The 127,104-nt window shown below is 46.8% G+C and overlaps 4 protein-coding genes and 2 non-coding genes across 7 annotated transcripts; 3 read left to right on the top strand and 3 right to left on the bottom strand.

Annotated features, from left to right (window-relative positions):
- Window positions 1–27,647: 27,647 nt before the first annotated feature.
- LOC149363747 (uncharacterized) lies at window positions 27,648–49,284 on the bottom strand. The gene is made up of 12 exons (XM_089569977.1): window positions 49,268–49,284; window positions 47,781–47,881; window positions 46,628–46,654; window positions 45,070–45,504; window positions 42,952–44,973; window positions 40,932–41,063; window positions 38,239–38,468; window positions 36,967–37,064; window positions 32,907–33,012; window positions 32,361–32,540; window positions 31,582–31,698; window positions 27,648–27,996 (listed from the first exon to the last, which is right to left on the bottom strand). Exons 1-12 carry the CDS (start codon window positions 49,282–49,284, stop codon window positions 27,850–27,852), a joined length of 3,612 nt encoding a protein of 1,203 aa, XP_089426103.1. The 3' UTR covers window positions 27,648–27,849.
- Window positions 49,285–54,597: 5,313 nt separating this feature from the next.
- On the bottom strand, window positions 54,598–76,481 carry LOC149363746 (uncharacterized). The gene is made up of 13 exons (XM_089568596.1): window positions 76,451–76,481; window positions 75,869–75,913; window positions 73,671–73,707; window positions 71,578–71,663; window positions 70,882–71,056; window positions 68,420–68,553; window positions 66,698–66,847; window positions 65,214–65,437; window positions 61,227–61,327; window positions 60,717–60,822; window positions 57,204–57,371; window positions 55,946–56,062; window positions 54,598–54,789 (listed from the first exon to the last, which is right to left on the bottom strand). The coding sequence occupies exons 1-13, from the start codon at window positions 76,479–76,481 to the stop codon at window positions 54,598–54,600; spliced, it is 1,566 nt and encodes a 521-aa protein (XP_089424722.1).
- Window positions 76,482–81,192: 4,711 nt separating this feature from the next.
- Window positions 81,193–105,671, top strand: Rev1 (Rev1 DNA directed polymerase). The gene is made up of 16 exons (XM_089573695.1): window positions 81,193–81,433; window positions 81,574–81,712; window positions 82,042–82,207; window positions 82,307–82,845; window positions 83,299–83,566; window positions 86,556–86,710; window positions 88,250–88,369; window positions 88,538–88,758; window positions 89,241–89,342; window positions 90,419–90,592; window positions 92,864–93,055; window positions 94,643–94,737; window positions 95,310–95,502; window positions 99,983–100,091; window positions 102,467–102,572; window positions 104,485–105,671. Exons 1-16 carry the CDS (start codon window positions 81,371–81,373, stop codon window positions 104,600–104,602), a joined length of 2,760 nt encoding a protein of 919 aa, XP_089429821.1. The 5' UTR covers window positions 81,193–81,370; the 3' UTR covers window positions 104,603–105,671.
- A 1,171-nt stretch (window positions 105,672–106,842) lies between these two features.
- Window positions 106,843–106,916, top strand: TRNAT-GGU (transfer RNA threonine (anticodon GGU)). Its single transcript has one exon. It is a non-coding gene; the product is annotated as a tRNA-Thr (tRNA).
- Window positions 106,917–117,009: 10,093 nt separating this feature from the next.
- LOC149363742 (ubiquitin-conjugating enzyme E2 J2-like) lies at window positions 117,010–126,930 on the bottom strand. Of its 2 annotated transcripts, XM_089573694.1 has the most exons (8): window positions 126,715–126,930; window positions 126,085–126,215; window positions 125,617–125,657; window positions 123,211–123,404; window positions 120,067–120,114; window positions 119,869–119,949; window positions 118,534–118,634; window positions 117,010–117,552 (listed from the first exon to the last, which is right to left on the bottom strand). In XM_089573694.1, the coding sequence occupies exons 2-8, from the start codon at window positions 126,198–126,200 to the stop codon at window positions 117,549–117,551; spliced, it is 585 nt and encodes a 194-aa protein (XP_089429820.1). In that variant the 5' UTR covers window positions 126,201–126,215; window positions 126,715–126,930; the 3' UTR covers window positions 117,010–117,548. The 2 variants fall into 2 exon arrangements, with proteins under 2 accessions (XP_089429820.1, XP_089429819.1); XM_089573693.1 differs by having other exon boundaries at window positions 117,010–118,634.
- TRNAA-CGC (transfer RNA alanine (anticodon CGC)) lies at window positions 123,903–123,974 on the top strand. Its single transcript has one exon. It is a non-coding gene; the product is annotated as a tRNA-Ala (tRNA).
- Window positions 126,931–127,104: the final 174 nt, after the last annotated feature.

The following is a 127,104-nucleotide window of genomic DNA, read 5'->3' as shown; positions in this document are numbered from 1 at the left end:
CGACAGTCTGACTACACCCACTGCAGGGCAAAGGCCTCTCCCATGTCTCTCCAATTAACCCTGTCCTTCGCCAGTTGCGGCCACCATATCCCCGCAAACTTCTTAATCTCATTCGCCTACCTAACTTTCTGCCGCCTCCTGCTATGCTTGCCTTCACATGGAATCCACTCCGTTACCCTTAAGGACCAGCGGTTATCTTGCCTTCGCATTACATGCCCTGCCCAAGCCCACTTCTTCCTCTTGATTTCGACCAGGATGTCATATCCCGCATTTGTTCTCTCACCCACTCCGCCCTCTTCCGATCTCTTAACGTTACACCTATCATCTTTCTTTCCATAGCTCGCTGCGTTGGCCTTAACTTAAGCTGAACCCTCTTTGTTAGCCTCCACGTTTCTGGCTTAATTGAATGCAACTTGGGCCAGGCTGACTTCGCATTCGTTATTTTCTCTTCGTGCAGTGAAAACACCGGAAAAAAATCAACAACTCGAACTTATGAGCAACGTGGAAGGAATAGCTTAAATTAAGGGGGTGACGAAAGGATTGAATACAGTTCGCGGCGCAACACAATCTCTCACCCCCACGTGTTTTCTTCAGCGTCTTTTCTTTGCGTTGCACTAGAAACTTATAGCATGAACTATTATCGACTCGACAAGTTTTCGATCCTTCTTATACCCTTATCATCCCTCAACGCCTAAATTTGACGCCTCGGAGCTTTAGGTATGACGGCTCACTGCACGGAATAACGGAGGGAGAGCTAGCAGTATGTAGGCCAGAGGGTCGCGCAAAGAAACGTGGTGCGGCTGCTGGTGTCGCTGCCGATGCGCTGCCTCTGCCGCGGTTTCTACGACTGCTGGATCCAGCGATGCTGCCACTATCAGGCTATGCACGCTTGGCCGGCACGCCTTTTTCCAAGAAGCACTCGCTCGCTCTTTCGTTCCTGAAACCGTACGATCTTCAAGGTGATCCTCCGGAGGTAGACCTTCCCCACACTCGTCACGTTTTCAGTATTTGCAGCGCTATACACGTGCACAGGTCGGAGAGCATCGCTTTCGCCGCAGTGTGTCGTAATTTTAATCGTACTTAATTATTTATTTTTCTTTGCTTTAATGCAGAAATGCGTTCCGGGGTTTTTTTCGCCAGATTTTCGCGGACCCGATTTTTGCGCCCCCGCTGAAGTGTGCCCCTGGATAACTATAAAGAGGCTTTTAAGCGTACACAGAACGCATGTTATCGAGGTAAGCATGTAAGAAGAGGCAGGGATACAGGAACATGCACTCTGGCCAATCCCCCGCCGTGGGTATGTGCCATTCAGCCTGAGGACATCATCATCATCATCATGTTTCCTGAGGTGAACAAGTAGTAGACTAATATGAAGAATACAGCCTCGACGTAATACATGGGCCAATCACCATGGACACAACAACATTAACACATTGGCCTCCTTGTGTGGCCAATCCCCCTCCATGATATGAGTCAATCACGGAGGGTCAGCAGCAACACAATACGTGGGCTTTCTGGGGGAAAGGCGCCGTAAGTGCTATGCGAAGCCCTCCCTCATCTTCGTTCGGTCACGCTTATAGCGTCGCGATTTCGCATGAACGTCCGGAAATGTTGGGCGCACTGACACCCCCGCACTCGGCGCGGTGTGTGTTCTGTGTGTGTTCTGTGGTTTTCACTACCTTCGGGTGCAACTCACGGTTAAATGCCTTGCACCTGCTGTGTTTGCTAGGAGCTGGATGCCAGAGAGATTTAGCACAGCGAAGACATACTAGCGTAGACGTATATCGAATTAACGTATGCCTGCTGCACACGCGCAGTGGCAGGTGCGCGCCCAACCTTTCTCCGCGTCGTACAACTGCGACTGCGAAGCAGACGTATTGGCGCCTGCACCAATACGTCTCGGCTGTGCTAAATCTCTCCACTGTCACATGCAAGGGTCTGACCGCGATGTTTGATACTACGACATCTCGACGCCATTGGTTGGAGATCTTCTGTTGAGCCACATCTGCCTCTTCATTCTTAAAGGGACACTGAGGATAAATTAAAGTTGACTTGTGTCGGTAGAATACCAGCTCCTAAGCACAAAAGGACCACTCTTACTTAATGCAAGGCTCTTGTAAGGTAGAGCAGAACAAGAATTAAAGCACAGGTATCGCCGCCGCAGGCCAGTTTTGTAAGTAAGCGCGATGAATAAACAGCCGGAATACGCAACGGATTTCTGAGGCTGAAAACCATGTATGAAGGTTACGGGTTTTCGATATTGAGGTATATAAGTTTTGTTTTGAGGCTGCTAGTGCACTTCTATCACGCGAGAAAGACGGTAAAAAGACAACCTGAATGTTGGAAGCCAAAGGAAACCTATACTTAGCGGCGCAACAGGCGGCCAGGCGAGTTTAGGTATGCTTTGGAGCTTCGCGGCTATGCGCTTACATGCCCGCGTGCTTTCATTTGACGCGCCTCGATTTACAAGTGCGGAGCAGTAGAGGAACTTCAAGTGCCCCTCTAAGTGCTCGCCGGACGAAATTCAAGCCGCGGCACGCACCTGCGACGAGGCAAACACCTCTGGCTAGTTAATGTTGCACGACCCTGCACGTTTGCAAACGCAACGCGCGGAGTGTTCGCTTCGTCAACGCACCAAGACGCTGGGCTTCATAACCAGCGCTACGAGTACTATTATTTCAGAACTTAAACATGTCCGTACGCTCCAATCTCTACCCTTCAGTTGTGACGGTGGCTCGGCGATGACAGCTGCAGCACCAGTAGATTGACTTGCTACCGCCGCTGCCGACTCCTCAGCACTAAGACTATCCAGCCAGACCCGCCGCCTCATCTCTCACAAGCAATGCATACTGCGTAGGGTTAAGGTCGCTTTAGTACAGGCCGCAGTTTTGTGTGAAGGCTTCGTTGTCGGCATCAGGATCCATCGTAACGCTAGTACAAACATAAACGAAGCGACGGTTGCGACGGTAGCGACGGCTAACGGAGGCCCTCATCGTCCGGCTGGCGATAGTTTCCGGCTGCTGCTAGGCTGCACCGCTTGCTGTCAACAAGCCGAACAAAGCCACGAAATGCCGAACTGTCGAATTTTGCTAACAAAAGAAATTGATAGCGTTGTCCTCAGTGTCTTTTCAAGTTGTATCTGCCCTGTGTTCGTCGTAAGATGCTCAGACAATGGCAGAGAAAATGGGGACAATCGACACGAGTACGGGGCCTGGTCGGGTTTCCCGACCCCAGGTTAGCCTCTGGAGGAGAGAGCAGTGGCTGTCAAGGAAGAAATAAAGCTTGCCGCAGGTGCTGGGCACAAGAAACCCAAAACCCCCAACTGCGAACTACGGGGCTCAATACTAGAGCCACTTCCGCGGGAGCACGTCGTCGAAAGACATACCCAACAATTCTGGACAGACGCATTTTTGAGCGCGAAACCGTTTACGAGCGTCACTTTTTCGTATAATGTAAGATTTCACTATAACAATCGACATATTGCAGACGTATAGCACACTTGCATTTTTTTTTTCTATTGACGTTTTTGCCATCGTCAAAACCGTTCTCCATTGCTCTTCTATGGCAGACTTAACTGTTCGATGCGATCGATGGAAACAGTTAAAAAGAAAGATTTTGCTACATGTCAGAAGAATGTACCACTGCCTTCGATATTTCCATAACGGCATCTTACAATGTTACAATTTTCCGATTTTTTTCCTGAGAATGTTGGACATGGGACTTCTGGTCGCACATCGGTGCTACCAGCTCCCACATTCATGAAGGTTCATCAAAATCATGATCATCATTCTCGCAACTAAGCACTATGTAGGACAAAATTCCTCTCTCATGGATCTCCAATTAACCCTGCCCATCCAGCTGTGGCCACTATATTTCCGAAAAGCTTCTTAATCTCCTATACCCACCTGATTTTCTACCACGCCTTCTAGGTTTACCTTCTCTTCGAATTCACTTTATTACCGCAGCGGTTACTTAGTCATTTGAGCATCCGCGTCGCACGCGTGATTTCCAACGTGTACAACACGTGGCTACACGTGTAAAACCTGTAGCCACCAATTTTCAACGTGTACAAACTTCCCCTTGGCCTGTCGCTCGGCTTCTCATGGGTTACGTGCTTGGAAAATGGTCTTTGACCCCACAGCATCTTATGCCATGGCGTTCTTCGGCCGAAGCTATCCAAGCGCCATTAAATATTCATACTCAATAATCCACTCCGTTACCTGAAGGGGTAATCGACAATCTATTGTCCTCATTATGAGCCCTCTCCGTGCACATTTCCTTCTCTTGGCCTCAGCTAGAATGTCATTAACCAGTGTTTGTTCCCTAACCCATCTTTCTCTCTTAGTGTCTCTTAACACGGGGGTCACGAAGAGATAATAGGCGCATGCAGTAGTATCATCAGGCATTCGGGAACATCACTGATTTTATTTTCCTGCAAAAACTACATATTTCTCACTGTGAGGTGCTAAGAATCTGCTAACCGCAAATGAATTATTGATAGAGCACAGCTGAGGACAATCCTTACAGAATAGTTAACTTCGCTGATAATAAAATAGAGGGGGGGGGGGGGGGGGTCATAACGATGTATTCAGCGAGCAAATATAACTGATGCTTAGCATTCTTCACCCCTGCCAGATCATTGCTGACAAAGCAGCGCTGGAAGGATATCCTTATCCTGGAAGGATATTCATACTTCCCCATTCCTGTGTACCGCGTCGTAGTCCTCCACACTGCTTCGACAGGCTCTCCCATCCCATAACTCTCTCTTCTGGGACCACATGAGCAAAGCCAACTTAATTTTGTACCACAACCCAGGTAACGTTCTCGAGAGCGGCCACTCCTCGACCACTATGATGACATTCTAGGTAATTGACCAGCAGTTTAATCATAGTTTTTGACAACAACATGCTGAGATGGCGTCGCCGCTTACCTGGCGGAAGATTCGCGTAGAGCTGTCTATGTAGAGCAAAATATTTTCACTACCTCCAAGAACTGACAGTGAGACTGAAAGCTGTGCAAGAAGAAGTAGGTTGTTTTGGGGCACATGGTTGAATTTTTTTATCTGTAGATTAACTGATGATTAATGTCACTGGAGATAACTGGTGATTAATCTTACTTGAGATACGATATAACATGCATTTAATCTGGGTTGTGCTGAGCCCGGAACAGCATCGTAAGAGAGCTGCTGTTGAGGTGGTTGGTGCATGGTTTGAAAGAGCAACATTGGCCTAGTATAAAAGCATTCCAGATAACCAGACGCTCGTATTGGTGTTGTGCTTTCTTCTTTTTGCAAATACCACTGCACATGCATGCTTCAATATGTCAAATTAGGATTAATTACCCTTAAATGCATAAGAAAACGTCCTATTCAGCATATGTTATAGCGTCGACATGCCTCGTCATTCGACATGTCATAGGTGGCATGCTCTTGCATAGAGGTGCGCGTAGCCGCGCAGCCAAAATTTGGGCCGCAAACTGACTAAAATAAGACAGTATGATTGCTTCTGGGATCCTCTTCATTCTTTCAATGGTGCAGGTCTTATATTCCACTTCAAACTTTTCATTGCATAAATTTGGAGAACCAGCACCCACTTAAAAAACACCACGTCAGCCTTCTAATTAACAAATAAGCAAGGATTATTAAGGCGAAAGCCTTTAATGTCTCATCGTTGTAAGCAGCAGTTGTCGACAGAGAATGTCACGCTTTTCAGTTGGTCGAAACGGTCGTGACGTCACAGTGCGCCAATTTCAAACGGGGCCAATTGTACTTTGGCTAGTAACCATGCAACCAATTGAAGGGACCATATAGTGATACTCCAAGTAAGTGGGACTGAGCTTAGTTAATTGCTTAATTACCCAATTAGCCTAATTCACTTCTCTAGTCAGGCCATATAAATAAATAAAACCTAGTAAGAAATTGGTCGAGCTCGGGAATCGAACCCCGGTCTTCGGAGTGCGAGACGAGCATGCTATCCACTCCGCCATGCCAGCTCGATGGTTTGGAATGAACAAAGGCATGTCTAGTGAATACGGTGTCTTCGCTCACTGCCATCCTCCTCCCTTCCATTCCGGCGAGGTTTAGGTGTCCATCGAGATATGAGAGAGAAATACATTTCCTTTCCTCAAAAACCAATTTACCGACGAGCGAGGCGTAGAACCGAATGGGCGATGGCGTTCTATGGACTCCCTGGCAGCGTTGCAAGACGCTCTCGCGTTCCACTCTTAGAGGCGAAGCTTAACATCTTAACCACACATCAGTGACCACACTTTAGGTCAAAAAAGTGCACCCCCCCCCCCACCCCCCCTGAATTTTGACGGGTGTCCACCGAGATATGTGAGACAGTTACTGCGTAATTTTCTTTCCTCAAATACAATTTTCATTTTCTTCATTACGGGCCATCTTCGTCTTTGTTCTTTCACTCCCACTTCCTCCGTTCCTCTACGGTGCGGTTCAGGTGTCCACCGAGATGACAGAGATTTACTGCGCCATTTCCTTTCCTCAAAAACCGTTGCGTTGAAACGGCAAGGCATCGCGCCGAACGGGTGGTGGCGTTCCGTGGACTCCCTGGCAGCGCTACAACACGCTGTCGCGTTCCACTCCTGAAGGCGAAGCTTAAGCTTAATTAGCAGTTAATTAGTATTCAGGCATTAATCAGTAATTAATCATTAATTAGTGATTTGTCATCACTTAGTAATTAGTACTCAATTACATGTGACGCCACCAGTGCCACAGAAGCACTGAAATTGGTGCGGAAAACGCTTTCGCCTCTACGCACTTTAGACAGTCAAAGTGCCCCCTGAATTTTTGCACTACAGAATGCATTCTTCTCTATTTTATTCGTATATTTACTACCAGAATCGCTGGTTTTATTATGAATTGCCAATATTAAAAGGGCACTAATATTAATAATCCATTTATCGAAAATATTTTTTTTTAGTTCCAATCCCGCGTGCTAGTTACGAATCTCTCTATTCGAGGTTGCCAACAGATAATAAAGCTTATATTTAGAGCCATCACACCTTCGTCAGTCGTGAGAAAGCGCATCTACTGAGGATTTATACACCGCTACAAATTCCTTCGAGGTACGGCCTCCAACACCCACTGCGAAACCGGCCATAAACCAGCGCGTTTGCTATTGGTCCTCAAGTATGCAAGCACGTCTACTTGTACGCAAAATTAGTTTAGTAGTATTTTCATTTTTTTTTATTTGGCGGGGGGGGGGGGGGGGGGGTTCTGACGTGTAATGTAGAAACACGCAGCCGACTGCGTCAGGTGAAGAAGCACAAAAAGACAAAATAAAATTGGCACGCTCTCCTGTCTGAACGATAAGATGAACACCTGAGGCGACATCAAGTTCGTATTGACGTGTGCAGACGATCGTGAACATTCTTCAAACATGGTCCTCTTCAAACACTCTTCAAACATTTCTTGCAGTTTTCAGCGTTGTACTTTATCAGCCTGTTCATTGCTTTATGGCACGTAGTACCGTTTGCCAAGAGCGAAATGATAAAAAGGGCATTGTTTCCAGGACTACATTTGCACTGGTCATAGACACTGCCGTCTCCTTTCCATGCTGCCTTGAAGGAGAGGGAGATGTACTACCGTTAGTGACGGTACTTTTCGCAGGACCTCCAACATCAGCGTAACTTGACACCAACGCCGTCCATGCTGTCATGTTGTTAGTTATAGAGCCAGAGATTGAATAATGTTGTCGTGATGCTTCATCCTTTCCAGTTGTTCTAGCGTTTTCTCTTTGTTAATCGCTGCCAGCCCAAGGCCTTATCTCCTGGTTACCGCACGGCGGTAGTTATCTTGGGTAGGTTCTAAGGACGCGACCAGATTCTTCGTGAACAATCGAGATCTAGGGCGTACGTCGGGGACTGTTCGCGACGATGTAAGCGTGTTCAACTGGAATTTCAGTGTTCTTTTAACAGAGCGCGATCTTCAGCCCCGTGAGCCATGCTGATTCCGAACGTCCTCCAAGTGACGGCGAACCGGACCAGGGTCGGAAAATAAACGTTTTCTCACTCACTCTCCAAATGTGCGCGTTGCTGTTGTTGTCACGGAGTTACATTCTTTTCATTCCGGGCAAGAGTTCCGCCAAATAAATAGTTAATTTTTCACTTCAGCGGCTTTCACCCACCGATGTAGCTCAAATAACTTAGGCATTCGGCTGGTAGCGGAATCGAATCGTAGCTGCGGCGGTCACGTTTCGAAAGATTGGTTTGGTTTGGTTTATGGGGTTTAACGTCCCAAAGCGACTAAGGCTATGAGAGACGCCGTAGTGGAGGGCTCCGGAAATTTCGACCACCTGGGGTTCTTTAACGTGCACTGACATCGCACAGTACACGGGCCTCTAGAATTTCTCCTCCAAAGAAATTCAACCGCCGCGGCCGGGATCGAACCCGCGTCTTTCGGGTCAGCAGCCGAGCACCATAGCCACTGAGCCACCGCGGCGGCGTTTCGAAAGAGGTGGAATGTAAAAACATACGAGGGCCGAAATTTCGGTGCACGTTAAAGAGCCCCAGGTCACCTAAATTAAGGCGAAGCCTTCAACCACGGCGTCTCTCGTAGCGCATATACAGCTTCGGGACATCAAACTCCCCAAATCCCCCAAAATAGCCGGAATGCACGGAATAACGAAGGAAACCTGGCCTCATAATAATATAATAGTAAGAGGTAAAGCAAGCACGTCTCCAACAACTGTTCGGAATCTCTTTTACACCAGTGCAGCTTTCATGAGAAGTAAAGCAGGGTGCAACTTGCTTAGATTAATCTCAGTAGGCTTACCGATTGATTGATTGATTGATTGATTGATTGATTGATTGATTGATTGATTGATTGATTGATTGATTGATTGATTGATTGATTGATTGATTGATTGATTGATTGATTGATTGATTGATTGATTGATTGATTGATTGATTGATTGATTGATTGATTGATTGATTGATTGATTGATTGATTGATTCATTGATTGCACATTTACTTCTCAGTATACCTAGACGATTAATATTACCTGTTAGCTGAAGCAAGCATGGAAATCTAGGCCAGTGCATCTTCCATTAACGTTCACACCAAGACCAGCCCAAGTGTTGTTGCATACATAGAACCTTGCCCCGTGCGGCCCAAGGGAGAGACTAGACTTCCCGTTGCGACCTATTCGAATTGGAAAGGAGGTCATTTAGCTAGGTCCTATCTCCCGCCTTACCACAGGAATGCTGTTTTTCTAATTCAATATCCAATTTTTTTCACCCAAACTTCGTACGGACAAATCAGCTTATCGGCAGGATTGCCTGTCGGGCATGAAAAACTCCTTTGTCGGTTTGGGGTGTTCACTGGGGATTTCCCAACCAGCTATAGGATGAGTCCGAGAAGATAACGGTAAGAGCGAGTGCTGCTGTCATTGCCTTGATAAGAACCGCCGCAGTGTCGGGAACCGTATGCGACGTCATCACAGATAACATATCTCTTAGTGCTGTTCCAGAGCTTACATTTTGCCACATAATACCAAGCCCAATAAAAGGAGACAGTAGCAAGTAATGTGGCACTTCGCGTACAAATAACACACAAGAAAGAAACGCTAAACACAGGAAGTTGTCCGCAGATGCCTCTGGAGAAGGGCATCAAAAAAGAAACATTTGCACTTTGGTGACGTTCACTCCACCGCTACCAGCATCCCACACTTGTGAGTCACAGCATGTGCCTCTATGCGGCATTTTTAACCATATACTAACGCGTATCCGCAAGCGAAAAAAAAACTGAGCACGCTATCTAACGAAGATAAAGGCATTCTTTTCTTCAAGCCCCTATACATATTACGATATTTTACTTCAACATGTAACGCATTTGAATACGATTACAAGTATATCTCTGTATGTGTGTCCTGATTTCTCTGTTTTTATCAAGTAAGCTCAAATTCCTATTGTACGCATATGAATGCTCGATGTTTTCTTCCTTTTTACATTCGTGCGTTCACCCAACGCAGCCAACAATGGGAAAATTGAAAATTAAAACAAATTTACCTGGCACCGATAACAAGTCTTTCAATTTTTATGTGGTCTGCAGCTGTGTTCCGGGCGTTGAATGAAGACACCATTCTATTGTGCATGCGCACTTTGACATTAGTGTATCATTTGTCTGGTTTATTTGCCAGAACTGTAAGCTATGCGAAGGTAGCGTTATCGTGTGTGTGCCACGTTTCTTGACACTGGCGCATTCCAGGCGACAGGCGCTAAAGCTGTGTTCGCCCTCACGTTTGCAAGAACAATGAGTGATAAAAGATTAGCCTTATCCTGTGCGTCACACTTCTTTCAACCGGCGATATCCGAAGCGGCCGTTAAGAAATCTGAAATGCGCGAAGGGTGAATAGGGGGGAGTTGGGTTGGGTATGCAGGGTTGTTCTCAGGGTTGTCGGTTGCGGTGAACAAAAGAGATAAAACAGGGCACAAAGTCAGGACCTTCGGAAGATTACCGTGCGACTGGGGCGCAAGAGAACAGAATGGAAACCGGCGAACAGGTGCGAAAAGCAGAGCACACTCCATTGTTGTGCATTGCGTATCTGGGAATTGCATTTCAGCTCGCATGCTATTTCAGTATGTTTGCAGTGCCTGTGAAGCAAGCAGGATGTACTAACCACAGTACTTTGACCGTTTCAGTAAGGATTCGCCGCCGTATCTGAGTGGCTAGCGCGTTCGACTTATGAGTCTAAGATCGCGGCAACAAAATCTAAATGTGAAACCGCCAGTGCGCTGTGAGATAACAGAGCACGGCAATACTCCTGACGGTCTAAACCAATCCGCAGACCTTCACTACGGTGTCCCCCATAATGCAAGCACAGGTGCGGGACACTAAAATCCACGTGCCGCACCATGCAATACCACATCACATTGCGCATCATACCATACCATACCAACCAAACCATACCAACCTTACCATACCAACCATAGCATATCATACCACACAACACCATACCATACCATACCATACCATACCATACCATACCATACCATACCATACCATACCATACCATACCATACCATACCATACCATTTCAGTTAAGAGGCTTTGAGCGGAAATTCGGGTATGGTCTGCGGAAAGTTTCTGCCGGCCAGCCAACAGAAACGCCACCGGGAGCGTAATGTTTTTCTTTTGCCGCTTTGAATAGTACAAAGCACCAGCTTCCTTGAGCGCCGGAAATGGGACAACGATCAGCAAGCACTGATCCAATAAGGGGACAGCTCTTTAATCTTAAACTTAATGAGAAACTTCGAAACATCCGTGTTCGGAACTGTACTCCGTCTCACAATTCTTGTTCGCAGCAGCGATTAACCTATGAGCACGGTAGGGCGACTTCCACAGTCTGCGAAGTTCTCGCGCAAGCCGACCCCACACGCCTGGAAGCCGTCGCCTCACGCTTAAAGCTTACACTTGAGTGAGAACAAGTTGTGAGACGGGGTATAGTGCAATCAACGAGTTCTTACAGTCAGCTGTTCGCATTCAGCCATCACCTAAAGCGAGTGCTACTCGTGTCATCGTTCCAACTATCCCCTTTGGCAAATAGACTTCGTAGTCGTTGACTCCACACTACACAACACAGCGCAGCACACGGGCGCTCCTCCATTTCATCCACCTCCTTCATTTGAAATGCGGTCGCACTGACTGGTATTCCAAGCCTCTGAATGACATAAGTACTAGGGCATCGCAACGGGTTGTGTGATGACGCGTTGAGCGCTGAAATATAAAAATCAAAACAGAAATCAGCCTCTACAGAGAGATTGGCAATACAAAAACAGCGACTCATTGCAAATGATTCGCAGTGCGCTCCCTGATTCATCATTACTGCGTAACAAGAATAAACTTTGTTTTTGATAACTAATTCGAAAGATACTATACACAAAGAAAAGGGCAGCACTAATTAGTGGTCTCAAATAGAACGGAAGCTGACAGGAAAACCTGTTGTTACTTTGCAGTATACAACAGCACAGGAAGGCAATATCAAATACGACTACGGACGCCCTCGCTACCTGTCTACACGCTCTGTGGTGAATTCTAAAATAAGGCACTATGCCCCGTAGTCCTTATAAGTATGACATACCGTATCATACCGTACACCAACCAAGCTATATCATAGCATAACGTAACAAACCAAACCATATCACATCATTCCTTACCATATACTATATCATACCAATGTTCATACTGCGCGTACTCTTAGCCCATACATCCTGAAGCCTCTCGAAATTAATACATAAATATCTGCGTTAATACACAAATATCTCAACAGAGTCCACATACCATACCATACCATACCACACCATACCATACAATGCCATGCCATGCCATACCATACCATACAATACCGCACCACACCATACCATACCGCATCACACCATACCGCACCACACCATACCATACCATACCATACCATACCATACCATACCATAACGCACCGCACCGCACCACATCATACCATACCATACCAGACCATACCATACCATGCCATACCATACCATACCATACCATACCATACCATACCATACACCATACCATACCATACCATACCATACCATACCATACCATACCATACCATACCATACCATACCATACCATACCTTTATTTAACATGCCAGTACTTGCTCTTGACCTTCCTTTTCCCCCTTCAAAGAGTTCGGCCTCCGCCTATTTAATTCTCGACTAAATGCCCACTCCTTGATGGCGCTTTGCTGAAAGCAATTATTTTTCCTCACTCAAGCGCGGTGTTATGGGCCAAGAAGTCACACGCCACGAATCACGTTGAATACGGCCGCTGCTGGGAGCGGCGCACCTTTCTTTGTTCGCCGACACTCCCGCCGTGTGTCGGCCGCACCTCCGCGATTTTGACGCTGACGAAAGAAGAGGCACTGACAATGTGGGGGAAACGCCTCCAATCCAGAGATACGCGCGTTGAAACCCGCCGGAAAGAGCTCCGCGAAAGACGTGCTTGTGTTCAAGGTGCTCTTGTAGCAACACTTCAGACGTCTGTGTGGCGTAGTCGTCTACAACGCATCCTTTGCGATTTCTGTTCACTCATGACTAACGTCGATCCGAGAGTTATGGCTTTGCATGCCATTAAAACAAACGGTGTAATGCTGGGGCACAAAGACCTTACCATCACTCTCGGCTCTACTTCAATCTCTGGGTGAAGATGATGCAATACAAAATTGGGCCAAGAAAAAAGTGCAGGTGGGCTAAAACATTATAGGAAAGTCCTTGTCATATGTTAGTTGACGGCGAGGGCTTCATTCGTGGTACTCCAAGTTGGTTATTTGAAGTCATAGAATGCAGCGAAACACACACACACACACGCGCGCACGCACACACACACACACACACACACACACACACACACACACACACACACACACACACACACACACACGCACGCGCACAAGAAAAGTACAAAAGCACCATACAATCAAACACGCGAGATGTAGTTCGGTCACAGCGTCTTCGTGAGTAGCTTTGTCTCCAACAAAAGGCAAAAATGTCTTCGTTCCCTGCTATGTGACAGCACTGATGCATTTAGATCACTCCTGGAAAAACACTGAGCAAGCAATCATCAAGAGACCAAGGAAAAAAAATTTTTTTGCCATCTGGTGAAAAGTCAGTGAAATCGTGATGAAAGGGCCCTTTGTTTGCGGCAATCTCTCACGATAGTGTGAACTGCACTAGCAATTTTTATTCTGCGGGTTTTAATGCGAGGGCACTACAAGTCGTATTACGAGAAAAGCCGGCAGCGTGTGTGCGTGTGTGTACTCGCAGATGGTGCGAAAAATCCCAGTGATGGCAAGAAAAATAGGGTGACGTCATCAAGCGGCCGCAGGAAGCACACAGCAAGCCGAGAACCGCCAATTTAGACAATCATATACATGTCGTTCGTCTATATATGTACTCCCCGCTGGGCGAAATCAATGTGGCGCCAGCTTTCTCGACAACATTCGTGCCATATTTGTAAAGCAACCGCTTGTTGTACAGCGTTCCGGGTGGTGTCGTACCATTTCTCGTTGCATATATATCTCACATGTGCTAGTGAAGTTTGAGGCTAGCTTGCGACAGGTATTCGCACTTTCAGTTGTATTCCTTCCCAGAGTTTCATATTAAAATTATGATGCAGCCGTTCGACGTACAGCTTTCCGGGCGTTGTCCTACGCTCATGTGTGTGTGTGCGCGTGTGTGTGTGCGTGTGTGTGTGTGTGTGTGTGTGTGTGTGTGTGTGTGTGTGTGTGTGTGTGTGTGTCTTTGTGTGTGTGTGTGTGCGTGTGTGTGTGCGTGCGCGCGTGTGCGTGTGCGTGTGTGTGTGTGCGTGTGCGTGTGCGTGCGCGCGCGCGTGCGCGTGTGCGTGTGCGTGTGCGTGTGCGTGCGTGCGTGCGTGCGTGCGCGCGCGCGTGTGCGCGTCTGTTTGTGTATTTCATTCTGCCGGTTGTCTGTGTGCCCGTGCATTGGAAACGGAACCGTGAACACTTTCGCACTTCCACACGCAAGCAGTGTCAAGTGTCTCTGGGGAGTTCTTTTTTTTTTAAAAAAAAGCACATTTCGAGCCTTCTCTAGACATGGTGATGGATACCAGTAATCTCGCCTATCGGTCGCAACCCCTCTGGAATTTGCAATTTTTGAAGTATTTTGACTTGCAGCAATTGAAGGCCTACAGATAGTCCCCTGTCTCAGCGATTGTTTTGCAAAGGTGTGTAGGCGCCGGACGCGGTAATCTTTTGTGCGGGACACAGCGATAAGGGCCGATCTGAGATCCCTCGTGCCGTGAACAAAGGGAAATCCGAGTACGTTCTCCAAGGTTATCTATCGCGAAGATCTATCGCAAAAACTTAACTGGAAATTCTGGCGATTGTGCTGGTAATGCATGTGGGGAAATCGATTCTGGTACTTCACCGATCATTGCTGAGAATATGACAGGAGCAGCTGTCGACATGAGCTCCTTAAAGAGTGAGCTATATGAGACTGCCGACCGCATTTCTGTTGACAGCCCCGTTTTGACAAACAGCGGTTTTTATCCAACTGCCCACGAGACACAGTATGGCACTTTCAGCAGTCCAATCTACTAAAGGCTACGGTAGACACCACACTGATCCAATCCCGTACCCGACTGTTTCCACACATGTTCACCTCTTCCCTTTTCTGCCCACCATTTTTGTTTATCGCTCTATTTCGTACCCTGCCTCAGAGCTCTTCGTTACTCAGTCAATCAAAAAGGACCTTTAAACAAACGCACAATGAATGCTGACCTGTTTAAGAATGTTGTTACAGTTTATACAGGCGGTTTCAGTGAATGTGAACCAGAATTTTAAAATATAGGCTGTTTGACGTGTTATAGACTTCGTTTCTGGGGCATTGTAATACCAGTGGTGGAATACATCAGAAACGAGGGGGATCACATCAAACTAAATAAAATAGTTAACATTTTAACTGTTACAATTAGGCGCCTAGTTGCGATCAGAGATTTGTACCTGGGGGTTAGTAATAGCGTATAACTTTTTAGAAATTTGAGAACACGATTACCCTTGGCTGTGTGGCTCAGCACAGTTTGGCCGTCACAGGTGAGTTTTATTCGAAGGTCGCATGTCTTTGTCGCGCGTGCGGCAACACCCACTCCACGTCAACCCGTGCAGCACGTGTCACGGGACCTTCACTCTCTCGTCTGCAGAGCAGCGGCGAACACCGCAATGCGCGGGGGGGGGGGGGGGGGGGGGGGGGACTCAAGTGGGACGTCTGCCATAGAGTGACTTAAAGAGGTGGGTGTTGCAGCGTGCGTTCCAAACACGCGCAATGTTTGATACGTGAACATAACGGCCAAAAGTTCTTGAGTCACAACACCGAAGCAGCTGCGTTCACGAGATTCTAAAAAGTGATGTGGCTGTTACTAACGGCCCTCTAAAAGTATCTGGTTTAAATTTAAATTACATTCGAATTGCGTACAACTCGAGAAAAATTGTTTCCACAAATATTTTGGACAAAGTGTCGACTTATGTTTAATAGAAAAAAAGTCTCTGAGAAGGGAACTTTGTTAATGCATTCAGCGTGTATTTAATACCTCTGTACATTGTCCCTGCTCCGGTGCCTTTTGTAAACGCGCAGAATATCACAGCTTGAAAACTTTTTCATGAATCGAAGGGAACACTAAGGAGCCTACCACTCCTGCTTCGCGAAAGTGAATGTCCGCGAAATATTCGCAACCTACGCCTTTAGCCGCCTTCGAGAAATATCGAGCCCACGACTAATAATAGGTAGTTTACAGTAAATATTTACTAGGTATATTTAATATGAAGAAGGCAAGCACTTCTCAACAAGGCACTTATTGGTCGACGTATTCTCAAGGCTCTTGAGAAATGTTAAGTGATGACTTAGAGGAATCTTAACTCCTCTTTTCACAGCGGCAACTCAATCGACACGTTCCGAGCATTCTTCGAAGCTTAAAATTATTGTCTTGTGCGGCCGATTTCCCTAATTCAAATCGGATTAAACCTCCCGGCTCCCGCTTTTCTTTTCTTAACTCACCGCAGACGGTAGGAGAAGTCAAACAACCTTTCTGCCAGTCCCGTGACGGCTTGCCGCTCTGCCATCGGCGGTGTGATACGTAGCGATCGGCGAAAGAAAAGGGTCCACGTGTATTTGTATTGCCGTGGGCCTAATTTGCCGGTCTGACTGGAACTATTTATTCATGGAAACATAGGAAACAAAATAAAAGCGAAAGGAAAACCGCCACGCGACTGCCTGAAAGGCATTCCACGAGTTAGTTGACTCCTCCTACCATCTGCGGTGAGTTCAAAAAAAGGCGGTAGCCGGGGCGTTTAATCCGATTTAAATTAGGGAAATCGGCTGCACATGACAATAATTCGTAATTTCTAAGAATTCTCGGAACTAGTAGGTCGAGTTTCCGCGGTGAAAAGACGACTTTAGATTCGTCTTTAGTGAACCTTTAACACTCTGCATAGCTAGAACAGCTGAAATCGACGATATCGTCAACTAACCCTTAAAAGAACAGGAAACGAGAATTTGCGAACCTTGCTTAAGCAGTACCTTTTGCACTCACGCAGGTACTAGGGGACAGCCCAGAGGCATAGGAAGGGCGCCGCTCTATGTAATTTACTCGTAAAGGCTCGTTCCCCATATTCTTCTATTAGTAGCCATATACCTTCCATGCCCGGCGGCACGGTGAAAGCGAATGCGGAATTAGGATTTTTTTTTCTAATGACCTCATGAAACACTGTCCTAATTTGTCTTCGATACCTAGGGCTGCTAGGTTAGCTTATTTGTGGATTTAATTCTGGGCACTGCATTAATTTTGGCCGTCTGATATTTTCAATCATCATCATCAGCCTGACTACACCCACTGCAGGGCAAAGGCCTCTCCCATGTCTTTCCAATTAACCCTGTCCTTTGTCAGTTGCCGCCACTGTATCCCCGCAAACGTCTTAATCTCATCCGCCCACCTAACTTTCTGCCGTCCCCTGCTACGTTTGCTTTCTCTTGGAATCCACTCCGTTACCCTTAAGGACCAGCGGTTATCTTGCCTTCGCATTACATGCCCTGCCCAAGCCCATTTCTTCCTCTTGATTTCAACTAAGATGTCATTAGCCCGCGTTTGTTCCCTCGCCCACTCCGCCCTCTTCCGATCTCTTAACGTTACACCTATCATTTTCCTTTCCATAGCTTGCTGCGTTGTTCTTAACTTAAGCTGAACCTCTTTGTTAGCCTCCACGTTTCTGCCCCATAGGTGAGTACCGGTAGGATACAGCTGTTGTATACTTTTCTCTTCAGGGATATTGGTAAGCTACCATTCATGATCTGAGAGAACCTGCCACATGCGCTCCACCCCATTCTTTTTTTTCTAGTTATTTCCCTCTCATGATCCGGATCTGCGGTCACTACCTACCCTAAGTAGACATATTCTCTTACTACTTCCAGCACCTCACTACCAATTGCGAACTGCTGTTCCCTTGCTAGGCTGTTGAACATTACTTTCGTTTTCTGCATGTTAATTCTTAGCCCCATTTTCAAGCGTGCACTGAAATATCAGTCGTACATAAACTTTTTCGCTTTTCGCCTCCCTGGTAACGAGACCGTGATCGAATTCCAATCTCGAGCCCAGCCCGATGAACGCGAGAGTCATTGATCGGCCGCGACGGATTATTCCACTGGCCCGTGCACTTTCCAATGGATTATGTCGTTTTCTTGTGCACTAAATCTAAAAGCTTATTGCATAAAAGCTTGCGCCTGCTGCCGTTGGTTCAAGAAGCTTTCAAACTTTTCTTGTGCGAGCGTTGTTTTGTTTGCGTTCAGTTTTGAGTTTTGCGTGTTCAGGGAGAGCCACCAGGTTTCCCTGCAAGCACGGAGCGCATTCCACCTTATCAGCCACATTTTATTCCGCAGGAAAAAAACAGACAATATATCCGCATTGTAGTGAGAAAACGACCACGATGAAAAATGGCGTATCAGCGTCGGTGTTAAATGTTTCCAGTTTTATCACGCGTAGTGCATGGGTTGTGTAGTTTCGTAGTGTCCTACGTACAGAACGGCTTAAAAGTATATGTTGAGAAAAATATTTCCGTCAATAAAACAATGATTCCGAATTATGAAGTGCAGCAAAAATCTGTGAAAGTGCATTTTTTTTCTTAAGTTTAGGCATAAATAGGTTAAGACAGTGCTTCCTAGCAACAAACCTTAGAGTAGTGTCGATGAAAGCAAACAAGCATGAAAAACAGCCTATCATTGTGGTTCCGCTTCGACGGTATTGCTCGCTTTTATCAAGTATTGGCGCAAGAAGATTAAATTCCATTCCGTACCCACTCTCAGTCGCTGGTGAAACAACGCTCATCTCTCAGTACAAGGAAGTTTTGTGCAGTACCCAGCACTGTTTCACTGCGGGTCGAAATATCCCAAGATTATCCACTGCTGACTGAGTGTCAGGGGGACTGATACCCTGACACAAATAAAATGTCCAATAATGTTCGATCGCCACTCCACCGGCGTCGTACGCTGCTGAAGTCACGTAGTACATCGACTATTGAAGAGAAAAAGCAACTCAAAATGCAGTAAGAGCAGTGAGCATGTCCACTTTCTCTTCAAAAACCCGCCGTTTCTCATCGACAGCGATATCGGTACAAAATTCTTCCTTCCATATAAGACCGTGAGGCACTTCAATAAACTGAGAGACACTGGAGACACTTTGCTGGATTGGACAGTTGAAAGAAATCATCTGAGAGCTATCCTTAAGTCGTGAATTTGTTCGTGCTCATATTTTCATATCAATTCTTTTAGCAGAAGTGTCTGCTAAATTGCAACAAATAAACCGGAACGATTTTTATTGCCTACGATGAAACTTCTGCTTATTCAGTCCTAGAGAGAACTTGATAAAGGTTCCCATCTTTCTTGAGGAGCAATTCAAAAATAACTTTCACTGGGCAGGAGAGCGCGCGCGTGTGTTTGTTTGTGTATGTGTGATCGTGTGTGTGCGTGTGTGTGCGTGTGTCTGTTCGTATGTATGTTAATGTGCGTGTGTTTGTGCGTGCGTGTCTGTAGGTGTGTGCGCGTTTGTGTGTGTGTGCGCGCGTGCGTGCGTGCGTGGGCGCTTGTCCGTATGTCTGTTAATGAGCTAGGGTTTCTGCGTGTTTTCTATGTGATTGTTCGTGTGCGTCTATGTGAGTGTTCGTGTGCATGTGTGTGCGCGTGTGAACGTGTGTGTGTGTGTGTGTGTGCGCGTGTGTGTCTGTTCTTATGTGTCTGTTCATGAGCGTGTGCGTGTGTGCTTGTGCGTGTGTGTGTGTGTGTGTGTGTACGTGTGTATGTGCGTGTGTGTCTGTTCTTATGTGTCTGTTCATGAGCGTGCGCTTGTGTGTGTGCGTGTACGTGTGTGTGTTCGTGTGTTTGTGTGCGTGTGTGTTTGTTCTCATGTGTCTGTTCATGAGCGTGTGCTTGGGCGTATGTGTGTGTTCGTGTGGTGTTTGTGTGTGTGTTTGTATGTGTGTTTGTGTGCGTGTGTGTCTGTTCTTATGTGTCTGTTCATGAGCGTGTGCTTGTGCGTGTGCGTGTGTGTGTACGTGTGTATGTGCGTGTGTGTCTGTTCTTATGTGTCTGTTCATGAGCGTGCGCTGGTGTGTGTGCGTGTACGTGTGTGTGTTCGTGTGTTTGTGTGCGTGTGTGTCTGTTCTTATGTGTCTGTTCATGAGCGTGCTCGTGTGCGTGTGTGCTTGTGTGTGCGTGCATTTGTTTGTGTGCGTGTGTCTTCTTATGTGTCTGTTCATGAGCGTGTGCTTGGGCGTATGTGTGTGTTCGTGTGGTGTGTGTGTATGTGTGCCTGTTCTTATGTGTCTATTCATGAGCGTGTGCTTGTGCGTGTGCGTGTGTGTTTGTGCGTGTGTGTGTACGTGTGTATGTGCGTGTGTGTCTGTTCTTATGTGTCTGTTCATGAGCGTGCGCTTGTGTGTGTGCGTGTACGTGTGTGTGTTCGTGTGTTTGTGTGCGTGTGTGTCTGTTCTTATGTGTCTGTTCATGAGCGTGCGCGTGTGTGCTTGTGTGTGCGCGCGTTTGTTTGTGTGCGTGTGTGTCTTCTTATGTGTCTGTTCATGAGCGTGTGCTTGGGCGTATGTGTGTGTTCGTGTGGTGTGTGTGTGTGTGTTTGTGTGCGTGTTTGTGTGCGTGTGTGTCTGTTCTTATGTGTCTGTTCATGAGCGTGTGCTTGTGCGTGTGCGCTTGTGCGTGTGTGTGTGTGTACGTGTGTATGTGCGTGTGTGTCTCTTCTTATGTGTCTGTTCATGAGCGTGCGCTTGTGTGTGTGTGTGCGTGTACGTGTGTGTGTTCGTGTGTTTGTGTGCGTGTGTGTCTGTTCTTATGTGTCTGTTCATGAGCGTGTGCGTGTGCGTGTGTGCTTGTGCGTGTGTGTGTGTACGTGTGTATGTGCGTGTGTGTCTGTTCTTATGTGTGTTCATGAGCGTGCGCTTGTGTGTGTGCGTGTACATGTTTGTGTTCGTGTGTTTGGTGCGTGTGTGTCTGTTCTTATGTGTCTGTTCATGAGCGTGCGCGTGTGCGTGTGTGCTTGTGTGTGCGCGCGTGTTTGTGTGCGTGTGTGTCTTCTTATGTGTCTGTTCATGAGCGTGTGCTTGGGCGTATGTGTGTGTTCGTGTGTGTGTGTGTGTGTGTGTGTGTGTGTGTGTGTGTGTGTGTGTGTGTGTGTGTGTGTGTGTGTGTGTGTGTGTGTGTGTGTGTGTGTGTGTGTGTGTGTGTGTGTGTGAAAAAATGAAAAATCTGAAAAAAATTGCACTCATAAACTCTTTCCTGTTGACAAATGCATGCTTTTGCCAAGAATTTCTGAATATGCGCCATCCTTATTGGTTGCATGTTTATGCACGCAGTCAACTGTGACAGCAGAGGGGATCGCAACCCTCCCGAACCTGCAGTGGTTGAGTGGTACACGCAGCACAACAATGGTGCAGGTTGGGATCACACTATAGCTGCTTCCTGTTTGTTTAGAGATTATTTCAACTCCTCTGCAATACAAAGCATAAACAGCCGCGTCCTCGGCACAGTAGAACACTGCTTCCATTCCTGTAAAAAATTGTTTGTTTCGAAATGGACTGTTCAGTACATCGCTAGTAGACTTTCCACCCTACCAGCGATGTCGCATTATTATACGACAAAAACCTCGACCTCCACCTTGTTTTGTTACCTACGGGTCGCTGTATGCAATGAAGGTCATCGACATTTACCTTGCCACAAATGCGCAAGCAATATGCGTCGCTTTTTTCGTCCTGAAAATTTTCTGCAACATTTAGCTTAAACGTATAGCCAAGCGTTTTGCCTGAGGAGTCGATTTTGAATTTGTTTCCTTCGGCAAGAGCAACCAAGAGGTGGTCAAAGCTGCAAAGAAACAAGTCCACTCCCTCCACCCCTCCTCTTCTTTTAATTGCACTCACAATGAAGACGACCCGAATGATGACATTCTTTTCGCCTGGTAGTTGAGCGCCGGAGTTTCCGATCACGACATACTAAGCCAACACAAAAAAGGGCTTCGTGCCGTTATTCCTGCAGAAAAAGTTACAGCCCAATGAGAATATGCGTCTTTCCACTGTGTGGTTATTGTTCCATTTGACAGCCATTTTGGTTCAAAGCTATGCCTACTTTCAGGCGCTGCACACACTGAGCCGAGTACCTCACTGCACCGTCATGGACGCAACAGTTTCTTATTCTAAAACTATTTATTGTGTGAAACTAATACGTTTTTATGTCCTCTTCCTCCGTTGTCCCTACACGCAGGTACTGCCCAGCGCTCAACAAGGAAGGCTTGAACACAGAAGTAACAAAACCCAGACACTTTCCTATGTCTGCGTCTTCTATAATAAGGGCTGTGCAAGATTTGTTGTTGTTGTTGCCTTGGTGGCAACAACAACAAGCGTAAGTGTGAACTTCTATGTCTGCATCCATCATGTCCAACGTTATCGAACAAAAGTTTTGAAAATTTGAAAATTGAAAGACATTGTGATAAAAATATTAAAGGTAGGCCCATTATGCTGATATGTAGCAAAATCTTTTGTAATGTTTCCATCGATCGCACCGAACATTTAAGAGGCCTACAAAAAACCAATGGGGAAAGCTTTTGACAGTAGCAAAAACATTAAAAGAAAAACTAATACAATATTGTCGTCGGGTGATCTGCGCATATATTGATTTTTACACAGAAATCTTACGTTATATGAAAAATTGCGTTCATAAACGGTTTCCTGCTTAAAATGGTGTTTGTTTCCAGAATTGCTGGGTATCAATAAAGGCTGTGCAATGTTTTCGAGCGTCAGTGTCACCCAAACCAGCCCTCACCCAACCTTTATTAGGCGCCCTTATTCGCACTTCACCTTTGAGAAGGCTGCGCCTGTTTTCCAGAAAATACCTGAAGCGGCAAAACGTGCCGTATCCTCTTTCATGCGGTGACCACTGCTCCATCTGTCCTCTCGCACGGCGTGTTATAAACGGCCAGTTATCAGCAACTGGTGAGCTTAAAAAGCCACTTAGGACAACTTGAATTTGGCCTGTATCCATATACTACGGCATTCTAGTGACAAAGAGACCATTCTCAACGAAAACAGAACCTTTATAAGGTAGAAAAGGCCAGAAAACCGAAATACAGGTGTCGCCATCACCGGCCGATTTCGCAAGTTAACTGCATGCGTCGATTGCGATTTTTCGCGGATCCCAGAGGCTATGCGATACCGCTATTCACTTCGAAACTGTGATCACGGAGTCCTCTAGGTGTAGACGTCACGACTTTGAATCGAGTGGCGGGAAAAATATAAATTATATTTTTTTTGAACCATAAATGCGACATTTGCTGCCGGGCAAACATCAATATGCACAGAAACAGCCGGAGAACCAACTTTTACTTAGAACGATAATTGAATGGAGCTGTCATCAGAGTCCCTTCAAGCAACGCGAACCTTGGCCGGCGCCTTCCGAGGCAGCGCTGACATTGACCGCTATACATCGAAAAAACGAGCAGAGAGGCGCGTGCGTGTGCGCCCAGGAATGGCGTGTCGCAAACCTTGACGTCAAGTCGCCACGCATATTCTCTCTGGTAGATGGCCTGGACTCCGCGGAGGTAAGTGTGCTAGTAGGTACGTGGTATCGTCATCATTACTCCAAGAATGCCGTTGATGATGATGATAGTGGTTATGCTTGTGATGAAGTAAGCTTTAGCGTTCAGAAGCTGAGGGTAGGCTATCAGGGACGCCACAGTGAACTTCGGATTAATTGCGACTACCTACAGTTCATTAAATTCTACTAAATCGCACAGCATAGGGGCGCCTTTGCACTTTGTCTCAATCTAAATGGGGCTCTCCCGAGGCCTAGACTTGATACCGGGAACTTCGGATTAGCAACCATACGCCATATCTACTCAGCCAGCACGACGTAATGGGCCTTCGTAATGGGCTACGCTGCAGAAAATTGCTCCATAGGCCTTGTATGCTTTGCAGAGTCAAAGCGGTAAAACTACGCTGGTTACACAGCCGGCGTGAGCTAATTACGCGTCGAAGACAAAGTCCCTCGCTAGCGCGAAATAACTTCTGAATGGACATGTAAGGGTTGCATTTCGTAAAATTTTGTCTGTGACTTTAAACTTGCAATGAATGAAGCGTGACACTTCACGCTGAAAGCTTTCGTTTTATTTGCCACTGCTTGTTTTCGTCCCCAGGGGTCTGTGCCTCACACATGGCAACTGCTCAGCTACAAGGCGGTTACGAAGCTTAGGACACTTCGGGAGTAAAATAACAGTCCTACCGCTACTTACTTAAGCAAGCCCTGTTTGGGAGCCGTATAATGAGCAGAATAGACTGAAATGTGAACGTGTGCACAACAACGCTTTTAGGTTCATTTATAATGCTTATCTAGAATGCGGTCAGTTGCAAATGTTAGAAAGGCTGGACTAGCCGTAAAAAAGAAAATTAAACACAATAGGATTGTCTCCTTCTATCACATCTTGCGTGGTTATCACAACGTGGACCTCGGAACATGCATTACCGAAAAAAGCTACACCCTGCCACGGACAAAAGACACCAAACATATTAAACCGCTGATTTGAACCGCACATTGTTTTCGTTATTCTTTTCCCGTGAAGGCAGTTAATAGACGAGTGGAACGAACTAGCCAATGAAGTTATCAGTTCTGAAGCTAAGCACTCCGAGGCTGCATTGCAGGGGTATTCCACGAATTCATAAGAATATTCAGCATACTAACCATGCTACATGTCATTGTTTTTAAGTGTTCATGAACGTTACTGCTCTATTACTTTTCCTTCCGCTGCTCGTCAGTGGGACCTGCGGTTGATTACAGTTGCTTGTGCTTTCGCTACTTCGGCTATGTGCCTTTTTTTCCCATCACAAGTCTTTCACCGAGAGAGAATGATTTGTGGCTTTTCTACCCAGATATTTCTCTGTACGCTTACATTTAGTTCCCAAACAGTGCATTTGATGTCACGCGAAATCAGTTACGTGCCACAATTGCTAATAATCAGAGGTTATCTTTACTTTGTTCGCTTTTGTTGTACTTCACGTGCAAACGGCTTTGAAGTTAAGTCTATCAGCAAAACTGCAACCCCTGCCTTGGCCTGAGCCGGCACATTGAATAAATAAATAAATAATGAAATTACATCATCAGCTTGACCACTCCCACTGCAGGACAAAGGCCTTTCTCATATCTCTTCGTTCAGCCCTGCGGCCACCTTATCCCCAAAACTTCCCAATATAATCTGCCCCCCCCCCCCCCCTTTCCGCAAACTTTCTTCCCCCCCCCCCCCCCCTGTTACGCCCATTTTCTCTTGGTTATCCTGCCTTCCATTACATGCTCTGCTCAAGCCCATTTTTTGTTAATTTCGATTAGGATGTCATATCCTCTCGGGAGCCGCCGCGGTGGCTCAGTGGTTATGGTGCTCGACTGCTGAACCGAAAGACGAGAGTTCGATCCCGGCCGCGGCGGTCGAATTTCGATGGAGGCGAAATTCTAGAGGCCCGTGTGCGATGTCAGTGCATGTTAAAGAATTCCGCTGGTCGAAATTTCCGGAGCCCTCCACTACGGCGTCTCGCACAGCCTGAGTCGGTTTGGGACGTTAAACCCCATAAACCAAACCAAACCATATCCTCTCGATTTTACCCTTACCCAAACTCTTTTGTTAGCCTCCATGTTTCTGCCCCATAGGTGAGAACTGGTGAGATACAGCTGTTATATACTTTTTCTCTTGGGGGAGAGTGATAAACTGCCATTCATGATATGAGGGTACCTGCCAAATGCGCTGCAGACCGTTCTTATTCTTCTGGTCATTTCAATCTCGTGGTCCAGATCTGCGGTCACTTGCCTTAAGTAGACATTTACTATTTCCAGCGCCTCGCTACATGTCGTAAACTGATGTTGTCTTCCAAGGGTATTAAACGTTACTTTAGTTTTATGCATATTAATTTTCTGATCCACCTTTCTGCTCTACCCGTCTGGGTCATTGGCCATGTTTTGTAATTCGTCCTCCGAGTTGCTTATCAGGCAATGTCATCAGCAAATCGCAGATTACTGAAGTATTTTTCACTAACTCTTATCACCAACTGTTCCAAACCCCGGTTTTTGAATACCTGCTGTAAACAAGCACCGAATAGCACTGGAGAGATCGTGTGTCCCTGTCTAATACCCTTAATTACATCCTAAAATCATATACTGCACTCAAAGCCGAATTGCATCTGGCTTTTGTCGGCATTACTGAAACAAGTTCCGCGTTCTGTCTGCTTTATCACGGACTATCTCTTGGACTGAGCGTATCAGCTGAAACAAGCGCATTCCTCGCACACTCGTGCCGAAGAAAATGTGCTGTGCACTCAAGTGGGCGTCTCAGGCGTCGATGGAAGGCGTTTTCACAATAGCGTTGTAAGATCAGTACTAACGATTGTTGTTCGTGAGGACATTCACGGTCATGATAAGTCGCGGTGGGACGGTCCCCTTGACAGAACAGTCGCGCCGGTACGTAGGGCGGATATTTGTGCGCTTCCATTTCTCAAGTACGCGTCGATTGGAAGCACGAAGTTCCGCATTCACACATACGGTATTCATGGTTGTTTCTCTGTGTCTCTGTGTATTGTCTCCTGCTGGTGCCATCTCCATACAAAAGAGTAATCAGTGCGCACGAAGGTAGATGACTCGCCGTCTGGTTTTAAAGCCCGATTAGATGCATATTTTTTTTGCCCGTTTGAATGCGAACAATGTCCAAACCCTTCCCTACCTTCGCGACCTCGAGTCTTTCCGGATGCTATCATGTTGTGCACGCACGTTTATGCACCTGAGTGACCTATCATTAAAAATGACGCAACCCTAGTTGGGCTTGTAACGCAATAAGATACCGTCGCAAATATACGAGTCCAGAAAAGTCGCGATATATATTCTCATGTACGTACGCCTCACTTAATATTCGATCATTTGTATGAGAGGGCTTTCTTGGGGTGCTCTGTTTAAAAAAAAAAACTTAAGTTTAATTGTAATTTTTTAAATCCTATCGCAAATTTTTACTGAATGTATTACGTGTTTGCTAACGATCGACACTCCGTTTAGCCACGCAGCACTGTTCCGTGGCAGTGAAACTTCACAAGGGGAGTCGTATTCACTGAAAGACGTGCGAAGTTTGCGCGCCTGACTGTGACATAAACCTCGTCAGGGCGGACTGCAGGCAACAATAATTTTTGCTCTCTTGAGTAATGTCAATCTTTTCGCAACATTGAAAACTGGCTTCCTTGCTTCGTAACCCTCCCTCTTTCAAAGAAAAAAAAAACACCATATACATTTCACAACTAGCAGGTTAGTAGTTCATAACAAAATGTTTAACTTACTCATTCACAATCACTTTTCGTGATGCGTGGTATAGACATCCTTGTGATGGACACGTTACAAAAATGAAACAAAAATGTATATCAGCAGAAGCGTGTTGGTAGGGAATCGATTTATTGTTTCTTTGTGAATATATTTGACTTTTATGGCAACTATGAGTGAAATGAATCGTAAAGCGCGCATTGTACACGACAAACAGCGGTGAATCCTTTACCGAAAGCCTTTTCTTGCAACTGCGCTGCATCAGTGCCGGAACGCTATCGATTACTTCCTGCTCATGAAGTAAAAATACACTGAGCCGAACTCCAGTTTCTCCCGAATAAACAAACCTATATTGCCCATGCCTCCTGTCTTTGCTGGTTCTCCGCGACCGCTCAGGCTGAAGTGGTAGCTTGCGAAGCGTGGACGAAAGTAAGTGGGCAGGAAGTTGGCGAGGAGACCGGCAGGCATGCGTCCGTCTATCGTCGCACTCTGTTCGAGAAGGTTCGCTTGAGCAGCCGAAGCCTCGGGAAGTCGCCCTTCTTGCACACGTTCTTGAAGTCGTCTAGGTCGATATGGTCGGCCAAGAGACAGCCGACGCGGTGTCCTCGAGACAACTTGTCAATCTGCGCACGCCGGACAACGATTGCAGGCGCAGTGAGCGTGGCACGTGACACGCTTACGGGACGCGTTATTCTGGAACATTGTTAATCCGTGAACCCGCTTAATGAGAAGTTCCGGTTTACTCGAAAGGACGCTTTCGTCCCGTCAACATCGAGATTATTGCAAAGACTCCTCTTATTTCGAACTCCGCTTAATTCGAACCAAATTTCGACACTCTTTGATCTCAGTATGTCGAGAGAGAGAGAAAGAGAAGACTACGTTACGCGTCCCAGATCCGGATCGCTGGTTTAAGTGGGTGGGTGAGTGGAGTGCATAATGCTACCAAGAAAAGAACAGCTGCGTAGTGGCGACTCCATTGACGCTACAGGAAAGGACGGCCCGTTGATGACATATGGGACTCACGTGCACTCCATTCGTGAGGCACACAAAGACAGAGTCCTGCGCCTCTTGGAATAAGTTTCTTTATTCTGTGGAGGACCTGAAGCATTCATGCGCTTCCTTATATTGTCTCCCACAGTGCTCGTAAAAACTCCACGAGTTAACTGTGCAGAATATCCAATCATCATAGCATCAGCAAGTAAACACCCACCACATCCTTGAACGTCCGTATTGGACTATTCATTATCTACAAAGGGTACTCCGCACAGACAAACAAGGATGAGAAGGGTAAACAACAAGGGCATTGCGTACCCTTCTCGTACTTGTTTGCGTGTGCGCAGTTCCCTTTGTTGATAATGACTGTCGAACTCGACCAACAACGCTCTCTCATAAAATTTGGCTGTTGATTGGTGCGGCTTAGCGACGGCCCATCGTAAGAAGCCGGCAGCCTGTCTTCACTGATGAATTACAATTAGAGGTGTGCAAATATTCGAAAACTTCGGACACCGGTTCAGATATCCTCTTATTCTATTATTCGACCGAATCAAATAGCATACGTTCAAAATTATTCGCAACGAATCGAATATGTCCTCGAGTTTTCGGATAATTGGCGCAAAGTTTGAATAAGGCCTGCCGTCTTTTTTTCCCCTACTATTTCAAAAACAGGGACCATATACGCCGCGTACCATGCTGCCGCGACCGGTATGCACGGGTTGGAGGGTTCAGTGCCACGGTTCGGTCTACTCGGATGGTGGTGTTCATAATCCTTATACATGGTCTTACAGATCGGACGACGGGGCAGGTCCCAGACATGTTCAGTAAACCCTGCCTTCATGCGTGACCTCAAGAGGCTTTGCCTCATATGTTGTTCTCTGAGATGTGCGGCTAGTTTATAGATAATCTTTCGTTATCAAGATCATAAGGCACTTTTTCTATGCGCATAACATGACAATGATAAAGTGCTGCGTCTTTTAACAAATACAGCTGCAACTGCGAAAGCAGCGTTTCACTGTTTCTCACGATTGCTCACTGAATATTTGCATAGCGAATATTGGTAAAAATCTTCGATTCGTATTTGATTCCATTTTTAGCTAAACTGTTCGTATTCCAATTGCTTTGGAAAAAGTACTATTTGCCTACCCCTCCTTACAATTAAAAAAAGAACAATCATTTTTAAACTTTCTTTACAACTGAGATTCTTGGCCTCTTTCGTACGGGGTGTCGCCAAAATTATAGTTTTCTTCTCCTTTTTCAAAATCCGGATGATTAGTAAATGTAGGATCACGATTGTTGTTTTAGTCAGGACACTGGCAAATACTATTTTTGTCAAAACGTTTGCAGTAGAATGATGCAAACTGACCTTTTTCATGTCTATCCTGTTAACGCGGTTTAATGCAGCCTCCATTATAAAGCACGCCTAGTCTTATGATGACCGCACTTCAGCAACAAAAAAGAAGTGCTGAATCAAAGCAGGTCTAAACCTTAACACCCTTCACAACTGCGAATCCCGCAATGTGGAGATAGAAGGTATGCTAGAATCGAAGCTGCTACAGTAACTCGAGGTAGCCTTGTCTCTTTTTTTTCCCCCTAAGTAACATGTAATTCCGCAGTGCCTCTAAGAAGAGAAAAAACCACCTCCGAGTCACACAAACCGATCGCAGGTAAGTAATAGATGGGCAGGAAACATGCTATTTCACAAATTACTAGTCCCTCAGCAAACACGATGGTATTAGTAACATTATACGGGTCCAACCACACTGTTCCTTTCGCAGTGACTTTATGAAAGCATTGCGACATGACAACAACTCACAACATTGGTTGCGTAACACCGACGACCTCAGTAATGACAATAGTTGAAAGGAAGCTTTTTATAGAAACGAAGTTTCGTACTTGCAAAGCCCCCTTGACATGCTCTTTGGCTTCTCTCTATCCACGGACATATGTATGCGTATATTCCACTACACGTTTATACGGCGCTCGAGTGACGACCTTCAAATGAAATATACACTGTCGTACAGAGTGAAGTATGACAGTGTGCGTTATGGGCGCAGAAACCAGTCGCGCTCACCCAAACAGTACAAACATAAGTACAAAAAAAAAACAAGCATTGAAGAGGCAAGAATATATTTCCTTCTGCATCTAGCTTGAAAAGGCATGGAACGGACGATGCGCCTATACATAAGGCCTGCTTCGGAAAAACAGAAGGTACATGTATGGCTCGTGCTTGTGGAGAAATTGTAGACTGCACGCTATATAATAAAGCGTTCCTTTTCTAATATCTTCACAGCGTACTTGCTCTCATAAGCAAACGCTAGCAGGTTTGGCAAGATGATGAGCCTAGCTGGCGCATACGTTTGATGTCAGTTCGCGGTGAACTGAAACTTCGGCTTCACAGAAAGGAACAGATAGACAAACCGAACACGCACTTCAAATATCTCTGGCTAAAAAGCGAAAATACCCATGACTTGTCTCACGAACTGGATTAACCGTTTTTTTTTTTCGTTTCTTCGTTTAGTTTCAAACACGGACAATATACAACCCAGAAGATCATATGAAACGTAGGGTCGACTTGAAGTAAGAGACGGTAGTCTAGCGGTAGAAAGCGCAGAAAAGTGTATAAGAACAGTGGCTTCCGATTCTCAGCTTTCATAACATTGGAACCCTAAGACAGTCCTTCGAAACGCTCTGCCTCAATAAAGGTTTTCTTCGCCATTGACATCACGTAGCATTAGTGTTGGTCTATACAGCTATTCCTCCGATTTCATCGAACCGTGGTAGGGGACAGACGTTATGGCGCATTATAATGGGTGATCCGGAGCAAGTTTTCTTGCCCCGCGTGTTTCAGTGGGTGATTTGGATTCAAATCCTGAGTTCTGATCAGACAGCGACGGATGTCTTTCTCTTTTATGGACTCGGAGAACTACTCGGGATCGCCAACAGGAATACGCCATTAGATAGTTTCGCAGCGTCATCTGTTCAAGGCTTGTTATGCGGAGACCACATCGCTTGCATGAAATGACATTATCGCATGACAAGCGGAGAACGTTCACGTGACTCATTGGTCACGTGACGTTGAAACTCGAGGTAACTCAATGTAACAAGGTTGAAACTCGAGTTATATTACATGTGAACACCCCTTCAACTTTCTATTGCAAGCGTCACTCTTCTCCATACGCGTGTGCATGTCAAAGTACGAACGTGCCGGTTACCTTGATCTCCATTGACGTGTCGTCATCAAAGCCAAGCCAGGCGTTGCCCCTGTGGACGTACGTCGAAAGGCTAGCGTCGTCGAAGTGCGTGTGGAGTCCTTTGTAGTTCTTGCAAAGCTGGTGGGGAGGACAAGGGCCCGGCAAGCAATGAATATATTAATAATTTGTTTGTACTACATGAACCCCAATTGTCCCGTTGTAACTCTACATCAATCCCTACCCATTACCTCCACAAAGGAGGAACGTCCGGAAACTCTTTGCTTAGTGTCCCGTCTCGCTGCTACAATGGTTAAAGCATCCCACTGATGAACACGAAGTACCCTAGATGGAATGCTGGTCGCGGCGGCCGATGCAAGCAAAATGAAAAGACTCCTCTATACTGTGCGATACTGGGACGCGTTAAAGAATCGCAGGTGGTCATCACCACCATCTGAGTTGATTTCACTGGAGTAGAAATGTAATTTGCATCTTATCCCGGTGTCGTGAATCCCCTGGCCAGGGTATTCTAACAAATTTCTCAAGCTGATCACTCTCTCTGGCTTTCGACCACCCCCGATCACCTTTTCTCTTTACCTTGGTGTCCACCATGACACCCTGATAGAGGGTTCAGTGCGTTACAAGCTCCATACATATCGAGTTTCTTACATTTTCTCGCTTAAAATTCCTTCAACTCGAATTCCTTCTCTGAAAATGACACACCAGATTGACGGCTATGGCAAAAGTGTATCAGTCGAAAGTTTAGCATTGATTGTAGCATGAAGACGGAGAGAACAAGGCACCTCGGAGTAGGAGAAGCCCGTGTCCACGCTGAACGCCAGGCTCCCCACGCCGGGGCTCGAATAGTTTGCGTCCAGGGTGTAGATGTTGAACTTGTACACGGCCAGCGATACGCTCAGGCAGACCTGGTTGTGGTCCGGGGACACCAGCCGCAGGCTCTCGGCCAACCTCATGGCGTTCTCCTGTACGCGAGAGGAAAGGCAGCCGGTTAAGTTCCATGAGCTTAGAAATAGCCAGGAGCATTGAGCCGCGCTGAGGTTCGACGGCTGAAGACTTCTTTCTAGTTAATGTTCGTATCATACGATGTAGATGCATGGGATACGACACTAACGCGTCCCTCCAATCGGTTCTTGAGTTGCGTGACAATCAAACAAGTCTTTCGGGTAAGCCTCGTTCCGCAACAAACGGTTGCTTTTGTGTTCAGACTCTCACTAGAACCTGTCTGCAGTTCAGGATGTGGATGTATACAAGTACGCAGTTAGGAAGCATTAATGAGAGTGCAAACACATCGCCCGATTGTGTGCAGGAACAGTGATCGAAGAACTCACCACAGAGTAGGAGCGCCGGTTGGGCGACGCAAACGGGTTCGGAACTGAAGTGCCAATAGTGTACACCCGCTGAGGGTCGTGGCGCAAGAACACCTTGTGCAGAGACCTGGGAGACGTGGTGTAGTTTTCAGATGCAGCGCGCAAAATACAGCGCGCTGCAGCCGCCGCCATGCTAAAACAGCCCAGTCATTCACCCAGCCTCTTTGTGATCACCCGATCGCCTTCTGACAAATAAGGATCACGCCGCACTCTGTCCACCCCGTGGCAACTGTAGAGGTGTCATCACGGCGGGTAGACTAGAAGCAGGCAGGTGCAGGGGCGAAAGGGGCCGCGGTTATACCATCGCCTCGAGGAAGAGTGAAAAGTTTGATCACCTCTGCCATGTGATCACTTCGTGGAAACTTCGGGATATTTACTCTGCAGTAGCGTACTGATACGCATATGGCACTAAAATTCTTTTAGCCGTCCGTTCTGTCACACTACGGGACACCTCCGATGTGGAAAATGAACGCTTCTATCGCAACGGGTGCGTTTCGAAAGCAAAGCATTTTTTTTTTTCAACTGAGCTTGAAGTTTGAAACTGAGTTTTTCTTAGTTTGAAAATTTGTGGCTACGGTCCACCTGTTTTTAGCGTTCTTACCGTCTTTATTCCAATTCATTTCCAACAATAACTGGGATATTACAGTTGCAGCCTATTTGCCGCCAGAATTGTCCTGAAATAAAGCAATTTGACCTTTATCTTTATCTTCAATTATTTTACCACAGGCCACGCCGGCTTTGCCCGGCATCTTCTCTGGACTGCGTAAATTGTCCCCAACAATATACTGCAGTGCAAGGAAATCGAAAACTTCAGCTAGAAAAAAGATACAATGAAATGGGCATTGGAAGAGAAAAGAAAACCACGAATAAAGTGCAGACTTTTAATTAATTTATTCGGAAACAAAGCCACACTATTTATATGCCCAGCGGCGTACATCGAGCACGTTTTGTTGAAAATGTGCGCTGTGTCTGCGATTTTCGCGCCTGGGTCTTCTCGAACCTGCTTGTTTATCGCAGGTCTCCTGCGATTATAAGGCGCATGAACTAGCCCTCCAGAAAGTATCGCTGCACAGCACAGGCGCAATTTGATATATGTCCACAAGGGCAGTATATATCAACGAACCCTGAACTCGGTGTGTTAAGATTAAAAAGCACACCCAAAGTGAACTGCTTATTCTCGAACATAGGACTTAATAATTGCGAAAAGTGCCACAAACCAGTTTCAAGAACTATACCGGCTATTCAATACGACTGACGCAAATAATGCAGTAAGAGCACGCTATTACAGAGAAACAAATGTCCAAAATTCTCGGACAAAAAATTTTGAAAACTGAAAAATCGTAAGATACTCTTAAGGAAATATTAAAGGTAGTGGTCCATTCTTCGGATATGTAGCAAAATCTTTCTTTTAAAGCGTTTCTATCTATCACATCGAACAGCCAAGACTGCCATAGAAAGCCAATGGGGAACGTTTATGACGATAACGAGAACGTTAATAGAAGAAGAAATTCAAGACTGCCATCGTGTGATCTGCGGATCTATTGATTCTTGTACGAGGGGGTACCCAAAAGAAACCGGACTTAATTTTGTTTGAACTTATTTGTTCACATTTTAAGCACACACCTTCAGTCTCCTTCAAAGTATTCCCCACTTGCAATGATAGGCTTGTCGAATCTTTCATTCCATTTTTCAAAACATTGTTTAAATTCATCTTTTGTGATGCTTGACAGTGCCTCCGTCGTTTTTTTCTTCACCTCAGCAACATCAGCGAAACGCTTTCCATTCACCTATATTTTCATTCTAGGAAACAAAGAAAGTAGCACGGGGCAAGGTCAAGAGAGCATGAGGGTTGAGGAATAGGGGTCATGCCATTTTTGGTCCAAAATTGTTGTAGAGAGAGGGCTGTGTGAGCAGGGGCATTGCCATGATGGAAAAACCAGTCACCCGACCGTCACAAATCTGGCCGCTTCCACCGCACACTCTTGCCCAATCTTTTCAAAACATCCAAGTAGAAAGCCTGGCTAACTGTCTGACCCTGCGGAACAAATTCTCAATGGAAGACTCCTCTCACGTCGAAAAAACAAATCAGCATTGTTTTGAGGTTTGGTTTCACCTGACGAGCTTTCTTGAGGCGAGGAGAATTTGAAGTTTTCCATTGGCATGATTGTTGCTTTGATTCAGGATTCGATTCAGGAACACTTCAGTTGTCCCCATAGCATCGTCCTTGTACGTCTTTCTTAATATTTCAAGAGTTTCCATTCAACTTTTTCCGAGCAAAAATCAGAATTTCACCGGCGCGCGCTGTTCACGAAAATCAGCCATTGCAAAAACGACATTCACACAAAACAGTCGTCACTCTAAAACTCTGCATAAACTAGTCTGACCTCCTTCAACGACGGCACTCGGCTTACTGGCTCTGGAATGTTCGTTCTATGAGCCCCTAGTGGCAAAACGCGGTACCATCGAAGCATTGCCGACCAAAAAATTTAGTCCGGTTTCTTTTGGGTACCCCCTCGTATAGTGAAATTTTATATGAAAAAATTGCGTTCATAAATGGTCTGCCGCTCAAAAATGCTTTTCTCCAGAATTATTTGGGTATGGACAATACATGCGTACAGGCACAAAGTGATTGAGTGCATGACTCAATAGTCAACACCGCACACAAATCCATCGCTTTCTTTTTTCTTTCATTTTGTAATGCGCTAGGTAGATAGTACTGAGGTATTATTTAATCTCTATGAAGAAGCGGGACGGCAACAGGCAGTCTTCCCTTGCCGATTACCACCTGAGGAATATTGCGTGCAAGTTTTCTTTGAACGAGCAAATAAAGCTTCCTTTGAATTTAAATTTGAAATTGGAGGAGCAGCTACGTATTAGCACCTGTAACAGAATTCAAACTACATAATTCGCGCGATTGTTTCATGCATATTTTGATACATACAGCTTTCTAATGGGAAATAGCAAGTCGGAAGGCGACTGTGAATGCAAGTAGCAGTCCCAGCATACGCCTGCCGTGGTGCTCACAGCTCATGGCTTCACACTTATCGGCGAGTGCGCGACATTATACATCGACGCCAAATTATCGCGTGTACGATTACAGTTGGAAATAAATAACGCCTCAACGCGTCTCATTCGCATCTCTATAATAGGACAAGTTGTTCGCCTCTGTATGCAGGAATCAAATCTACATAAGATGATCAGAGTCTGGGCCTACCCCCCCCCCCCCCCCCCCCGCTCCATCTCATCATAAGCAGCGAACCGCCGCAGGCAGCTTCATGATTTACCCGCAATGCCAGACGTTGGGCTTATAGAATATGATAGGCTCCCCCCCCCCCCCCCCCGCCCCGGACACACCCACAATTATTCCTTTAGCCCCCTCACGGCGTTCCATTTAGTGCCCGAATAATTGTGCGATTTGGTATCATCATTCTTTTTGCCAGCACCATTATCCGAGCCATTAGATATCAATCCTGATGGTTTCCTACAGAGAGAGCTCATGCGACTACGACAAGTTGAAACAAGAAAAAAAAAAGAGCCTTTATTTGCTCCGTCTCGATGAATTAATTTAGAGCTCTGCGCAGGATATGCCATCTGTAAGGTATACCCAGTGACTTTTCTTTTCCTTTTCTATATGCGAGAATGCAAAGAGGGAGGGGGGCAGATGGAGGCGTAAACCTAACGATCTCCAGAGAAGTCTTCCGCGCGCAGTGGCTTGTTAAGAGTGCACTGCCCTCGTAATCTGTTTGTTAATGACTTTTCCCCATTTACTTTTTATCGCTGCACAAACGTTTCCTTCCCAGATGGGCTTTATCTTGCCCTACACCTACAGTTGCTCTATTCATGTGGGCAGACGAGGTGTTGCCAGAAGCGAGAAACTAAATCGCACCATTCAATATCGTCCATAAAATATAACGATAACAGCAAGAGCATGGCCAAAGAAACAAATTTGGTCGTAGAAATCCTACGTCCGCCACTTACGGTGGCTTGGAAATGAAGCGATGGTGTTGAGGAATAAGCTTACCCGACAAGTTCCGCCAGGTTGGCTCGTAATAGCCCGCTTGCGGCGAAGAAGTCCATCAGGCCGACAAAGTGGTACCCCGGCAGACTGCCTTTCGTTTCCTTAAATAAAGAACACGCGCATTGTGAAGCTAGAAATCTACGCTTTCTAGCATACAACAGCTATACAACAGCTGTATCTTACCGGTACTCACCAATGGGGGAGAAACGTGGAGGCTAACAAAGAGGGTTCAGCTTAAGTTAAGGACAACGCAGCGAGCTATGGAAAGAAAAATGATAGGTGTAACGTTAAGAGATGGGAAGCGGGCGGAGTTTGTGAGGGAACAAACGCGGGTTAATGACATACTAGTCGAAATCAAGAGGAAGAATTGGGCTTGGGCAGGGCATGTAATGCGAAGGCAAGATAACCGCCGCTCTTTAATGGTAACGGAGTGGATTCCAAGAGAAGGCAAGCGTAGCAGGGGGCGGCGTTCTCACTGTATACGAGCGGATTGGTTGGGGACGACGGGGGAGAGGGAGAGGTCCTGGTGTTCAAATGCTGGCCTCCGCACTGCTTCTCTCTCAAAAAAAGAAAAAATTACGGGGACGCTTAAGTCAGCCTAAGATTGGAATGCGTTAGCATTACATTTCACATCTGTCGCAGCTTCTGTTGCAACTAGTGTGTGTGCGTGTGTGTGTGTGTGTGTTTGCGTCTGTTTAATTGCAATTTTCGGCCCATCAACCGGCAAATCCGGAGTGCTAGCTGCAGTAGCAGGCATCCGCTATGACGGTTCCTACAATTGCATATATTACATTTTTTTACATTTATTTCTTCTTTCTCTCTTTGTGTTTCTGTGCAGAAACTAGGTTGTTCACAGCTCAGTGGGAAGGTTATAATGACGTCTGAAGGTAAAGTGGTTTCTCTGAACCAATCAGCGAATTTCATTTAAAGCGGACATCGGCGGGGTTTCGATGGGACAATTCTAAGGCTATCGCTTTAACAGCCCCCAAACATTTCGGCTTCCCCTGGGACGAAGAAGTGATTGCGACAGATGTGCTATAGCGTCCACAGGCTGCCTATACACCACTATAGACTGTCTATAGACTTTCTAAAGGAAACTTTTTGGGGATTAGGAACATCTCTTTGCAGTGGACCCTACGGGAGAAACTTTCTCTTCAGGAAGTCCCTCGGAGAAAATCAACCACCTCCGGAAAAAGACACTTCAGGGAAGCCGACATGCTATCGTGAAGAACCACAAATTTAATGCAGGAGAAAGATGAGTGTTTCCACCCTCACCCGGAACATCATGGCGTGCGAGCGGGCGTCGTAGTCCGTGGCCAGGCTGAGGTCGAAGGCGAATCCCCAGAGGCCGCGGGCCTCAAGGAAAGACTGCGCCTTGGTGGCGAAGACTGCCGGCACCGGGAAGTCCGCCACCAGATTCTGCACTTGGCCGGCACTGAGCACCAGAAGGACACGAGGACCCATCCTGGTGCGCTTGTCCTTGCTTACCAGTGCGCGCCATGAACCTTTCCCGAGAAGAAAAAAATGCAGGCATTCCGTTACGCGCCTGAAGTCAAGGACCCTCCTCTCCATTGGGCGGATACCACTGTACGTGACTGTATAGGCCTACCGCATCTTTTAGTGGCATCAAACGTGAGATTCCAAGGACCATCACGGAAGATGGGGACAGCAGGGTTTCAGGTAGCTCACCTCCAAAGCATTCAGATGGAGAGGTACTTCAGGAACCCTCAACTACGGCGCCTCGATCTCTGCCTCCTTTCACTACTTCCTTCGTCTCTTTCTTCATGGTTCCGGTTTCACTGTCCACCGAGAATGATACAATTACTGCGCCAACTGCAGTACCCGGGTGTGAAGCCTGCCGCGGCGGCCGCGTTTCGATGGAGGCAAAACGCTAAAAGGCGCCCGTGTGCTGTGGGATGTCAGTGCGCGTTAAAGATCCCCAGGTGGTCAAGTTACTCCGGAGCCCTCCATTACGCCACCTTTTTCTCTCTCTTTTTTTCCTCACTCCCTCCTTCCTCCCTTCCCTCACGGCGTGATTGAGGTGGGCACCGAGAAGTGAGACAACTACTGTGCAGTTTTCTTTCCTTAAAACCAACTTTCATTTACAGCGGCTTCCTTTTATCACGAAACATTTGCATTTACACTTGCAATGCCGACGAGATCTGCCACCGTTGTTACAGCAGCTAGATACAGTGGCAGTTGTGAATTCAATTAGGCCGCGCCTCTCCTATCAGTCCTGTGAGTGGGTTGAAGGTTGCGACTGCCCACGGCGTGATCTTGCGCACAGATCGCGCCAGTTGCTGCAAACGACATATCGCATGTAATCTGCTGTGTCTTTCCGCACGAGGAGAAGACAGTTCAATCAAATGTCCTTGAACGCGTTCGTGTGGTTGTGTTCCCCACGATGCGAAGGTTGATCATTTGGTTTCTACGTGTGGACTTTTGAAGCGAAAAGCTTCGCTAGGCTAGTGAACACCGCGTTTCGCGTGAGCCGGAGGCCGGATTTGCCAGTTCTGCGCATGCGCAAAACCGAGCGACTTTACGCACGGCGCAGGTGGCCGCCAACCCCTTGATAAAAAAAAGAATAAAGGTAAGCACAGAAACGAGAAAAAACAAGAAATAAAAAAATTAAAATATCAGAAATAAAAAAAAATATATTAAGACAAAGTGCGCCAGGAAACTCTCATAGCTCGGTGGACACCCGAACCGCACCGTAAGGGAAGGCAAAAAAAAAGAAAATTGGTTTTAAGGAAAGGAAACAACGCCTGTCTCTCTCATATCTCGGTGGATACCCGAACCCAGAGCCCGAACCGCGCCGTAAGGGCCTTAAGGAGAATGAAATGAAATGAAAATTGGTTTTAAGGAAAAGAAATGCCTGTCTCTCATCTTTTGGTGTACACCCGAAAGTAATGGACACCACAGTACATGTCTCTAAAGCAACCTTCTTGGACAGGTGTGGAGTATCTGATTTCGCTTCGGCGAGCGCGGCTTCGGCCGCTTATCTGTTTTTTGAGCAGCGTCCGCTCCGGCGGACGCAGTTGTTGCTGCGACGCGCGTCTTTTCTTTCCTTCTTCTCTTCCCTCTGATCTTTTAATTCTCCTCTGTCTGCACGTGGCAGCGGTGGTGGCTTGGCTCGAGCCAGTAAGCAGGCCCGTGCAATTTCCTTTTCATCCTTCTCTCAGTCACAACAACAACAAAGCAACCTTCTAAGACAGCACCACATTCACTACACGAGCGTCTCCTCCGCCTCCGTACAGGCAGTGTGAGGACGGCCGAACGCCTCCACCGTTATCGTGGTGGTTCCAGTGCATTGTGCGCGAACTGCGACAGCCATGACGTCAAACCAAGCGTAACTGAACCTTTTCGTTTGTGTATCCAGGCTTAACCACAGCTAAGCCACTGCTAATTTTTTTTTTTGTAGTCACAACGCTGTGTGCTTTGGCTTAGCTTGTAAGTTCATATTTCCGAACTTTCCTCCAGTCGCCACTGAGGAAAGATCACGTCTAGTTGTTTCACCGTGGTCAAAGAAAACAAAGTGAGGGAGAGTTGCGATATTTCACTTGCATGAATCATCATAGTTTATTCAAGGTCGCGATTCAAGTCTCCATATAAAAAATTATCCACAATTAAGATACTAACCTGCCGTAATATTAAAAAAAGTTTTACGTTGTCGCTAAAAAAGTAGGAAAATGAAGTCTGAATGAAACGAACACCTTTCGTGCTCCTTAGTTTTGAACATTTCCTGCGAACTCTCTAAAATTCAACTCTCACCTATACGAAACAATCATCGGCAACTACAGTGGAATTGCACAAGCGCCCACCATAAAGGCATTTGCGGGAACATATTTAAAGCCTGTAAGCAATGGGACCGTACACTTTGCAAATGAATGTCCCTACGATGACGCAGAGCGAGGTGTTTTTTTTTTTTTTGCTTTTTTGAAAGGTACAAGATAAGAATGACGGCCTACCTTTGGAGGCTACTTGAAAGGCCTTTCTGTTAGCGTTGTACTCCACGGCGCTGTAAACGAGGAAGTAGCTACAGAGCGCCGGTGGAAGGGGTCCCGTGTAGGCTGGCCCCACGGAGCAGTAGATCTGCCCTCCTGAAACGAGAGCCGGTTCATAAGGCCCCTGTGCAAAACGAGAATTACGAGTCAAGTTTCGTTTACTGTGTGTAGCACTGCGAAGGTAACGGAAGGCCGCATTAGAGGGGATTAAGGTTTCCTTCTTTATTCAGACGGGAGACTCGCATTTAGAAACTAAGAATTAAGGATTGGACAAATGTTGTCTTCTAAAGTACAGTTCATTCAATCAGTGGCAACTCTGTCATCGGCGGAGTTGGCCTGCCGAGAAACCCAGGTGGCCTACCGGCCATCTAGGTCACGTGACATTGTAACGTCATCGCAACCTGCCCACTGGATTCTGAGCAAATTGCACCGGAGCAGGTGGCAGTTAAATTATTGGTCGCGGAAGGTTGCTCGGTAAGAGCAACCTGGTTCTCACAATCTCCAGTGGTGCATCGGTTAACCGCTGCGCCACTGCGCCAGGAGGGGTATGAGGACTCCCAGTGACCTATGAATGTAAACAGGAGAATGACCAATTAAACGGGTATGTGCACCCCCCGTCAAAAGTATACAGCGCAAGGGGTTTGCTTCTAAGCTTAGCGAGGCCTCTTAGCACGTCTAACAGTCCAAAGCTTGGGAAAACTAAGGACGCATAGCCACTCCTCTTTCGAGAGGTTACGGTCGCTGAGTATACATAACGAGCCTGACCGCAGGCCTCACAAGCAAACAGCTTGGACTGTATACTTTTGACGGGGGGTGTACATGTAGGCAGAACCTATGTGACGGAGGAGGAGTACTTGAGTGGGAGGGCTCTCTAATAACATCGCATTATACTCTTATGGCTAGGTTAACCCTTATCAAAATGGTCTATAGACTGTCTATAGACTTCTTATAGACTCTATTGCTTTGCTATAAATATTTCCTTTCGTCTATTCATAGTCTATAGACTGTCTATCGACAAAAGTCCGCCAAGAGTTGTGTTGTGTTGGGTTTAATGGCGCATAAGCAGGCTATCATGCGCCAAGCTCACTAAGAGTGTATGGTCATAAATGAATAGATTGCCTATAGACTGTCTATAGGATGTTTATTGCCTATTGACTTGTGTACAGGATTTCTATACAGAAAGTCTATAGATTTCATAGGCAAAAGTTTATAGACAGTCTATAGACTGCGTAAGGAAATGTTTTGTAAGGGAAGCCATATGCGATGGTGAAAAAAAGAACAGTGTCCGTTTCTGCTAAGTGATACAAGAAGAAGGCCCCAGGCCACTGAAGGTACCCATTAACGCTACTCCGTCATGCCCATAATAAGTGTACACTCAAGTTTTTTTTTTATCTTACTCTCAGGGAAAAGGTGAGTATGCTGTGAAAAAAGATTTTCTATTTATTTCGAGATCTGGCCACCAAATAGGAATGGTTGAAGGGTGTTTAAAAGTAAGATAAGCGTTAATTTAAACCACGTGGTATTTGCAGCGACAAAAACCTCTTTTCGGAGCGCATGCGCTGTCTTATGAAATTTCTTCTACCCTAATGAAGTCAACGATAGGGACATATCTAGGCAGGTGGATAAACGGGTAGAGGCCTCTTCCCGAACTCGTGGTCGCCTGCACACAAAAGTAAAATCATCTGCATCCTTTCCCTGCCCATTTCTCTCTCTCTTATCATTTTTTTCCCTCCAAGCCTGGATTCATCTGCGAATACCGGCACAGATTTCCGACACACATCCCTTACGAGCTGTAAACAAATCTGATCAGACCTTCGTACATCGGACGTGTTCTATGTGCAATATTTTGCCAATGCGCTCATTTCCCGCTTTTTCTTTTTTTTACGACGAAATCGCGTGATGGTCGCCAGCTTTATTTTCTATCTTTTAGAGCTAGGGGGGGGGGGGGGGGGGTTAACGGGTTAAGAGATGTTGGTAAGAATACCTTCACTTATCGCGTGTACGTCCGTCACCAGTCCTGACGTTGTCGGCTCTCCATTCGGCCTTGTTTCTTCATCCAGATCTTTCGAAGGATCTTCTTCCTCGCTTCCTGCGTCGTCGCCGCTCATCGAATCACCGCCGTACTCCTGTACAGTGGTCGCCGCTGCAAGGTCATTTACCTCGACAGCAGTAGATGTAGCTGGAACACCGTCGCTGTCCGCAACTCTCATCGCAGCATCTTCGTCCGCATGAAGCGGCTTTTCAGGGCCAGCAGATGTTGAGTCACGACCTCCACTACTGGAGCCTTGGTAGCTCTTCGCCTTGTTCTCTAGGAAATCTGTGAATTCGTGCGCAATGCGGTCTAGTTCCCGTGACAGATCGAAGAGTTCAGTTTCTCGAGAGCCTGTAGCCTCCGGCGTAGAACCGTCCTGGTTGTCTCGTTGTGAGTACAGCGTCGGTACGGCTGTCGAGGATTCCTTGCTCGCATTCAGCGTGGTTACCTCTTCCGACTGGGCGACCTCTTGAAAGGGCTCAGTACCGGCGCCAGCGTTGTCAGTCATGCGGTACCGACCCACACTCTTTGTTCGTGTTGTAGGGGACCAAGCAACAGTGTGATGGGAGTTTGTGGCCCTTAGTTCAAGCAGAGGTCCCTCATTAGGCTCGGTTGCTGTTCTTGCCGAGCTTTCACCGCCTTGAGACAAGATAACTTTGACATCTGATGCTGCTGAACTGGCTAGTTCATTTTCTCCTTCAGTAATGCCAGCTTCTGTCCTTCCCAGGATTTCAGAGACAAATAGCTTCCCGGGCGAGACATCAACGGTGAAGTTTGCTTTTCCCGTCACATCGTCAGCGCTGACTTCCGGGACGTACGTCTGGGGACGGAGGGGCTTAGCATCTGTGTTCGTTTCTCTTGCAGTGGACAAAAAAGGATGAGTAGCGGAGTCTTTCGCAAGTGGCCGCTGTTCATCATCTGATACTGGTGAGGAACTCTCCGCGCTCAATGAAGTTCCTATGATAGCATCCGATGCATTCGTATGAACAATGTTAGGCAACGAACCTGTTTCTGATTGTCCTGACCTGGCGTCTGCAAGAGAGCCATTTACATTTTTTGTACTTCCTTTGTACTTTGCGGTCTTGGTTCGTGGCGTAATTTCTTCATCGTCTTCGGCAGTAGTTGTGGGAAAGCTTTCCAAACCGTGCCTGTCAGACATACCATTGCCAGAGACAGCTTTAACAGTGTGATGTCCGGGGAACAAAAGACTATCGATGTCACTGAGTCTGCCTGACCGCCGTGTATTTGCCTTGATGTCCACAACCTCACCAGTGCCATTCTTGTCTGGCTGAACAACCACAGCGTTGAAATCTGAACCGATGTCACGGGAACGCTCTTTTCTCTCCGAGAAGGAAAATCCTGCACTGCTCGCAAAGAGCCGCTGCCCTTTGGCAGCGATCCCTCTTCTAGGCAGCTCTAATGGAAGCCCCATTTCCGCGGCCGAGAGGTTAGAAGAGTCCACGTCGGACGCCGACGGCGCTGGTCTCCTTTCCTCGATCCAGTCGACGCCATCTCGAAAGATAGCGCTACCTGTTTCCACATGCGCCTTCACCAGGTCCAACGCCTCGCGTGGTTTTAGATCGTCCCGTCCGTAAGAGGTTCCAGCTGCCACCAGTACCTTCTTCCTCCCTTGCACTCCTGAGCCGCCCACCGTCGCGCCACTTGAGCTGTTCTCAAAGCTCTCGCTTCTCCGCGTCTGGCCATGACCGCGCACTTCCAGAGGGGGCTTCTGGCTGACCTCTTCCCCAGTATTGTTCCCTAAGCCTACAGTTTTTTCCAACCGCGTTGTGCTGACGTTGGGCACACCTTGGTGACTTCCTCCTACGGGCGAAGAATAGTCCGTTAGAAAAGTTCCCTCATGAGTGTGATGATGATGATGACGCGCTACTGTGGGGACTAGCGGGTTCTTGTAGCGGCTTGCTGCTTCGTCCGAATCGCTTGTGATTCCCCGAAATGACGAGTTCGAGGCGAGGCCTTCGTGGTGGTCGAAGAACGCCTTGATCTCGTCTTGGGGCGTTGTCACATTTATCCCACGGCCATTTGCAATAAGCGTTTGACTCGAGGCGAAGCCGTCGTGGTGGTCGAAGAACGCCTTGATCTCGTCTTCGGGTGTTGCCACACTTATCCCACGGCCATTTTCAATCGGCGTTTGGCGAAGGCGATCCGACTTGTTGGCAACGTCAGGTGTCGTGTACTCGTCACTCCTGCCAGGCAACAGGTCCGTTTCGCCGTCGCTGAAGCGGTCGTCCTCGGGAGTGTGTTCGGCCGCGGCCTTTGTCGACGTCGCCACCGACCGGGACGCTGTCGACGCCGTCGACGCTCTGCTAGAACGCGACGTCGTCGTGGTGGTCGTCGTCGTCGAGGAGGTGCCCCAGCGGCCGACGGCCTTCTTCACCTTCTCAAGAAAGCGAGCCCACAGCTCGTCGGCGCGCTGCCGCGAAGCATTCCCGGGCAGCGTCCAGTTCTTTAGCACGGACAGCAGTATACGCCCTCTGTGAGGCCTTTCTGGAACGACAAACGACAAAGAAACCCTCGCATATGTGTAATAATTAGGGACAAATATAGTCGTTGACGGCTCTTTCAGCGCCTCAAGTGACACGAAGATTGATTTATTCATTACGTTCATGAGGGCTGTCATTGTATTAGAGCGGGAACGTTAATAGATTCTGATATATAAAAGATTCACAATAATGACTACTTGATTTCATCATTAGATACAAACGTTATAGAGGAGACAAGAAAAAAAATCGATTGCACTGGTCTGAGTTCTCAGAACCTGTAAGGCAAAGGCACACGCGGCAAAAAAAAGTACACAGCTGCACACAGCATGCATTAGCTATAAACACTGTAAGATGTGTAGTTGATGCATGGTATCTTTAGCCATTTATGTTAGTTGTTTAATTTCACTGTAGGGAGATTACGCTCATTAAGATTTTACTCAAAGAATTCAGCCATACATTCAGTTATGTTCTTTGCATGCACTAACAGTATGATTGAGCGATAGGTTAAACCGAAATTCGATTGCCTGTCACGAAACGAAGGCAAAAAGCAGAACGAGAGGGCGGGCCGGGGCTATGATTTAGGAGGATTTCGGCAGAGTGTTAAGCTGCTTTTTGACAGCGGGGTTTAAGAGTATGTTTTAAAATACTGGCTAGAGCGTGATCGCATAGTTAGCAACATTTGAAATCCTCATTTTTTTTTAGCCTGGCCCAATTTCCATGTACCAGTGTTTTCCTGGAACAGCAACATTCATTACAGGCATCGCTGCGCTGGTGCTTAATGCACTTGATTGAAATACAACGAATATGGTTAAGAACCATCATGCCAGTTCTCCAGGCACAAGCTTGAACAAGCGGTACATTAGTTGGAAGCCTCAGTCTCCTGACTTATGTTTCAACAACAAGGTAATGGTTCAGTGCCGTACACTTTTAGATGCCAGAGGAAATGGTGTTACTGTCTTGGAGCCAGAAAGAATGGTTTTTCAGTTTCCCATCAGTCGTACTATAAGAACAAGCCTCAGACAATATTCTAGCCTTGTTCATCCATTCACCGAAACACAACCGTCAACAGCTGAGCAGCGTTTTGACTTTCACGGTTGAAATAAATAAATAACAGTAGTGGTCATTACCGTCACTTCCAAGGCCGAAGAGGTCCTCTGTAAGATAAAATGGGACCGTCCGTGTGTTAAAAAAAATAGAGACTAGACCGGCATAGCGCTGACACACAAATTATGTCTTGAATCGTGTCGCGAACAGTCCCTGGCCAGAATTTCGAATAGCTGTTTATTTCATTATATCAAGCGCCCCTGTTTGTTGCATGTAATTTAATTTAGGTGTTTATTTTGCTGGCCGCTATTTTTTCTTCTACTCCTCGCATGAACTTAGTGCTTCCACGATGTCTTATCACTATTCCTGGTTCAGCTTAACTAAATTCTTGTTGAGATGGTTTGGTTTGGTTTGTTGGGGTTTAACGTCCCAAAGTGACTCAGGCTATCAGGGAAGCCATAGTGAAGGGCTCCGGAAATTTCGACCCCCTGGGGTTCTTTAACGTGCACTGACGTCGCACAGCACACGGGAAAAAATTCTTGTTGAGAAACTGCGGAAGCACAGAGATATCGTCCCGCTAACTTTATTTTATTTTTGTTTATCACATGGATGCCACAAGGTACCCACGTGAACAAAAAAAATAGCGGGCACCTAGACAAGCCCCAGCCTGGTTTCTGATAGCACAAGGCGCTTATCGAGAAGTTTGTCTTCAGTTACTGTTTGGTGACGTGACTTTCGTACATCACTTCCGGTTAGTTACGTCCCATGGTATGTGACGTCACATGACATGACATGCTTGTTATAACCACGCACCACGTGTCCTGCTTAGACATCCACCTCATCATACACACCGACCATGTGTGACCACGCGACCATATGGTATGTGACGTCACATGACATGGCATGCTTGCAACGACCACGCATCGCGTGTCGTACTTCGTCATACAACTCATCATACACATCGGCCATGCGTGACCGCGTGACCTGACACTTAGCGTCGACCCAGATGTGACACCGCGGACACCGCCAAACTAGCCAACGAGCTCTTTATAGTGTCACGCATAAAAAACACAAGAGTTGGATGTAGGGGCGTATTCTCTCTCAGATGCTCTTGCCTCGGCCTTGTGTCCAGTATGCCTAGATTGCACGTTTAATTAAAAATGTTACGTTTAATCCTTGATCAGCTGTATCGCGTGACAAAATAAACGAGGTTGCAGTGGTTCTAAGCGTACTCACTTGTTCTGCTTGTGTTAGAGAAAATTCCCACAGCGAAAATCACTGAAGCTGTTAAAGCAACCACAACACAAAGCAGTAGCGAGACCTTTCCGCGTCCAGACCTGGAATTAGAGGCAGGATGGAAAAAAAAGCATACGTGTTAACTCGAGGCCATTAAAGCATTAATTAGCGTGCATGCACTAAAAGGTGCACAGATGTGAGTCTCAAGTACAAACTGCCAGTCGCTTCTTTCTGCTGTTCCTTCAAACCTAATTGTACGTTTCCTAACGGTTTTCCTTATGAGAACTTTCTTTCTTCGTTCACTCCCTCCTTTATTCCTTCCCTTTCGGCGCGGTTCGGGTGTCCACGGAGATATGTGAGAGTTACTGCGTCACTTCCTTTCCTCAAGAACCAATTTTCAATTTTTCACCTCCGTAACATCCTCACCACCTTCCCTCCCAACCTAGTTGCCTCCCTGCCTTGCAAAGCATATTAACGAAATTTAATCAGAAGTTTTACTATACAACGTGTTTCACCCATCACATGTTCACCAGTATGGAACAGGTCTTTAATAAACCGGTCAACAAACACCCGCGGGTCACAAGCGTCTGCTTGAGAAACAGAAACAGAATAGAATTGCTTTCAGGATCGGTGTACTGTACAGGCCTTGATACACCAGTGGACATTGGAAATTGCTCGCTAATCACCACATACGATGTTTCGAGCATGGCGGCAGGTTTGGGGGGAGGGGGGGGGCGCATTTATGACAAAAGAAAAGCCTGGGACACGTCTCAGTCAAGGTGGACACCACAACCGTTCTACCGTTCTACCAATGTTGGGTATGTTCACTTCTCTCTTCAGTTATTTTTTCTTCTTTGCTGTAGACGTCACTAGCTTATGATCTACTGCTGATACCATGCAATGGTATGATGACGTCACTCAGGAATTTCGTGCCACGGACGGCGTATTTGGTGCCAATCGGAGATATAATGCTGCTGGCAACGAGGAGCCGACACGCGCGGCGCTACCCTCTGTCGGAGACAGCGACCCCCCCCCCCCCCCCCCCTTCCGCCGGCACATGAAAATGATTGCTGGCTATCGCCAGCCTCGCTCTGACGCCATGTCCACACCTCTCCCAAACCTGCACGGATGAGGTCCACTAATGTCGCATGACCGCTTTGGGCCCATTCATGGGTGCATTCAGATACCAGCCCACCCCTTCTGGCCGGCAGATGATTAGTAGAGTTTATATGAAGGCAAGAAGCAACAGCGCAACAAAGACTGCAAGGAGCACAGCTTCGGCACATTTATACACACATGTCCACTGAGCGTGCTGTGGCAGAGTCGAGCGGTTCCCAGCAACCTCAATTATCCTGTATAGCTCATACAGTGCCTGGCACATCATATTACTGCGCAGCGAAAACAGAGCCGTCAAGGAATGTGGACAGTGTGCAATGTTCCTATCCACCCGTAGTATTCCACTCGTTTGCATGTTGGCCCTCACTTACTTGCTCTCCTTGGGCATTCTTGAAATTTGGTGCAGCAGCTGCTTGACAAGGAAAATAGGTGTACCGGGCCTCCGCAGCTACGAGTGCGGGCCGAACGGCTCTTGTTTACCGGTGAATAGTGTGAAAGATGGTCACGTGATGTTCTACCAGTCGTCTTCGTCTTTTTGGCGTCCTTTTTTATTGTTTTGCCTTGGTGTCTTAACTTTGTCACCACTGTTGTGTGTGTTATTTTTTCTAGTCTAGCCGACCATAATTTTCTTAAAATGTATCGACCTTACTAAACTGCTGACCAGATAACCTCATCGTCTTTTATTTTTCTGCACAAAATAAACAGCAGCAATCGAAGGCAGCGAATCAGTATTGTGTTATAATGTCAAAGCAGAACGGTGGGCCTAAAAATTAACGTGCAGAAAACCAAAATAATGTTCGAATGCCGAAGGACAGGGTTAATTGAAGAGACATGGGAGAGGCCTTTGTCCTGCAGTGGGCGTAGTCAGGCTGATGATGATGATGATGATGATGATGATGATGTCAAAGCAGAAGCATACAAGCCGCCGAGGTACTGTCCAGGTGATGGTGTTCAGGTCCACATGGATTATAGGCGCAGAGATGGCACGTTTTTGAAAACACATGCGCAAGCATCATCATCATCTGTTTTCAATAGGCCTGGCATTAAGCATCGATCTATGCCATCGCAGCTTGCTGCGGTGCTTCGGGGTGCCGACGTCATGGACAAACACCACATGAACGTTCCGTCGTAGAGTGGGACCGTGCGGTGTTCCAGGGACCCAAGGGGGGGTCTAACACACTTGCCATAATAAAGTTTTTATCTCTCTCTCTCTCTCTCTCTCTCTCTCTCTCTGAACAGCGACACACATTACTCGTGTGGCACAGACCCACTTAGACAAATCCTTATTAGCCGGCGGTGAACGCTGAATTTTTCGTTTACGACATACATGAGACTAGGGAGACCTCGGTACTGTCAAGCATACAAAGCCCACTGGCAAACGTTGTACGATGCGGCTATGCTGCGTAAACGGAAGCTAAACTGCACATTGAGCCAGAGATGAAGAGGGAGCTCGCAGCGGGTGAATAGCAGTTGGCCGCGTGCAGCGACGAGGTTTGAGAAGGGGGAGACTACAGTTTATCGCATTGAATCGGCAGGCAACTAAGCCTCGTTACAGACTGACGTACACGCTGCGAAATGAGCAGTGGGATCCATCGATGGTTCGTTATACCTCGTAGTAGAAAAATTTTATTTCGTAAAAACGAGGTATCAAGCATATGGGTTTTCATGGGAGCTTCAAAGAAGAATCGCTATTCCTTCGTTATGTCCATTATTTCGTTACAAAATGTTTTGCTATAGTGAGGCTAGACTCTATATAGGTGAGGACTATGCAAAGGTAAACAAAGTTGGCGTCACCGCTGAAGGATACCGCAGCCGAAAACTGCCGCGAGCGTTCAAACTTTCTCTTCAGACCAGGTTGAGCCAGAAAGTGGGTGGTCCCGAGGACCTGCATGTCACATGATTAGGTGGCACTGGCCAACACTACCAAGACAGTTCCTTTAAGGTTGCGCACTGGACCATATATGACTTAGTGAGGACGATCTCACTATGCCGAGGGGTATAAGGAAAGGGTGCGGTCGTCACTTCCTAACCAGAGCATCGCATGCATGTTGTTCTGTGGACTCCTCGGTACTCCTGGCTCTGCCAAGGGCCCTCTCGGCGTCGCCTTTCTCGTTGCGTGGCTGTTGTTTTATCAGCGCAAGAAGGGTGGAAATGGTAGCACAGTCCAGGAGTAAAATGGCAACTCGGTCAGTTACCTCGGCTGCTGAACGCTCCGCAACTTCAGAAGCAGCCGCTGAAAAGTGTGCTCGGCTTCCTTCGTCGCTTTTGTATCTCAACATGCCGCCGAGTTCAGACGCTTATATTTTTTTCTGTCAGGCAGCGGCCTCCGTGTCTCAATACCTTCACTGCTTGACGCTACATAGTCCTCGCCTGCTCTGCAACGGCCTTAGCAAACATTCGCGACGCAGTACGAACGAATGAACGATGCGGATTCAATTCTGGGGGCGACAACCACGTTTTAATGTAGGTAAAACGCAATTTTTTTTTAAAGAAAATGGCGTGGTAACAGCTGAACGCCATACGAGAGTAGAAACGCCTTTCTATGTACAAAGGCTTATTCAGCATCATGGCCTTCTTATATGTTTAAGCAAAGTCATTAGCTGCTGATATTAATCTACTGAAACGGCCGAGGGCCTCAGTCCCTGATAAGTTTACAGCGAGAAACAGTTCATCGTGTCGTTTGGTTTGGTTTATTGGGTTTTAACGTCCCAAAGCAACTAAGGCTATGAGGGACACCGTAGTGAAGGGCTCCGGAAATTTCGACCACCTGAGGTTCTTTATCGTGCACTGACATCGCACAGCACACGGGCCTCTAGAATTTCGCCTTCATCGAAATTCAGCCGCCGCAGCCGGTATCGAACCCGCGTCTTTTGGGTCAGCAACCGAACGCCGTAACCACTGAGCCACCGCGGCGGGGGCTCATCGTGTCGTAAACAACAAGACATTCCACATTTCATACGTTCGAACTTAGTGTGGAAAAGGGTCTAGCGGAAATACCTAACGATGGAGCACTTGTGAATTAAGCGGTCTCGGCGGACGTGGAAAGCCTGTTTTCTGTCCCAGACCAAGGTCTGTTCCTCGTTGCACGTGAATTTATCAGAGGTAGCGACTACGGTGTCGAAAGTTCTTATCCGAGAAACTGCGACACAGAGCCACGAATAAGGCATAGAACGATTGAAGCATGGAGTAGGTAGGAGGTGTCCACAATAACTTCTATTCTTTATTTTTGCTGAAAGAAGGAAAAGGCACAGAGATAAAGCTGCACCTGCACAGAGGTCGCCTGATCGCAAAAGCAAGGGGACAGAAACGGCGTTTCTTGTCGCTGTTATTCACGTGAGGAAACATTCAAGCTTGTTGTGTCTAAAAGAAAGGTACCATCCCTCAACACTTCCGCTTTCGTGAATGCCTTTGTCATCCGTGTTAATCGCCGAAGCGTTGAGCGACTGTGGTGCCAAAAGAAAGAGAGCGAGAGAGAAATGCTCACGCGAACTCGATAATAGAATCACCAGCAAACTTTGTTCGTGTCCCCAATTACGTCACAGCTGCATGAAGACCATGCCTCAAAGGATCTTCGGTCGCGAGTGCGCTATACGAATGTATAATGTCTGAAAAACGCCCAAAGCTGCCGTCGGCTGTTGTTGCAGAGCATCCAGGCGTGTACAGCGTCAAGGACAGACAACGCGCTGTCAGCTGGAAGGAATGCGACATTCGCAATAAAAGAAGCATATCGTTGCACAAGATTTACCGTGACATGAGGCGATGGAAAGTGAAACAGGGCAGGCTGGTAGGCTCAAATGGCTGAAAAACGGGCATCTGTCGTTATCCGCTGGAATGTATGCCAACGACAAAGGGAAAATACCCGTAGTGAACTGCAGACAAAGGCATTGCTCACGACCGCCGACACATCTTGATAGCGCCAGTTCCTCTGCACAGCGCGTATCGAAAGCACCTTATCTACAGCGGGCACCTCTGCGTACCCTTTGCTGTTGGCTTCGTGTGCACCAGCACGCTGTTCAGCCCCCTGTGTAGCACAGATGACCGTAACATGTCGCGCCATCTGGTATCATGAAAGCGAGAACAGCCACACATGGGTACATGGTATGCGCACTGCGACTTTAATTATAGCCATATACAATACAAGAACGAAGCGGCAAACGCCCCTGAGAGGAGTCCCTCCAGCCAATGGCGTGGACAGATTTTCATGACGTCATGGTTAATCCCCTTGTACGTCATGAAAATCGGTGGATCTCATTGGCTGAAGGACATCTTTTGAGGGGCACCTGCCACTTCGTTCTTGAGTTGTATCCGACTGTAGCATGTTTGACCTTTACAATATAAGTGTCCTCGTTTCGATCGTCATAACCAACAGCCCAAGCTCCGGGGCCGCTCACGGCGCTTGTGTCAACTACTATTGTTTGGGGTGTGTCTGCCAATGGCGGACGGTTAAGACACTTTGCCGTGTAGTGCATGCTGTTGAAGCCACATCGGAAATGATTATAGTGTTTGCCGGCTTGCTCTTTCTGCTCGAACGTATTTCCTTTGTGCAGCCCTCTACGACGAGAGAAGTTTTGTATTAACAGCTCGGCATTTTCACTCCGTCTGCACGTATCACCCGTTTGTCAGAATGGCCGTCACCTTACAAAGAGAAACCGGAAGGATCAAAGAATGTTTGCTTTGCTCTAGTTAATATAATACGAAGGTCTGGAAGCGGTGAGAGGGATGCGAAACAGAATCCATACCTCTAATGGATTCTGCGCAATCCTTCATTGTAATCTCGCGCCCCTCTTTCGGGCCTATCGTCCGCTGTCAAGAAAAACAACGGCTGTGCAAAAGGGCCTTGCGTCTCTTTGTGGTGCGACGTGTCGGCGTATACACAGCAGCAAACAGTGTAATCTTTATCGGTCGAGCACACGGTCGCACACATCTACAGCCGACGTAGCGAACCGGAAGACTAGAGACACAGGAAATTGAAAGTAGATTTGTCGACGCTCTGAGCCTCAGTGCCTTCATGTGTATTAGCTGCGATTGGTTTCAGAGCACATGCTGAGGCAAAATATGTTGGGGCACAAGGCTGCGTCTTGGAATCTAGGTCAAGGTTTGGCCGCTGGATTAACGATTAGAGCCGGTTACTGCAGTCATGACGGACGCGGAGCAAAGGTTAATCTTTGAAAGCCACATGCCTAAGAACGTCAGCATACTGTTTGAAGCATTCAACACCCTATGCTTTTAAGGAGAAGGAACCTGTTTACACACTGTCTTTCTTGTGATTACTTGTCGATGTCGCACATTCAGAGATTTGTCCGCGAGTGATTGAAAGGATCATGTACTTTATACATCGACGTTAAGTCAGAGAGCTTGCCCATGTTACATATTATTCTTCCTTTTTGTGTGATGTGCCAGCCCTGTCTAATGGAATTGACGTTTCAGCTTTTCGCGTTTTAAGTCGATGCGCAACAATGCTTAAATCTTTGATGTTTAGCCTGTCAGAATTGCCTGACTAGTGCATCTTCGAAGGCGTACTCTTTGTAGCATTGTGTAATTACTGAATAGCGTTGAGACGAGTGACCTTTGCACTCGACCCCACTCGAAGTGAGGGATCCTTTTGAGGGACACCATACCAGAGGGGCGTTTCAAAGGGGCGGAGGAAGGCAACCGCCGAGTTGTTTAATGGCTAGCTCCGCAAAGAAGCCACCCGCACGCCCTAGACGATCTTTGAGATCGTCGTCGCGGCAGTGTGTTCGAGGTGCGTCGTGTGCTTGAGGGCCTCGGCGAGCATCCCTTTCAGCGAGGCGACGAGAGGGAAAGGGCGGTCGCACACCCCCAGGGAGTCGTCCCTCTGCACGTCTTCCACGTATACGCAGTCCGGAGCGTACTCGACCAGCAGTTCGGGAATCTGCGCATTAGACGAGACGCAGCGGTTTCAGTTTTGTCGAGAACTGCCTATCTTCTGCAGCCAAGAACTATCGTAATCCAGAGCAGGTAGAATATTCTAAGTTTTCCAGATTTTTGCAAGTAACTTGCTGCGATATCTCTCACACACACACGCACACACACACGCACACGCACGCACACACGCACACACACACACACACACACACACACACACACACACACACACACACACACGCAATTGAAATTGAGATCCCTGCGGCCCCCCTCATTGGAGCAATGCGAAAGCAAAACGTCCACATACTACATCGACGTCCGTGGCTGTTCTGACGTCCATGTACTATATCGGCGTCCATGGATATTTTGACGTCTAAGTGTATTTTTTCACGTTTCATTAATTACCTAATCATACCTCAAGAACCAAATTTTTCCCAAAAAGCAAACAAGCAATCACATGAACGCTAAGTGCGGGGAGTGACCACTAGAAGTGCTAACGCACTAAAAATGGCTGCTAAATGAGCTTTTTACGAATTATTAAGCCTGCTATCTTCCCTGCGGACGTGTTACAGGTTTCGCAGTCTTGTGCTCAAGAGACCACAGACGTATAACAAGAACTATGAACTACTCAAGTGCACCAAATTCCGGCGTCAAAAGGCGCTAAACTGTTCCCGCTTCAAGTGGCTCGGACTTCACAGATGTAGAAATGCTAAGAAGCAAATATTTCAATCAGCTGCCTCTTCCCCGTAGCTGCTCCAGTCTCCTATTGCTTCAGAGGAAAGACAAATGGAATTTCTATTGGTGTCACATGTCAAAATCTTGTCATTTTACTGCCTGTGTGCGCAACATTTGCGGAATCATTACGTTAACGAAGAAATATTGTAACAACGGTCAGATGTCACCCCAAACAAAATTATTTACAGCATAACCGACATCACCACGTGAGACCAAGACAGAAAAGGAGCGAAGTGCTAAGTGACTGTTCACTAGACGAACATAGTGCTGGCTCTCTGCTCGTTCGTTGGAAAACACAACCAACCAATGGCCGATATGACGCATATTCCTTCACCTGTGATCAACCCCCTCTGCATACGGCTGCTCACTCATCGACCGTCTCTCAAGAATTACAAGGTGCGGGCCGTACGTCACTTAAGAGACCTCACCTTTTTCTCCAGGGATTTTTGGTCGTCGTAGGCGATCCATTTGGTGTCGTTGACGAGGTACCAGGAAGCCGTCAGGTTATCGAAGTACCTCGGTACCGTCCCGTACACGGAGCATAGCTGCGCGAGTAACGACAGAATTAACACCGCTTCATAAGCATGTAACATGACAGCTCTGCGCATTGGCCGTCAGTACTGTGGTCCTACAGCGTAGCTTAGGAGTCATGTTACAAGCAGCAGAAAGAATTGGCAGTGGCTTAGCTCGGCTATGCCAGGATTTACGTAGCGAGAGCGAGCACAACGACGAGGCAAGCGGTGTGACGTCATACCAAACGGCGGCGGCAGCTTCGCGGCGAGGCGCGCGGTGTGACGTCATGCCAGATGGCGCGCAGCGTCCGCCAGCTGCGGCGGTTGCTAGGCAACGGCTCAAGGTCAGTCTCTGTGCCTCCTCGGAGCACCGCCACAGCGAAATCGCAAGTTCCTGGCCAATATAGCTTTCGCTACAAAAACAGTGTTCACCTCGATATTGCTGACATTATCTAGCCTTCAGCCAAGACCGGCACACACCATGTCTGGTACAAAACGTGAAAAAAAGTAAAGTGCTTGCTGGTAAGGTTAAATGCGGAATCTATAGAGAAAGTGATCTCCCTCCCCTATGCCTAGAAAAAAAAATCCTTTTTAGCGCCATTTTGAAACTTCTCGGCATTGATTACACCCGCGAACAAATGGACGGGACGCCTTCCTCCAGTTTAGAAATACATTTTCGCCTGAAGGGATCACAATTTCTTGCTGCTTAAGGTGGAGTTCATGTTGTTGTTGCTGTCGCGACTGAAAGAAGGATGAAAAGGAAAGTGTGCGGGCCTGCCCACTGGCTCAAGGCTGAGCCACAACCGCTGCCACGTGCAGATAAAAGAGCGTTGAAAGATGTGAGAGGAAAGAGTAAAAGAACAGACGCGCGTCGCAACAACCGCGTCCGCCGAAGCGACATCGCCGGCTGTAACGGATACCCCCAGTTCATGCAGTAAATTACACCACACAAGAAGTAACCGCAACACATTGAATCGATGTTGAAGTTCAAAAGCAGAGGTTTAGTGGAAAGGGAGGAGTATGAGGCTTGTAATTTTACTCACGGGCGTACACATTCTTCCACGCTGAAATCGTTAAGTTAGTCTCAAACTGCTCTGGTTGTGTGCTCCCACTCCCACGACCTTGCCATGTAAAAATCCGTATGAAGCAGGTTTAGCCGCAATGCTCTACTCACGTCGGCGCCAGTCACCACCGAGCGCACGAACCGGGCGAGCACTCCGACGCCCGTGGCCTCAGTGGGCAGCAGCAGCCGGTACTCCATGCCCCACGGCGTCAGCGTCCAGCACACGCTGCGGTGGTGGGACGTCCCGCGGACCTCCATCGCCAGCTCCAGGGCGGCACTCTATGCGGCCACGGAAAGAAGACGAGGCTATCCCTCGATCATGCAATGCGGTATATGCTTCTTCGACAAAACATGAGGAGGAGGAAGCACTCTTTTATTAAAACAGGAGATCTTAGCATGGTTGTACACCTGGCAGGCTGGTCCTCAAGTTGAACTTATTCACACTGAAGCCCCAAGCACACGCAGGCACATGCTAAATTTTCACAAGGAGCATATGAATCCTATGTTCCTGAGAAACGTTAAAATTTTGGCTTATCCCAAGGATATGAGACATTTTTAGCATGCTGTGTACCGTGTTACCGTTACCGTTAGGGAATACCGGGATCCCGCCCACTGCCAGTGAGCACGCGCTGATTGGTCCCGATGCGGCAGACGTGCGTGAAGCTGTAACGCTAACGGTAACACGGTATGCTAAAGGTGTTTAGTGGCAGCCAAGGCGAGCTATTTTCAAGTAGAGCCGCTTATTACCGAACATAAGCAAGAAAGGTGGAATCGTAAATTGTAAATTTTGGGGTTTAACGTCCCGAAGCGACACATTGGCTGCCAGGGACGCCGCAGTGGAGGCTTGCGGATTAATTTCGACCATCTGTGATTCTTTAACGACCACCGACATCGCACAGCGCAAGGACGCCTTTTTGCATTTAGCCCCCATCGAAACACGGCTGGAAAGGAAAAACATTCGATTGCGCTTACGAATGCAAGCTACGGAAGACGGCAACTGTGAAATGTCGTTAATATGAATAAGGAAAGTGAAGCTGAGTCTTAAGCAAAGCTTCCTCCAAGGCTGTGCCGCTTTTTAAGGCTCTGGCTTCGAGGAAATAAAATATATGCGGCTCATGATCTTTACGTTAAGCTTCTCTCGTTTGGTGTTAGCAATGCGCCGTCGTTGCATGCGGATGTGTGTTTCTAACTGTTGTGAAACTACCGTATTTTCCGGTGTATAACACGCGGCTTTTTTTCGAAAATCTTGCTGGTGCGTCCTATACAAGGGTGCGTCTTATATGCGAATTTTTCATATTTTTTTGCGAGTTCATCGATTACTCCGGTTCATGCTCAAGCTTTTTTCACCTAAAAAAATGTAACTACCAATAACGCGGTTGTAACACGGTTAATACTTCAATACCGGGACCGCCGTGCGCGACATTCTAGGTGACGGCGGGGATGACGACTTCCGGGATCACAAACGCGCGCTGTTTCGAAGGCCCCAAGCAAAAGTAATGAGAAGCGCCAAAAGATGGTGACAATCGCGCTTCTCGCCATTGTCAAGACAAGCCGGCGTTCTTTTTTAGTCACCCTTTGCAACTTTTTTTGCTCCGTGTACGTAGTGCATGTTTCAGCCGAGTTGCTTCCAGAAATGGGTGAACCTTTTGATAGCGCATCTGAAGATGAAGACTTCGAAGGCTTGAAGTAGAAATAAAATGTTATGGACATATGGGGAGCTGTGTCGTTTTTTTCTTTCTTTTTTGCTAGAACGTGGACGGTTATGGCGTGAGTGTTGCCTTTTTTGATCACTTAGCGTTGCTTAAGAATTGCTCACAGGTACGGTGCATTTCGCGATAGTCGCGCAAGCGTGTTTAATTAAGCCTCACTAGCCTAACTGGGTAAACTGGGGTGCGTCTTATACATGGGTGCGTCTTATATACGAACTTTTTCAGTGACAGCTTGCATATATGGCAGGTGCGTCTTATACAAGGGTGCGTCTTATACACCGGAAAATACGGTAATGTCGACAAATACTAGCTTCAGTATATTGCCACGATATCCGCTGGACAGCACATACAACGCATTAGACGTGAAGCAACGCCTTGGCGGCAAAACGTTTAACGAATAAGAAAATAAATGTCGCCATTCTAAGACTGAACGCCATATAGGAACATCGCGTGGCCTATTCCCTCCAAGAGACTTTTCGCTCGTTTAATCCATACAATCAATTGGACACCTTCGTTGTACTAATTTGGAAGTGGTGCTTATCATATAAGTTTTAAAAAGAAGGGGCGAGTTTATAATCCCCGAAACAATGGTATTCATGCCACATACCTGCGAAACTGAACGCGCCTCATCCCATTGCGTGAACGGGACATAGAAAGAATTCAAGTAATATGCTGTTTTGAGTCCTGCCTTTCTGCCGGTGGAAAGATACGCAAGACAGGCCATCAAGCTGCATGGTCTTTTATGCGTACAGTGCATTCTTAAGGAACACGCGTCGAGCAAACGTCATCTCTACAGCACATCATGGTCGAGGGCCCTTTTTACATCATCAGATCTTACCTCAACTTCCTCGACTTCTTGCAAATGAAATAGAGATATAATACAATACTCTACTCTTCGTACACTTACGAATCATGTAGCTATTGCTTCCCATACGTGAGGATGCCAGAGAGTTCACGTAATTTTGTCATTGTTTTCAATATTTCTAATTCAAACTACTTTATAACGTGCTTTGGACTGCACTGTGCTTAAGATCATCTCCCAAGACGCCGGTAGAACAAGGACAAGATATCACGGCACTGAAGGAACGGCTTTGTAAACTGAAGATCAAGCCACCTCTCTGACAATAAGCGTATGTGTTGTATGAAGGTTTTTGTTCACATTAAAGGCAGTTGTGGAGACGAACCCTGAGGCAGGGCGTTTCGACTGACAGCAATTAAGTGTTCAGCATATATTTATTGCTTCAAAATCAAAGAAAGTCGAGAACTTTGGACTTGTAACGGTCAATGTTATTAACTATATAGGAAATCTTAAATGAACTTGTTGTCCGGATTAATTTCTGCATGGTTTGACTAAAGGACGTCGGCACAACGAAGTGTGCCTGACATGAGGACTCCTTGGCATTCGTAGGGAACGTTTTCTCTCCCTGCCTGTCAAAGTAGGCGGTGTCCGTATAGTCTTCCCATATAAAAATGATGTATAGACAGTATAGACAGTATAGTATAGGCTCTATTGCCTTCCTATAGATATTTATTTTTATCAATTCATTATCTATAGACTGTCTACAGACAAAAGTTTACTACGTAAAGGTACATGGCCATAAATCTATAGATTTGTCTATAGCATTTATATTGCCTATAGACTGTTACCTAGGATTTGTCTATAGAGAGTCTAAATACTTTATAGACAGAAGTCTATGGTGAATCTATAGACTGTCTAAAAATATTTTGTAAGGGCTCTGTGCTCCTTTGATGTGTCTTGTCATTTTTAAAAGAGCCAAAGCCGTTTGTCTGCGTTCCAGATTCGAAGTAATTCACTGTTGCCACCCCGAAACGCTTCTCTAAATGTTTGCTTCCAGCGGCAACGCTGCATCGGCAGCGATGACGGTGCTGTCACAGCACACATGCATGCACCTACCAGCGAGTACTTCCGTCTGGTCAGGTGACGTAGAGCGTTCGGCACCGAGGTCTCCATCTTCGAGATGGATTGCACGTTCTGGTGTATCACAGTCGTGTTGAACACCCTGCGTACACCACGCCCTCCTCTTGAGCTCAGCTGCTCCAAAGCCATACACGAGACAGTAGAAGACAGAAATAGCAAAAAAATGTGTACGCGCGTAACGGCCGGAAAGGAGCAGGAAAACGGAGGGGGCGAAATAGCTGCGATTCTGCTGCCTCTACGCGGTAACTCTGCCTGCCCTCCGCTCTCATGAATTTAGCCACGCACGGGCAGCCCGTAATCTTGCTCGCGGAGATGTAACTTCCTGCTGTGCGACTCGCTACCGCCGCGGGGCAACTTGTGGTCGTTCACGAGTCAAGGGCGACTGATGCTCGAAGCTCTTAAAACGCGTTTCCTAGTGGGCACGTACACTGGTGTCCAAAAATAAGGATTGTTACGTGCTGAAACTATGGAGTGGGGGAGCTTTACCTGAGCAGGGAGAGCAGGTCCTGGAACGAAGCTTTGTAGAGAACGTTGTAGTCGAAGAGGGAGCACAGGAACTTGGTGTCCATCAGCTTCACTCGCATATCCTGCCGAGATAAGCGTAACATTTTTTAATCTTCTCGAAATTTTCAAGGCCGTAGCAATGACAGTGGAGTCGAAGCTACAGGCAGATTATTTTGCAGCAGACAAGCAGTTCTCAGTGCGTTCGTTACATGACACTTGACTGCTCTTACTGAGCCTCCCTCTCGGAGCCTCAATTAAGACAGATTTCACCTCACACAAAAATTGCCCTATGAGCGAATTTCATTTAACAAACAACCCCAATAATAGAGACACTTGTAGCTTTAAAATTCAGTTCGAAAGAGACGCTTATGGGTTTCTGGACTAAGGGCACCACACGGAAAGACGTCGTAAACTCCTTTACTTTGAATAAGCGTTTTTGCCACTACGAACCTGAAGCGGCTCTGTCAAATGTTGCAGTGTATCGCTGAGTTGTCTCGAACAAATATCTCGTACAAACGAGCCAACGAATTAATGATTGAACCAATGAATGAATGAATGAATGAATGAATGAATGAATGAATGAATGAATGAATGAATGAATGAATGAATGACCTAACCGAGTCGGAGAGGCACCAGCATTGCAAGCACAGCTCACTTCCACTCGCGTTACAAACGGAGAGATCTGAATGACCGATTGATTGATTGATTGATTGATTGATTGATTGATTGATTGATTGATTGATTGATTGATTGATTGATTGATTGGTTTCGATGTCTTGCGTGAGGAACTGAGTGTTGCGATATTCTCTTTGGTCTTTTGCTCAATGTAGGCTTGAATGCAGCGTGTTGCCTCCTTCTTTAAATATGAGCACTTGTTAGCGCACAAGCATGTGTGTGCAACATGCCACAGCACTTGGCAGGCTGACTAATATGCCAACACCGAGAAATGCAGCACATGGCGCACAGCGGACACCCTTAGCAACCGAGTGGCTCAAGGCGCCGCTCACAAACAAACAGGCCGACTGCGCGACTCTAAAGCGAAATCAGCGATGGCTGGGCCTATATGTCACTTTCGCAAATCGAACTTGGCGCGCTCTGCTCGCGATGGGGGCATGGAGGAAGTAAATGCGTATTCAAAAGCTACAGCTTGAAAGTACCTGTGGCGCCATCTTTTGCAATTATTGCGCAGCTGTTCACGCTTCGTTCCAGAAATCGATATTCTCCAGTTATTGTAGCACTTTCCCACACCTTTTCATTCCTATGAGCATGTCGATGGCGATTCATTTCATAAAATCCTGTCTGCCTGGTCTGGTCTGGTCCGGTCTGGTCTGGTCTGGTCTGGTGTTGTCTGGTGTTGTCTGGTCTGGTCTGGTGTTGTCTGTCTGTCTGTCTGTCTGTCTGTCTGTCTGTCTGTCTGTCTGTCTGTCTGTCTGTCTGTCTGTCTGTCTGTCTGTCTGTCTGTCTGTCTGTCTGTCTGTCTGTCTGTCTGTCTGTCTGTCTGTCTGTCTGTCTGTCTGTCTGTCTGTCTGTCTGTCTGTCTGTCTGTCTGTCTGTCTGTCTGTCTGTCTGTCTGTCTGTCTGTCTGTCTGTCTGTCTGTCTGTCTGTCTGTCTGTCTGTCTGTCTGTCTGTCTGTCTGTCTGTCTGTCTGTCTGTCTGTCTGTCTGTCTGTCTGTCTGTCTGTCTGTCTGTCTGTCTGTCTGTCTGTCTGTCTGTCTGTCTGTCTGTCTGTCTGTCTGTCTGTCTGTCTGTCTGTCTGTCTGTCTGTCTGTCTGTCTGTCTGTCTGTCTGTCTGTCTGTCTGTCTGTCTGTCTGTCTGTCTGTCTGTCTGTCTGTCTGTCTGTCTGTCTGTCTGTCTGTCTGTCTGTCTGTCTGTCTGTCTGTCTGTCTGTCTGTCTGTCTGTCTGTCTGTCTGTCTGTCTGTCTGTCTGTCTGTCTGTCTGTCTGTCTGTCTGTCTGTCTGTCTGTCTGTCTGTCTGTCTGTCTGTCTGTCTGTCTGTCTGTCTGTCTGTCTGTCTGTCTGTCTGTCTGTCTGTCTGTCTGTCTGTCTGTCTGTCTGTCTGTCTGTCTGTCTGTCTGTCTGTCTGTCTGTCTGTCTGTCTGTCTGTCTGTCTGTCTGTCTGTCTGTCTGTCTGTCTGTCTGTCTGTCTGTCTGTCTGTCTGTCTGTCTGTCTGTCTGTCTGTCTGTCTGTCTGTCTGTCTGTCTGTCTGTCTGTCTGTCTGTCTGTCTGTCTGTCTGTCTGTCTGTCTGTCTGTCTGTCTGTCTGTCTGTCTGTCTGTCTGTCTGTCTGTCTGTCTGTCTGTCTGTCTGTCTGTCTGTCTGTCTGTCTGTCTGTCTGTCTGTCTGTCTGTCTGTCTGTCTGTCTGTCTGTCTGTCTGTCTGTCTGTCTGTCTGTCTGTCTGTCTGTCTGTCTGTCTGTCTGTCTGTCTGTCTGTCTGTCTGTCTGTCTGTCTGTCTGTCTGTCTGTCTGTCTGTCTGTCTGTCTGTCTGTCTGTCTGTCTGTCTGTCTGTCTGTCTGTCTGTCTGTCTGTCTGTCTGTCTGTCTGTCTGTCTGTCTGTCTGTCTGTCTGTCTGTCTGTCTGTCTGTCTGTCTGTCTGTCTGTCTGTCTGTCTGTCTGTCTGTCTGTCTGTCTGTCTGTCTGTCTGTCTGTCTGTCTGTCTGTCTGTCTGTCTGTCTGTCTGTCTGTCTGTCTGTCTGTCTGTCTGTCTGTCTGTCTGTCTGTCTGTCTGTCTGTCTGTCTGTCTGTCTGTCTGTCTGTCTGTCTGTCTGTCTGTCTGTCTGTCTGTCTGTCTGTCTGTCTGTCTGTCTGTCTGTCTGTCTGTCTGTCTGTCTGTCTGTCTGTCTGTCTGTCTGTCTGTCTGTCTGTCTGTCTGTCTGTCTGTCTGTCTGTCTGTCTGTCTGTCTGTCTGTCTGTCTGTCTGTCTGTCTGTCTGTCTGTCTGTCTGTCTGTCTGTCTGTCTGTCTGTCTGTCTGTCTGTCTGTCTGTCTGTCTGTCTGTCTGTCTGTCTGTCTGTCTGTCTGTCTGTCTGTCTGTCTGTCTGTCTGTCTGTCTGTCTGTCTGTCTGTCTGTCTGTCTGTCTGTCTGTCTGTCTGTCTGTCTGTCTGTCTGTCTGTCTGTCTGTCTGTCTGTCTGTCTGTCTGTCTGTCTGTCTGTCTGTCTGTCTGTCTGTCTGTCTGTCTGTCTGTCTGTCTGTCTGTCTGTCTGTCTGTCTGTCTGTCTGTCTGTCTGTCTGTCTGTCTGTCTGTCTGTCTGTCTGTCTGTCTGTCTGTCTGTCTGTCTGTCTGTCTGTCTGTCTGTCTGTCTGTCTGTCTGTCTGTCTGTCTGTCTGTCTGTCTGTCTGTCTGTCTGTCTGTCTGTCTGTCTGTCTGTCTGTCTGTCTGTCTGTCTGTCTGTCTGTCTGTCTGTCTGTCTGTCTGTCTGTCTGTCTGTCTGTCTGTCTGTCTGTCTGTCTGTCTGTCTGTCTGTCTGTCTGTCTGTCTGTCTGTCTGTCTGTCTGTCTGTCTGTCTGTCTGTCTGTCTGTCTGTCTGTCTGTCTGTCTGTCTGTCTGTCTGTCTGTCTGTCTGTCTGTCTGTCTGTCTGTCTGTCTGTCTGTCTGTCTGTCTGTCTGTCTGTCTGTCTGTCTGTCTGTCTGTCTGTCTGTCTGTCTGTCTGTCTGTCTGTCTGTCTGTCTGTCTGTCTGTCTGTCTGTCTGTCTGTCTGTCTGTCTGTCTGTCTGTCTGTCTGTCTGTCTGTCTGTCTGTCTGTCTGTCTGTCTGTCTGTCTGTCTGTCTGTCTGTCTGTCTGTCTGTCTGTCTGTCTGTCTGTCTGTCTGTCTGTCTGTCTGTCTGTCTGTCTGTCTGTCTGTCTGTCTGTCTGTCTGTCTGTCTGTCTGTCTGTCTGTCTGTCTGTCTGTCTGTCTGTCTGTGGTGTCCGGGTCACCGCCACTCTGCACACTCGGACGCTCCCTTCTCGCTAGGGGCACACGTACCCTGAGGATGTGCCTGTAGGCCAGGATGTTTCCCCGAGTGACTCCGGCCAGGTCCATGCAGAGGCCGTCGAAGTTGATGCGCAGCAGCAGCCGCTCCACCTTCTCCACGAAGGAGTCGCTCGATGGGTTCACCAGTCGGAACTGCTCGATGTTGCGCCACGTCATGAGGCCCACTATCTTGAAGCGGCGGCCCATTTGCTGCGCCTTGAGCGCCAGGAACGCGTCTGCGAGAAGGAGCCTCGTCAACCGATTCCAATCCATCCGAGTTGTGAAACTATCATCATACGGAGATAAGTAGCAAAACCAACACGCTACGCACCCCACGTCCCACCTTCATGAGTTGACCCCAGTTATATATGGGCAAGACTCCTTTTAAGCCCGCAGGTGAACGATGGAGTTTTTGGTTTAAGATAAGATAAGATAAGATAAGAATTTATTGGGTACATATTGGATACATGAATTCAGTATACAGGCGAGGGTCCCTAAGTCAAGCGACTGTCAAGGGACCCCCAACAGACTAAACGGGCGGCGGCACACACAGCTGCACTAGTCACTTCTCCGCACCAGTTCTTTATATTGCCGCTTCTTTTGCATTTTATGGCCACCCTTACGCCCGGTTGCTTACTTTTTAAGGAAATAATACTGCAAAGAAGCAGCTTACTTCAAAACAGCGCACGGGGAAGTAGCTTTGGTTCGTCATGAGCACTGTTATTAACAAAGTTCTAGCACAACAAAAGTAATAACAGGTGGGAAGAAACAACGAAGTGTCATGGCATGCAGCAAGACTTGAGATGGAAGGCACTATAACCCCAAATTATTGAAAAAAGAAGCACCAAAAGAAGAACAGAGATGACAGGACCTACCACTTCTTTCTAGTTTAACTTCCACAATAATAGCACGTGTGAACCGTCTTCAGAAGAAAAAAAATTACATAAGGCAAGACACCACGAACAAAGAACATCATAGACACACTTATGGTCAAATGTTTAGAGGAATCCCCCAAGGTGGAGTAGATTTATTGACTGCTCCGGTGAAGTGGTATTCCCGGGTTCGAGCCCTGGACCAGGACAAATTTTTCTTTACCTGCGAAGTTTCTGAGAGAGCTGTATAGATTTCCTTTGTACTGCTTTGTGGCTGCGCTTGGGTTGATGTCAATGAGTAATTACTCCCTTATTACATAGACACAGTTAGTTTGTAAAAGCAGTGCTGTGACCTGTCGTTTATGTTGTTCTTTCGCTGCTCCTCTCTGCACTTTTATCTATTATGAAGGCGTCACGGATTCGTCGTTCGCTCTGAGGGTGCATAGCCTAACACTCCTTTTGTTACCATACCAGTACCACCTCTATTCTGCCTTTCCGATTAGACTTTCGTCCGGGAGTAGATTGAAACAGTGGTGAGCGTGGCGATATAGTGTCCTACACCTTGGTTTTACCGCTTTACAGGGATGAAAAAAAGATGTTATGAAAGAATGCAGTTATACTTGCCGTACGACCGGACCGTGAATTTGACCTTCACTTGATCGAACGCCACGGCGTCCTTTAGCATGATCTTGTCGCACAGGCCGACAGGAAAAGGACCGTCGTACGTAGCTACGATGGAACACATGACGTCCAGTTTCTCTGGTAAGGAGTGACCTGAAAATAAGAGCGAACATACTGTGAATTCGCGTCTGCTGCCTACGGTAATAATTTCTCTTTCATTCCTCACACACGCTGAATACAATATTTCAGTGAATCGAAGGTCTCATAGTGCTTGCGGATAGACACCACTCTTGCCTTTTACGTCCTCCGGCTGTGCGAACAAAAAAATAACTTTGGGGACGGTCAGTCACCTTAAGAGCGGCATGCGATAGCATTAGATTTCACATTTGTTGCAGCTCCTGTTGCAACACTTCTGCGTGAGTTTGCGTCAGATTCTTTTCAATCGTCAGTCAATCAGCCGCCATATTCGGACTGCCATAGCTGCAGTAGCAAGTATCCACTATGCTTTGGCGGTGCAGACATTTTCACGTGTTACGTTCGTTTCACATTTTATTTCGACTCTCTAAGAGTTGCTGTCTCGAAACTATAGGTTACTCACAACCCGGTGGCCTGGTTGTGATGATGTCACAAGTTCCCGTGACCTCTTTCGACGAATCAGCGTATTTCGTGACAACGGGCGTCGGTGGGGTTTTGATGTGACAACAACTCTTATGATACCGCATTAAAATGTTCATTCACTTTATTACCTTACATTTACAACAACAGCACTGGCTACCACCTCTCATATGGCGTCTGCAATGACGACACGCGAAGCATCCCACCACTTGGTTGTTGACGTCGGGGCAACAGGGGCGCCACTTCCGCGTGATCCAGAACGTCTTGAAAAGTATGATTGGAACCGCTGCTCGTAACACTATAACTCGTAACCGCATCATGTCATTGCTGCTGTACAAAACTCCAGCAGGACAGCTTTTGCAGATCAGACCACTGCCTGCGTGGCCGGTGATGCCCTGAATAAACATTACACGGTTCGATCTTAGTCCGAGAAACGCAAGAGTAAGTGGCAGAGCTCTAATCATTGATTCTCTTCACGGGCAAAATATCTGGCATTTGCGGAAACTGCAACGTTTTGTGCAACACAGCATCATCGTGGAAGTAAAACTACATCTAAAACGCAACTATGCACCACAGCTGTCGCGATCACACACATTGCGGCTTCCGCGAACGCCAAATAATTTTTAAATACTTGAAAAGTATGCACTGAATTACATGTGCCGTTTGCATTTTTAAATAGCGCCCTCGGGTGTTACTTTGAATGGAGTCCTATTGGCATGAAAGATCCGTCAGTACTAAGAGCAAAATCTTGTCACCAAAAATTGCAGTGACATAAATCCTTTTTTTTTCGTACTAATCAGCCTTTTTCATCACGGTTACAGTCTACATCGCTAACCCTTTCTTCAATGACCAACCAGGACGCCTTGCTCTGTGCAGTTTTGGGTCGCTTACAGAATTGGTTTAACCTCGGGGTAAATAAAGACATGTGCTCCGAATAGCGCAGGGAAACCGTGTCGGGTGTTTTGATAAAGACCACAACCCGTGTAACCCCCCCCCCTTCCACTCCTCGCTAGTTATATGTACTCCATCTCGCATCTTCCAGGCAATGTAGAGGAAGCTGAGCGCGAGGTGATGGCTACTTAAGCGTGCGCGTACGAGTCGAGAGCTTACCTAACGCCTTGTAACTGATGGTTCCAGTCGGCGACGTAAGGTCGACGATATCTGGTGCGGTGTTATGCTGGGTTGTCTCAAACTTGCGCTTTCTTGTCGATGGCCTCGAGCTGGTCTTTTCGGATTGATCTGTCCTTGAAGACGCAGGCACAACTGAGATGTTAGCGCTCTCGCTTAGGGGAGAACTGGAGTAGATTTTTGAGCTAGAGTGTGTACTAGTGAAATGTGCATCGCTTTCGCTAACTTTCCGGGTGGTGTTTTCGATCACAACGGAAAACGTTGTTCTCACAGTTTCAGTCACGGTGGTACTAGCTGCTTCAATCGCAGTGCTCGACTTGAAGTTTTCAGACTTGGCTTTAAGCTCACGGACCTTCTCCCGTTCACGCTGGACGGTGGTTCCCTGAGTCATCGTTGCTTCAGGGGAGCTACCCCTTCGAAGTTGTCTGCCACGATCGTCGCTTTGTTTGGGAGAAGAATTAAGATCTGCAGATGAAGATTTTGCTGTGTTATCACTTGCCGCAGCCCTTTCACCCGTCGCGGTATGCCCAGACGTCGCGCCTGTGATCTCCACTTGTCCATCTGTTGATGACTGACCAGAGAGATTGTTCGAAGCGGGCGGAACCGAATGCAAGTCCACGATTCGCGTAACCTCTGCCAGAATCGTAGAAGGTTCAAATGTACCGTTTTTCACGTTACTGACAACGTCTTGTTTCCGAGGTGCGTCTCCGAGGTTCGGTGAGGGCTCCGAACTCCTGTCAACAGTGGTCGAGCCTTCATTGCCCGGGGTAGGCAAGTGTACTTCTACCTTCGCTTCCTTTTCGAATGTTGCAACGAGAGGTCGGTTAAAACCGACCACCTTCTTGTCATTGTTCCTGTAGTTCCGTCGAGACGTACCAGACAGTATTCCTTGAGACCTAGTAAACGATTGGAAAAGACCGCTGCGTTCCCAGGCGTCCTTCTTGCTGCTGTTCCCGGTGGTGTCATCGACGTCATCGTCATCATCGTCATTTTCACTATCGTCATCGTCATCGCCACTCTCATTTCCTCCGAGATCAATCGCACCTCTCAAATTCAAATCGGCATTCTTGTTTCCAATCTCAGCCTTGGTGGAAAGCGATCGAGGCTCACCGGTAGATCCACTAAGCTTTCTGTCGTTGACGTGCGTTTCGTTTTTCGCTACCAGAGGAGGTTCGTGCGCGCTGGGAGAATTCGGCAGAGGTGCACCGTTTCCTGCGGGCTTAGCAACGCCGGGTTTCTTGAAGCTTTCTTTCGGATGTGAATCGGCTGCCGGTGGAACTAGAGATGACGATAAACCATCATTCAGTGCGAATGGGCTAGCTGTGTCACTCAAGTATAATCTATTGTGAGGCATGCTTATGTGATCTTCATTGCTAGATGCGCTCTCTCCTGCCGCAGCACGATTTGGAAACTTTCGAAAGGTCTCAACATCGGAGGGGTAGACTGCCGAGTGAAGATCTGGTGGCGTGCATGCAGTCTTTGTTTCAAAGAGTCGCTCGGAGACTCTGAGGAAACGATCTGGCGAGCTTCGGGCATTCTCCGGGCTAGCGATCTCAGTTAAACTTTTTACTCCAGATGTCATGAGTCCCGGCAAATGTTGTGGTGTCATATCGCTAGTGTGTTCTTCGGAGTTTACGAAGTGTGTCGTATGTCTGTCCTCGGAACCGCGAGGTTGTGCCCCATGCTCCCTTTCCGAAGGTACTTTACCTGACCACCCATTGTTTAGTCCATGAGCGAACAACCAGTCGAAAAGGTCAACAGTTGTCGTGTAGGCCTCGACTGTCTGTGTTGGTTCTCCATCGATACCTGCTTTTCTGGAACTCTTCCCGGAACGCGTTGCGCCAAAGAAAGGTTCCGGAGAACGCACTAACGTCGCCGGTACCGGTTCCATTACATCGCTTCCCCTCGCTTTGCGTGAACCGCCCCCGTTATCGTGGGAAGACGTTCCGCAACGCGATGAGTTGTAGCATGTCCCGTTCATCGGCACAATATCGGCCACTGTATTCTCGACCATCGAACCGGGTGCTTCGGGATTATGCAGGTTTTTGGTGCGACCGAGAGGTATGATCGGTGTCCTTGCGATGATCCCCCAAACATGCTCGGCTAGCTTCTGGCTTTCATCTCGTTTGCGTGCGTTCTGGTCGCCGTTGCTGATCACCGATCTCTCGGCTCCCGTGGAGTCCGCAGACGTCGCCGAAGAATCACGGGTTACGGCTGTGGTCATCGTGCGGCGTTTCCGCACTAGACGTCTCGCGAGGCGCCTTCCCTTCGGCCCCGTCAGTCCTGGGAGCAGCTCGAAAGGACCGCCGGTCCGCAACTGCGGTGTTTCCGGTTCCGGTTCTCGCGTTGCTCGCTTTGGTGGAGCCGGGAAGTAACGCCGATGGTCGTGGTGGGAAGCGTCTCTGGGTTTCTGCGAAGGCTTCTTCGCGACGCCGCCCTGGTACCCGAAAGACTGCGGTGCATTTTGATGCACCGCAGCATCGACGACCTCGTTTTCGTTGGCAGCGGAAGGCGGCGGCACCCTTGGCGCGCTCAGAGACGCGCTGGGAGTTGCGGAGCTGGGCGGGTTCTCGGATTCCGCTGCCCCGAAGTTCGTCGACGCCGCGATGTACGAGCTCACTGCAGTAAAAAGAAAAAGTAACTATTCTGTAGGTAACCATGTTCAACATTTTCACCGCTCAATTCTATTTAACACGTCGTCACCGCCATCCCTTCGAAAGTATGCATGCACTTATGATATATACTGCGAAGAACATGAAGGTTTCATTAATAAGCTGTCGCACCCCTACGATTTAGGCATGAGAGACCTTACAGACGATTCAAGGCTTCTTATTCGAAAACCATGTCATTAACCATCCTTTGAAGTAGCTGGCCAAACCTTTGGAAGTGTTCTGACAGGTGGCATGCATTTACATTCTCACGGAGCCAAACAAAAACGCATTTAATAGTCCTGTAACGCGTGCCAACGACATTCATTGTAATGAAAGCAGCGTACATCCCGCCTGCCTAGGTGTCGATTTCAATACTGCAGGCCGGTCACTACATGTGGGCACTTGAATCAAGACCCTCACAAAACACCCGGATGTGTAGAGGGAAGAGCGGTGTACAGTAGCAGCAATGCCAGAGCTGCTTGCACTTACGGGGCGACGCAGAAGGGACCGCCATGAAGATGAGCGGCAGGCAGCCGATGATCAACAAAAGGACAGGTAGGTTTGCAAAGATTAGTCTGTCACCAGGGTTGTCATGTGGGAGAGAAAAAATAGTCAGTGAAACGAAATAGCCTGCTGTCAAGACGACTGCTACGGACAACTTCAGAAAGCTCGCGCTAACACTTGATCCGTGTTTGTTTCAGATGCGCGTAGTGCTCTAGCAAGCTCTAGCCGTGCTCTATAGGAAGCTCTAGTGCTCTAGCCTACGCTCATGTAGCGCTTTTTTTAAATGTCTGTTACGACTAGTATAGAGCACTATGCTCACTAAACGCATATTACCTTTTATGGGAATAAACTCTACTCAATAGTGCAGTCCCTCAAAGAAACAAACATGCTCCGCAAGCTCTGGGATAGACTTCCACCACTGAAATATAGAATACCTACGGCTGGCAGGGGCACACCAGGTTGCCACGTAAGAGCACACGGAGTTCTTGCGAGTAGCAATGGGAGATTTGCATCTCGATAGCAGTGGCTCTGCGGTTAGTAATGAAAGAAAATGTTAACCGAGATTTTAACCTCTTCTCATTGGTCACCGCTTAACTCCGTCGTCGGGACAAAGATCTCCCACTGCTAACTGCAAAAACTCCGTATGTTATGAGGAGGGAATCCACTTCCGTTACCAACCTTAAGTACTTCATTATTTCAGGGATAGAAATCTACCCCGGGACTCGCGGAGCATCATATACCTATTTAAGGTAGCGCTTGTTAGGAGACCGCTTACTCCCATAAAGGGCAATTCGTCTAGTGTATGTAGTAGACTTGTTGGAGAGGCAGCAAATCGAAGCTTCAACTAAAGAGAAAGTTGCTCGAGCAGGAGCAACTGTTTCGCTCTTGCTCAGCTGTGCCGCGATATGCTCGTCCCGCTGGGCCTCCTCGCTTGGCCCACGAGACCACATGAGGAGGACGTGACGCTCGTGTGGCCTCTAAGCGAGGCTTGGAGAATGGAAAGCTCAGGAGAGGTCCTCGCTATCACAGCTGCAAGCCAAAAAGTGTGCCGGAAGTCACGTGCTTTCGCAAGGACTGCTGGGAGTCTTTGACCGACAGCGCAGCCAATAGTAACTTTGGATACATCGTCGTCTGCGTTTTGGTCGTCTGCTGCGCATTCGCAAGCTCGCTGAAACTGAGGCCAAGTGGGGTCGGAGGGAAGCAAGGAAGGGGGGGGGGGGGGGAGCAGGTTTCAGCACGTCCGGCTTCAAAAATGTGACGTAACAGCCACTCCTGAATTTTCTCCATCCTCCGTGAAGCCAGGCGATGAGAGCTGACCGCCATGTTGTTGCGCAGCCATAGTTGGGTACATTGCTGCTCTGTGCAACTGAAATCACGTAATGATAAAGCGGAGTCGTGATCAGACTGGTTTCATGCATCACGATTCACTTCCCAGTAATGAGACAGCATGGTGAGCTCTGTTGGTGCTGAAGCCACGTTAACGTTAAACTTTGCTTAAGTAGCTTACGCTTCACTGAAGCTATTTTACGCTGTATCCTCGTTGACTAACACACGCATAACGTTCGAGCGGAACTGCGACGTCTCGGACGCATCCACGGAAAAGACGGCCTTAACGCTGTTTCCTGCCGCATCAGCCTTATGCGGACTTAATTTGCAAGCGAAATTTGAATTCTGTCTGTAGAGTTTTATTACAGCGGTTCTTTCTCGACTTTTTTTTTTTGTTGTTGCTCCGGCTCTCATGCTTTTCAACTCAAACAATGAAGTTAAGGTGCCAGGTGCAGTTCTCGAGTCTTCAAGCTTTTGGTTCTGGTCGCATTTATTTCGAAAGAAAATTAAGTTTTAAGCACTCTTTCTTGATAGTGCTGTTTTTCTGACCCTGAGTCATTGCTTCGGAAGCTACAGGGGCACGACTGTACGTGATGGGCAGGCCTCATAGATGATCATTTTGATCAGCAGAACTGTTTCTTCTTTCACTCAAGTTCACTGTTCACGCTGACAGTGGATGCACCGCAATATGCTTTTTTCGCACCATTTTTTTTCTGCTGTGCACTACGAAACTTGCTTACGAATGTACTTACTTTCTTAGACGGCTCCTGTACGTCTTCCATAAAGATTCTGAACAAGCAGAAGAGAGAATGCTCTTTCACGAACGCGAATTAACTATATTTATACTGGACATATGACTGGTCGAAGACATTTAAGAAACAAGGACGACAGGGAGAGAATGGATGTGTGCCGTAAAGACATAAGCATCGCGCAATAGCAAAGCTTTTCCATTCGCCCCACACAGCGCTTTTTAAACGGAGCTCATTTTCGGCGGTCAGCTCCGCAGCACCACAACAGCGGACTGCACGCATAGAGTTTCTTACTATTACCTAGAAGGAAAGCTGGCGGCGCTGCACTTCAGCCACCATGGACGCTCAAAGCATCATGGGGCGGTGAGCAACTTGTTCCGAGACAGTCGTATTTTTTAGGAAACACAGAGTGTCACTACTGAGACGTTTCATTCCGAAAACGCTGTTCGTGTTTGCGCTGACGACTTTGGCGCGAACGCAGTGTGCAAAAGCCATAGTAGAGAAACCGAGACAGCACACGACGCCAATAAAAGTTCTCTTTTCCAAAATTCCATTAAAAAAACCTCTTAAAGTGTTTAAGCAACAACATTTTTTAAAAACATATTTGCTTTTAAAAGTACGCCTGTTAAGCGCGAATTATTAGTTTCTGTAGTGTTCAGTACTTGGCCAATAGGAGGGCTAGCCATTTCTTATTTTGGACAAACATTGCATTTACATGCTTTTCTGCCCATTTATCGCAATCATTAGGCAGGATATTGAATGTTAGGACATTCTTGATTATCGAATAGCGTTTATTTTTGCATTATTTTTTGGCCAAAAGTTGTGGTTCTGCAGTCGGTAGCTCACCGCCCCATGATGCTTTGAGCGCCCATGGTGGCTGAAGTGGTCTTGAGGGGGCTCCACGCAAACTCACCTAGACGGGTCGCTAGCTTTCCCTCTAGGTAACAGTAAGAAACTCTATGACTGCACGTGCACTCAGCAACTTAGAAAAGAAATACGATTTGCCGATTTTTTTTACACCAGAAAAAAAAATTACGCAGGAAAATTCGACTTTAGGACGGTATATGAACGTGTAAGCTGGGGCCACATTTTCTACAGTTCATTCTGTTTCCGTTTCATTCGGTGCACTGCCATTGGTCGCTGCTGCCGGTGACGTAGGCGCTGGGGTATGACGTCACAATGACGACACGTTTGATACGCCTGACGTGCTTTATCGGCACTAATTCCGACATTGGGAAAGAAACAGTGCACTGCCTGCGTTACAAAACGGCGGAGCGCAAACATTGATTGTTCTTTTGCATCCCCACCTCATGGTGCTTAAGAAACAACACTCGTCACGACCGATTTCAATGAAACGTTAGACACTGCAACCCTTGGTTCTTCGTGCGGTTGGCGAAACACACAGTACACGTTGTTTGAGCAGATTATAAACACAAATTTGCTATTTTAAGTGTAAAAATAAACTACATCAATTCGTTGTTAGTAATCAATGCGTTATTTTCGACAACTCAGTCGTTAAAATCTAACGACTAAACAGAAGACCAGTTGGGCGAGCACCTCAACTCGGGCAATAAAATTATTTTTATTCGCAAAAAATAAAAACTTTGCCTGGTTATATATATTTATTGTCCCACTTTCCTGAATAGACCCGTAGGTTATTTCTCTGCAGCATGTCAATAATATGCGAATTACGAAAATAAAAAAACAATTTAGCTATGTTATGATACCCTGTGCTCAGTACACAAGCAACGCATTGGCTTAATTGGGGTCACCCCGAACGTATCACCGCCTAATCAGTTCTACGCAACAAAAACTGCGTTACGAAGCGAGCGCGTCAGGTAAAAAGGGCGCTGCTGGACGTGATGCACGGCATGCTGCGTTAGTCATGCAGTTAAAAAAATTGGCGGTGGTTTAATTCTGGTTAAACCTGGAGTGACGCGAGAGCACCGCCGAGCCGCCTACAGCTGCGACACATCTCCCCCTCTCCACTCTGCCCCCCCCCCCCCAACACTGCGCATGCGCACAGCTGTTGCAGCTCGGTTTTGCCGGCGCGCCGCGCCACCGGCAGCAGCAGCTGCTCCGCACCACGTGACCAACCGGCTCAAGGCCACGGAGCTCAAGGGGTGCCACGCTGAAGGCTCGAAGAGCTGGCGTAGTGTAGCTCTCGCTACAATAATAGTTATCAAAAGTAACGAATGTACCTTGTGTGTCAGCCTGGTTGCTTCCCCCTTGCTGAGCACCGGCCTCTGAAATAAAGGCCAGAATCAGCGTAAGCTTACGTCAAGTGACGCTGAAAACATGCAATGAATGAAATTTACTCCCACCCCAATTCTACCAGCGGTTCGTCTTTTATATATGCTCGCACGGTGTGAACATTCTCGATAGGCTAAGGCACTGTGCAGGATTAGTTAGATGCAGACGTGTCTCAACTATACATTATTTTTTGTTCTACACCAGTACATGAATAGCTGCGCGAGCTCTGCTACATTCTATGCCGCGCAGTGATATCTCGATAAAAAAAAAAGAACTATGGGGACGCTTATGTCACCTTAAAAGTGGATTACGACAGCATTAATTTCGCATTTGTCGCATCTTCTATTGCAAGTTCTGTGTGTGTTTGCGCCAGTCTCTTTGCAATTGTCGGTCCATCAACCACCGTATTCGAATGGTGCTGAAATGTGCATATATCACTTTTTCCCATTTTTGATTTCGTCGTCCCTTCAAAGGGACGAACCGCCAATGATAGGTGAGCTGAAACCCTCGCCCTTCTATATCGAACCCACTTCCAGGCTTTACTGGGACACAAACACACATTCTCGTCGGGCGGTGTCTCTGTACTCTCCCAAGAGAGGCCACGCCCTCTCGTGGCTTAATCCATGGGCTCCTTAGCACTGGCCCGCTCTGGCCCACGTGACCAGCGATGGCCAATACTCAAGGGTGCCCATTCCCGAGACCACGTGATCCGAGCGAAGCTCGATGAAAACTATATACAACAGATGTACGCGGAAGCTTCTGGGGTTGAAATGCTTTTTACGGCTGCATTTTGATCTTGTCGTGTCCAGGAATAAAACCTCCCCTGTCCGCTTTCCAGGTGTCCGGTTTCTCGTGTCAGGGTGCACTTGTGCGAAGATCAATCTACCCCTGTTCTACCCGTGTGCTTTTCCTGGCAACAGGTGCTGCGCTGACGCTGTGCATGACCAACGTATACAGAGCTAGAGCTTTAGTAAAGCACGAGCTTTCGTACTGGGAGCCCATCTCACCAATACAGGTCTAAGCTCGCCTGGATAACAGAACTACTTGCAAGCGTAAACGATTGTCTTTAAGAATACACGGGGCTCTATGGGAGCTCCGCTAAAGCACGATGAGAAGCTGTATAAAAAAAATACCCTACTGCGTGAAAACGCAGCAGCGAAATCCAGGCTTGCGTGGATTAGCCTGCCAGCTTTTTTTCACTACGACCTACGATGGCGACGGTGGCAATACTTACCTCTAGACAGCTCGCGCAATGATACTTGCCATCTTCTGGCAATCAACAACTGACAATACCTGCAGATTGGTACAGTTCCTTCACTAGTTAATCGGAGCAACTCATAAGGAGGGACAACACTCTAACACAGAACGGAGTAAAAATGAAGTAAGTTGTTCTCCAGCTCACACCCTTCTTTAAGAGGGTGTGCACTAGAGGACAACTTATTTCCTTTTTACTCCCATATAGGTGTATTCGTGTTTAGAGTGTAGGAATCGTTCTGACCGTAGCATAGTTCTCTCTTCAGCTGAAGACAGAGTCAACGCCGGTTGTGAAGCCAAGCATAATATAACAGTTCTGGGCGCCGTCACGGAAAGGAGTCAAAAGGGAGTAAACTGTCGTCTAGCTAGAGGACAGCTTACTCCCATTCTATTCGCATAAAGGCGTATTCGTGTTTACAGTGTATGTCGTCGTGCACCGCGGAAGGAAAGGCACACGAACCGGTCCTACACACATGGGGCATTACTACAGTCCAGCGTGTGAGACTGCCGCTGAGAGAATTGAGATACTATACTAGCACTCAGCGAACAGCACCACTGCCCAAACCGGGTACTCACGGTTTAATTTCATATTCGGAAAACCGGCTGGGCTGGTGTACGCGCGCTGTGATGGGCTCCTTCTTCTTCTTCTTCTTCTCCTTCTCCTCAGTGCTACCTTCTTCTTGTTCTTCTTCTCTGAGCGGACTCTGCGTCGTCGACGTCACGAATAAATTGTGGCCATGCGCACCCGCATCGATGGTTCAATTGTCGTGGCGTTCGGCTTTTGCGCGCAGGGTCGCAGGATCGAATCCCGGTCACCACGGACACATTTACGTAAAGGCGAAATGCAAGCAAGAACGTGTGCTGTGCGATGTCAGTGCACATTAAGGAACCCTAGCATGGTCGAAATAGATCCGGAGCCAACCACTACGGCACCTCTTTCGCTCTTCCTTCTTCCACTCTATCCTTCATTCCATCCCTCACGGCGTGGTTCAGGTGGTTGGTTGGTTTTTTTTTATTCGAGCTGTTTGCCATTAGGCATAATGAAAAAGGAATGAAAGTTATAAAAAGGAGTGCAAACAAGCCTCTCTTAAAAAGCGGCAAAAGTTCGCGATAAAGCGATTATCTTGAGTCCACTTGGTTGGCCACAAGTAAAATGGCACATACCCACTACGGGGGAGTGGCCAAGACACAGGCGGTGAACTGTTGGAAAGATTAGCAGTTTTAGAGGAAAAGGAGTAGTAATAGGCTATAGGCTCACAGATTGGACGACGCAACGACAGGGGTCCTGTTAGCTAGGAGATCGAAGATGGGACGACGGCTTTATGTGCAAATTCGAATGCAACACATGGAATGGTTCAATTTTGTATTGAGAAAAAATAAAAATAAATTATAAATGAACTGCTTGATAATCAGAAAAATGAAAGCAAATAGAGAAATAAATAAATTAAATAATGTTAGCATGGGAGTCGCTGTGTTTCTAGAAGAAACTTTTGAACAGCACAGCGCGCACTCCTGTTGCTTCGTCCAAGCGAAGTAGCGCCAAAGGAAAGAACAACCACAGTAGACACAGGAAGACCCAGCTGGTAAAACGGAATTTCTAATAGGCGCCTTCTCAAAGAAGAGAATCGGCGGCAGAACAGCAGGTAGTGGTCGACCGTCTCAGGCTCGGCACAAAATGGGCACAGTGGAGAAACCGCCAAACCAGATTTGTCAGGTGCCCACCGCGAGTGAGACAATAACTGCGCCTTCTTTTTTCTTTTGAACTAAGCATGTGCAGAGAAAAAAAAAAGAAAGAAAACACCTTTTTGTTACTTTCTGTTCACGCGCACAAAAATAATAATTAATTATATCATTAGAGAATTCGCAACCCGGTGCTCAGTTTAGAATGGCATAGGTGCAGAGAGCGGTACCCGAATAGGAGGATGAGGTTTCACTATTAGTAGTAACAGCGTGTCCATAGACAGGCGGAGGGAGTAATTAAGTTAGCTTCAAGCATTTCTTGCACGATGGTTGCAAGCACTAGCTCATTATTCGTCTTATTTGCTGTTTTAACCCCGCCGCGGTGGCTCAGTAGTTACGGCGCTCGGCTGCTGACCCGAAAGACGCGGGTTCTTGAAGGCGAAATTCTAGAGGCCCGTGTGCTGTGCGATGTCAGTGCACGTTAAAGAACCCCAGGTGGTCGAAATTTCCGGAGCCCTTCACTACGGCGTCTCTCATAGCCTCAGTCGCTTCGGGACGTTAAACCCCAATAAACCAAACCAAACTATTTGCTGTTTTAATTTTGCGGAGCAGGCCGCCGCGGTGGCTCAGTGGCGATGGTGCTCGGCTGCTGGCCCGAAAGACGCGGGTTCGATCCCGGCCGCGGCGGCTGAATTTCTTTGGAGGAGAAATTTGAGGCCCGTGTACTGTGCGATGTCAGTGCACGTTAAAGAACCCCAGGTGGTCGAAATTTCCGGAGCCCTCCACTACGGCGTCTCTCATAGCCTTAGTCGCTTTGGGACGTTAAACCCCATAAACCAACCAACCAACCAATTTTGCGGAGCGGTTTACTGCAGTTGGCTTTCAAAGCAATGTTCCAAGGTGCTCAAAAGTGGTCAGATGTTCGAAGATGCTAAATTTAAGAAAGAGGGGGTGGGAGGGCGGTCGCTCCCCTCCTTCGATTTCCTAAATTTGCCCCTGTGCACCGCCCAGCGTTCCACTACCAAACAGATACTCCGCTGCAAGTGAAGTGAAGAAAGCGAAACAGCTCGAAAACGCGAGGTTTGAACTGCCAAAAGAAGAGTCCAAAGGGCACAGTTGCAGGAGCCAAACACATAGGATTACGAGCGGCAACTACGTAATAGCAGAGTTTGATGCAAACTTTATTAAAGAGGTCTTAGGCTCGGGATGGGGTGGTTTTCCCCTCCCCGTAGTGGGCTTCTCTTCTCGGCCGGACGCCAAGCGGCCGCCCCACGACGTCGTTCGGCGACCTCTTCGGCCCACTCCGTGACTCGGAGTTGAACCTCAGGGTCCGAGCTGAGCAGCACGGACTCCTGTGTTTTACTTGTGAGGGGTTCTGTGAGGGGTTCTGGGAAGATTTGTCTTTCTTTCTTGATTTGGGTTATAATTTCTTTGTAGGATGTCACTCGCTCCTTGGCCGACCTGAGCTCGTGGTAGCGCACCTCCCGGTAAACTACGAATCCTCGGGCAAATTGGTGAACGGCCGCGTTTCCAGGATAGTCTGAATGGGGGAGTACCCAGATCAATGTGATCTGGCGGGTCATCACCATCATCATCAGCGTGACTACACCCACTGCAGGGCAAAGGCCTCTCCCACGTCTCTCCAATTGGCCCTGTCCTTTGTCAGTTGCCGCCAATGTATCCCCGCAAACTTCTTAATCTGGCGGGTACTGGAGATTTTTTTGTAAGTTTTTGATGGCTGCGGAGTGGGCCATTCCTTTGGCAAAATTTCAAATTGCAGTTTTAGAGTCGCTGATGATGTATTTGACAGTGGTGGAGGTAATGGTTAAAACTATGGCAGCTTCTTCGGCCTCCTCCGGGAATTTTGTTTTTTATCGATCGTCGCCGATGCAAGGGGACAACCTCAGTGACGATTGATTGTAAAACATTTTATTCGCCGGAAAAGCTTGGTAAGAGGTCGCGTTAAGTGGCCGCCCTCGACGACTTTGTCAGCCCACTCCACCGCCAAAACTTGCGTTCTGGGGTTAGAGCTAGCCAGCACGGTCTCCCACCGCTCGAGAGAAGGAGCAGTAACTATATAGATCACCCGGAGGTGGCTCTATTTTTCAGTCCCACAGGATATGATCGTAGGTGACTCGTTGGCCACAGTGTTTACAATTTGGGTTGTAAAGATCTGGATAAATGTGCGCGAGGAGTGATGGGGTGCGTATCGATCTCGTCTGTAGACGAACGTGCATTGAACCAAACTTTCGAGTCTCGCGCCAAAGTTTTCGCGGTTTTCGCCTCCAGAAGGCGCAAGCATTCCAGCTGTTTCCTGTTTCCTGTTTCCTGTGGGAGACAAATGTACGGACTGGAAGGATGCGGAAAGGCATGCGGGGGAATCTGCGCGCCCGGCGATGCAGTGAGGTGTTGAAGTGTCTCCAAAATGCAAAAGCGGCCGCGGGACGGTTAGAGCGCACGCCTATTGCTCGAAACTTGGGAGATGGTCCGCCCGCTTCAATGAGTGACCCCCGGTGATGGCAGCGATGGGCAAGCGGTCGAGACGAAGGCGATTCGGCCCCACGGGGTTCGAAGAATTTGTGAGGATCGCACTTGCTTACTCGTTGCATGCGGCTGATTTCGAAGCTTTCCGAACTCATATATGTGACCTCTGACATTTTCAACTGTTGTTGTCCTCCGAGGTGCCTGATGCCTGTGCCGAACTTTCACTGTTTTGCAGGGTGGTTACATGTCCGCCAAAGTACACAAGTTAGAGCAACAGTTCCTCCACGATGCACTGAACGAAATCGACTCGACTCAAGAAGAGCAATCAACTGCTATATTCAGGGGAATAAGCGTCTATGTGAACGGCTACACGGGTTGGTGTCCTGCGACCGTATTGTTTACGTTTGATGTGAACGCGCACGTTTGGTTCCGTGCGAAAGCTAGATCTTTGAAGACATCTCAACAGTTACTTTGACTCCTTGCTTCGAGAACTGCTTGAACGTGATTCATCTTTCATGCATGCTTCTGTTCGTACATGCAGGCACTGGGAAGCGGTTGAGTGACCCTTCTGATACTTCGCATTTAGAAACTTACCCTAACTTGCATGCAAGAAGGAAATTCCCGCGCGTTTTCGCCGACGTTTTGCCAGTGAACTGCCAACAGTCTCGCGTAGGGGCCTTCTTTGACGTTTTTTTTTTTCCAGACCCAACCGCAGAAGAAATCAAGAGGATAATGATGCAGCATGGTGGCACATACCAGCACTACTACAAACGTCAACCAAATTGCTACATGATTGCGACTAACCTCCCACCAGCGAAGCTAATAGACCTGAAGGATTATGTCGTCAAGCCCAGCTGGATTTCTGATAGGTAGGTGGGTCCTCGTATGCTAACAGAGTGCTGTAATTTGTCCATGTGTGTACTTTTTCGCTCAGTCTGTTTTGTTCTCTTGTGTTTTATTTCACTTAGTGTACAAGCTGGAAGGCTCCTACCTGTTCAAGACTATCTGTTGTATTCACCCGACCTGAAAAACGGCCAGCAGAAACTCAATCTGGTGAGGTACGAGAAACCGTCAACATCATCTGTGGCACCACAGGCTTCGACTAGTCACAGCAATGACCATGACAGTTGGCTTTCCTCTGACAATAGTCACGATGAGGATGAACGTCCGGAACGCCACAATGAGAGCGGAGTACACACACAGTCTACAAAAGATGGCTCTGAGCGCAGACCCACAGCGGGTGACCCGAAGTTCCTTGAAGAGTTTTATGGCAGGTCACGACTACATCACATATCAACTGCAAGTATCAAGCTTAGAGACTACGTCACTCAGAAGCGGGCAGCTAGCAATGGTGTGTTTGGTGGTGTTGAAGAACTGAAGCATTATTTGGCACTGAAGGACTCTAGAGAACAAGCATCACCCACAAGCGGAGATACGGTCATTATGCATATTGACATGGACTGCTTTTTTGTCTCTGTTGGTCTGCGTACAAGGCCACACTTGAAAGGTGAGAGCGGTTTTTCTGCATAGTGCTAAAACCGAGACGGAAATGCCCTTGCAGCTATGCGTTGCTTGCTTGGCTCTTAGTGCACTGAATGCATGACAGAAAGTCGCAGCAATAAATATTGCTTGCTACGTCCACATTGCACTCTTTTCTTGTAAATTTGTGCATGTGTTATATAAATTGAAGAATAATGCATCATGCATCAGCAGAACAGATTAAAGCAGGCACACCCTAATGGGCATAATTTCATGACATTCGCGTTAAAAATTCAATTCTCGTTTTTTTTATAATGATTTCTTTATTTCTTTGCATTGTTAACCTTTCAGATAATTACGTAGTCGTGATAGTCAGACATGCATGGCTTTGAAGCAGCTCTTATTGCTACCAGCTACTATTGCAACTGCCTCAATCTCAAGCATAATTTGCTCAGAGCCTGTCTGCTTTTCTGTTCAATAGGAAAGCCTGTAGCCGTGTGCCATGGAAAAACATCTGACACATCTGTTGCATCAACTAGTTCGACTACATCGACATCTCAAGCCGAGGGGAGCGACATGATATCCCGATCAGAAGTAGCCAGCTGCAGTTATGAAGCACGGAGGGCTGGTGTGAAGAGCCGCATGTATTTAGGGCAGGCAAGGAAGCTATGCCCAGACCTCGTAGCCATACCGTATGAATTCGAAAGTTACGATGAGGTCTCCAAGCTGTTGTACGATATTGTAGCGAGGTAAGTTCCTGTTTAGTTGGAGTAGCAGTTAGCCGCTTTATTCTTCTTTTTCCTCTTGTGCAAACTGTTACATTGCAGATAGATACGTATGGAGTGGATGTATTTATGCCTGTGAATGCATCCGCTTCATAAATTGTCTGTTTGTACTCGAATGCTGGAGTGGTGTTTGGTGATGTGTTGATGTTGTACCATGTTTTGTCGATATTATCTGTTTCTTTTATGCCAAATGCGGGGCTTATTTTTCTATGTTTGGTTGATACTTTGCCCTCTTGGTAGCACAGTTAAGCCCACTTATAACTGCCGCAAATATAATGAATGCTCAGATATTACGTACTAGGGTGGTGCTATGGAAAAATTGGTTTTGAAAATTGGTTTTGAGGAAAGGAAATGACTCAGTAACTTTCTGAATCCACTGGAGCCACGCTGTAAGGGAAGGGATAAAGGAGGGAGTGAATGAAAAAAGGAAGAAAGAGGTGCCATCTAACCACCTGAGCATCTTTAACATGCACTGACATCGCACAGTACACAGGCGCTTTTTGCGTTTCACCTCCATCGAAACGCTACTGCCGTGGTCAAAATATGTATTGAAGCAATGGAAATACATCTCAGTTACAACGAACAGCTTTAGGCACGCTACTCGATTGCAAACGCAGAGGTGCCACCAACTCCTTCCCATCCCCCCCCCCCCCCCCCCCCCCCCCCCCCATGCAGTAAAAAAAAAATTGCACTTCCAGCAAGTGTGGAGACCGAAGAGTGTCCCTAAACTCCTGTGATATCATCCCGGAAAGGGCATGTTAAAACATAAGCAATAAAAAAGCAGTATTGAAACTGTCGGTAACCGCTTGCCAAGTGCACCGATGCTCTGTAAAGTCAATCATTCCGGGTATGAATGTCAACTGGGCTAAGCATCTTGCTGGTGCGAAACGGGCAGTTTCGAACCAGCGGAAGCAATTTGAGTAGTTTGAATGCCTTACTGGCCCTGCTGATCAAGCGGTATGCTTTGTCTGCCTCCACATTTTTTGCTGCTATCATGTTCAGACAGCACAGACAGCAGTCAGTGAAGCTGATACATTCAGTGCACACATGCGCTGCACTGTACCTTCATCACTGCATGAGCTCGTGTACTTTGCGATGTCAGTGGTGCACAATAAGGAATCCCAGATGGTCGAAATTTCCGGAGCCCTCCACTACGATGTCCCTCACAGCACGAGTTGCTTTGGGATGTTAAACCTCGTAAAACCAAACCAAAGCATTTTTAATACACCGTATGTTGGAGGGACCAGAGCTTCAGTTCAAATAAATAAGAACATTAAATTAGGCAACTTCAAACTAACGAGATTCCACTGTAATAGATACCTGAGGTAACATGTCGGTATGTCTGAATAGTAGGTACGTGTACCACTCTCGTTATGAGTACTCATACTTTTCATTAAGGGTTGCAGCTAAGACAAGGTGTAGGTGTTTAGGAAACCTGAAATGCCCGAATTGTGAGAGAAATTTTGTGCTCCTGAAGAAATCAGAATCGGGGATATGCCTTAAAAAATTCGGCCAAATCGGGAAGAAGCATCGACTAAAATTGACACGATGATCTCCAGTAATTCCAACGATACAACGAGTGCCCAGCGCACATCCCCCATATTGATTTTGCTTCGAACTTGTACAATGCGTGGCATTGTACAAGTTCTTTAGCTGCCTTTAGCTTTAGCTGCCTTTTTCTCGTTTTCTGTGAAGCAAGCACTGCATATGCAGCTTGTTCTGTACTGGCTGGCTCGCTCTTCACTAAGTTTGGGCTGGTGGAGGTCAGGAAAGGCATACTACATTCAAAAATTATTTTCCGCAGAAAAAGGTGAAATCAATAGGGTGTGGAATTTGAATACTTTCGGTTTTCTCATCTTTGACGGTGTGCTTGCTGCCCTAACATGGGATCAAATGAAATTTTTTTTATAATGCTTGCTCCTCGTGTCACACCAATCTCGTCGGCCATGCATAAACTGAACCAAATACTGGCTAGATGCTTTGTGGTTTGAGCCATGTTGAGAAGGTTGCAAGAATCTGCCACTTTTTGTAAAAGTCATCTTGTGCTCGTCCCACGGTGCTGCTGTTGAAAGGGGCATCTAATAAACGAAGGGTGGCTTGTTGAAAGCTCTTGAGAAGAATCTCGTGACAGCATGACTTGTGTCTGACATAGAATAGCGAATTACGCATGAAATGTCATTTAGAAAATTTTCTGCAAGTCGATATGAGCCTATCATTCGCTTTTGTGGAAGCATGCATAACGCCATCGGATATGACCTCTACTCCTGTGAATCATTGAAGCAGCACAAAATTTTTGAGCGTAATATTAATGACCTCCGGAAAACGAAGAGCTTGGATCAGTCGTGCACTGTTGGTATGCTGAGAAGAAAAAGACTGCTGCCAAAATCGCTCTGTTGATTGTAGCTAAAATGCGACAGCTTTAACTCGTATGTGAGTGCTAAGCGTGTCATGTCTCCTTGAAATTGCCACGTTTAGAGCGCCATTCCACATTTGGAACCATGCCTTGAGGCATCATAATGAGTCTTTGAAGAGGTCATCTTGCTGTAGGTCTTTTTCTTGCTCTAGTCTAAGCTGCTACTCTTCATTCATTTTGTAAGCCATCTTGTTGTGTTTTGCAGTGATTCGTAGTGCCATGCCTATCGAAGAGGCATTCAATAATCTTCTGAAAAGCGTACCCTCAGTCAGTTTGAATAGGAGGTTATGTGAAACAAAAAAAAGCTTCAAAAGAGAATATGCTGTTGCAGTGTGTACTGACTTGCTATATTTATGCTGTTTATACGGGGCGCGGGTTCATGTGAAGCTAAAAGGGCTTTTAGCTTTGCACTATAAATGATGCTTTCTAGATTAATTTCTTCAAAGGGCAGTATTTGTTTCTTTATAGACTCGTTTTGGTTTGGTGCAGTGTCTATAAAGTTCCAAAGCCAACTTTCAAAATGTGTGTCTATTTGTGCAGTTTTACCGTCGACATTGAAGCTATCAGCTGTGATGAGCTCTATGCTGATGTTACAAGAGTCCTGCTAGAAGCCAGCTGCACACCAAATGAATTTGCTGAATTTTTACGAAAGAAGATTGAAGAGAAAACTCTCTGCACTGCTTCTGTGGGCCTAGGTATGTGAACTTATCGCAATTTGCTTCAGATTATACTCATTTAGCTGCGCCATGAAAACTAATCGCAACTCTGGTCATGTCAAGCATCACCTTTTATGCTGCCCAAAATCTCCTGCTGCTGGTACACCTGCATGAAGCGATAGGACTTGGAAGCAGAGCAGCATATTTTCAGTGTTGCTTGGTTGCAGCCACTTCATCGTTTGGTCATCTCGCATTATCAGACAAGTAAAACTGTGCTAGCAGCCCATTTTTAAGACTAAAGTGTACAAAAAATGGTAGAAATGACAGAAATCTTTAATACCTTGTATTTTGCCTGGAAGACACGGGTTCGATCCCGGCTGCGCCGGTCGAATTTCAATGGAGGCGAAATTCTAGAGGTCCATGTACTGCGCGATGTCAGTGCACGTTAGAGAACCCCAGGTGATCGAAATTTTCAGAGCGCCTCACTATGGCGTCCCTCATAGCCTGAGTCGCTTTGGGACGTTAAACCCCAATAAGCCAAACCAATACATTGCATTTTAATAAAATTATGTGGACCTGAAGGGATACTGTGAAGCAGTACCAAACTGCCTGCCTGCCCACAACACTCTTTTCTGTGCAATTACTGCTACCAGGCTTTCACAGTGCATTGTTTCGATGCATGGGCCATTACAAGGTGAGTGTTGACAGCTCCTCCGTCGTAATCGCACTCGAAAAGCGACTTCGTATGCAAATGGATCGGAAATTACTTACCCGCAAGGCATTCTGTTTTTGGCTAGTCTCACACGCCACTTCTGAGCGACGGGCATAATTGTCTAGAACACCAGAACCGAGCAAAGGCAGTTCTGTGGCTTTTAGCTCACCACAAGGCAGGTCGCTGCAAACTGTCACCTTATGTGCTTAGTGCTTAACATTCATGCAAACTAGTATAGAATGTTCGTGCTTGTTTTATTTCACTTTGTGCTTATTGCAGGACACCTTGGTATGTCAGTTTTCATTCCACCTAGTCTTTAGAGAATGACAATTTGCAATTAAAGAATGTAAATATCTTAATAGTAGTGTAAAAGCTTTGTTGTACTCTTTTACTGGAAATCTAATTGCTTGTGGACATTACCATGTGGAAGGTTAATCTAAATTAAATTACAAATGAACAGCGTTAACAGTAGTGTCTCTTCTTACTTAACCAATAATGATTTCTCAATATCTGTGATGTCTTAAGCAAGTGAAAATGACTGCTGGAACGTTGTTGTTTTGGCAGGTTGTTAATCTATTGCTTTACGAGTTGCTTTAAAGAAGTCACTAATTATGTTGATTTTTAATGTCACAAAAGCATGGCTTGGTGTGCATATGTCCAGAACCATTGCATTAGGGAGCTTACATCTTTCAGGCTGTACGCCTGTCATGGTTAGACAGTATCCATCACTGTGATGCAAGTGTCTGCATGCTTGTATGTGTACTCTGGCATAGTTTGATGTGTTATTATTTTTGCCTTTGATGATGATAATGAAGATGCTGTTGCAAGGTGCGAAGACACTAATTTATCTCAACTGTTTATTCAAGGCCCCAACATGCTAGCGGCCAGAGTTGCTAATCGGTTTGCCAAGCCAAATGGTCATCATTTTGTGGACAGCAGCAGTCTGCAGACGTTTTTTGAAAATGTCAACGTAAAAGATCTTCCAGGTAAGATCATCCCGTCTTGGGCTACTGGTTCATAAGGGAGAGAAGTTTGTCAGGGCAGCTCACGTGGCAAAATAAGCTTGAGATACCTAATCTACATAATCTGTCATTTGTGCTCTGCTGCCTTCTGAATTTCCTGATTTGGTTTATTGGTCTTTGTTCTCGGTACAGGTGTCGGCTACAGGCTTCAGTCTCAGCTGTCGCAAATGGGCGTGGAGACATGCAGGCAGCTTCAGGCAGTGCCACTGGACACGCTCAAGGCAAAGTTTGGTATCAAGACGTCGTCTCTCCTGTACAATTACGCTAGGGGCGTTGACAACCGCGCCCTGCAGTTCGACAAGCTGAGGAAGTCTGTGTCAGCGGAGGTCAACTACGGCATCCGTTTTAAAGAGGTGACGCTCAGCACATGTACTTCATCGATGTTAGGCATTCAGTGCATTGAATTAGATGGCACAGTTCATTCTGGTTGTGGCAGAATTCTCGTATTCCGAGCATTTTTATTTATGTTAGGATCATGAGCAAGCAATTAGTTATTTTTTGGATGAAGTTTTTCACTTTGGGGGCAAAAAATTTAAATGTTTCATTTAAATTGATTTTGCAATCGTGACTGCTCAGTTTTACTACTGTATCTTGTGCCTTTATATTAACAGCCCTTGCTGAGAAAAATTATATTTATGAGACAGGGAAGAGTATGATGCAAGGGTTGAAGTGATCTGTACGTATACAAGGTTGAACCTGAGGCTGAATGAGTATAAACGTGTACTTCTTACACTCATTCCATCAGCAGGGGCGGTATTGCTGTAGTAATGCGGTTGGTACGAGTTGAAAAAAAAAAAATGAATACAGAAGCTTGCTTTTTCTTTTTTGTCTTCAGTCTACTGATATGCTCAAGTTCATCGGTCAGCTGTCTACGGAGGTTGAGAAGCGGCTAACTGAAGCTGGAGTTCAAGGCCGCACCATTACTCTGAAAGTCAAGGTGAGGGTTTTGTGTTTCTGTGTAAGATGCCTGTGTGTATGCTTTCTTGTGTGCTTGCACATGAGTGAGCATAGCCGTGGCATGTCAGGGTGGCATGTCAGGGCGCAGCGTATACATTTTTTCTTTTATTGAGGTTGCACACTTTCAAGACAGGTCAGGATGGCTGTAGTTCTAGGACTTGTTGACCTATATATAGAGCTATACAGTGGATCCTTGAACAGTAAGCATGGATATTACAAATTACTAGTTATATGAACTCTCCCTAAATATCATGACAAACGCATGCAATTTATACTTTATATACTGAACGCAGTTCACTATAAAAGGGGTATGTAAATCCCCATGCCAAGCGGTGTTCACTCAGATGGCAGGCAGCAAGCTTTGCCACACTGCCCAAGTGAAGCCATAGTTTGCCCTTTTATCTTGTGTGTTCTTATCTCGCACTTGACAATAGCACCACGGGAGATACAGAGGCACTAGGCCTCATCGTCAGGCTACCGAGCCCTGCAGGAATTCCCTGGGGAGCGGGGGATTACTAATACGCTGGCTTGGCACAGCTGATTGTCTGTGATCACGATAGATGCGTGACCTCTGAAGGAATCTGTTCAGTAGCCATTTCTTAACTGACATACACAGATGCAAGACATGCAGGAGGCCGTGAGTTTGAAAAAGTCGCCAGAAATGGCTTGCCAACTTTCGAGCACGATTTTGGGTTCTCTGCTGCATGCAAAAGTGTATTATTTGGCTCAGATGTTCGTTACAACACAATCCAGTTATTGAACAAGTTTATTTACTGCGCTCAAAAGGAGTTGCAGCAGATTTAAATCAGAACTAGTGCAGCAGCTGCCTAAGGAGAGAATTTCCGAGTTTACCTAAATTAAACCTTCATCTAAGCAAAGTATGAATATGACCACCAATATTTCTCTTCCATTCTCTGTCACTCTGCAGGGTTAGTGCATTGTCATAGCACTTGCCCCTTCTCTGTAAGGTCTATACCAGAAAGCCTGCCAGGGGCTTGAGAGCACCTTCTTATGTGCACCTGTCTTGAGTTGCCAAACCACGCTTGGCGTGCACAGGTGCGGCAGAAGGACGCCCCCCTGAATCCACCCAAGTACATGGGCCACGGGCTGTGTGACAACCTGACCAAGTCTTCCCACCTGCTGGCACCGACAGCCAACAAGGCCGTCATCTCCAAGGAGTGCTGCAGTCTGGCCATGCAGATGCACCTGGTGGCTTCCGACATCCGAGGGGTGAGAGGGTGCCTGCTGCTGTGGTGCCGGAAAACGGGCCTAGTTGATGGGCATGCTTGTTTAACCCACAAAAATAGCTTTTGTTGTCAAGCCACGAACAGAAATACATGTAATATAGCATTAAGCAAACAAGGGAAGGGGAATGAGGGGCTCGTTATAAATATGAAAGAAGCCAACAGCCACTGAAACCAAGGGGCACAGGGGATTTTTAATTTTTTTTTATTTTGTAGTGTTGATCAATTTAGAATATTACTGAATATGTTATCGCTAACAGCTAATTGATTAGAAAAGCAGAAGAAAAAACAACTACACTGTCAAATCTTCTGCTTTTCGGGGGTATTTATGTTTACAAGTAACCTAACCTTGAGAGTGTTCACCAGCGCCACCCACGTTCATAAGCGGCGGATGTAGAACGTCCTGAGTTGTTTTTTCTTCTGCTTTTCTAATCAATTAGCTCTAAGCGATAACATATTCAGTAATATTCTTACTTGATCAACACCACAAAATAAAAAAAAAAAATAAAAATCCCCTGTTCCCCTTGGTTTCAGTGGCTGTTGGCTTCTTTCATGTAATATAGCATTGTCACATTTGTCCCTCCGATGTCTAATATAATGGTGGGAACTGTGCATCTCATGTGTGCTCATTTATACATTGCCCCATGCATGCCACCGATTATTAAACAAGTATGAAATTACCATATATTTCTGCATATAAGTCTGCTTTTTTTTTTTTTTTAATGGCTATCCAAAATTAGGGGGTTGACCTATACGCTGTGCCGACCTGTTTGCGGGGTCTAAGGTAGTTTCAGCCAAGCCATGGGTATTACGCACCCCATATTAGTGCCCGTTCTAATCAGTATGCATGGAGCTTTGTACATAAAGAATCATTCATTCTTATGCAGGTCGTTTCTGCTAAAGAAATTTCTAACCGTGCTTCGTTAACCCAGTTCGTTCACGCTGGCGGCCACTTTCCCTGGCAAACGGTAGATAGCGCGAAAGCAGATTTCCGCCTCCGGTGCGTTCGTCACACCAGAATGTAAAACTAACGGACCGTTGGCAGTTTGGTTTGCCACTTACAGGCTAGTCAGCTGGGCCACACCAGAGTGTGGAAGGCAGAATAGTTCGCCGTTTTATCACCGTTGATCTCCATTTGCCTCCGAGTGATGGACTCGTGATTGCGCTGTTACACGTCTGATGCTTCAAGCTGTGCACGTGCTGCAATGGCATCCCACGGGAAACGCTGCAGACATGTATCTTTCTGCTTTGGCTACCATGGGCAGCAGGGCAGCATTGACTCATATTTGGAGTCAACATTTTTTTTTTTTTTTTTGGGGGGGGGGGGGGGGGCAGTAAGGGATGTGAGTTGTGGGGTCGACTTATATTTAGAATCAACTTATATACGTCAGTACGCAGTAGTTTTCTCAAGAAAATTTGGGAATGCAGTCATAAAGCCTGCCGTTAGATTATACTATTGTTATATTGCCAGACTCACCTAGCCAGGGGCTATCCTAGTGGCAAGCTTCACGCAAGATAATCGAACATAATCTTCTCTTCTAGTTCATTATGTTCGTACTGAAATTGATGTAATTGAGTTTGTTTTGTTGGGTAGCAGTGTAACTGAGGAGAGGAAGAGTAGTAGGAGTCAAAGCTGGACTGTTGTCTTCTGCTTTCACTACTTATGTAAGTGGAGAAGTGACAAGTTGTCACAACACTGAGATATGCTGGCACTTTGCATGCTTTTGTCTACTGTAGTGCCTTTCACCAGTGCCTTTCCTCACCAGTGATGTGGAGGTCACATTCAGCGAGCATAATCAGCATTTCCGTGTTTGTGACAGGCGCTTAGATTTGAACAGGTTAACTTGGATGCTGAATCTGACCTTTTGATAGCTTTGTGCACACAGGACAAGGAAGAAGAACCAGAGAGAAAAAGGTAGAAGGTGATGTGGAATGGAAAGATTGCATGAAATTTCATATTAGTCCACAAGCAGTAGACCATCTCTGAGATAATTTTTTCTTGTTTTGGAACCCTAACTTAGCTGCCCATTGTGGCTTTTTAAAAATCCTTTTTTCTCCAACGAAATTGGTCAGAATGAGTGTCAACATTTCACTTTCTTGAAATATTTGGAGAGCTGACTGAGTTATTTGATGTGCTCCTAATATGGTTGACATCATTGGAAGGCGTCAAACTCAATTTTAAACTCAATTTTAATGTCTTGTGACATGCGTTTGCCGCTTGAACTATCACTGAGGTTGCGCTGTGGTTTCCTTGCAGGTTGGCATTCAAGTGGGGAGGCTAGAGCCACTGCCATCGGGGCAAGGTAGCGGTGTAAAGACAATGTTGGACTTCCTTACAACGGGCCGTAGCACGTCTCCAGTGGCAGGTCCAAGCTCAGCACAATCACCAACAACGAATGGTACAGCAGAGTCGCTACCCAAGGCCGTTAGTCTGCCAGCCTTTTCCGAGGTAGGTCAACATGCGTGCAGTTTATTTACTGGGTAATTGTTTTACTACTCTTCCTGTGCTAGACTTGTGCCTGAGGCACAGCATAGCACAGTAATGCATTTAATTCTGAGCTCCAGCCTGAGCTCAGAAGGTATTTTAACTAACTGCAACTTTTCTGAGCCACAGTAAGTGGTCAATTTTTGCTGTCACTCTCATTGTTGAAAAGCTGCATTGGAGGCTTGCATTTCATGCTGCCGGATGGCTCTTCTGCATGGGCATTCTTCAGCATTCCTCAGTGATTTGACTCTCTCCAGCCATCTGTTTGTGCTGGTACCAGTGAAGTTTCCACTCCTGTGCACCCTTGTGTGGGTGCGTGCATATGGGAAATCGCATTCACATTGTTATGGCCCAGATTTAAAATCTGTTGAGACTCACAAATAAGAGCAAAAGAAGAGTCATAACGGCTGTAGCATAAGGTTTATGTATGACGGAATACGAAAACTTCCATTTATGGAAAACGGTGTCTAAAGAGTGATTTGAAATGCCTGCAGAGAAGTGGGCCTTTCTGTTCCAGCCAAAGTGCAGTTGTGCTTAATGTGCCAAGATAAAAAAAAATTGCAACTTCAAGCTTAGGTGCTCCAGCAAGAAAACTTGCAAAGTGCTTTCTCAAGAAAGATTAGATGGTGCAGCTTATACAAATGTGTGCATCAGAGACCAAAAGAGTTGATGGTAGCAGTGATATGAAGATATTCAATATATTGAGGGCAAATTGTGGTGTTCCTGATGCTTGATTTGTGCTTGATTTCTGAGAATTACATCTAAACAACACGTTTAGCAGTGTTTGATTATGGCTGAATATTCAAGCACAGTACGATTTTTACGCCTGAAATCGGTATTATTAGTTGGAAAAGCTCGTTATATACTTGCATCACCAGTGTGGTATGTGATGCTTTGAAATTTTATGCCTTTTCATATGCCATTAACAATAGTTTTTGCCCTTACACTGCTATGTTTGCTGCAAATTGTGATGTCCTTTCACATGTTACTCAAATGATCCCTGCCTGCTAGAGTGCACTTTTCATTCTTATTTGCACAATAACGTGTCTTGAACATGAAGTCAATCAGCTTTGGTTATGTTCTTGCTATCCTTGTCAGTATCCCTGTAATTTAAAAAGTGCTAAATCATTTCTTTTCTTTTTTAATATCTAATCCAATTTCAGTGTCTTGCTGTTCACAAGCTGCTAATAATGGCATGTGCTGCAAAACATCCCTCTAATTGTATCTGAACACTTGCTGTCAGCACATGCAAGTGTCCTCAGAGACATCCATCATAAAGTTGCTCTGTTCAGTGCGAAAAGCATCTATGACGAGCATTTTCTCTCGTTTTGCTGCAATTCTCCGGTTCGTCCAATACTGAGTTGTTAAGCTTGAAAAGCTTACAATAACCCTGCTTAAGCACCACTCATCTTGGTTTTAATAGGGCAAATAAAGAACTTTTTAAACAACGAAATGGTTCCTGCCTTCTATGGCTGGTTCATAAGCGTGAAGCAGTAATTAAGGATGCTGTGTTGCTGTTATCTGCAAATGCTTTGTGGCTTAATTTTTCAGATTGATCCAGCTGTGCTAGACAGCTTGCCTCCTGACATCAAGGATGAGGTGCTCACCATGTACAGAGAAAGCCGGCGGAATCCCCTGCGACCAAAGTGAGCAGCTGGTACCAGATGCAGCACTTTGTGTGCTGCACTGGCTTTATAGCACGCACGTAACTCCTTTCAAATTCCGAGGCAGACTTTGTTTTATAAGAGCTCTCTAGAACTTCCTACTAGGTAATCTCATTGGTCCACATTTAGGTGTTCTGTAGTCATGAGTAACTTATAGTGTCCAATGATGTGGCTTATTTGAGTTTATGGGTTTATGGGGGTTTAACGTCCCAAAGCGACTCAGGCTATGAAGGACGCCGTAGTGGAGGGCTCCAGAAATTTCAACCACCTTCGTTACATGAAAGTCTCAAATAGAGGTGGCATTGAGAATGTGAGAAACTGCGCGTAACCTGCGCGTAACCTCAAGGAATTCACTGTATGGAGGTTTGTTGCAACATGTTGAACTGTCAACATTCTCACATTAGCTGCAGTTAGTACCATCATAACAATCACTGAGTTTTTCAAGCTACAGGCAGCAGGGTGAGTGGCAGAACAACTGCAGTAAGGAGGTCAGCTTTTTGAGAGACAAGTTTAGACTCGTTTTTCAGTGATATGTGGCTCTTTCCATTCTGCAGGGATGCAGCAGCTGGTACTAGCGGCACCAGTGGCATTAAGAGTTCAAGTAGCAACCACCGAGGCCCGTCGTCAGTGGCTGGCGCAAAGCCCAAACTGCAGCCCACAGGGAAGAGAAGAGGGCGCCCACCAAAGAGTGCCATCAGCCCGCAGAAAGCACGGCTTTTGGCATGCCACTCGCTAAAAGAGTACATGGTAAGTGTACAGCACTCCTTTCAGCCTTCACAGCACTTGCTAACAAAAAAAAAAGAAAGTACGCAGTAGGTGCCACCTTTCACAAATTTTCTCAGGCCTGAGACTGGCTCAGAGAAAGGGCACCAGAATCTGTAGGGTGTGAGAGACTCTTCAATGTTCATTTTCTTTGGTGCTTAGTTAGAGCACTGTTGACAGCATTTTACTTCCCTGGAACACAACAGACTGATAATAGCTGTACTCTTCGTCCAGTCTCTTCCATTCTGTTCTATTATTGGCTTATTTGTGGTAACATTTCTTTCAGTAGGGTTTGCAGAAAGTCTGCTCGTAAGATATGTAACCCAATTCTTTCACGGCCCAGAGTAAAAAAGAGTACGCCAGACAGCACAAGCGCAGTGCACTCGCAGAAAAAATTGGGGGACACTCCGCCTTCAAGGGCTTGGCGTGACAGCGGTTGTTCTTACCCAGACAGACATGGACACTGTTTCGTCTTTCACAATCACAATTATTATGTGAAAGACCGCACGGCATGCATATAAAGCCCTGCTTTAGCCAAGCCGTACGAATGTGCCTGCGTGGCATAGCTAGCGTTAGCGTGTCTGACTTGCAACCTGAGGGCCCAAGGTTCAGGGGTTTCTGATGCGCCGTTGATGTGGCTGACACCATCTGTGGGAGCCTCTTGTAATTGTCTGGTCCTGATTTTTCTATCACGTCAACGGCAACGCCAACACTGGCTTTTCTGTTACACGAGGACTAAAGTGCACTCGGTTCGGAGTGCGTTCATGCAGCACACTTCTCTGGCCGAATGCGTAGGCTCGCTGACAGTGATTTCAAACGCACAGAATGTAATGTGCGAAAAAAAAAGGCACAAAACCCCATTTTATTTGTTGAACAGTGTTAAGGAATTTATCCGTTGTAGCAAGAAGCAAAACAAAACTAAGAAACGAGAAATAATAATCATGTACACAAGGGTAACGGAGTGGATTCCAAGAGAAAGCAAACGTAGCAGGGGACGGCAGAAAGTTAGGTGGGCGGATGAGATTAAGAAGTTCGCGGGGATACAGTGGCGGCAACTGACAAAGGACAGGGTTAATTGGAGAGACATGGGAGAGGCCTTTGCCCTGCAATGGGTGTAGTCAGGCTGATGATGATGACGATGACGACACAACTCATGTTGGGATGATGCAGCACTGAGGTGATGCCATTTTCGTTCTGCTCATTTTGTGTTTGTGAGCCAGTGGGGCAAACATGGGCTAATCATGCCGGTCACGTTGCAAAAGGTCTGTGCGGTGGCAGCGTCGACACTTCTGTTTGCCACCAACTCGTTTCTGCCAAGCTGCTTTCTGCCCCACTACACTCCGCCATGTTGTTTGTTGTTAGAATTCTGGGTCAGCTAAGGACTCGTCTTGGCTGGTCTTGACTTGTGGTACCTTGATATCGTTTCCTTTTCCATTGTTAAAATGTAGTTAAAATTTACTTGTATTGGTTTTTCCGCACCAAATAGTCAATTTTTAAGTTGTCTATTTCCATCCATTTTTTCAAACATTGCACTCATTTTCAGTCACCATTTTGTTTTTTTTACCATGAGTGCACTCTGATTTTCCATTTAGCACTGCGTAGCCTAGAGTGCCGAAGCGCACTCGCCGTAAGTGCACTTCAACTTAGCATGCTTGACAGTTGTTTTACACTCACGTTGACATGTAGTACTAGTCGCCTGACATGTTCAGATGAAGCCAGTGTAGTTTTTGTTGTACATTAGCATTTTACAGTGGTCATTGTGAATTCTGTAAACTATGCAGCGGTATAGTGCCTAGAATATACTGGCTAGTGTGCTGAGCGCGGGCGGCGCGGTGGCACCCGAGGTGATGCCTGCCGCGGCGGCCGCATAGCGGCGCTGTGGTGCGAGAGGGTGTAGGGTGAGCGCGCGCGTCGGGGCGAGCCGGTTTCTCGCACGCGTCGCGCCGCTGAGGGTTGGAAAGGGCTAACCAAACCAAACGCTAACCAAATGTAAGCACACGCGAGCGGTTGATGGAATTCAAACTAAAAAGAAAAAACACGTTTTACAAAACACACAATTCGGTTTAATAGAATGAATGCAGCATGTTTAATCAAAGGGGAAGTGCGAGTGGGGGTAATGCTTTTTGGCCAACAGAAAGTACTAAAAATCGCGTATTCAATTGCAGTGGCAACAGAGAGACACTGTCGCAGGTTGCCAGCAACCGACAGACATTGTGTAGGCTTCACCTGCACAAATTAACTTTGAGTCTGATAGAGTAGCACATTTTATATTTGCCACAGCGGCAGGATATGAAACTTACAGCTTTTGACTGCATTAGTACGGAAACAGATAAAACACTACGCTATTATGAATCCATTGCAGCCTATATTTTATATAAATTTTAAAAGTTCCAAGTAAAGAGAACTTGTTACAATTACGGCTGTACGTGTCCATGCTTTTGGTCCTTTCGCTGAAAGCCTCAAAAACCTTCGTGTGCAGACCAAAGCCACCCTTAAATCGTTGCAGATATTTTTGCAAGCATTTTCGACCACGCAAAATCATGATGTTCTGCTTCCGAAGGTGCTCGTAGAGCTTTGGGCTCCGCATCCTCATTAGCAAGCATTCCACAATCCAGGCATCTTCATAAGGCATACCTCTCAGAGACTTTCGTCTTGCGGACAAGGAAACAAGCTCTCACAGCTAACTGCTGCTTCTTCGGGAGTGACTGTATTTTTGCCTCGAGTGCTTCTTCGCTCAGTGCATTGTAGCTCCTTCATTTGAATCACATCACGCTGAGCATTGGCCAGGCTTTTCTCGGTCTTTCTCAAAGCACGAGAAAAAATCCTTGAATTTTTTTTGTCACTGCAAGGATCTTTCGTCTTTTTCTTCTGCACATGTTGTTCTGCGAGAGCTTCCGTAAATATTTGCAGTGCAAGCATTACTCCCCTTTTCGATCGGTGGTCAGCAAGCATTTCTCTGCAAAGTACATAGTTCTGTATGAAGTGTGCTTGCCTGCAACAGGAATCATGCAACATCCATTACAGAGGCCACGCAGAGTCATTTCTTTGATTATTGTCTCTGCCTCATGGCGGGCTGTAAGCACGCGCTTTTCCTTTTCTCTTTCTTCCTTGGAAGTAAATTGTGGCAATTACAGAACCGTGCTCACGCAAAGGTTTTCCAAAAGTCACCATTCTTTCGATGAATAGTTTCGAGAAGTCATCAGCTTCGGTCTCGCAACAGGCATAAGTTAAAGAGAGATTTGGCGCAGCAGGCAACTTCATCCATGTCACCGGAATCAGAATTCCATCCAACGGGTGCCGAACATCACTTGGGCACGGACACTCTATCGCTTCTCTCTCACACATAGGTCCTGTAGCAATGTCTGTCTGCTCGGAATCGGAACGCTTCTGGAGTTCCTCTGATGCGCCTCCACGAGCGACGCAATGAGAGTCAACCCGCGTACCATCACCGTCGACTGCTGAGCACAACTCGGGATCCACCAGCTCGACATTTCGCTTCCGTTTAGGTGCCGGTCCTTGGTCGCAAATGTTTCGCACCTTCCTTTTCACCGTCTTTTTAGACACAAGATGAGGTGGAGAATTTTCGAATACTGTAGGAACAGCATCGGGCTTCAGGCGGCTTCACTCGGGCGAGTTCGTTCACGACGCCGTTCACCGTAATCTTAAAAGGTATTTCGATGCATTCGTTCTGGAAATGTTTTTCGCATACGACAGCCTTCAGTGTAAGCCTTCTGTCTGTCCTCTTGATCTTATTTTCCCATTCAGCAAGCCGTGCTTGGTCCGCCGGTGCAGTGAACAAAGACACCTTTTCTTCGTTAGACCGATAACCGCTTCGACACAACGGAACAATACACGCCCTCTCTTTGCATTGCCGCTTAGCCTTTAACATTTCAGGATGTTCTTGCTTACATTTAATGTCTTCCAGCTTCACAATCCAAGAGATGATGCCTGTCAAACGTTGATTTAACGCGAGCAATCGCGCGAGGCTGCGGTATCGGCGCGACAGCAGACGACAGGAGTTCGCCGGCTTTTGCGCACCCTCCCGACCGGCAGCGCCCCTTGCGGCCTCTCCGCGCAGGCATCGCGGCGGGGGCCTCGCCCTCCCGTACGAAACGCGCGCGCTGCGCACACTAGCCAGTATATTCTAGGCACTATAGCAGCGGGTAAGCACATCAGGTGACAAATCCTTGCTTCTAGTGGAATGCTGTTTAACAGTGGAAAAAAATTTCGCAATTTTCACTGTAGGCAAGCCACTGTAAATACATCAGATGTACCTGGAGTGCTCTCGCACATTGGATGCTTCTTGTTCCAAGGCAGACAGAAACAATCAGACTTTTTTCTCTCTTTTTCCTTTACCTTGCTTTGCAATACTAAGCGGGAAGAGGATGTTACAAATGGTTGTGAGTGCTTGTTGCAAGAGTGAAAAAATGGGAACTGTCTTGAATAAATTTTTTCGCTACTCTAGACAAAACCTGCCCAGACAGTTGTGGAGACGTTTGAGTCTGTAATTGATTCCGAGAAGAAGATGGAGCAAGTCAGAGCTCTGTTACAGCAGTGGATAAATACAACCAGTGGTACGTCCCTTTGTCTTCTATATTGGTGTGAAATATTCCTTGCATGTCGTGGTTACTGTGGTAAGTGCTTGTGCCGTGAATTGCAGACACATAAAATAACCGTTGCTAACACTCAGCTAGCAGGGCAAAGAGGTACCAACACTAGATTTAGAGCATTGTTAACATATCGCCATGTGTCAGATTGACTCATGGTTGCTGGCATCCATGCGTTTCCCTGTCAAGGCAACAAAGAGGGCATTAACTAAGGTGGGCCCACTGCCCAGTCAGTGCTATGGTGGCTAAGTCGCTGGCTGGTTGCAGACTGATCCAATTGGCGAAACTGTGCAAATACCTTTTTGAATCTGGCACTTCAAACACACATTAATTCATATCCTCTGAGCTTTGCTGATAGAGATGGGCATGGCAGTTGTTTTCCTTCTAAACCTTTAATGTGCTCGAACAGGGAATTCATACATATTTGGCATTACAGTCGAACCCGGATATATCGAACCCGCATATTTCGAATTATTGGCTATATCGAACACACAGATTACCCCCTTGAAAATACTATGTAAAAGTATAGGACAGTTGCGTTGTATATCGAATTCCATTTTCGCCGGACATTGGATATATCGAACGCCGCGCCGCGCCGCGCCCCTGGAAGGTGCGCTTTCCCCAAAGACATTCCTGTCCGGTCCTCAGCCGCCTCAGCGGAGAACATTTCCGCAGTCAGCAGGCGCAGGGCCCTTTTTTTTTTTTTTTTGTTCCCTGTTTTTGCGCCCCACCGGCGCGAGCTTTCCCACTCCTCCTCTCCTCCTGTACCGCCGGCGTGTGCTCCGTCAAGGTCATTGGAGATCAGCGAAGAGAGAGCGCCGCATGGAGACGCGCGGCGACCACGCTTCTTGGGGAAAGAGAGAGAGAGAAAACGGTCGCTTGTGGGCACATCGTGGGTCTGGGGAAAAGAGAGAGCTCAGAAAAAAAAAAAAAAAAAAAAAACGAAGCCCAGAGCGCCGATCTTTCTCCCTGCTCTTTCTTTTCCCTCTGTCGTTCCTTCGCAGCCGCGTTGACTGCCGCTCGCATAGGCTTCGCTCTTATCGCTCCATCTGCGCCTCGCGTGTTTTTTTTTTGTGTGTGCGCCTGTGTTTCAACGCGCGACGTGAAGCAGGCCCCAGTAGCCAACTGTTTTGGCAAGGCAGGCCTTGAAGTGGCCGGAGATTAATGTCCGGAAGATTTAGATGACGATGAGTGCTTGGACGACGCGTTTCGCGACTTGTCCAATTTTCTCGGCGCCGTTCCGTCCGAAGTGACTGTTGAGGACTTTAACGCTGACAGCGAAGTTCAAGCGGTAGCTGGCGTTCAAGACGCCGACTCCAGCGACGACGAGGGCAACTGTGTTGTCGAAGAAACGCGTCCGTGCGCAGCCACTGAACTGGCGTCAGCGTTAGCCTGATTCGGCGCTGTTGCGGCGAAATGGAAGGCACTGTGCTCTCGCACCTGGACAGTCTCGAGAAGATCGAGGCCAGTGTTTTGAACTTCGTTTCCCAGGGGAAAAAGCAGCCCAAAATTAGTGATCTTTTTTTCCGCGAAATAAAGCGCTTTCACATTGCGCGCCCATACTATGTGATTCGCGGCTGTTCCAAACGGTAAGCCACAATTTGTTATGATCGGGAGTGCAGTTATAGCCTATATCTGTATATCGAATTTTCGCTATATCGAACTATTTTCCGATCCCCTTCGAATTCGATATATCCGGGTTCGACTGTACTTGGGTTTTATGATCTCCGTTTTGCATCCAAAACAAACAAATTATGGGGACACTTGAGTCACCCTAAGAGTGGAATGTGATAGCATTGGATTTCACATTTGTTGCAGCTTCTTTTGCAGCTTGTGCGTTTGTTTGCATCAGTCTCTTTACAGTTGTCAGTTCATAAACCGCCATGTTCAGACTGCTGGCCGCAGTAGCAGGAATCCGCTATGCTGTGACAGTGCCGACATTTGCATCTCTCACATTCTTTATTGAACTCAAGCACTTATTTAATCTGCTCTGTGATTGTTTCCTTTGGGGTCGCATCACACCTCTTTCACCATAGCTCTTTCAATCAAATATCAGCGAATTTCGTAACACCAGGCAGCCCTGGGTTGCTCCAGACGTGAACTGTGATGCTGTCTAAGTTGCTGTCTCAAAACTAGGTTGCTTACAACCCATTGGGCAGGTCAAGGTGACGTCACAAGCTCACGTGACCTCTCTCGACCAACCATTAATTTAATTGAGCATCGCATTTAAAATCTCGATTACACGCAACCGATTCCTGTTGCCAGTGAGCCAAGCCATGTTAAATATAGAGTGATAACATCACAGACGTTGTTTTGATTATTGTAACTTGCATTTTATGCAGATACTGTTTTGAATTCAGACGTGGTAGCGTGGACAAATGTCCTGTGCAGCATTGTCCATGGGAGAAACCTGGAAATGCTCGACGTTCTTCTCAAGTTTTTTCACAGGTGAGCGCGCCGAAAAGTACTGGAACAAGTGTCATAGTTATAACTGAAGTTTCACATATCACGAATCACAGGAGAGGCACCAGTACACAGTAAATGCATGTAAATAACGTAAATAGTGAAAGTGGTTGTGGTGAAGCTATTTTCGCCATTTTTGGCGACATCCATTGAGTGCACTTTTTGGCTGAAGCAGTAGAGTTAGACTTGATAGAAGAACTTTACGGGCATAAAGGGCAAGCAGACATCCTGGATGTTGGTCTGGCGTCACATAATCATCACGGGCACTTTCATTTTGTGCTCAAGTTCTTTGTAGAAGTAGTCCAAGAGTGCCCATTTTATGAGCTGGGAATGGTTATGTTGGGTCTGCCAAACTCTACGCCCTAGTCAAACGTCCTGATTCACTGTTTTAGTTTGAATTTGGTGCATGCAGTAAAGCGCACCGTGCGGGCAGTGTTGTGCAGCAATGCACGCAACGTACAGAATTGGTAGCACATGCAAATGCCTTTCGCCGAGGTAAGGCGCCTCTGGGTTCCCGAATGTTGCACGTACAAGAGTGGAAGCATTGTTAAATGTGATCGCGTGATTAAATGGCCCACACTTAAACTGCTGCTTTGGCTGACGCAGACTTATACCTGTGCCACACGCGCACAAGAAATGGCGGTAAATGCTTAAAGGTGCACTGAAGAGGATTCTGAACATGCCTTTTTGCCGCGGGAACTCGATCCACACGTTCCTAGCATTCTTAGACACAGTGACTTATTGCCCTGTGTGGCCGATTTCCCCAATTGAAACGAATTAACGTCCGGCTCCCGCCTTTTTTTTTAATTCTGCCTCGTACGGTGGGTGGAGTCGACCAACGCGTGGAGCGCCTTTCACCCAGTCCCGTGGAGGCTTTGCTTTCGCTTTACTTTGTTTTTTAGGTTTCCATGAATAAATAGTTTCATTCGCATATAATATAGCCGCAAAATAAGCCCGAATAAATAAAAATACGCGCGGACTATTTGCTACTACGGACTACTACGTATTACTCCGCCGATGGCAGAGCGGCAAGCCGCCACGGGACTGGGTGAAAGGCGCTCTACGCGTTGGTCGACTCCGCCCACCGTACGAGGCAGAATTAAAAAAAAAAAGGTGGGAGCCGGACGTTAATTCGATTTAATTGGGGAAATCGGCCACACAGAACAGTAAATCGCAGTTTCTAAGAAAGCTCGGAACGTGTAGATCGAGTTCCCGCGGCAAAAAGACAAGTTCAGATTCCTCTTCAGTGCACCTTTAAGGCCTTAAGTTTGTTAATGCCATTATTTCCGGAGTTGGTGCTACACGTCCACATTTAATGCCATTATCGGAAGTGGCGATGGCGATAACGCTTGCAAAGTAGTTAAAAGTTTCATCTGAATATAAACATTCTTAGTGAGCACAATATATCGGGAATGTTGTTCAAATGTAATGTAAAAACGATTTTCCAGAAAATATGGCTGTTCCTGCTTTAGAAGTCGAAAAAGTAGGCATAAACTCGCATGTCAGCACATAAGTCGAGAGTACCTGTCAATAAGGCTGGCTAAAATTGCGCTCTTCGCATCGAAAATGCGGTATAGATGCCTCATCTGACTGAAAGTTAAGAATTAACCATTTCCTACTGGTTAGGAAGTTGTTACTAACAAAGCTGCATGCTTTTCTGCGTGTGGAATGGGAACGAGAGTACACGTTGCACGGGTGAATGAGTTGTGGCGAACTCAGTAGGTCGCGAATGGCAGTAAGGCTAATGCCATTTAAATTTATGCGTGTGGCACCGCACGAATGCCATTAAAACTTAAGGCAGTAAGCACTTAATGGCATTAAGTCTGTCCGTGTGGCACGGGTATTAGAATGCATTCACATGCTGTTCCCTTTGTTTGCGTGACTTCTGCTATTCCAGGACCGTCCAGAAAAACGGAGCCCAGCTTTGGCAAGACACGTACATGAAAGTGGTCAACACCGTACAAGGCGAGGTCCTCCAGGCATTTGGGCATTTCATGAAAGTGCCGATATTTTAGAGCAGCCATTTTACCATTTGCCGGTTTTGAGCCATCTGTAAAATACCTTGTCTTTTTATTTTACAAGCACTTTTGCACTGTTGAAAGCGTTTATAAGCAGGTTTTGCTGCTTAAGAAAAAAAATGTGCGTTGAAAACATTGTGCCAGCTAGGAAACTTGTTATATCAACTTCTAATGTTAGGAAACATTTAAACCTTTCTTTTTCTTTTTTGTTCACGCAAGGCATACACGTTGAGCTTTTCGGCCATGTAGTCCGAGATGCAAGTTTCTGCGTGAAAAACGGGTATTGTTTATCATTTCTTCAATATCAAATGTGCAAGGAACAGGCCAGATATGTCTACCACAATGCATTCCAAGTAGATATAATTGTTGCTCAATTCGTTTACTACCGGGCTGTTTCTTATCTTTCCTTGCGAGACTTGCCAAAGTGATATTGCAGGGGGTGTCGCTTTGTTAACCTTGCACTAAAATGAACTGCGGAATTTAACAATTCTGTACGATGTCTTCGTCCGTAATGCAAGTGGACCCAGTTTCGCAAAGCAGTGCTTCGTTTACTGAAGCCGCATTATCACATAATGCCGAGCCGGTGATGCCGAAAACCCGGTTAATGGCGTTGAGATTCAGCAGTGTCCAGTTGTCTAGTACTTTGCCTATATGCTAGGCACATGATTGCAGCTTTTACAACCCGCGGATCACAGATCGTGCGCCCAAAAAGATGAGATCCTGGCTAGGGCGTCTAGTGGGCTTTCGTTTTTTTGCTGTATTCAAATGAATGACTGTGTGCAGTCCTGCAAAATTGCATGCCACGAAGCTCAACAAAGATGTAATTCTTTAATTTTGCAATCTTTAGCTTCAACTTCAGATTGTTTTCAATTCTTTGTGCCTCCTTGGCGATGAGTTAGATTGCGTGACATTGTATTTATTCATAATAAATTTTATTTCTATGTTTACTTCACTGTTTAAAAACTTCAATGCACTTTTTGTATTTGTCTCTGTGGAGCCTTTACCTTTTTTTGTGAAAAATAAAATGGTTTTGCGACTTGGCTTGCAACTCCATTTGGAAATGACATTTTCATTACTGTTATATGGGTCTCCCAAGATGCGTGCACGTTTGCTTTATTATTTTAATACAGTTAAGCCCACTTATAACAGATCCCAAAGTGATCAAAGCATTGTAGTTGCTCAGCAGAGCCGTGTCAATAACTGCAAATGCTCTGCTTCATCATCAGGCTTCATCCACTGCACAGCAAAGGCCTCTACCAGCATTTCCAATTAGTAGCTGTATCCAGTGCCAGCTGTAGCCAGTGCCAGCTGTAGCCACCTTGTCTCCACAAATTTCCAAACCTCATCCCCTAACCAGGTTCCCTGCCTCCCACTGCTACGTCTTCCATTTCTTGGAGTCCACTCCATTACCCTAACGGAGTAGATTATTTGTTCGCCACATTACATGGCTTACCCATGTCCATTTCATGTTTATGCCAACATGCAGGATTTTGTGGTACACTAAATCAGAATAAGCAAGTACCTCAATTACTAGCATACTTGGACAAAAATGTGCGTCTCTTGGGGTTGGCAGTAGCAAGCGCAAGCATGAAACACTTGCAGTAGACATATGAATGGCATCTAGCACCCTGTAAGAGAACTTAGCCACTTTATGCTGAGCTCGTTTCTGTATTATTACGAAGCTCCTGCTACTGTGCTTCTAGCTGAAGTCTTTGTCGACTTTCAGCTCTGGAGCCTGCCACTAGGATGCTCTGAAAGCTTTGTGGTGAAGCTCGCCACAGTTTTAATTTAATGAACACTTCAGACTGTGGAACACCACTTTCCGACGACTGCATGCTTTAATGCTGTAGGGACATGCACTTGTGGCAGAGGAACTGATTAAAAAGGAACCGAAGCTACGGTACAAGAAAAAAGCAAAAAGAGCGTGTTTCCCTTCCTCTCTCAGCAGGGCATAAGTGAGCTACAAACGTGGCTCAAACGCATTATTCCCATTTCACTGGCCGAGTGACCTTTAAACTTGCACAGGCCTGCTTCCCTCCTCTGTGGTCCACTTTGAGCAACAGAGTGGAGTGATTATACTGCTACTACTAACTTCCACAGTCTTGGTCAGATGTTTAGGGGAATCCCCCAAGGTGGAGTAGATTTGTAATATTGACCAACACTACGAAAAATTGACCAACACAGTTCCCACTTCGAGTTATTGATCAATTCACTCTCGCCCTACCATCAGCTTGCCGTCCTGGTTAGCTCAATTGGTAGAGCGACTGCTCCGGTGAAGCGGTGGTCCCGGGTTCGATCCCCGGACCAGGACGAATTTTTCTTTAACTACGAAGTTTCTGAGAAAGCTGTACTATAGCTTTCCTTTGTAGCCATATGGCTGCGCTCAGGTGGATGCAAATGAGTAATTACTCCCTATATTATTATTATTCCACAGTCTTGCAGGCTTATGTCAGCATAAAGCACACAGCAGGAACACAGATTCAAGGCACTGGCATAAACATGAAAGCATACGTGCAGCTTCAAGACAATACTGCTGGTACAGCCACTATGTAGAACTAGATCTGGAGAAACACTTTCATCGTACTCCCCTGCAGTAAAAGCTTATTTCAACCCAGCTAATTCTAAAATATGGATAATTCGAATTGCTGGCACTGAAACCTTAAATGTATGCTGTAATGTAGCCCGTGCACCTCACACTTGTGTAGAATGGTAGGCGTGACAGCGGACGGACAGCCCAGTCTCCAGTGGACTAGTCCAACAGTTTTAATGCAGAAGCATTTTTTGTCTCATGAGTGGCGTGTACAGGACCTGTCAGCAGAGGGTGTCAGCACGAACTGTCAGTTACCCAGTATAGGGGTAATTAATAGAGTAGTTGATTCAATAATTACGTAATTATTGTGATTGATTAATGAATTTACCAACATTGTGTACTTAATTGAGCAAAATAATTAGTGGAACTAGACAATTACTTCTCAAATTAACTCAATATTTAGTCACTAGAATGAATAATATATTACATTTATCAGTAATTCAATCAAATTGATGAACTAGTGAATGGAATTATCTAATTAACCAATTAGTACTTTGGTGTGCTTGCTAGATGCTCTAGCAACGGAATCCATGTCTTCAGATGTGGTAGAATCGAAGTTACGAGCGAAAACACGACTTAGAAATGGCAAAAGCATGAAGAAAAGAACATGCTGCAACATAATCGGCACCAGTAAGAGAAATTGCCCTGAGCGGCAGAGTTTCGTGAGACGTACCCGCCGTCTGCTATCCCAGTGTTGCCATACTGTAGTGTTGCCAGACTTGCGCGATTCCCAGTGTTGCCAGGCTATAAGGTTGCCAGATTGTGAACTAAAACCCAGTGTGGCTGACTATTTGTTCCCTCTCCCTTTTACATTCTCCTCCGCCTACAACTACGCTGTCGCGCCGGAACAGCCCAGCTCGTAAGAGCAGCCTTGCCCGGAGTGGCCGCCGCCTGTTCGCCAAGCGAAAGAGCACGTCCGCGGCGGTTACGCTTTTTTAGTGACTTGTCGAGCAGACGGGTACGACAGACGAAATCTGCCGCTGCGTGGCCCCAGTGAGCGTATTAAGACGAGAGAAACGCGTGATTTTGTTGAAATAAGCGTGCTATGCTCAAATTCACTTGTCGAGCAGACGGGTACACCAGACGAAATCTGCCGCTGCGTGGCCCCAGTGAGCGTATTAAGACGAGAGAAACGCGTGATTTTGTTGAAATAAGCGTGCTATGCTCAAATTCACTTGTCGAGCAGACGTGTACGACAGACGAAATCTGCCGATGCGTGGCCCCAGTGATCGTATTAAGACGAGAGAAACGCGTGATTTTGGTGAAATAAGCGTGCTATGCTCAAATTCACTTGTCGAACAGACGGGTACGACAGACGAAATCTGCCGCTGCGTGGCCCCAGTGAGCGTATTAAGACGAGAGAAACGCGTGATTTTGTTGAAATAAGCGTGCTATGCTCAAATTCACTTGTCGAGCAGACGGGTACGACAGACGAAATCTGCCGCTGCGTGGCCCCAGTGAGCGTATTAAGACGAGAGAAACGCGTGATTTTGTTGAAATAAGCGTGCTATGCTCAAATTCACTTGTCGAGCAGACGGGTACGACAGACGAAATCTGCCGCTGCGTGGCCCCAGTGAGCGTATTAAGACGAGAGAAACGCGTGATTTTGGTGAAATAAGCGTGCTATGCTCAAATTCACTTGTCGAGCAGACGGGTACGACAGACGAAATCTGCCGCTGCGTGGCCCCAGTGAGCGTATTAAGACGAGAGAAACGCGTGATTTTGTTGAAATAAGCGTGCTATGCTCAAATTCACTTGTCGAGCAGACGGGTACGACAGACGAAATCTGCCGCTGCGTGGCCCCAGTGAGCGTATTAAGACGAGAGAAACGCGTGATTTTGTTGAAATAAGCGTGCTATGCTCAAATTCACTTGTCGAGCAGACGGGTACGACAGACGAAATCTGCCGCTGCGTGGCCCCAGTGAGCGTATTAAGACGAGAGAAACGCGTGATTTTGTTGAAATAAGCGTGCTATGCTCAAATTCACTTGTCGAGCAGACGGGTACGACAGACGAAATCTGCCGCTAGTGAGCGTATTAAGACGAGAGAAACGCGTGATTTTGTTGAAACAAGCGTGCTATGCTCAAATTCACTTGTCGAGCAGACGGGTACGACAGACGAAATCTGCCGCTGCGTGGCCCCAGTGAGCGTATTAAGACGAGAGAAACGCGTGATTTTGTTGAAATAAGCGTGCTATGCTCAAATTCACTTGTCGAGCAGACGGGTACGACAGACGAAATCTGCCGCTGCGTGGCCCCAGTGAGCGTATTAAGACGAGAGAAACGCGTGATTTTGTTGAAATAAGCGTGCTATGCTCAAATTCACTTGTCGAGCAGACGGGTACGACAGACGAAATCTGCCGCTGCGTGGCCCCAGTGAGCGTATTAAGACGAGAGAAACGCGTGATTTTGTTGAAATAAGCGTGCTATGCTCAAATTCACTTGTCGAGCAGACGGGTACGACAGACGAAATCTGCCGCTGCGTGGCCCCAGTGAGCGTATTAAGACGAGAGAAACGCGTGATTTTGGTGAAATAAGCGTGCTATGCTCAAATTCACTTGTCGAGCAGACGGGTACGACAGACGAAATCTGCCGCTGCGTGGCCCCAGTGAGCGTATTAAGACGAGAGAAACGCGTGATTTTGTTGAAATAAGCGTGCTGCTCAAATTCACTTGTCGAGCAGACGGGTACGACAGACGAAATCTGCCGCTGCGTGGCCCCAGTGAGCGTATTAAGGCGAGAGAAACGCGTGATTTTGGTGAAATAAGCGTGCTATGCTCAAATTCACTTGTCGAGCAGACGGGTACGACAGACGAAATCTGCCGATGCGTGGCCCCAGTGAGCGTATTAAGACGAGAGAAACGCGTGATTTTGGTGAAATAAGCGTGTTAACTTGAAGCACTGGTCATACTCATCCTGGTCACGGCACCAGTTAACTTGAAACTCTGATCCTCCTGGTCACGGCGCCAGTTAAGTTTCTCCTCTGGATCGTCGTCGGAATGGCCGGCTCGTCTATGCATGTGGTTAGCAGTTCGAAGGGCACTTCGCGCCAGTGGCGGTCCCAGAGATTGGTTTTAGGGGGGGCGGAAGAACTTCCGTATAAAAAAAAAATAGACACATTTTTTTTATCTACATTTTATTTGTACAACTTTTTCGCGTTTTTTTTTTTGAAAATTAAATGATGAACGATATAAATGTTATACCATAACTCTTGCCTTGAATGTTAACGGCTACGTGAAAAATATTCATTTCGATGCCAGGGAGAAATAGGTCGTCGGATGAGACATCCCGCCACGGTGGGTCTAGCAAGGTCAATGCACCTGTCCGGGCATTTCACGAGTGCGATTGGCGGCCCTCATTACTCAGTTCGGGGAAGGAGCTTTGTTCCGCCCTTGGTCACCTCCGACAAGGCGGCTGGGCGGTGCGTCTTGTGAAGCCAACCGAAGGGTCGGTCCCCACGCTGGCGTCGCTGCGTCTCATGGTGGGATAGGTGGTAGCGGTTTATTTTGAAGAAAAAATAAATAAAAGGCGAAGGAAAAGAATGTTGCCGGCCGCGTCAATTGCCATCTAGTATCGTAAGCACGCGAGCTGCAGCCGGCGGAGGTGAAAGGGAAAATATAGCGAGAAGGACAGGGAAGAGCTTTGTATGCTATTTATAAAATACAAAAAGTAATCAAGTTCGCGCCGCTCGCGCGCAAATGTCCGGGCTCTGTCCGAAAGCAAGAGCGCGCGAGCGGCCACTGTGCACAATCGTTTACAGAAAACGACAAATTGTACGTAGCGTCCTGTCTCTTAACTAAACGCGCGCGTGGCACACTGCACGAGCAGCCGGGGTGGGGCGCCCGGCCTCGTAGAGTCCGAGGTAGCACCTAAGGAGCGTGCATGCCACGCGTGCACTACCTAGCGAAGAGCAAGCGGGAAGTCAAGCCCGCCTGCTCGCCCACGGTGGGATAAAGACATGAATGAGTGGCTCCACGTCACCCCGACGAGGTTGCTGGCCACCGCAACCGCATGTGAATGGCACCGCCGTCGTCGCCGCGCCGGCGCCAAGGCAAGACAACAGCGGGGCATGGCAGGGCCCCGATGCCTTGACAATAACTACGAATTTTAGAATTGTGTGGAATAAAACTGCCGCTAACACGTTGAACGTACAAGGTAGGGGACTACTGGACACAGACGAAAAAGGTTTGCTGATTTACGTCAAAAATCACATCTCGCCGTTCGGGAAGATATGCAAAGGCTTTTGGGGAAGGGGGGGGGGGGGGGGGGCGCCCCCTCCGCCCTTCGGACCGCCACTGCTTCGCGCCTTCGTCCACTCGTCCGGCGACACGTTGCCGGTTGGGGCAGCAACTCCAAACTTCTTGAGAAGCAAAACTAGTTTCTTGAAGACGGAAACAAAAATAAAGGCAACAGGAGAAAAAGGCGGTTAAAATACAGGCGGTTTGAAAAAAGGCGGTTTGAAAAAGGGCTGTAGAAAAGCGGCCGAGATTGGGACTCGGCGCGCTCCTCTTCTTTGTTTGCAGCTGGTTTTAATACCGTCGATAATTGGGCGGAGCTTTATTAAATCTGCTCTCGCGCAATTTCAATCAATACTGCTGGAGTGGCACTGTAGGTACAAGTGGGCGGCGCCCAGTGCTCGCCAGAACCCGACTCTAGAGGTGCCAGTAATGTCCGCTGCTTAGCTAGACAGTCCGGGTTTTCAGAAGTCGCCGACCTTACTGACCCCCACCCACTTGAGAGCTAATCTCTTTTTAATAGGCAACGGTCGTCGGCCCCTTGGTCCCCGTTTCCCGCGGCCTTGGAGAGCGTCGCGCGCTGTCACCATTCCTAACCCCTCTAGACTTCCGATGGACACGGTAGTTACCGTCGAGAGGGGGAAGGAACCTACTGGCGCCATTAGGCGTCTAGCTTACAGGTACCAACGACGCGTGCTCAGATTCACGCAACATTGGCACTTTTAATTGGGGTAGGCAGTGTTGAACTGAATAACTGATAACAACGAAATTGTAGGCTGTGCTTGGTGAGCTTCGAAAAAAGTGCGAAATTCGGGCGTCGTCAGAAGCAGCCTTGCAGAAATAATTACTTCATGTGCGCGCATCCTATTATTGCCCAGTCACTTCGTAGTGGCTAGATATTTTTTTCTTCTGGCAGTTAAGAATGCTCTGCAGCTCGTGCTGCGTTGAAAGCCGTCTTGATGGGTTTTTGAGATAGTTGAGAGGAAACTGACGCCAACCAATATTTTTACTTTTTTGCCCACCGTTTCGGGACCAACTTGGTCCCTTCTTCAGGGGTGACTACAGTGTGCCAGCAGCAGCGGGGTGCTGCCTTCGCTCTGCCTTTGTTAGCCCGTGGCGCAGTGCACTAACGCACGACGAGGGAAGCGTTCCTGGAGTCCTATTCGTCGCCGCCTTTGTGAACCGGATGTGCCATGACTCCACATGTCGCCTCTTGAACGGTTTTTTTTTCGCGCTGATTTTAAAGGCTTATTAAAACGAAATACAAATGAGTTGTAAGTTTCATAAAAAGTTAGTACAGTAGGAGGTCCCAAAGTGAAAACTGTCTGGGGAACCTCCCATCAGGAATACATAAGAAAAGTGCACAAGTTTGGCAGGGGAGATGGAACAAAAGTATACAATTAAGTTAAAACCTATTAGTGTAATTTGCGCCAATGAATAAGTTATACAATAGTTAGCGGGCATAATTTAACAATAATGGCATAAAACAGCAAAGCATAAGAGCAAGAGAAAGAACACAAAAAGACATCGTATAGCAATGGGCATTGAATAAATGCAGATATAAAATATAGGCGGAGGAAAAAAAAAGAGGTTCCAGATGAGTAACAATATGACCGTTTGCTGTCAGAGTGGGGAACAGAAAATAAGATTAAGGCAAACTTAAGCATGGCATGAAGCTGAATGGGTTGATGAGAGATGCTTTTTTAGTAAAGTGTAGAAAGCGGACTGCGAACGTGCGGATTTCATTGCTAGTGGTAATGAATTCCAGGTTTTGATGGCAGAGAAAAAAGCAGTTTGTTTTCCATAATTTGTACTCACTTTTGGTAGAAGTATATTGTTTTGTTCAGATAATCTAGTGTTATTGCTATTAGCAAGGAAAGATGCGGAAAAACAGAGAAGTTGATTTCAACAAAATCACGCGTTTCTCTCGTCTAAATACGATCACTGGGGCCACGCATCGGCAGATTTCGTCTGTCGTACCCGTCTGCTCGACAAGTGAATTTGAGCATAGCACGCTTATTTCAACAAAATCACACGTTTCTCTCGTCTTAATACGCTCACTGGGGCCACGCAGCGGCAGATTTCGTCTGTCGTACCCGTCTGCTCGACAAGTGAATTTGAGCATAGCACGCTTATTTCAACAAAATCACGCGTTTCTCTCGTCTTAATACGCTCACTGGGGCCACGCAGCGGCAGATTTCGTCTGTCGTACCCGTCTGCTCGACAAGTGAATTTGAGCATAGCACGCTTATTTCACCAAAATAACGCGTTTCTCTCGTCTAAATACGATCACTGGGGCCACGCATCGGCAGATTTCGTCTGATGTACCCGTCTGCTCGACAAGTGAATTTGAGCTTAGCACGCTTATTTCAACAAAATCACGCGTTTCTCTCGTCTTAATACGATCACTGGGGCCACGCAGCGGCAGATTTCGTCTGATGTACCCGTCTGCTCGACAAGTGAATTTGAGCTTAGCACGCTTATTTCAACAAAATCACGCGTTTCTCTCGTCTAAATACGATCACTGGGGCCACGCATCGGCAGATTTCGTCTGGTGTACCCGTCTGCTCGACAAGTGAATTTGAGCTTAGCACGCTTATTTCAACAAAATCACGCGTTTCTCTCGTCTTAATACGCTCACTGGGGCCACGCAGCGGCAGATTTCGTCTGTCGTACCCGTCTGCTCGACAAGTGAATTTGAGCATAGCACGCTTATTTCAACAAAATCACGCGTTTCTCTCGTCTTAATACGCTCACTGGGGCCACGCAGCGGCAGATTTCGTCTGTCGTACCCGTCTGCTCGACAAGTGAATTTGAGCACAGCACGCTTATTTCAACAAAATCACGCGTTTCTCTCGTCTTAATACGCTCACTGGGGCCACGCAGCGGCAGATTTCGTCTGTCGTACCCGTCTGCTCGACAAGTGAATTTGAGCATAGCACGCTTATTTCAACAAAATCACGCGTTTCTCTCGTCTTAATACGCTCACTGGGGCCACGCAGCGGCAGATTTCGTCTGTCGTACCCGTCTGCTCGACAAGTGAATTTGAGCATAGCACGCTTGTTTCAACAAAATCACGCGTTTCTCTCGTCTTAATACGCTCACTAGCGGCAGATTTCGTCTGTCGTACCCGTCTGCTCGACAAGTGAATTTGAGCATAGCACGCTTATTTCAACAAAATCACGCGTTTCTCTCGTCTTAATACACTCACTGGGGCCACGCAGCGGCAGATTTCGTCTGTCGTACCCGTCTGCTCGACAAGTGAATTTGAGCATAGCACGCTTATTTCAACAAAATCACGCGTTTCTCTCGTCTTAATACGCTCACTGGGGCCACGCAGCGGCAGATTTCGTCTGTCGTACCCGTCTGCTCGACAAGTGAATTTGAGCATAGCACGCTTATTTCAACAAAATCACGCGTTTCTCTCGTCTTAATACGCTCACTGGGGCCACGCAGCGGCAGATTTCGTCTGTCGTACCCGTCTGCTCGACAAGTGAATTTGAGCATAGCACGCTTATTTCACCAAAATCACGCGTTTCTCTCGTCTTAATACGCTCACTGGGGCCACGCAGCGGCAGATTTCGTCTGTCGTACCCGTCTGCTCGACAAGTGAATTTGAGCATAGCACGCTTATTTCAACAAAATCACGCGTTTCTCTCGTCTTAATACGCTCACTGGGGCCACGCAGCGGCAGATTTCGTCTGTCGTACCCGTCTGCTCGACAAGTGAATTTGAGCATAGCACGCTTATTTCAACAAAATCACGCGTTTCTCTCGTCTTAATACGCTCACTGGGGCCACGCAGCGGCAGATTTCGTCTGTCGTACCCGTCTGCTCGACAAGTGAATTTGAGCATAGCACGCTTATTTCACCAAAATCACGCGTTTCTCTCGTCTTAATACGATCACTGGGGCCACGCATCGGCAGATTTCGTCTGTCGTACACGTCTGCTCGACAAGTGAATTTGAGCATAGCACGCTTATTTCAACAAAATCACGCGTTTCTCTCGTCTTAATACGCTCACTGGGGCCACGCAGCGGCAGATTTCGTCTGGTGCACCCGTCTGCTCGACAAGTGAATTTGAGCATAGCACGCTTATTTCAACAAAATCACGCGTTTCTCTCGTCTTAATACGCTCACTGGGGCCACGCAGCGGCAGATTTCGTCTGTCGTACCCGTCTGCTCGACAAGTCACTAAAAAAGCGTAACCGCCGCGGACGTGCTCTTTCGCTTGGCGAACAGGCGGCGGCCACTCCGGGCAAGGCTGCTCTTACGAGCTGGGCTGTTCCGGCGCGACAGCGTAGTTGTAGGCGGAGGAGAATGTAAAAGAGAGAGGGGACAAATAGTCAGCCACACTGGGTTTTAGTTCACAATCTGGCAACCTTATAGCCTGGCAACACTGGGAATCGCGCAATCTGGCAACACTACAGTATGGCAACACTGGGATAGCAGACGGCGGGTACGACTCGCGAAACTCTGCCCACCTGAGCACACTTAAAGGGGCCCAGAAACACTATCTTGGTTGACTATCTTGCCTGTTGATCGCATCAATGGTGCTATCAGCATTGGTAATACCGCGTATATTCCGTTTTTTAATATTTAATGCCCTCCCAAAAACAAATTCATGGCTCTGATGGTGTCCCCACCCAGTGGCGGGTTTCAGCAGTGGATATGACATCACTTGGCGCGAGCTGATGATTGGACAAGCAGTAAATATACTGCAAATTGAGTGAATGAATAGAGAAACATTTTTTCACCTGTCTGCGTTTTATATTAGATCAACAAAAACAACTTGTTTGTCTTAGATAAAAGCCCTGCAAAGCAAGTAAAATAAAAATACACCACCAGGGGCTCTGGTATGGAAACAACGCGGCCAGTCTCAGCAAGAACGAGTTACAGAGAGCAGGCAACCATGGAGTGCAAACTTCCGCGACGTGCTCTGGCAGGCTGTTTTGATTGGTTGCGCCAGGTGCCGTCATTGGGAGAGCGAAATAGGAGTAGGAAGCCCCGCCAGAATCGAGTTGAGGGCAGAGTTTTGTTTGCTTGTATTATGAAATTTCTTCATTGAATAACTCCCGTTCCTGTGCATCGATTCCTGTAATTCTTTTTAAGTCAGCACCTGTGTGACATCGACCTGAAGTATAGCCGGTATCCCCCCGAGCAGTGTTTCGCAGCCCCTTTAAGTGCACTCCCGGGATTTTTTTGTTTCGGCTCCGCTTTTCGAAGCTTTGTGCCAGCGGGCAGTGACGGAGGCCATCGGCCACGGATCAGCCAGTGAGCCTAACTCAGTTGCGTGGTTTTGTATGGCGATTAGCACATCACTTTCACTTGCTTCTGCCAGTGTGCAAACACTGTACGCTCATCACTTTTCGTTCACACTTGAGCAGTGAAGCCACGTCGCGCTGTGGATGACTGGGAGGACCTTACCATTTGGAGCAGCTCTGCTTTGACGCTGCGAACAGAGTGCATGCAATAAAGCACAGACGGAACTGCGAAAAATAGTCATTGTCATGCAGCTCTGATCTCGAAAGTAGGGGTCTATTGCCCAGTCTTTCACCGAATATATTTACTGCGACGCAAGCAGTTCTTGTCAGTTTATTCGAGGTGATACGATAATTCGAACATTTTTCGCGGTCGCTTAAAGTCCAAATTGGTGAGCTTTTACTGTATTTCGAGCAGGGTGTATGTATTACAAACTTCGCGCATATGATATGTAGAATTTGTTATAGGTGGGCTCAACTGCACAATGCGTCACAAAAAGCAGAAGCCCATTCATCTGCACTGTTTAAGTGAGACAAAAACACATTTCCCGCAATATTCTTAATTGGAAGTAATGGCTCGTGATGTCATTGCATATAGCGAACTTTCCCGGTCATTGAATGGCACTAAACACAAAAACGCTCTGGTGAAGGGCCGTACTGTGAAAAGCAACTTTTCACCACATCCACAGTTCTGAGCCTGTGAAAACTTGACTCTGGAAGTTTGCTTCAAGACATAGAGGCTGTAATTAATGTACTCGTTGGAAGCTTCTTGACGCTCCCTCTGCACAATTTTTAATATGGTACAAGTTTTCAACAAGATGCAGGAATGCGCCTTTTGACATCCCGGATCCGGCTTCTTTCATCTGCAAAACATGGACCTCTTTGTCACAACACAGCAAGCTTTAGCTCGTTAAGCAATTTGTTACTGCACATGGTACACTTCCCCCACCCCACAACAGCATACAGCATGACCTAGAGGTGAAGGCATGCACATTTCATGAGCGCTCTACACACATCTTTGCAATGGGCCACATATTTCGAGCATACACACAGCAATTAACTGAAAAATGTTCCGTATGCACCCACCCATATGCTATTAGCTCTGGCATCATTAGAAAAAAACAAACATACTCAACCAATTCCACGTGCTTCTTGTTCAACTCTTGAAAGCATCCTTCAACTTTGCAAACATGCCACAGTACCAAATTTCAAAGCTTGCAACAAGAAGCAGTGAAAAAAAAATTCACTTTAACAACCACTTCTATAACACAAATCTGCATCAGCGCTGATAAAGCATTTCCAACAAAAGGTTAGCAGTTGCCTCTCTGTGAAGCAGATTTGAAACCATGCTTTATGGACCCCCTACAATGGTGCAAAATCAATCTGCCCTCTGAGCCACCTCAACGAGCACAATTTGATTGCTGAACACAAACTGCCGGACGCCCCTCCCCCTGCAAACAGTGCACACATTTCCCCACCTATTCCCTGGAAGAATGTGTTCCCTCAGTTTCATTCAAAGGTGCCAAACCGGACCAGTCCTGCTACTGGTCACCGTTGGAGGAAGTCGTCGCTTCAGTAGAAATGCGCACGCGGCTATGTACACAATGCTAGTCGGTGGTGGCGGCAGCAGCTGCGGCACACACTGCCCCTCTCCTGCTCGAGTTGCTTTGAGTCCCATACTAATCCTCCGCACGCGCACTGTCCTGGGGGGTCTCCTTGTGCGTGCGGTGGCAGCCCGCAGTCACTTGGCGCTGAACGACAGCACGTACTTCACCGTGTAGGCAAACGCAGCAAAGCCGACGATAACAAAGATGTTGGTCAGCGTGCTCCCCAGCAGGCCGTACCCTTGGTCGCCCAGGCTGGTGCCCGAGATGCTGCGCTCGGCGAGGTACGCGTTCTGGGCCTCCACTTCCGTTTTCCTCTTCTGGATCTGCTCTTTGATCTCCTGCATCAGGAAGAAAAAAACCACACACAAACGTCTTGAACTTGCACAGGAGCATCACATGTGGCTACGTCACTTGACGGCGCTATACTATACAGGGTGTTTCATCTAAGACTTTCTGCAATTTTTAAAAATAAGCTATTTGAATTAGATGCGCACTTTTTCTGGCACAGCATTGTCAGTGGTGTAGTACATCATAATGCAGCTAAGACGTGCTAACTAGCAGGCTGGGTAACGAATATTTAATAGTTAACTTTTAAACTATTAACGTTGGGCTCCTTAATTATTGAGAGGCATGCAGCCCACCGTAAGTAATGTCCATATCCGTTTTTAGAATTTCGAGAACGCGATTATCCTCGGCGCTGTGGCCCAACAAATTTCGCCTACATCGCGCCAAAATACATGCAGTTTGAGAAGCTTGCAGGCAAAGCAACCTCTCCAGTGAACCTAACTCGTCGAGATAGCCAAAATTTGTTGGGCCACAGCGCCGAGGATAATCGCGTTCTAAAAACAGATATCGACATTACTTACGGTGGGCTACATGCCTCTCAATAATTAAGGAGCCCAACGGTAATAGTTTAAAAGTTAACTATTAAATATTGGTTAACAAGCCTGCTAGTTAGCACGTCTTAGCTGCATTATGTACTGCACCACTGACAATGCTATGCCAGAAAAAGCGCGCATCTAATTCAAATAGCTTATTTTTAAAAATTGCAGAAAGTCTTCGGTGAAACACCCTGTATAGTGCTTCAGCAGACAAAGCCAGTCAGCCTACCTCACTGCCCAAAGATGTGAACGGAAAATACAAGCTGTGACTAACCTCAAACAAGTATATGATGCCAGCGACTGCAGAACCAAATCATCTTCACCATTAGACCAACTACATCCAGTGCAGGACACCATCTGCACTAGCTGCAGCCATTCCCGCATTACATTCAGCCGCCTCCTACAATGTCTCTTGGTATCCACTAAGTGACCCTGAAGGACTCTCCGCCACCCATGTCCATCTCATCGTTTATTTCAGCTAGGATATCATTAACCCATGTCAGCTCCCTTGCCCACTCTGCTCTCTTCCTGTCTCCTATCATTCTCCCTATGATATATATCGTCCCTATCATTCTCCTTCCCATAACTTGCTGCACTATTCTTAACCTAATTTCAGGCCTTCCAAGTGGGCACTCGTAAGCCTGCCTGTAACATGCAAGTGCACTGCCCATAACAGCTTCTTCATTCTCACCTCAACCAGGTCTGGAAAGAGCTCACAGAACACTTCGTCCTTCAAGTTGAACTCTAGGCTTTCCCTTGCAAGCTGCCTTTTCTGCAACGAAAAGGGGAAAAAAATAATTGTACGCATAGCCACATTCTGCAGGCATCTGCATGCAGGCAGATGGCTTTTTAATATCACACAGTGGAAATGGCAGGTTGCTGAGCTCACCTCCCTGTCCGTCGTGTCAATACTTCCCAGTGTAGGGTTCTTTTCCACCTGCAAGCAACAAAGGCATCATTAAACTTCCCCAGAAGCAATTTTCCACACAGTGTAAATGAGGCTAATATGGTAAGACAGGCTTTGTTCTTTCTTTTTGTGCTCTCTCAAAGTGAAATTTAGCAACTATGGAAAACACAAATTTAGGAGAAGTAACACTGAAAGGTGCAGATTTGGACCCCTGTCAATTCAGTCTTTCAAGGCTGGGTGAGTGACGTACACAAAAAACATATCAATGTTCCATGTCCAAATGACTACTCTAAGTGTGCACTGATAAAAAAGTACAGAGTCTTCCATCAACAAGCACTATATATATGGTACATTCAACACTCACTGTTTTAAGATCTGCACTGTGTGGGCATTGAATGGAGCTAGCACATTTAATTCGAAGACGCAAACCAAACCATACCAATGCCGCATTTGACAGCTGAAATGACACCATCTGTAGTAAGCTGTTATGGTAATACACACAGTAACCACTTGCCCCATCTTGGCACCTCGAAATGTTCAATGAATGTTGATTCAGCTTTACAAGTTTTGGTCTGGTTTATTGGGGTTTAACGTCCCAAAGCGACTCAGGCTATCAGGGAAGCCATAGTGGAGGGCTCCAGAAATTTCGACCACCTGGGGTTCTTTAAAGGGACTATGCAATAAATTAACTGAGATTACGTAAAGATAGGCAATCCATCACTCGTCACCCAAGCGCAAGAATTTTTGAGCTAGCATCAATAACAATGAAGTTATAGACGATTAAAAATCACGCTCCTCCTCTCCCCCCTCAACTCGTACGCGCGGGGCACCATAAAAAAAATAACGAAAACAGCTCCGGGACTGGGCTCCGCCCATGAATACGTCATTCGCTGACGTTCGGTTTACGACTTCCGGTTGTCGCACTCCCGAGGAGCAGCGTGCGTCGGCAGCGTCTCTCCGGTCTCAGCGCTTTCTTGGCTCCCAAACTCGCGACAGAAAGAGGCGGCAGAGGTAAATTGAAAACATATGCGTGAAGGCAATGCCCTGGCTCGCGCTTGCCCGAGGGGGTCGCGCGGCGGCTCGAGCAGACGATTTTCACCGCTACCGGAAGTGTGCCCATGACGTCGTAGCTGCCGCTGCTCGAGCGAATGACAGCGTGTGGTGGCCTGCCGACGTCATGGGACTAGTGACGTCTGTTTTCCCGATTTTGGTTTCAAAATGGCTCCCTACGAAGACACCAAACGGCTCGCGAATTTTAAAAAACGCGGTTTTTAGAAATTCGTAATAAATTGCCGGCTCAGTTCCGAAGACTCATACTTGGTGTCAATGCTTCTGAGCATCACTTCTAACATTTACAAGCGGCTTTTAATTCTTTGCATGGTCCCTTTAACATGCACTGACATCGCACAGTACACGGGCATCTCGAATTTCGCCTTCATCGAAATTCGGCTGCCGCAGCCGGGATCGAACCCACGTCTTTCGGATCAGCAGCAGAGCGTCGTAACCACTGAGCCACTGTGGTGGGGCCTTTACAAGTTCCATTTTACTGTTGTTCCACTTTATAGATGCCTGGGGCAAGACTTTACAAGTGCACACTGGCTGCCGTAGCAGCTCAGAATAACTGCTCCACACACCACGCTACAGATGGTGCCATCCACATTTTCAGATGTGACACGACCACACTGTGGACTTGCAGTGTTCTGGCCTGCAAGTAAACTGTTTCTGCCGTGTGTATTTTATGAAAATGAGTATATTAATCAATAACAAACAGACTGAGGCTCACTGCAATAGAACAGAATACAGGCAACCAACACAGACCAACCAACCCTTTCTGCCTCTCCACTAGCGGTACTCACAATGGGAAGTGTTTTGCATGGGATTAGTCCAGTAAAATACTATTCAAGCAAGATTTCTCTCTCTCTCTCACACACGCACGCACGTGCGCGCACACACGCACACGCACACACGCACGCACACACACACACACACTGCATTCTCAACAGTGACAAAGCACTTCTCGGAGGTTTTGCCAAATTTAAGATTCAATTTATGGGGGTTAGTTAAATTTCCATTTGATCTTTCGATGAGAGGACAACCAATATGCAATTTTCAGTGCTGGTGTTTGAGGCGTAATAAACTGATGTATGATCATACTTTGAACATTAAATGCAGCAAATTCGGCACACTGAGAGCTTTTCAGTGTACTTCTTCCTACACAGTACAATGTTACTTTGTTATTATTTTGTGAAAACAGCATGTGGCGGTGATACCTGTATTTTGTCATTTCAACTTGTTAATCACCCGATATAGGCCAACTTCAATTTGTCCTAAGTGCCCCTTTAAAGGGGCCCAGAAACACAATCTTAGTTAACTGTTTTGCCTGTTGATTGCATACAGTGAGTTATAATGGTGCTATTAGCGTCGGTAACACCGCGTATATTCCGCTTTTTAATATTTTAATGTCCCCCCAAAAACAACTTCATGGCTCTGATGGTGTCGCCACACAGTGGCGGGTTTTTAGCAGCGGATATGACATCACCTGGCACGAGCTTGATGACCGGACAAACAGTAAATATACTGCAAATTGTGTGAATAAATAGAGAAACATTTTGTCGCCTGTCTGCGTTTTATATCATATCAACAAAGACAATTTGTTTGTCTTAGATAAAAGCCCTGCAAGGCAAGTAAAATAAAAATACACCACCAGGGGCGCTCTGGCATGGAAACAACGCTGCCAGTCTCACAGAGAGCAGGCAACCATGGAGTACAAACTTCCGCGACGTGCTCTGGCTGGCTGTTTTGATTGGTTGCGCCACGTGCCGTCATTGGGAGAGCGAAATAGGAGTGGGAAGCCCCGCCAAAATCGAGTTGAGGGCAGCGTTTTGTTAGCTTGTATTTTGAAATTTCTTCACTGAATAACTCCCGTTCCTGTGCATCGATTCCTGTAATTCTTTTTAAGTCAGCATCTGTGTGACATAAAGAAACCACCTGAAGTATAGCCGGTATTCCCCCAGGCAGTGTTTCGCAGCCCCTTTAATGTCACATTTGCTTTCCGCATTATTTTATTCTTTTCTCCATCATGTCACTTGGACTAAAGCATAATCTGCATTCAAAGTTTGCACTTACCATGAAGCTCAGCAAGCCTGTCAGGATGGTGGCAACAGACCATGCTGGGTTCCAGCTGTCAGGATGAAAGTCGGAGATGCTGAGGCAAAGCCGTGTGTTGCATTTGAAGCGGCCGCTGGGTGTGATCATAAGAATGCTGGGAGGCTTGAATGGGAACTCAGCTGGAAACATGAGCTTCCCATGGTAGATGCCGTCTGCAGCACAGCAACAAAGCATTACTTGCAGCGCTCGACTTTCAGAGGTCGTGGGTTCAGATCCCACCGGCGGCATGTGGTTGTTTTTTCTTCTGCTTTTCTAATCAATTAGGTTTAAGCGACAACATATTCAGTAATATTCTAAATCGAACAACAGCACAAAATAAATAAGTTAATTTAAAAAATCCCTCGTGTCCCTTGGTTTCTGTGGCTGTTGGCTTCTCTCATATTTATAACGAGCCCTTCATCCCCCCTGTCTTGTTTGGTTAATTGCTTAGCGAGGGCCTCGGTTCTGGCAGCCTTGACGCCACAGGAAGCATAAGAGGGTTCTCACACAGCTTCCACTCTCGCCGTTCGATGACGTTCTACGTCACATCAGCGGTAACTCAGGACGTGCTACGTCCGCCGCTTAAGAGCGTGGGTGGCGCTGGTGAACACTCTAAAAGGTTAGGTTATTTGTAAACATAAATACCCCCGAAAGCAGAAGAATTGACAGCCGTCACCGTAGCTCAGCGGTAGAGCACTGGACGCGCAATTCGGAGGTCGTGGGTTCGGATCCCACCGGTGGCATGTGGTTGTTTTTTCTTCTGCTTTTCTAATGGTTTGGTTTGGTTTATGGGGTTTAACGTCCCAAAGCAACTAAGGCTATGAGAGACGCCGTAGTGGAGGGCTCCGGAAAGTTCGACCACCTGGGGTTCTTTAACGTGCACTGACATCGCACAGTACACGGGCCTCTAGAATTTCGATAACATATTCAGTAATATTCTAAATCAAACAACAGCACAAAATAAATAAATAAATTTTAAAAATCCCTCGTGTCCCTTGGTTTCTGTGGCTGTTGGCTTCTCATATTTATAACGAGCCCCTCATCCCCCCTGTCTTGTTTGGTTAATTTCCAAGAAGAAGGGATTCTCAAACAAGAAAATAATTGCTATCAACACCCACTAAGCTCAGTGATAGGCTATAAAGGAAAATTGTGCAGCCTTCCTTGTGCAGTTCTAGAGGAAATGTTTCCTGATCGCGGGAACTGAACCTAGCATCATTACATTAGCAGCTGGTCTACTAACTCAAATAACTAAGAGAGCTAGCGGACGCTAAGGCGAGGCTGAATTGATCAATAACTCAATAGCTGAAAGTGGAGATGCTGAGAGAATTTTGAAAAGGAGAATCCGACACTCAGATTTCTATCTACAAGGCTGCTTTGCTTTCTTTGGTAGCGATACAGTTATACTCTAGAAGATTGTCATTGCAACTGCTGGCCAGTTAGTCTTTGCTTAGTTTGTAGAGATCTTTCATGCCCTTGCCACACGGGCACCGCAAAGGCCTTTGAGAATCAGGTCCTTATGTTCAAAGGTGTAAGGAGAGCTGCTACAAGGCACAAATGTTTCGCCTTTTCCGCTAAGGGCCTTAGAGGCAAAGGCACCCGTCCGAGACCTTTGGAGCCCAAAGGTGCGGCCTTCGAGAACCTGCGATCGCAGTGCCATCCAACGTCAAAAAGTAAAAGCAGAAAAAAAAAATCTACACAACTAACAGTGTTTGAAAACATCTTATAAATATATGAAAGGTTTGTCTGGTTTGGCTTCTTGGTCCAGTGTTTATATTTTGTGCTGATTTCAAGACAGTAAAATTGCTGCAGCAACAACATGTGTCCATGGTGGCCAAGGCAATACACTGCTGCTACTGATGAGAGTAGCTGTCGCAGTTGTTTTAAGGAAGCAGTAAGAATAAAAAAATGTTTGAGCTGAGTCAATGAATGAATAAAATACCTCACTTTAGTTTTATAACTCTCACTTCAGCCGCCTCATGCACAGCAGTGAGTGCTAAGCCTCGACGACTGTTTCAATTCTGGGCTGCACCCTGTAGATGCGTCGCTACTCCTTTGAGCTTTCGCTCGTTTGGTGAAAAAAGGTGCCTTTGCTGGAACGGCCTTCAAGGAATGACGTGTGACAGGGGTGTCAGGCACTGAGATGAAGCAGCCTGCTATGAGAACGACTTTTAATTCTACAAATTCTACATTAGTGCACGTATAAACAATACAGTCAAGTAGTAGAGAGGAAATATTGAGTTTCATTCTTATCCAAATCGCCCTTCACAATGGGCCAGCCAAACCCACAAACCTATTAAGAAACTTGACTACAATGTGACAACAATGATACCGCAAGCTCACGAAGCAATCTATGCTGCACATTCAAATGGAGTGAAATGAGCATACCTTCATAGGGTGTATTCTCTGGCCCTCGTACAACATAATGCCTACAACAAAAGACACGAAGTTAACAAACCAATGGCAGTGCTTTCAAGGACAATCAACAACAGCAGCATTATGTGCTAGGCAGGGAAATATAACAGGTTGTTTACAAAACAAACTGCAGCACTGAATGAACATGAGTGTTCCTTGCTCACTGCACAGTGACAATATTGAGGGTATATTCTGCAATGAATGCACATCTCATTAACAAGGCCCCAGGTTTTGCTTACTTTCAGGTTTAGTTTCAAACAAACTTACAGTGCCACCAAGCAAACATTCAGGCTAGCCGTCAAGAAATTTGACATGCACGGTATTCTGACAGTTCGTCAGCAGTGGGGGCTTGTTTAATTGTATGAAGACACTGAACCTATTATGCACCAAAACAATTTGACCAGTTTAGCTACACTGAATAATTTCTGGCACAGAGCTTACCACTCGAGGATGTTGGAAGGCAGCGGATGAGCTATAATGTAGGGTACCGGGTCTCTGACGAGCCGCAGGTAATCTTGGCGAAGTCTTTGAGCGGCTGTGTTGTACTTCTTATTCATCCCAGCTGTCGCGACCTGCGTGATCGAATCGACGACGATTGAATCCCCAGAAAAGGGCGACTCAGTGACGTACATTTTGTTTCTGCTGTAAACAGGAATGATGCGATCTCTATGCCGTTTTTGTTGTTGTTGTAACAACAAAAGTTTGTTCTCGCCTGCAATGGTGGACAACAACCCAGCGTGCGAGGGCTCAGCAAAAGACATGAGCAATTAAAATTCTCGTTCTGCTCAAGCATTACAGATATCTGTCCGGTACCAATTCAGCCGCATGCCCTCATTGCTGTTAAGAGAACACAACAGCGAAGAGCAGCCAGTGACGGGCAGGATTGTCGCCAACGCAGGGCATCCACCTCGGTCCGAAGGAACGTCGAATCGAGGCCCCTGAAAGTGTCTCCCCGCCTTGAGCATTCCATTCTGCCATCGCAGAATGTGCGATGTCGCAATAAGCAAGAAAACAAGCTGCTCGCAATCCACGCGAAGGCTAAACGGGGCCATCAAAAATGCGCTGCCATACCTTGCGGTTTGTACGGAGCAGAACCTTAGGCGAAAGCAAGTGTCACTGAACGCGGTATCCAGCCTTAGCGTGCTGCGCAAGTCTACACATCGAAGATGTTTCCGCGCTGCCGTAGAGCCAAGAATAAACGATTTACACGTCATGAAGTTTGACAAATGCACAGTAGCAGCAACATTGCACACCGTACGCCATGTTCTGTGGCTAGTTATCAAAAGGTGATATGGTGATATCGCGAGGCCTCAAGAATAAATATCATACAAAATGAAATAATAAACAGAGATCTTATTACGCAAATATCATTTATTTTTAATTATTTATTTACTGGGTAAAACATAGGAAAGTTCTATTTCATACCTTGTGTTTAGGAGACGCTTCAGCCACTTAGCGGCG

The sequence above is a fragment of the Amblyomma mixtum genome, chromosome 2, assembly GCF_055824585.1.
Source record: "Amblyomma mixtum isolate Tamu chromosome 2, ASM5582458v1, whole genome shotgun sequence".
NCBI lineage: Eukaryota > Metazoa > Arthropoda > Arachnida > Ixodida > Ixodidae > Amblyomma > Amblyomma mixtum.
This window is presented reverse-complemented; position numbering and strand designations above follow the sequence as displayed.

Coding starts and splice junctions, on each gene's coding strand:
- LOC149363747 (XM_089569977.1), bottom strand. Junction 37,065..38,238: donor CGCACGCCATGATGTTCCGG/GTGAGGGTGGAA, acceptor TCTTTATTTAAG/GAAACGAAAGGCAGTCTGCC. Junction 31,699..32,360: donor CGGGCTTCTCCTACTCCGAG/GTGCCTTGTTCT, acceptor CCTCCCCACCAG/CTTTGCAAGAACTACAAAGG.
- LOC149363746 (XM_089568596.1), bottom strand. CDS start 76,481: ATGTGTGTTTGTGTCCCAGTAAAGCCTGGAA. Junction 73,708..75,868: donor CAACCAGGCTGACACACAAG/GTACATTCGTTA, acceptor CTGCTTGTTCAG/AATCTTTATGGAAGACGTAC. Junction 66,848..68,419: donor CATCAGTTACAAGGCGTTAG/GTAAGCTCTCGA, acceptor TCTTATTTTCAG/GTCACTCCTTACCAGAGAAA.
- Rev1 (XM_089573695.1), top strand. CDS start 81,371: ATGGCAGCGATGGGCAAGCGGTCGAGACGAAGGCGATTCGGCCCCACG. Junction 81,713..82,041: donor CTATGTGAACGGCTACACGG/GTTGGTGTCCTG, acceptor TTTTTTTTCCAG/ACCCAACCGCAGAAGAAATC. Junction 93,056..94,642: donor GTCTGCCAGCCTTTTCCGAG/GTAGGTCAACAT, acceptor TTAATTTTTCAG/ATTGATCCAGCTGTGCTAGA.
- LOC149363742 (XM_089573693.1), bottom strand. CDS start 126,200: ATGAATAAGAAGTACAACACAGCCGCTCAAAGACTTCGCCAAGATTAC. Junction 125,658..126,084: donor CCTTCCAACATCCTCGAGTG/GTAAGCTCTGTG, acceptor CTTTTGTTGTAG/GCATTATGTTGTACGAGGGC. Junction 119,950..120,066: donor TTGACACGACGGACAGGGAG/GTGAGCTCAGCA, acceptor TTTTCGTTGCAG/AAAAGGCAGCTTGCAAGGGA.